This window comes from Castor canadensis, chromosome 3, assembly GCF_047511655.1.
Source record: "Castor canadensis chromosome 3, mCasCan1.hap1v2, whole genome shotgun sequence".
Lineage (NCBI taxonomy): Eukaryota > Metazoa > Chordata > Mammalia > Rodentia > Castoridae > Castor > Castor canadensis.
Genome location: NC_133388.1, coordinates 67,076,080 through 67,220,258, shown reverse-complemented (window position 1 = coordinate 67,220,258; position 144,179 = coordinate 67,076,080). Strand labels below are relative to the sequence as shown.

Genomic DNA, 144,179 nt, shown 5'->3' with positions numbered 1-144,179 from the left:
GTCAAAAGAAACTATAAATCTTGACTAAATATATGGGACAACAGTTTTCAGGCATTGAACATAGATAGCTTGGGACTGCATCATTAAGAAACCATATGATCACCACTGTTGGATGCCTTCTTGTTTGGAGGCATTTTCTAGACCACAACTGGGGGAGGTAAAGCCCAAACAAAGGTTATTGGTCTCACTAAGAGAGATGTAAGAGTTTGAAATTATAAAAACAGCTCGAAACTTTTTGATAAGATACTAGAAATGAGGGAGCTATGTGGAAATGAGGTACCATAGATTCACACAGGAGTCCTTGAGTGAGGGGCCTTGGCACATGTGTGGGGAGAGATACCTAACAAAAGGAAAGTAGCCTGACAGGTGGCTATTGTGGTGCTCAGATGTTCCACAACAGAGATGCAAAAAGCTCATGATGACAGAAGATGTTCAAAAACTAGTCCAGCCTCACTGTGTATTTCGGCCATTTAGTAAGGACCCCAGAAATGTCACATCTAAGAATTAAGAACCACTATGGAGTAAGAGATATGCCAGAGGACTAAGAAAAAAATGTACCAGACCTAACAAAAAATAAAAGCAAGTCTGGAAGAAACAAAAGAATTTGCCAGTAATTTAACTTGCTGACAGAACAAAATTGAACACCTTTAGAAGAAGACAACATAATGAAGATAAAATAATCATCAATAGTCCAACATAAAATAAAAGCAATTGCTACATTTGTAAAGCAGCAGATAAATGTGTATGAAAATCAAGAAAAATGCAGTAAATAGAAACAGAGCTGTAAGCATTCCAGAGGTTGAATCAGTAGACAAGAATTTTAAAGGAGCTATAAAAATATTCAAACACAAAAGGAAAAATGGGTATAAACGATAAACAGATGAGGAATGTTAGCAGAGAACTGGAAAACCCTAAGAAATTCAATTTCTACATATAATCATCTATCTCAAATAAGAATGTACAGCATTGGTTTAATAGAAGATTGGAGACTGTAAATAATAGGACAGTGAACTTACAGACAGATCAATAGAAATTATACAGTATGAAAAATATAGAGGAAAAAGACCTGTAAGAAAATGACAGTCTTAGGGATTTGTGGGAACAATAGTAAGCAATACAATAAATGTGTAACTGGAATTCCCAAAGGAAAAGAGAAAGCTAATGGAACAGAAAAGGAGATAACTATAAATCCCCAAATTTGGTGAAAATATTAACTTATAAATCCAAGAAACTTTGGAAATCAGATGTGGGATAAACATAAAGCTAAGCACATCCAGGAATATCAAAATTAAATTACGTCAAAATTGAATTGCTGATAACCAGATGAAGAGAAAATACGTAGAAAACAGACAAAGGAAAAAACACACATTATTTGCAAAGATAAAAATGATGATGGAGTTCTCATCAGAAAAATGCAGCCCAGAAGAAAATGGAGTGATATTGTGATATCTTTAAAGAGGTAAAATGAAGAAAAAGCAGTAACCAAAATTTTATACATGATCCTTCACAATGAAGATAAAATAAAGTAAAATATATGGTAACAAATGTATTTAGAACTGTGGTGCAAATGGAATTATCCCCCAGCAAAATTCTCACACATTACATGAAGCAGGACAATAGTTCTGGGAACACTGTAAGAAATTAAGAATGGATAACACATAGTGAAACGACCAAAGATCAATATAGTACAAAGAACTTGATGAAGGTTCTCATTCTAGACCTAACAAGCTGCCTCAAGATTGTCTTGTAGACACATTGGCAAATCAACCTAAATGACCTCAGTGAGGTGTCAGGCTCAAAGAGCTGCCATCAGGGCAGAACATTTTCATCACATGGTTCTTGGCCTATGCCCATTAAAAAAAAAATGGCTGCTGTAATCTTTTTCTACTTGTTTTGCTTTTGTGGTGCCGGGGATCAAACCCAGGGCTTCGTGCGTGCTACACAAGTGCTCTACCCCCAATTACATCTCCAGCCTCCCATTTCTTTCTTTTTTGGCAGTACTAGGGTTTAAACTCAGGGCCTCACACTTACTACACAGTCACTCTACCACGCGAGAAATGCCTCTAGCCTTCTTGATTTAATATTCAGGTAAGGTCTGGTTTTTTGTTTTTTTTTTTTTTTGTCTGCTATACAGACCACAATCCTCCTATTTAACATTTCTGCTGAGATGGGGTCTTGCTAACATTTTTCCTGGGCTGAATTTGAACTGCCATCTTTCCAATCTCCACCTCATGAGTAGCTAGAATTATAGGAGTGAACCAATGCGCTCAACCTCCAGTCCTTGGTATCTTGAGACAGGTTTGACTATGTAGCCTAGGCTGGCTTGAACTCCCAATCCTTCTGCCTCTACCTCCCAAGTGCTAGGATTTCAGGCATGTAGCAGTGTGCCAGTCTCCATGTTCTTAATTATTTTCCCTAGCTGTCCTTCTTTTTGATTCCTAAGAGTGAAAACAACTTAAAACTGAAAATTGCATGGGCTTCTTCTTTGGAGGTAACCACATAGATTAAACACTATTGTGAGAGGAGTTAATGGAATGGTCATCTTTTCCCTTTCATCAATATTTTTTCTAATGCCCTGAAATATATACATTAGTTACATAACAGTATTTATATTCTTTAGCTATTTTTAAGGTTATTCTGAAGTGCTGTGTTTGGTGACGTACTTCAAGCCCAGACAAAATCAAAAGTTGTGATACAGTTATTCAAGACTGGCCTTTTATTCACACTGCTTTATGTTTCCACTTGTGGCTTTTCTTTAATTTTTTGCAGGGGGTGGAGTAGAATAAGTCTATTAGTCAAACAAATAAGATGGCATCAGCCTTTGAGAGCAACACAATCTTCCTGTGCGTTGAGGGAAATCTGAAGCCTGTCAAGCCATGAAATGCTTGATAATTCATTCATTTTCTTTCCTGGTAGAATATGCAGACTGGGGTAACAAGTCCTCGCTTTGGAGAACCATGTCCTTCTGAAATCCAATGAATCTTTGAATGCTTTTGTCACCCAAGTCATAGAGCAAGCATTCTTCAGAATAGTACTCTTCCAGGGACTTTCCCACTGATAAAATGAAAGCTTTCATTTGTTGTAAGAGCAAATGAAGTTGAGAGATACATAACACTCTTCAAAAAGGATAAATTACACACATTTCCCAAGCCAAGGTGTTTGAGGGATTCAATTACTCTTTTGTTCGCAGAGCATGCACGTTACACGTGGCATAGACTCTGACCTTAAGGGTCTCACCTCCGTTGTAGGAGATACACTTGGACAGATACTTGTAAATCCAATGTGAAAAGACAACAATCAGTATAAATCCCCTGTGTACTGAAGAATTTAACCTGCCTAAAGAAACAGCTGGCTTTTGCTCTTGGCTTCTACATATAATCTCAAAACCCTAGGAATGTCAGGCCTTTGTAAGAGTATTTTTGTTTGCCTGCTGGTTTTGGGTAAACCAGACAAATAACAGTGTGATTAGAGATGAGGCTTGGGGCCACATAGTATCAGCTCTGTTTCCTGAGGAGCCCGACACAAATCAGATTTGTGGCAGTCTACTAAGCTTACATGATGGATCTGCAATAAGAACTCTGGACACCAAGACTCCAATGAGTTCCCTGGTTGGAAATATTCTGTGTGTATCATCAGACATCCATGTTGGGAAAGTAACTCCATGAAGATAGGACAAGTAAAAGCTCCAAAGTTAGTCTTTTCTTAGACTTAACCCTGGGCTTTTTTCCTTGGCTGCTTTTAATCTGTATCCTTTCCCTATAACAAACTACAATGGAAACTGTAACATCTTCCAGTAAGTTTTGCAAATACTTTAAGTGAATTAGCAAAACTGAGATGGTTCAGGGAACTCCCCAAACTTGTGATTGATTTCAGAGTGAAGATGGTCATGTGGACTGTGCTCCCTCTAACACTGTATCTCTACATCTTCAATGTCTTCGGAGTTCTTCATGTGGCTCAAACTTAATCCTGGCTTTCTCCTAGCTTTTTTCTTGAAAGTCCTCTTAAATGTTAGAAGTTTCTCTCCTACATTTCTTAGGCTTCAAGACCTTGAGGTCAGATCGGTGTTTCTCACTCTCCTCATTGTCTTTCTGGACCATTCTCCCAGCAGCTTCAAGAAAACCTTCAGAACTGGGCACAGTGTTATACATCTATAATCATAGCACTCAGGAGGCTGAGGCAAGAGAATTGAAAGTTCAAGGTCAGCCTGGGCTACATTTTGAGACTCTGTCTCAAAAATAATCATAAAAGAGAAAAAGAAAGAAAACTTTGTTTTATCTATTTTATAAAGTATTAAGCAAGCATTTTACCATTAATCTGTACTTTTAGTTCTAACCTTAAGTTTTGAACTTCATGCTACCACTTTCTACCATGCATCTTTCATTATTGTAAAAACCTGCCTCTCCAAGTTCCAAATCACCTTCCCCTTCATAGTTATTACCTGGCCTGATAATTATTTTATCTGCCTTGTGAATATGTGGCCTTAAAACAAAACAAAAACCTAGACCCCAATCTGCACCAGTCTAGACTCTTTTACCATCCAGAATCCCCTCATCTTGACCGATTTGCCATAAGCATAAAGCCTGTTTTCTGTAACATGATTTTTATTGTACCCTTTGAGTTTAGTTGTCTTTACAACACATCACAGTTTTGGTTTCATATAACCTTACATTCTTTTTGGCTCTTTCATTGTTTTATGGTACATATCAGGGGTCAAAGACCTCTCCTAAGAAAACTTTTACGATCTACTCATTTTTTATTGTATTTCAAATACAATATGTCTAGGCACTGGGCCTAGACATGTTGGGCAGTTTGGCTTGGGATTCAAAAATTCAAAGACATTACCCCGTCCTCCATAAAATCATAGTGTCCAACTCAGGGATTAGGCAGGAAGTTATACGGTCAGCCTTCCATATCTGTGCGTTTCACATTTTAGGATTGAAAATATTTGAAAAATGATTGAGTCTATACAGAACATGCACAGAAATTTTTCTTGTTATTATTTCCTGAAGAATACAGTATAAGAATCATTTACATGACATTTATATTGTAAGTAATGGAGAAATGATTAGAGACTTAAGGTATTTGGGAGGATGTGCAGAGGTCAAACACAAGTACTATGCCATTTTATATAGGAGACTTGAGCATCCTCGTCTCTGTTTGGGGATTCTGGAAACAATCAGCGCTAGATACCGAGGGGCAACGGTGTCCTGTGGTGTGATGTGAGGCATCCTAGACCACAGCTACAGAAACACAAAGAAGGGAGGAAGTATTGACTGATAGAGCCTTTTGGTGGTAGGACAGAAAATCTTAATGGACACACTGCAAGGAAAATAAGGAAGTTGTTAAGGGCGTTGTTGAAGAGAACACTTAGTCCCACCAATTGGAGTACAGCCATAGGAGACAAACCAGAAAGGAAGGGGGAAATGAAATGGAATCATATCAACCAAAGAAAATGGAGCATTAAACCTGAGAAGGAGACAAGATGGAGTACAAAATGGCAGCCAGATTCAAGTATGATAAATGCCACCATTCAGGAAGATGTGTTTGATTCTTAATAGCTCCAGATTGCAGAATTCAAAATTATCAAAAGTATCATATTTCCAATCAGCTGGAGAAACTTTTTCTCAATGAGTGTCCTAATTTATTGGCTGCTTCATGGAGGGAATGAGTCCTCAGTCACTGGAGAGGGTCGGGTGTGTAAGTACTTCATTCCAAGGGCATCAGCTAATCATTTGGTGGTTGGATGACATGGTTTTTAAATCCCCTTCTCTTCCTGAGGATCTATACTTTTATGCCTCTTCTAGTTCTCTGTCATCTGGCACAACACAGGAAATAAATGAGGGTGGGGAATATTGCTCTTCCAGAGGTGACATGCTTGGTTTGCATGACCTTTCTTGTTTGCCTTTCCTCTGTGGCATTTCTTCCCTAACCTACACAGAGCATGTGCAATCAGCAAATTTAAGATAAGATGCAGAGTTATTTTAGTACAGTGGGAGAAAATGTCAGCATAAGTAAGATAGAGTAGGTTGGTTTTAAGTTCATACCCAAACATTATTTAATTAGCATGGCAGGGATTTAAAGAATTAAACAGTTTCTTGCAGACTATCCCTTTTCACTTTCTTGTATACATTTGGTGCCTCTTCTATATTGTCAGTTCTGAGTTTTGACAAATGAATCCTCTCTCACTAGTCTAAAGAGAAAACAGAATTTTTTTAAAAAAAGTCTAAGCAGATATTTTAGCTACAATAGGAAATACAAGAAAGCTTAAAAAATCACCCTCTTCACCAAAGTGTAATATTTCCAGAATATTCTAACCTTGTTAGTTTCCTGTGACTAATGGAACTTCATGGGTATTTTTTTTAAGATGAAAGGAACAATCTTGAAAAAGTCATTTGCACACATAACTGTATATTGCATTTAATGGAACCTAGACAACTAAATTGAAATCTCTCATTTATAAGCTGTGAGATTTTGGGTCAGTTATTACAAAAATCTTTGTATGTCTCAATTTATTCACCTACTGGAAGGAGTAATAATGGTCCTTGCGTATGTTTTTGAGAATTAAATAAGATAATACATAAATTCTTAACACTGGTTCAAATATATAAAACTAATAAATATTAGCTTATGAAATACTCTTGCTAAGAAGGAAGAATATGTAGAAAGGGAAAGTCAACTATCAGGGAGGGAAAGGGGATGATTTGTGAAGGAATATCCCTAAGAAAGTTGAAGGTCAAGAAATCCAGAGCAAACAGTGGGGAGAATTCACTTTATAAAGTAATGTGGGGTTTTCCATCAAGATGAGAGGGAATATGCGAAGATGGGAAAGAGAGTTTGGATGTTACAAGTTTTTTTGGGGGGGGGTGGTAAAGGGAATCAAATGGTGGAGTTTCTGCTTCAGAGATGAATGCTATTTTTCCCCCTCAACTAAAATCAGAGGTTCAATCACAGTGAGTTAAAGAAAGGAAATGAAATAGAGTACTTGAAAAAAGTGACAGTGATTTAAAATAGCAATTGTAGGGAAAAGGCAAGAGAACTGTACAGGGACAGATCAAAGCCTTGTCAGGCAAGGTCATGGGCCCAATTTGAGATGAGAAACAATGATTTGTGCTGGTAACCACTTTATGCTCTTGTTGAATTTAATTTGTTTCTCTGTCTCTAAGCACTTTGGTTTACAGATGGAGGGAGTGGATGGCAAAATGGTCAATGGTTGGGATTTTCTGGGCAATTTAAGAAAATGGACAGGGAAGAAAAGAAGCAGAAGGCACTAGCCAGAAGGAATCTGAAGTATGTAGTCATCAAGGGAGTACTGCTTAGCATCTTTGAAGCCTGAAGAATGTGTGTTGGAGAAAAAGGAAATGAGTGATTTGGAAGAACTGATGCTTCTGTGTAAGGCTTGAATTTTCTAAAGTTAGCGAAAAATTCCTTCTGCCATTCCTGGTGTTCCCATCTCTCCAGGGTTATGTCAAGCTTCAACAGTACTTCTTACCCTGTGCCAAAGTCTCTGGAGATTGGTCATTTGTCCACATTGATTAGAAATTGAGCATCCATGTGTCAGCACTCATAGTCCACCATGCTGTTGGTTTCATACTCTATTTCAGGTACAGAACTTACAGGTAAGAGTGAGCAACTCTTGGTCTAAAACCAAGCCTTGCTGGCTGCTAACTTCAATATTCAGCCGTATTCTCAGTACTCTGATGGGAACAATGCACAGATGCCTTCTATTATTGGGGCTCTCTACCATTCTTCTTTGCCCCAACCTCTTCATGTCCCCAGGAATCAGTTTTAATTCCAGATTAACTACTTCTTTTCAAACCATGTTCTCTCTATGGGCTGAAGTCCTATAGAACAAATACCAGGAAGCCAGTTGTACACTTCCCAGAAGTAAGGAATCAATCTGTTGCATATGTGAGCTAGGGAAGAAAGGTGGTGGTAGTGGGGAAAATAAAGGAAGAAAATACTAGCTTTCATCCAAAAGAAATATTCTCACACAATATTTTGAAGGATATGTTTAATTTGTATGCAATTCTGCATAGGAACAAGGATATATATGTATGTGACTCAAGAGAATAAAAAGTTTGATTTATTGACAGAAAGGACTGAGTCATTGTATTAAAAAAAATCTGCTCTCAACATGATGAAAACGGGAAGTGACTCAGAGTCAGCACCAATGACCTTTTTATCCTAGTTCATAGTTAGAGGGGAAAAATCCATGAAACTGCAGGTGTTTTGCTGGATGTTAGGAAAACTTCTGAATGCTAATAGGAGAAATGCTATGACTTTGGAAAAGACATAGCATTTTGAATCCTATTATATGACCCTCTCTAGAGATTATCTTGTTTTAAAATTTTGCTGGAATATTGGTGGGTGGTATAGGTACGTATTGCTTGATACAAATAGGTAATTTGATAGATCACAGTAGTGTTAGTTATACAAAATTTCTACAATTTCACATCTTCTCAAATAAAGCAGGTTTTCACAAAATATCCCTTACATACAGTTTTTAATTTTTTTTTAATCACAGAGAATTTCAGTGGTAACTTAAGTTTTAAAGCTTCCCCAAAAAACCAAATCAAACTTTTATGCATCACTTAAAACCGGAAATCACTAATAGTGTACCTAGTGGCAACAACAAGAAATTATTCTTTCGTTTGGTTCTCCCCCTGGAGACACAAGGATTATCTCATACCCACCCAACTACCTCTCCTCCAACCCTCCCACCCCAACACACACAAAATCACCACATGCATTCTCTGAGAAGACTGAATAATATTTCATCTCAGTCCAGATTTTAATCTCACAGCTGGAATAGCTTGTGTAGATTTATGAAGATGTAAACCTTATCAATAAGGTTTAATTCAAAATTTAAGTTTTTCCAATTGTCAACTGAAAAACGGCTGTATAAAATCTAAAACTTTCTTGAAGTTCTCACAGTTAAAATCTCCACCTAGTGGACTGTAAGGGTATGTGTTTTCATAAATGAAATTTGATAGAATTTTCCAAGAAAATAAAAAAAATACTAAAATATTACTGGTATGAAAACCAGATTTGTTCATTTCTAAGTTCAGAGGGAAAGACATTGCAATTATTTAAAAGTTGTTCATTAATGAAATTCTAAGAGTAATGTAGGATAGCTTGAGTTTGTCTTATGTGCAAATGTGAATACTGAGTTTTACCATTTTTTCTCTTCTGCTACTCTCCTCTAGTGAGTTAAGGCATTTTAATGAGGTAAACATGCTAATTTTTCACTTAGTTGTTTAGCGAACAGAAGCATAATATCTCAATTAAGGAAGAATGTGTACCCCTCCAATGAGTCTGGCATCTATTTTATACCTGTTAATCAAATCAAGGAAAGTCAAGTGCAATGTCCCTACACCACTTGAAATGTACACATGTTTACTCTAGGGAAGGGGAATTTATTTTTTAATTGATTTTTGTTTCTGCAGCAATCCCTCTGCCTTTCCTGGGAATACATTTTGGCTGTGATTTTGTGAAGTCCAGACAAATCATTTCAAAGCAATTCTTATCTTTTGCCCTCTCTCTGCTGACCCACTATTTGAATATACATTTGCCTGAGGTGGGGTAAAAGGTAAGGCATGACAAGAATACAAAAATAAAGTAGAAAAGGTAATGCAGAAACACTCGTGTAAAGTGCAAAGCTGTCTACAGTGCTGATACATGTTTAGAAATGAGAAGTAATGGTCAATGGTTAATGGAAATTAATTTTCTTTGGCACAGATGTTCCAATGGCTCATCATTCTTATATTTCCTATAATATTTTCCTGTGGTTAATTTTTTTCCCAACTTTATTCTAAATTTCTAAGTAGGGGCTAACTCCTTACTTTTAAATGACTAGACAGCATAAGTAAAGGAAAAATGGAGGTAATTGTTGGATCTATTGAAGAATGCAAGAAACACAAAACTGACTTAAATTTACTACATATGTAATTCCTTGTCCTCAAACTCACCCTTTACATAAAAGAGTTTAGTGAAAAATAAGACCACAGCAGTGTGTCACGGTGGTTAAGAGTATAATCCCGGGGACAGATTGCTAGGGTCAAGTCCAAGCTCTGACTGCTTTAGTTCTGTGACCTGAACCATTATTTAACCTCTCTGTGCATGGTCTCTTCATCTACCAAATGGGGCAGTCCTTAGAAACTTCCACATCATGTAATGTGAAGGGTTAAAGATGTCAAAACCATAAGTGGTAAGTATTTAATGTATATAGCCATAGCTTTTGTTCATTTTCAGGTATTAATAGTCTCATTTTCAGATGTTTTAAAATAATCTTTCCTAAATTGAAACTTTAATTTCTCATTTAACTTAAAGTCCTCTGTCCATGAATAGTAAGGAGAAGGGAAGTGATTGGTTATTTGTTATTTCTTTAACTTTTCACTTCTTCCTCGACTCCTCCTCATTCCTTTATCTGCCTTTGGCTCCTGTGGGGGAGAGAGGAGAGCATTCAGATGGGAAAGTTCTCCCCTGAACCAAGTGGTTATCATCTTGCATTGCTGCCTTCAGTGTGAGTTGGTCAGCATCACTCCTGCCCCTCCCTGGAGATGCCCTCTCAGCTCCTTTTGTGCTACACAAACTTCCTGTCTAGGATATTATAGAGCTCCCCTGTTTGCCAGCTGTCCTTCCAGTTAGAGTGGGGGCCTCTGCCTCTGCTTCCCTTCAAGGGGATCAGTTTTCTCCACCTATAGAATTTTCTCTTCCCTCTATCAAGTGAGCTTCTTGCTCACTTTTACATTTTCTAAATAACGGTCAGCCATCAGTTTCTGTCTTCTCTAACCCTAGAGTACACTGCAACAGTCTGGAGGAGGCTTTATAGAAGACCTACACTCTGCTGACAGTGAAGTGCCCACTTCCATGTAGGAAAATGCACAGCAGTCTCATATTCTGTTAGGATACTCTCTTCCAGTCTTCCTTTCTTTTCTTATACCTGGGCTGGAGGTGGGTAGTGAGATAAGAGAGGTGGATTAGCACCTCCAAAATGTAGGTGCATTTTCTGGTTATAGTTGTGATCTTGAGCGCTTGGGGGCCTCACTGGAAACTGAGGCAAAAAGAAAACTTATACCAAATTCAGACTGTGCTTGTATAGCATTCACACATTCACACAATTGTGTTGTGCCCATGAGTGTGGTGGTTGCTCAAAATCTTTATGATGCCTGTGATTGGACTAACTAGTATAATTTTGATAAAAATGATTAACACTGTAGAATTATGTTAGCTGAAGGTATGACATGTACTAAACACCTTTGAATGGAACGTAGTTTACTATGCAGAATTATAGACTCAATTGTTCAGGCAGGAAGTAAATGAAAGGATAAGTAGCTACTTATAGTAACTACTTAGTAAATATTTCTTAGAATGAAGAATAGAATGCCAAATGTACTATATTAAGTTATTGAGCAAGAGGGGAAAATGGATTTCTTAAATTCTCTTGGCTAGCTCAATAATAATGTTACATTACAATCTATACTTTATATTTTATAATAGTTAAACACTTAATGTGGTGGTCACTTTATGCTAGAGAGTGCTATAAGCATTTTAAATATGTTTATTCTTTTTAACAACACTGAAAAGTAGATGCAAGAATATCTGCACTTTATAAACGAAGAAGCTGAGGCACAAAGAAGTCAAACACCTGAATAAAGTTAAATACATGCAAATATAAGATTTAAACCCAGAAGTTTGGTATCAGATCATAACACTATGCTTCCACAACCATCTTCTGGTGATTTATATTACTTAGCAATCCTAATGGGTGGCTCTGCCAACTCAGGCGTACCCAGTGAACCAGCTGGTTCTGGGGCAATGGGAGCTGCCTAGAAGATAATAGACTACTTCAGCCCTTATTTGAGTTTTTCTTCTACCTTCTGCTGGGTACATTTTGTTTGCTATTTAATTTTCATCATAATATGTTAATTTTTAGAATAAATTTATTAGTGTTTTTCTGACAGTAAAAATAATTAAGGAGGAAATAAATCAGCAAATGCCTCATTAGATAGAGCAGACACTTGTGGCCTGGAGTCTTTTCTTTTTAAAAATTTTTTCAAAAAGCTTTTATTAAAAGTTTGAAGGACAAAGAACATACTACAAAAGACATTAAGACTATTCACAATTAGTGAGCGGTAAAACAGTAAGAGAGAGTAATGGAAGGGGTTGAATGGACCAAAGTAAAGCACACCCAGAGTGGGCATACATTGAGACACCCCTTTGAACATCAACTTAAATATTAATAATGAAAACCAGGACTGTAAAATAAGTACAATGTGGTGGGGGGAGGTAGTAGTTGGAGGTGGTGGGGTGAAGGAAGGAGATTAAGGTGACAATATATGGTAGGTGAACTTCACATACTTACATGAAACAGAATAAAGAAATCTCTGGCAATTGCTTTAAGTGGGGTGGGGAGGAGGTTGAAGGGGAGAGACGATGGGGGTGAGGTAAATAATGTACAATATATGTCTAATTGGAATTGTGACTTTGAATGCCTCCCTGTATAATGAATATATCATAATAAAAATTTATCTAAAAATGAAAAAAAAAAGCTTTTATTGCCTTATTTAAAAAACAATACACAGTCATGTCTGAAAAAAAAATCTCTTCCAAAGGAAGAAGAAAATCATTCATAACCTAACCACTTGATAAACACTGTTATGAATTTAGTTACTGTCCTTTTGGGACTATACCCATGCACACTATATGCTCGTGTGGGGAGAGGGTGTGTATTTGTGTGTCAGTTCATATATAGGTAATATTTTATTTTTGCCAAGAGGAAGAGCAAAATTTTATTTTGGGATGAGACGCACCAAGAGGACAGACAGAAAATGATGCAGTACCTGGTGTGGCATCTTCTCTCCACTCTGGATTACGCATTGCTGTTTAAAGTTCTCCCAAAGGCCCAACTGTTTTGTTTGCTTTGCTTGTTTGCTTACCCTGCAAGTTATAAATCAAGTTTATAATCTGTTAAATAAAGTATATACTGTCATCCTATCTTCATTATGATCCAAGAGGACAAGGTCCAATTTAGACTCCTAGCACTCTTCTGGAGCTCTGCCCTGGAACCTGTCCCCATCAGCAGCCCAACCCATCTCAATTTCTACCCAGGCTCAATTCTTCATAGTGAACAACCTCATGTCTATCTGAGTGGATACTCCAGCACCCATGGTCAAACTCAAGCCTCCATCTGCCCCATCCTACCCTAAACAGTTACCTTTCAGCTTTCCCTTGGGCCTAGAGTTTTTGGTACCTGCCAAGTAGTCAGTTCACACTGGCCTTAAAGGGGGCTTGGATCTTCTGGACAAGGAATCCCAAGATCTGTAAGAATGGTAATCTAGAGAACAGTCCAGATTGGGGGGCGCTGCTGTTGGTCCTGGGAACTCCTTGCCTTATGAGGAAAAATGTTGTTGGGGCAGAGGGTAGATCACGGCCTTCATGCATCCTGTGTAAGGGGTGCTGATTAAAATGAATTGGTAATTATTTATATCTAGAAGAGTTCTCAAAAAAGGGGGAGGGCAGGTGGGGTACAGTGTTAGTGTGCCTGATACCTATAAATGCAGAGCCATGTTGGCTTTACATGTGTTATTGCTTCTGGCTGGAACAACCCTCATCAGATGTGTGAGGCCCACTCAAGCATTATCTTCTTTCTTTATCTTTTGGTCTAACCCCTGCCAAATACTCCCACCTCTTTAGTAATCCTTAATCTCTCATCCTTGCTTTTTTTTTAGACATATCACTAAATGTTTTCTTTCTGATCCCTGAATGTTATAGGAAATTAGTAAATCTTTGCCACTGTATCGCTAGTGCTTCAAATAGTGCCAATCATCTACTAGACATTCAATAAATATTTGTTAGGTTAATTAATAAATTATTAAGTTGTAATTACAAACTCATTATCATGTATAATGGAATTCGGATATTAATTTCTAGTTCCTTCTCACAAAGAAATAGTGGCAAAAATGTTGACATATATAATATAATTATGGAATTAGGTCTTTTCTCCTAGATTCTAAATTTTACTTCCATTAAAAAATACATAAATAAAAAATAAAATAGTATCATAAACAAGGGAATTGGCCTTATGCAAGGAAAAAACAGTAGTGACTTTCTAATCTAGGTCAGGTATCTCTACCTGGACTGTTCTGTCTTCTAACCAAGAAAGAACTTAGGCTCTCATATAAGCTGCTTCCAGGAAGACAAAGAATAGTATTATTCCATGCTGTGTAGAGAAAGCAGAGCAGAGACAGGACCTGGCACTGGTCTGCCTGAGGCAGATGCCATGGGGCCTGCTGGATAGGGGAGAGATCCAAGCCTTCCCCATCCAGGACCACCCCAGAGTTCTGAGTCCACCTCTGACAGCTTGCAGACACTACTCCATTCTTTCTACTTCTAGAAGGAAAATGAAGACAGAGATATTTTCAATGTAGAACCCCTACTGGCCACTTCCAATTTAATTGTGGAAAAGAGAAAAGATCAGTGACTTGTTTCATGCTATGTAAATAAAACAGTAATTTGGCTGATGGAGCTTGTGCTTCGATTCCTGCCTCAATATATTTCAAATAGGAACAAAGTGGCAGCACCATGATGGTGGGCTTAACATGCTTGCATAAGCTGTTATCTGCAAAACTGTCCTTCTTTCCTTCTTTCCTTCCTTCCTTCCTTCCTTCCTTCCTTCCTTCCTTCCTTCCTTCCTTCCTTCCTTCCTTCCTTCCTTCCTTCCTTCCTTCCTTTCTCCTTCCATACCCAGTCTGGCTGGGCTTTGTGCTCTTCTTAGCTGATGAAGCTGATTGACAGACATAGCCCACTTCAAAAGAACAGCCCTTTCTTAAGGACCGAGTGATTTCCTGTGACTGTTTAAATGTTCTACTCAAACCCAAAAACATCAACTGAGGTATCAAAAGAAAACAACAATATGGTTTTGTGACTTTGAAAGCAATTTTTGGTGATTTCTACTAAAAAAACCAATGCCAAAAAATAAAAGCAAAGATTTTGACAAAATTATTTAAAATTAATGCTATTTTCCTTAAAATCTCTAACTAACAGAAGCCTTATTACAGAAAAATGTACTGCTGTTAAAGACTGTCCAAAGTGATACAGATAACATGGAGTAACTTTTGTTTTGTTTTTATTTATCCACTAATAATAATATTTTCTGATATGTGCTGAATTCTTATTTTTAATTTATTAATAGAGAAAACTCGGGGAAATATGGAATGTTACACCATATTTGTCTTTTCTGAAAGTACAGAAAAAGACTCTTTCATGCTGTTTCACAGAAAAGGCAACAGGAAAATCCGTGAACCAGGGTGAGTTTGCTGAGACTGGTGATGAACTGAACCACAGGCTACCCTAGCTGCTGTGAAGTGATTGAGCATCCCTGGAAGATGAAGTCCAATTGCTCCTTAGGCCTACATCCATTCTGTACCCTAGCAACTTTCTTATTAGACTGCCATCATGTTAACTGCTTAGTGGCAGATTGTCTTTGAGTGACACATCCTTTGCTTTGGGCCATATTGCTCAGTGGTGCTTGCCCCTATACTCAGCTTGGTCCCATCTGCCCAGACAGGTATTTGTAAACATACCCCTGGTGATGCCTGTACAGAGTATGTTGATAGGAAGTGTCTCCTTTAGTCCCTGACTCTAGCCAGTCCTTTGTCACTGGCATGGGTTAGAGGGACTTATTTGGGGATCACCCTAGGTTCTAACTGGAAAAATCACGGTAGGAATGATTTTGACAGAAGCAGAGTTTGAGCTGCTGATAATTACTATTTCAGCAAACCAACTGAGAATCAGGACTGCAATTAAAAAGAAACAATCTTCATGTATAATGACTTTCACACTGCATGATACTATTAAGTAACCATCATTAGCTACTAAAGCATGTACTACCCATTTTCTAGAGCCCTTTCTCTGCCAAGAAATCGAAGACCAAGAACACCAATGAGTGAGTCATCAGCATAATAATTGTTGATATAGGACATGCAAATTGAAATTATTTAAAAGGATTTAAATATCTGAGGTTTATTATTGTTGATGATAGTACCCAGACATTAAAGCTCTTCTTGAAGGGAGCCACAGTTCATGTCTTTGCATTTACAATTTATAGACTAGAAGACAGTAAGATACTCTCCATGTGATGCCTTAAAAAATAAAGGCATCACATAAAGGAGACTTTGGGCAATTTCCTAGGTATTGTGCTGGATTCTGGGAACAGAAAGATAAATAAAATATAGCCCCTATTCTCAACAAGCTTTCAGATTTATAAGACAAATACACACGGAAAAAAAAATCACAGCACAGTGTGATGAATGTAATAATCCAAGTGTGCACCTGGTATAAGATAGCTTGCAGGAGAAAGTTACAGTGAAGGGAGGAAAATAGTTCTCCAAAGAACCTTCAACTTCCCAGATGAAGCTCTTTTATTCTTTCCTCCCTGGAAAACATCTTTTTTTTCTCTCCTATACAAAAATGTTCATGTCATGAATGCACAGGAAAAATGGTAACCAAGAAGGGAGAAATGGAGGGCAGGTAACTTGCATGGGGTGGGGGGTAGGGGGGCCGGGGCGGGGGGGAAGGTCCTCCTAAGTTTTTCAAGACTTTGAGTACATGAGCTAAAAAAATTAAAAGTTTTAACAAAATGATTGTTGCATCCTAACTTTTCACAGATTGAGGTCTTTCAGCATTATTGCAGCCACATGCTGATATCAATTTTCTTGTTTCTTTGAGAAATATTTATATTACATTGAGGTCTGAGGGAAAGACAGATTTCTAACTGGACTCCTGCTTTTAATATAACTTGAAAAACAGCTGTAATTCCAATCCACATATTGCTTAGCTCAGAAGTACCACATTTTGGGTTTGGTTTTGTTTGTTCAGAGGTTGGTTCAGATACAAGGATAAGAAATGCATGGCTGAAAAGACACTGTATGGATTATATTCACTTCAGTCACTCCTTTTTATTGAAGTAAAAGCCCATAAAATAAAATCCACAGTTTTAGTCATTTTAAGCTGTACAATCCAGTGGCTTTTAGTATATTCACAATGTTATACAATCATCATCACTGTCTCACTGCAAAAAGAAACCTCATGCTTATCAAGCAGTTCTTTCCCATTTCCCTCTTCCTCTGGCCACTGACAGCCATCACTCTGCTTTCTGCCTTTACATGTCTGCCTCTCCTGTACATGTCATATAAAGTGAATCAGGGAATATGTGACCTTTTGTGTCTAATTCTTTCACTTTGCATAGGATTTTCAAGGTTCATGTGTATTGTAGCATGTTTTCAGTGCTTCATTCTTTTTTAATGATGAATAATATTCCATTGTGTGGATGCAGCATATTTTGCTTATTGTTTATAATTTGGATATACCTTCACTGGTGACTATTTGGGTTGTTTCTACTTTTTGGGTATTAGAACACGCATGCATAAGTGTTTTGTTCCAATACTTGCTATCAGTTTTGAGGGACAAAGACAGAGGTAGAATTGCTGAGTCTTAGGGTAATTCTCTTTTCAATGTTATTTTTTACTTTTTGCAGTAGTGGTGGTATAAACTCAGAACCTATTCCTGTGCTTGCTAGGCAAGTGCTCTACCACTAAAACATTTATTGCTTTAGTTCACTTTTCAGGTAGGAGCTCATGCTTTTGCCCAGCACCAGCCTGGGGCCCTAGATCTTGTTACCTCTGCCTCCTGAGCAGATGGGATTATAGACATTGCTTACACCACCACACCCAGCTTGTTTTTGAGATGGGATCTTATTAACTTTTTAGCAGGGCTGGCCTCAAGCCACCATCTTCCCATGTCCTCCTCCCCTGTAGTTATTTTAAACTTTTTAAAGAATCACTGAAATTGCTGCATCACTGTTTTATTCCCACCAGCAAAATGTGCCAATTTGTCCACATCCTTGTCAACATTTATTTTCTTATAAAAATTATTATGAGTGGTATCTCATTGTCAATCTCTTCTTATGAATAAATGTGCCATCTTAAAATCTATTTCATAAGTGAAAAGCATGCTCATGCCATGTCTTCAGTTGTTTTCTTCTTCTTCTTCTTCTTTTTTTTTTTTTGTATGGGAAACCATGACTTTATTGAAGATTTTTTCTAGGATGAACTGCAAAGAGAACTTAATGAAATTCTAACAACAAAGCTGTCTTTTACCAACTCCCATCATCCACTTCCCCTGGAGCGACCATGATCAAAGTCAATGCCTATAAATGATGACTGTTGCAATGCCAGACCACAGAAATACAGCCAGGTGTCTTTAGTCAGTGATTGGCAGGGGCATCTAACCCATTACCAGGGTTGACTGGTAGCATGCTCTTTTTGGACAAAACCCACTACTTTATTTTTTAACCTGATGAACATTTTTTTCTCTCTGTATGTGCTGTATTTTTTTTTTAAGAAAAAGAGACATTTACTGAATACCAATTCCACATTCCACTTTAGATAAGGCAATTTGTGTAGCAAACACAATGAGTTAAATAGTTTCAGCATTCTGGAATTTCAAATTCCAGTCTTAAACACCTTTCTCATTAACAATTCTGTGTCCTTTGCCCACATGCCTTATTTTAATCTCTGATTGTTATCATCAACACACTACAAGTTATTCTTTCCTTTCCAGGAGCACTGAGTTTTGATAACTAAAGCACATATAGTATATGTAAATGATTACCCAGATAAAGCACCAAGACATTAGAAATTGTAGCTTTTTTTGTGTTTAATTTTAATAGGCTGAGCACTACACTGCAGCTGGTCAGTCTTCCTGGAACTTAGCATGTTTTAGACAAAGATTTACAGGGATCTTGATATGGCAAAGCAACATTTGTGAAAAAGAATCAGATCTTCCTTCAACTGGAAGGCCAAAGAGATACTAGGCTTACAGTGATGGAAAGTTTCAGGGGTCATTTGAAAATGATGGTAATTGAACTTCCATTCTTTCTTACATGAAAACTGCTCAGTTCCCAAAATTAACTTTGGGAACTTCAGGCATGCCTACATAGATGTGTGTCTTTAATGGTTTAGGCATTGTACTAGAGAGGGGTCATACCTGAAGGGTCTGGTATATCTTTAATATGTCACCGAAATTCCGAATGTCGTCCTAATGATCTTCGGGTTGGTGACAGGTCTGGTTATCTGTTCACGTGGATTTAGAGGAGCTGGCACGCTTGCCACCTGCCCAGGTCTTCACGTGCTCTCCACCTCTTTTCTCTGCAGCCAACTCTCCAGGGTTCAAAGTACAACACGGACGCAGGCGGAGCTGTTCTGAGCCGCTCAGCCTTATCTTTCTAGAGTGAACACCTAGATGGATTTCCAATACTGCGCCTGGCGCGTTCAGGAGGGAGCATCGGGCTCCTGCAGGGCTCCCAGCCGCGCGTCCCCATTTCTGCAGTCGATATTCCTCTGGGAGATGCCGGAGGTTCTGGGCACTACAAGCTTTATTAAGATATTTGCCGAGGTTCACTCAGTCCCCCGAACACTCCCGCCCGCGAAAGAGCTGCCAGCCGTGTTACTCAGAATCCCCTAACGCGCCCTTGGGTGTTTGGTGCTTACAGTGCTCATGGCTTAGGGTCAGTTTCCACGACTCCGAGTATTTGCGTTGGCAGTTGTGCTGGGGCTGGCTTCAAAGGGAGTTGGACCTCTGGAAGAACGTCAGCACGCCACCAGTCGGCACATGCAGTTTGCAAAGGCCATCTATGCAGCGATCTGAAGATACCGCCCTTTGGGAACGAGCCCCAACCACCACCACTACCCACTCCACCCCGGATTACCTGCCGCAGGTCTGACGGGCTGGGCAAACCCGGCGGGAGGTAGGAGGGTTAGGGTTCCCCGACAGCGCGACCGCGGAGGGGGACAGGAGCCCCTCCTGGAGCGGACAGCAACTAAAGGAAACTGGAAAGAACTCCAGACACCTGCATTTGGGGTTCTCTTCAGTCTCTGGTAGGAGTGGTGTTGGGGGTGGGACAGAATCTACACCCTTGACTGGTACCTACCCCCAAGAAAGGCAGAGAAACTCCCCAGGAATGGGTAAAGGTGCAGCGAGGGAAACCCGAAGCAGCCGCTCGAGTTGAGCCTACTCAACTGGGAAAGGGAAAAAAACTGGGGGAGCGGGACAAACCACCTATATGCCCTCCCTCTTTTTCTCTCCCCCACGCCTGCTCCCCCCTCCGTCTTTTTCGTAGCTGCTGACGCGATGGTGGTGCCTATTAATCATTCACCAGCCCAAACCAGCGCCAGTTAATGGCTGTGCGGCGCTGGGCTGTGCGGCGCTGGGCTCTACCCTCTTGGCCTGCCTTCGCCACTCACCGATGTGCCCAGGCGCCCCAGAGCGGCAAGAGGCAGCGCGTAAGCAACAGCCGGGCGATGCGCCCCACCGGCGCTGGTAGGAGCCGCTTTCTCCTTAGCTGCTGCGCTCTACCCCGAGGCGCCAGGAAGCGCTGAGCTGCAGGCGAGCGGCCGGGTGTCCAGGGAGGACGCAGGCGGCGGAGGCGCAAGGAGGGCGCCCCAGCGCCGACAGTCCCACTGGCTCCCCTCAGCTGGGATGTTCCCCAATGGCACCGCCTCCTCTCCTTCCTCTTCTCCTAGCCCAAGCCCGGGCAGCTGCGGTGAAGGCGGCTGCAGCAGGGGCGCTGGGGCCGGCGCTGCGGACGGCATGGAGGAGCCCGGACGAAACGCGTCCCAAAACGGGACCTTAAGCGAGGGGCAGGGGAGCGCCATCCTCATCTCTTTCATCTACTCCGTGGTGTGCCTGGTGGGACTATGTGGCAACTCCATGGTCATCTATGTGATCCTGCGCTACGCCAAGATGAAGACGGCCACCAACATCTACATCCTAAACCTGGCCATTGCTGATGAGCTGCTCATGCTCAGCGTGCCCTTCTTGGTCACCTCCACATTGTTGCGCCACTGGCCCTTCGGTGCGCTGCTCTGCCGCCTCGTGCTCAGCGTGGACGCTGTCAACATGTTCACCAGCATCTACTGTCTGACAGTGCTTAGTGTGGACCGCTATGTGGCTGTGGTGCACCCCATCAAGGCTGCTCGCTACCGTCGACCCACCGTGGCCAAGGTGGTGAACTTGGGCGTGTGGGTGCTATCGCTGCTTGTAATCCTGCCCATCGTGGTCTTTTCCCGCACTGCGGCCAACAGCGACGGCACGGTGGCCTGCAACATGCTCATGCCCGAGCCTGCCCAGCGCTGGTTGGTGGGCTTCGTGTTGTACACATTTCTCATGGGCTTCCTGCTGCCCGTCGGGGCCATCTGCCTGTGTTATGTGCTCATCATCGCCAAGATGCGCATGGTGGCTCTCAAGGCCGGCTGGCAGCAGCGCAAGCGCTCAGAGCGCAAGATTACTCTAATGGTGATGATGGTGGTGATGGTGTTTGTCATCTGCTGGATGCCTTTCTACGTGGTGCAGTTGGTCAACGTGTTCGCTGAGCAGGACGACGCCACCGTGAGCCAGTTGTCGGTCATCCTTGGCTATGCTAACAGCTGTGCCAACCCCATTCTCTACGGCTTCCTCTCGGACAACTTCAAACGCTCTTTCCAGCGCATCCTGTGCCTCAGCTGGATGGACAACGCCGCCGAGGAGCCGGTCGATTACTACGCCACGGCCCTCAAGAGCCGTGCCTACAGCGTGGAGGACTTTCAGCCCGAGAACCTGGAGTCGGGAGGAGTCTTTCGTAATGGCACTTGCACTTCCCGAATTACCACGCTTTGAACTGGGGCCCTGCAGGGAGAGGGAGAGTGAGGAGAAGGGAAGGCCGGGTACGAGTGGGTGTTATCCGGGGCACCCGGGTGCCCTGAGTGTGTTAGCGGTCTAGGATACCGCGCGCCTCGAGTGGATGGAACTGGGAAAGTGGTTGTGATCACGGTAGAATTGAGAGCTTTGCTTATAAACTGGGAAGGCTTTGGGCAATCTTCTCGGACTCCCGCTTTTCCTCCCCTTCCTACACTGCACTTGCTCCTCCAAACTCCTCAATTCCCCCACACCCTGTAATTTCAATCCTACTTTATAGTCCTGACTGTGCAGATGACGAACGAACCCTTTAACGTCTCCAACTCTGATCCTCACTCCTTCGAGCCCTTATTTTTGTTTAAGCTGAGCCACAGTCACCACCACAGGTTTCCCTCGGGTGAGATTCCAGCTAGCCTTCAGCCCTCCTGCCAAGACGCGGGTCAGCTGGCCAGCTCGGCTAGGTGCCCCTAACCCTGTCCTGAACTATCACTCTTCTTTTGCACAGCTTTACTTTAAGGGAAGTCGGACAAGAGAATGAACTAAGCTAATGGTCTTTTCTTCCACTCTCTGGAGAAGGTTCAACCTTCCTGGACCACACCACCCGCTCCCACTCCACTCAGAGCAAAGTCAGGTGCTTAGAACACACACACACACACACACACACACACACACACACACACACACACACACACAAGCCGAGAGCAAGGAGGAATTTAGAGTCCTGGGTTGGGGTGGGGGTGTCGTAGAAGTGCGCAGGGTTGCAATGACCCAGCGTGCTCCTGGGCAATGCGCTTCTGAGTTAGGCTGGGCAGAGTGGGCGCACTTTCCCAGGGGCATACTTTGCAAAGCACCGCTGTTGCTCTGCTTGGTTTTTTCCCTAGCCCAAGTTTCTGCAGGAGCCAATAGCAACTTACTGTTTTCTGCTCCAGTTTTTGTCAAATATCTGGCTCCCAGGGCGGAGAAACATAGAATGACAACTTTACAGCCTTGGCCAAAGCTGGTCTTGTCACCTCAGCCTGCAGGCTCCAGACTGTGAACTGCCTGGCTCGTGAAGGTTGCTGCCTTTCAAGCGGTGCCTAATAAATTATTTTCTTGTTTAACATATTTATTTATTTATGGTTTTGGGAAAACGTGTTTCTGCTTTTCTTCTCTACACTTGCTTAGCAGGGCTTTTCTTGGGTACCATGGGGTTAGAATGGAAAAGGAATGGAGGAAAGCTCCCTCCCCACTGCAAGGACCCTTCAAAACCTTGTCTTTCATGGGCCTTCTTAACCTTTCCTCTAGTCTTTCTACTTTTGCCTGTGTCCAGTGAAGTTTAGAGATTTTTCATACTTTTCTTATTGTAGTCTCTTGTCTTATAATAAATAAATGACAATGTAGGTTAACCTCTTCTTCAGGCAGAGTGAAAAGTCCTAAAATCCTGGCACCCCAGGAAACACACATAGGGGAAACATCGCACTCTATGTAATTCGGCTGTATACGTGTATATGCACATATTATATATATTTATATTTATTGATCTTGCGCCATTGTCACAAGTCCATGAAATAATTCCAAGTAAACCACAAACAGTGACAGAGGATCAAGTAGCAGTCAAACCTACTGCTAAGAAATATAATTCAAAAATTTTTCTTACTGCTGAGGATATACTTGTTTCTTCTGGGTCCCAGCACAGATAATTTTTGCATACAATCTAGTTAACAGAGTCACTTTTTTGAGGATGTTGGAAGTGAAATAATTTGTGTCTACATTTAACCTTACTAAGTACATTGGAAATCTGAGCAGGGCAAAGATCAAGTGAAACTATACTTCTTTGTATTTCCTGTATTGCTTTAGTATGCTGGTTTGTACACAGGAGGCACTAAATACATGCTGGTTGATTGGTCCATTGTTTAAGTAGCCCAGTGTGTTAGAGTGGCACTAAGATAATGAATATGGGATTCTCAGGTCCTTTCACTGAGGTGATACACAATGGTTGAATTCTCTACTGGAAAAGAAGTTTTGTGTATATTCATTTCAAGAACAATTGTGCTTTTCTAAAAGCAGTAGGCAGGAGTTGAAACTGTCTCTATGTTTTGTTTAACCTAATGAATAAATATACTTTGATCATAAATCAGAAAGTTGAGTTCTGTCCCTGAATAATAATCTATGATAACTCTTCTGTTAAATAGATTTTTAATGGTTAAGAACAGTGAAATTTACAAGTTGAATTCATCATTATTCTGTTTACAGGATGCAAACCTCTTAACATGTTACCACTATAATATTAACTAAATAAACAGATGTATTATGCTGTTTCTAGTTGTCTGACTTCCATTTGAATCTTATTTTTCAATGGATTATTGAACACACATACACTTAGATTTTAAGATTTCAGATTTGCTTTGGAAATTTTTACCAAGATTGCATTTGTGCTGTAAATTCTTTTAAGAAGAGAATCTTGTGTGTGTGTGTGTGTGTGTGTGTGTGTGTGTGTGAGAGAGAGAGAGAGAGAGAGAGAGAGAGAGAGAGAGATGACTAGGAAGGAATGTTGTCCCAGGTTGCACTCTTGTCACCAAACTAACCAGACAATCTCCATTTCTCACAGATTAAATTACTGCCTGTCCTCACTTATGACCTTAGACTTTGTTGTGAGAGCTAAGTAATTGCTGATTTACATCTTGAAGAAAGATAATGGGAGGGAAAGTATCTCTTAAAAGTGTTGTAGAAAGCAATGTGTAAAAGTAATAGAAAAATCAGGTTTCAACATCAGAGGGCATATTTTATGCTTTGTTCAATTATGGCTATTTGCATCCTGGAAGAATGTAAGAAGGCACGAGGGGAGTATTTTTTTTTAACAGACTTTATTTTTATAGCAGTTTTATGTTCACAGCAAAGTGAGTGAAAGAAGTGTTTTCCAAGCAAATGATAGTTGATATCAGGATATAGAGATTCCAGGACCAGAGCGGGGGAGGAGGGCTTGAAATGCCTGCATGTACCCTGTACTATACAGTTCTATACTTTAACTCCATATGACTAAAGATAGCTGGACTTTCTTATTTTTATTATTACAAAGATGGCAAGTGGAAAGCTAAACTTATAAGTTAGATGGGTATAGAAAATGCTTCTTGTGTGTGTCCTGGAACTCAAGTCCAGGGCTTTCAGCATGCTAACCATGCTCCATCACTGAGCTACATCTCCAGCCCCTTTATTTTGTTATTTTGGCTTTAATCTGAGCATTAGTCTAAGCCTTTTTTGCCCTCTGGCATCAGGTCTCCTGTCTACTTGGTTGCTTCCTGACTATAGTTGGATGAAATTCACAGCTGCCAGCCTGTAGCCTGATCTCCTAGCTTGGTGAGAGCTATGCCTGAGCTCCTGCAGTCTGCAGTGCCCCCAGAGTCTTCCATGGACCTCACCCAGCCCACCAGCCCTATGGTCTGCCTCTGCTGAGGAGTGACCTTGCACTACTACTGCAGACCCTCGGCCACCCTCTCAGTGACTGTTAGGATCTCCTCTATCTGATCATGTCTCTTCTTTTTCTGTGACTTTCTCAGGTGTTTTATATTCCTTTTTACCTTTGTCATCTTCACTTATTAAAACATTCCATGCTCCCCACATCACCTTCATGCTAGAAGGAATTAATAGAATTTAATCCTTCAGTCTTAGCCCTCAGTATGCTACAGCAGGAAGAAGTACTCTAGGAAAAGATACTTCTCTCCCTCAGAAGGAAAGAATGAAGTGAAACATGATTTATGGAGGAAGTTGCAATGTATCAGTTTGGTGTTTACGACCTGTTATCTCACTTACACACGACCTCTACATTCTCAGAGTCATTTTCCCAGAACATCTTCTCAGACAATACTCATAGAAAAGGATCATATTTAAAAATTTTGATGTCTCACCCATTTTAACTCTATTGCTCAAAATTTTGAATGTGTAGTTTTGGTTTGAGTAAAATTGCAAGAAGATCTACTGGAGAATAGTATGAAAATACATTAAAAATTATATTTCCAACCCATTTTAAACAAAGAATAGAGATACCATATAAAGCTTCCAAAAGACATAAACTTCTTTGGTAGCAGGCCATATTTTGAAAATCTGGGCTCAGTCCCTTTTTTATTCCAAGGTATTATTTCAGAAAGGACACATACTGCACTGAAATGACAAATAGATGCTCACAGCGCTCACTGTGACAGTGGGGAGAGCTCACAAAACACAGTAACAAAAAAAAAGGGAGTATAATGGGGGGTGAACTTGTTCAAAATACATTCAAGGTATCTATGGAAATATCACAATGACAATCCCTGGTAAATCAATAACAATAAGGGAAATTTAAACATGATATGAAAGCAAAAGGATTAGCGAAATTAAAGAGATTGTAAATTCCTGAGCAGCTCCTAGTACTATTGTATTGAATTTATTCATTTTTTAAAAATTGTGTAACTTTAAGGGATATGTCATAGTGCTTTATTAAATGATGTTTTGGTATACATCCCTGACACGCAGCATTGCAAAGTCCATGCTGCTGTCTTGTGGCACTGAGCATGTTGAGCTGATAATCCCCTCACATACTAAAATGGATATTTTGCTTCTCATCCAACAAATTTCAGTTTGGCTTTAAAATTAGACAAGTTCAACAGTACAACCTCATTTCCCTAGAGGAAGGCAGGTAAAGAGGTAACTTTGTGTGTGGTCAGTCATGATTTTGTTAACTATCTGGAGACAGGTAGCACAGAGAGAACACCTGTAAAAGACTGTGTTATAGATGATCAGACACAGCCTGGCTTCTATTTCAACTCTATAAAGAATAGGAAGGTGTTTCTGCAATGTTGACAAGGCCCAGGAGGCTGTGAACTGAAGCAATCAGTTCAAAGTAAAATAGCAAAATACCTGCTTGTCAAACTGTTGAGAATAGAGGAACATAAAGTAGATTTTGATTTTAAATAAAAGTACTCTAGTGAAACATTCACTTTGATAATAAACAGAATGATTGTCAAAACATATATTAAGCTCAGTCTTAACCAAAAGCTGGAAATATTACACTCATTTAAGATAGAAACTGCAAACATGCTACCAAAAATATGAGTGATAACAAACTTAAAGCTTTAAAAATAAATATCTCTTTGAACCAGATTTATCCAAGTCTTCAATCTGGAGTGGATAAGAAGCATAAAAAGATATGAGAAATGTAAAATGTTATCAGCTAGCATATTACCTCTTCAGAGAAGTTTCACTCCCATGCCCTTCTCAGTGCCTACCTGACTGGAACTACTGCAGGGAAAGACTGAAGTACTCCCAGCTTTAAGAACTTAAGAAAGACTTACTGTGTATTAGGTGCTACCTGAAGAATAGTTCTAACTTTTGCAAGAATAATATATATTTCAAAATTTCAAGAGATGACATAATAAAGAGGGGAGATAAGGAGATTAGGACAGAGAGAGAGAGAGAGAGAGAGAGAGAGAGAGAGAGATCCAAGCATGATAGGCAAGCATAATATTATACAATAGCACATGGGACTTATATAATTATTCAGGGAAAGGAGGTGTCCAAATATTGATGAAAAATAGCTCTCACCATGCTTCTTCTGTGTCTATAACCCTTGAACAATTCATTAATTTCTAACTAGTATTATCACTGGTATTGTGTATATTCAAAGTCAATAATGAAGTTAAACATTCTCCTTTGTGTGCAATGAACCACTGTGAATAGCAATTCAAGCAGAAGTATATATATCTTTTTTAAAAAAAAACTCTGAAATATTCTTGTATATAAACTCTGGTACCCAAAGTTAAAAATATATACTAGTGAATTAAAAAAATAATCTTCTTTGACAATTTTTGGTAAACTAGAACTTCAAGACTTGTCTTTATTCCCCTTTCCCTTTTAATGTTCCATTTCTATTTTTTCTTCTTCCAGCTCAGGACTTTGTTTTCTAACTTTTCCCACTCCTCCACTAAATCTCTTTTCAGAAAAGAATTTCCTTTGATTCATACTTTACATAACTGACAATCCTTTAAGTGTTATTCTCCCAGAAGCAAGACTTCCTTTTAAACAAAAAAAGTCTTTGAAATCATGTCCTCTAAGGAAACTATTTCTCAACAAGTGGTCCATAAGCTTCACATCAGAATCACCTGAGATTTTATAAAAATGCTCTATGATAAAGACTTTGATTGGTTAGGTCTGGGGTGAACTAGATGGTTGAAGTGTTAAGTGCATGGAGTTTGCCATCAGCTGACTTAGCTCTGCTTCATTTATGTGTAATATGGGGCAACTTAATCTTGATGCATATCATGCTCACCTATGAGGTAAGAATAATGACACCCTCTTCTATAAGGCCACTGTGATTAGACAAATCATGCCAACTGCAAAGTCAGTCAGAGCTGTTTTAGTTTCTATGAATGAAAACTCAGTCAGCTCATATAAGTGCAAAGTCTTGAGAAGATCTGGCTGCAGGTGATCCATAATTCACTAGAAACTTTTGTTCAGTCTTCATTTCATTTTTTTTGTCACTGATTTCTTCCAGGTTGGCTCCATTTTCAGACTGGGCATTCTTTTGTAATTACCGACTGCTGCTTAGCATCCATCTGGGTTCATATAGCACTGCCAAATGAGAATTGGGGGCCAAAGAAACTAACACAAATCATGTTGTTTTCTGGCTATACTGGTAGTAGTAAAGTCCTTTGTCTCTGACCCAGAAGTCTTGTGACTCCCACCATCTATAAAACAGCAACAGAATTACTTAGTAATTACTTTGTAAGCAGCATAAACCAAATTCTAGACTCTGACAGTATCTACCACTAAACCCATTAGGAAGAACTAGAGAATGTAGTTGGCTGGAGGAAACGATATAATCCACCCTTAGAGTTGGGAGTGTCAACTTCACCCAGAGTGGGAAGAGAGAAAGGTAGATCCCAAGAGGAAAAGTGAGACAGTTATGCAAAACAGGTAATGAATAATAAATTGTGTGGCAAAAATAAAACAAATAAGTACCATTCACAACTGTTATTTTATATATATATATATATTAGCAGGTAATATTATTATTAAGCATTATTGGTATTCTATAAGAGGAAGTAGAGAGTTGAGGTGATTCAGGTCTTAAAGTGCTTCTACTTAATCTAGACAGATAATTAAGTTAGATCACTTTAAATATAGAAAATTTTGCTTCATTTCTCTGCATGTAAGTTATCTGAAAACTAAACAAAATATATTTTAATTTATCTAATATATTTTTCAATCATAAAAATACTAGTGATATTTAATTGAAAAGTTCAAAATATAACAAATGTTAAAGGGATTTTGATCTAGAAACAAAGTCCATCTGACCTCAAGAAAATGTATCATTCTGTGGATAAAATTCTGTATCTTTTAAAATAGGATCATTAGACATCAATATACATTAGTAACAATCTAGTACATTCCCAGAAGATTAATTACATTATTTAAGTACATTTAAAAATAATGTGATAAGACATTTTAATGTGACACATAGCATAGTCTTAGGCATGTTGAAAATGGCATTGAGATTGAAGACACACATGAACAGAAACAAAGGCAGGCAAAGGCTGGGCTGGGTAAAAAGCAAACTTTACCGGCACTTATGGGGGAGTTTATTTTAAGAACAATTTTTACTAATAGAAATAAAGTAGTCCATTATGACATATCTAGGCACTAATGATTACTAAAATAATATCCAAATAAGGTTACATGTGTTTTATTATACCTTACATACCTATCTGGGTCACATATTTGGGGCCTGAAATACTGTCATGAAAATAATCCATTCCCATGAATTAGGTTGACAGTTTCAGTTCCCCTCAGACTTCATAGTAGTTACATAAAACTGTCAGTAACCAGGGCTTAAAATATAGCAACATGGCAGGCAGGGAAGGAAGAGAATTAACATTTGTTCAGTATGGACTTTGTAGTGACACATTTGGTAGGTGTTTTACAAGCTATTTCAATCTTCCCCAAGTTTCCAATGAACTCCAAATCTTTATTTCAAAAAAGGAAAGAGAGAGAACCTTATCTAACATGTTAAAGGTGTGGTACAGAATCTGGACTGGAAACCAGACCTATTTAACTCCAAAGACCAAGATCCTTTTATCTTATCAGTGAAAGTCCTTTTAAATGGCACTCAGATTACATTCCATAAAGTATATAAGCATGGGAAAAGTGTGACTATTCTTCCAAGATTTATAAGTCACAGTAAGCAAAACCAAAATAACCACCTACTCATGATCTGTACCTAAAGGAGAATAATTGGAAAATACTAAAGAAACTATAAAATTTCCCACAGAGACAACTAAGATTGCTTATGAGAGCACCAGTCTCACTTCTTAGTCAAATTTGCTGTTGTCTCAAGAACTGCATATGATACATACATACGAGGTGGCACCATAGTCTGTGGTAGGGGACACGGCATAGTGCCATGGTTAATGGGTGGGATCAGGAGCCAGAATGCATCGTGTAGAATCCTGGCACTGAAAATCACAAGCTGTCACTGTCGGCAGGTCATTTTTCCATTCATGCACCACACCCCTAATTGAAAAATGAAAGTTATAAGAATTTCTGTCCCATAATATTCACAAGGTAACATATAATTCATCTCAGCATTTTTACATATTCTAATAATCCTTTCAATTTCCATAAATATCGTAGAGAAAGCAATAGTTTAAGAGCGCTGAAACCCAGAGATGTGACTTCCTTTTGATGTAAGGTACAATAAACATGCCATAATCATTAGGAACTAAATAACTAACAAACATTAAAATAATTATCAGATGCTATCACTTGGGTGGCCTTTCAAAAGAACAAAACTCTGGAGTGTAAAAAACAGAAATTCTACATGCACAAAATTACTTCCATTGTATAAATTACTATAAAAAGATTTTAGGACAATCATAACAAGTGGGGATCCCCGCCCCTCTATTTAAACTACTAGCTTGTTTGGCTGTTAACAATAGTGCAGAGTAATTGAAAAGCATTAAACTAAATCTTTTTATCTGGCATTCTTCCCAATTAAGAGGTTATACCATTTATCAGGATGACAATTAAATAAAAACTGCTGAATTATTCAAGTGAATAGAGTCTGCAGAAGGAAAATGGGGAAATCAGAAAAATAGTCTCAGGTATTGAAAACTGATATTACAAACTGTAAAAAAATATACTTTCTTGTAAGTTCCTCTTGTAAATGATCTCATTGAATCCACAAGCAGGAGGAGAATGTAAAACAAAGAGGTAAATATGTAAACCACAATTTCAAACAGCTGTGGACACTTCAGAGCCAGGGTCTGCCAAGTGCTTCTCTTCAATGAGTACCGTCTCACCTGCAGCTGCATCTCTCATCTCACTTGCAAACTAAGGATGGATCCTTGAGAATAAAATCGATGACTGCATCGATTCCTCTGCAGGTTTTAATCCTTTCCCTATGATAGCATCTTCTCCAAATTGAGAATCTCTAAACTCATCACAACCAACATCCCGTGACATTCCATTTCGAAATGAAATAAAATGGACTTCACTCCAAATTGGACATACACTCCAAGTTTCCTTTCACTTATTTTTCTGACAAAAGCACAGGGGAGAGCAAGGACAAGGACATGGTAAGCCAAGTGATGGGTTTTTGCAAAGATGGGTGACCATAAAGAGGGTGAGGAGTCAACCCAGAATTGCTTGGGCAAGACTCAGTTCTTCATTTAAAGCACAGAAGCAGGAACCTGATTTGCAAGGTGATTTACAATTAGTGTACAAATTCCTGGAGGCTGTTGCCTCAGTGTCTAGTCAATCAGCTAACACAGCTGAAAGGCAATGGTACACAATAGTTAGGAGCAGAAACTGTAGCTCTCAGCCACTGGATAGTTGTGTGATCCTGGCTTCACATCTTCACCTCAACTGAGGTTTTCTTATCTGTCAAATAGGTGGAAATAATAGCACTTTGTAGGGCTGTTGTGCAGATTAAATAAATTAACAAATATAAAATAATGGAATAACATTTGGCATATGGTAGATGTACTAAGTACTCAGTGAAACATACTTACACTAAATTTATGGATTTACTAGGACAAGATAAAGCCTTGAAGTTGTTGGTATTAGGAACTCTTGAGTGTCTCAAGTGTTCTTCTGGAGTCTCCCTTCTGCCTTTAGCACCTCATACTCAAGTATCAAATTTTCTAAAGAACTAGCTATAAGTTATTAATGATTTACATTATTAATGTATTAATCCTCAGTGAATTGGTCCTGATGGTTTTTTTTTCTTTTTCCATATAGAGATTGAACCCAGGGACTCATGCATGCCAGATAATACCTCTACCACTTAAAACATGCTCCCAGTCCATGGATACACATCAAACATACCTGGAGAGTCTTTAAAAAAAACTTAGATTCCTAACATTCACTTAAAAAACTCTTGTGAGTGAGGTACACTCATCCATTTTTAAACAAATTTTCCATAGGATTCTGAACAGGCATTTCTACTCACTGATATTTGGGGAACCTCAACTATAGTTGATATAAAAGACTTCACAGAGTAAAGTCCTCCATTTTTTGTAAGTGGTTTTGGATGCTGTAGTTCATATAATGTTGGCAGAGGCATTTTTGGCAATAATGGACCTCCTTTGGCCCTTCAAATTACACTACACCATCATCACCCATAACTGTTCTTTAAGAAGGGAGTATTGTTCCCAGCCCCTTTTTTATGGTTTAATTTTCCAGGGTGATAGAAAGTATTCATTCTGAGATGCTTCCTCTGTAGTAGTCTTCCTGCAGACACTTCTCTTCAAGGAAGTCATTGGGTCTTGGTTCATGTTCCATTTGTTATTTAAAATTAAATAAAGAGCATAGAATTTGTTTATCTTTAACATCTTCCTCTGCACCCTTTTTCTAGTCATCTCCTGTGAGCATCATATGCAAATTTAAAGTGAAATTGCTTTGATATCTGTAAGTAATATGGGACTTTGCTTCTTAGATATCTTAATTCATAACTGTTATGAGGCCCGAGGAAGCTGTGCTTGTGACCACAGGGGTTATTAGTACAGTGGGGACAAGAACTACTCTTATCTCCATCATCCTTATTATGAACTCCTGGCTGTGCAGCTGCCATTAAAGCAGCTTCAAAGGAGTGGTTTATTAGCATTCAGATGAAAAAACATAGGGTCTCAGTGGATACTTAAGGCCATGATAAAAAGAATGAAATGGAGGACTAGTGACTTGGAAAAAAATCAAAGGAAAGACATGACTATAACAGGAGAGTGTAGGGCTTATATTTAATATATCAGGACAATATTTAGCTTGGGTATTAAAGCTTACCAGCTCAATAGCAAAGATTAGCTCAAATAAAGGGGGTGTTTCATTTGTCTCTGAATAAAGCTGAAAACTAAACATTTACAATAATGTGAAATACATGACATTTTTGCAAAAAAAAAAAAACCATGATCAAACATGCTAGAAAAGAAACCCAATGCTATGAGTCCAATGTCACTTTACACACTTATTTTTATTTACTTAGCAGTGAGGGGATCAAACCCAGGGTCTTGTGCTAGTGCATGCTGGACAAGCCCTCCACCACCGAGCATCATCTCCAGCCCACTTAATTTGTTTCTGGCAGTCTTTAGTGATACATAAAATATTTTTAGTACTGGGAACAATTTTTGTCTTTTCTCACAACATCACACCTCTTGATTGTCCTTTACAATCATCTTTTCTCACCATTTGAGGTTACTTCAAGTCAGAAACCGTGTATTTTAGTATTATACCCAGTAGGTTAAAAACTCAAATAATATCCATAAAATCAAGGATTAGCAATCATGACTTTATAAATATTTTGGTTCTTCATCTTTGTTTCAGTTGTGTCTCTCAGCAACACTTTATTTTACAAACCTCATAAATGTTACATAGCAAATTTTCAATTGTGGGATCTAAATATTCTTGCTTGAAAGGTTTATATTCATTTTATTTCATCAGTGGAGTAATATACTATTTGTGGATTAATATTAGACAAGTAATATTGGATGAGGAAACTTTTAACAACAGAACTTTTACGAGAAAAAAGCTCTTTAAAACCATTTTAAAACTGTACCTTGAGACTTGCCTTTTTAGGAATCCAGCAAGAATCATCATCTATATTGGCCAGAATATTTCAGTTTTTATTCTTAAGGGTTAAACATTATGGGTTTTATTTTTTGTTTGTTCTTTTTATTAATTCTGGGTTTGAACTCAGGGTTCTCACATGCTAGGCAGATATTTACCCCCTGAGCCACACCCCCAGCCCTTTTTTTGCTTTAGTTATTTTTCTGGGACCTAGGACCACCATCCTCCTACCTATGACTCCCATGTAGTTGAGATGACAGGTGTGTACCAACATCCCCATCTTATTTGTTGAGATAGGGTCTCACTGTATTGCCCAGGCTGGCCTCAAACTACAATCCTCCTAATCTCTGCCTCCCAAGTAGCTGGGATTGCAGACTTGAACCACAGAACTCTACATATGTGCTCTTGTTTATACTATAAATAAACAACCTCACAGTCAACAATTTTTGGAATGAAAATGAAAAGACACTGAGAAATATTAATTTATTTCATATTTAGAGAGGTGTTTGGCAAACTCTGATGCTGTTATATTTCTTAAGCAAATTCCTTACAGGATCTGATTTTTTTTAATAAGGGTACATGAGTCTTCAAGTTGTTAAAATTACTCTAAATTTTGTAAATTATATAGCTAATAATGGATGGGTTTTTCAGTTTGTCTAGTCTTTGAAAAAAATTAAATGAAAATCTACCTAATTTTTTTAGATTCCCATTTCCACAATTCATTTTTTCCCTCAAGATCCAAAGTTAAAGAAAAGGATTGATCAAAGTTTTAAATGAAATAAAGTATTATCATAACTTATGGAAAAATGTAGTAATTCTTTTTGTGGTAAGCAATGTCATAAAATAATCTAGAATTGCATTTAAATATCAATGTACTTAAATTTAAATCTTAATTTCAAATGTGAGGTAGAGGAAAGCATTCTGTGGCATGCTTGTCTACCATTTAATCAAAAGCCTCACTTCCCCTTTTAAATTAGCTATTATGACTTCCTTTGAAAGGATGTTTGCTCTTTTAAGGGTGGGTTTTGACCTATAAAGAATAAGTACAATAGTTCTAAGGTTAGTGTTTGAAATTAGATATTAAAATAAATGCAGTGGTTTTTAAAATTTTATTAAATTCTAGAAACTTTCTGAGTTAAAATGGGGGAGAAATTTTTATCCATATGACATCATGCATTTTGACAAACATGACAATACAATGACAATACAATGAAGATACAGTTGTTAGTGAACAAATATTGCTTGCCAATATGTGAATCAACATTAATTTTCTCATTCACACAAGCAATATTTTTAATTGCCTACAGCCTAGAAGAAGTCAAACAAGTTCCATATTTTCATGGAATTTATATTCTAGGGGGGTGAAGCAGATAATAAGCAAATAAATACAGACATTTTAAAAGCTATAATGAAGATAAGACAAGGTGATATGAAATACCATTTCTAGGAGATTAAGAATGAATTGTTAGAAAATGCCCTTCTGAGAGAGTGGGATTCAGGGTAAGACTTGAATGACATAGGAGATTACCCTGAGAATATGGAAGGAAAAGATATTCCCAGATGAGGACCCAGTATGAGCATGATGTATCCCAGGAAGAACTGGATATGAGCCAGGAAAAGAGGAAAGGCCACCGAGGAAGGAGGAAAATCAAGAAAGGAAAGTATTTCTATAAAGAGGCTTGATCAAGGATATCAAATGCCTATCAGAAGTCTGGTAAGGTAAGGACAACCAAGTGACCATTAAGTGAGACAGAATGCAGGTTATTTCTGACCTAATGCTGCAGTTTCAGAAGAGTAAACAAGTAAAGGCCAAATACAGTGATCTGAAGAGAGTAGAGTGAAGAAAAATTAAAGTACCAATGTAGTCAATGCTTTTGAAAAGTTTTTCCCCTAAAGAGAGTTGAGCAAAGTGGCAGGAGCTGGAGGAAGAAATCAAGGGAATATGTTAAGTTAATGGAAATAATTCAGTACAGAACGATAAACAGACAAGTAGACAGGGTATTCCAGAATGCGTGTCTGAAAGTTGGAGAGGCAGGCACTGAGGGGCTGGCTTTGGTAGAGCAAGGGTGTGTCTTTTCCTATGATGGAAGAGCAAGATTATGAGTGAGCACAAATTTACATCTTGGGATGGAGGTTAGCAGATTGAAGAAATGTGAGTTCTGGCATAGTCTCATTTTGGACAGTGGAAAATAGCTACATTTTAAAGTATAATAATAAAAATAACCAACAGTACTATATACTCAGTTAGGATTTATGGTCCTGAGTGTAACTTGGGATTAGTCAAGGAGTTCATGCTTTTTTCCAAAGCTTGTTTAGCTGCCCATACAGAAGATGAGAGTGGGATAAACAGAGTTTTTTTCAGGGAGATCTGAGGGGAATTAGAATGGAGAAAAAGAAGAGCAAGGGAATTAAAGTTCTTTTTTTGAAGTATCTAATTATAATGATGCAATATCCTTAAATAGGGGAAAAGAGAGGGATCATGAGTAATAAGCATAAAGGTGGATGATTTGGAGTTTTTGATGAGATTAAAGCACAGGTGATGTGGGACTGAGAGAGAAACACCGTCAGAGAGGTTGAAGAATCAGATGCAGAAAACTGGAGGACAGTGCAGTTATTAGTGAAAACAAAGCAAGGATATACCCATGAGAGTGGGTTGCTGTTTTGTTATTCAGGAACAAATACCAAAGATGAGGCTACTGAAAATAAAGGGGTCAAGAACGTGTGAGGCTAGGATGTTGGATGTGTTTTTCAGGAGTGTATTGAAGTCATCAATAAGAAAGGAAGATGTAGGAGTAGCAAAAATGACAAAGCTTTATATACTGAAATCTATTGATAGAAAGGAGAGACATAGAAGCTAGTGGATGCCATGTCCAGGAAAGGTAGTATAGCCTGATACAAACTTCACAGACACCTGAGCATTTCAAGGACGGCAGAGGTATACTATAGATGCACAATAAGAAATGACTCTAACTTTACTATCAACCCCCCAGAGTTATCTGCATTAGGGATCAAATTATTTCCTTATATATCCAAATAATAAATATTGTGTGCATACCCCAAAATCTATTCCAACAACTTTTAGAGCTAAAAAGGGATAGATAGTATTATTTCATTTGAGTTTTACCCTCTTGTCTAATTTTTATTCTATTACATATTTAGCCTCACTCACAGAGCTACTCTAGAGGACAATTAACTATTGTACATAAAGTATTGGAAATTATAATACATTCAACTACATTATTCATTTTAAGATTTGCTTTGCATTAAACAAACTCTGGTGTCTAACAGTATTGCATTGGGGGGATAGAGAATTGTGATATAATAACTAGAAAAGATAAGACTAGGAAGAAACTACAGTATATTCTCATAGGTAATAAAAATGCATACTTACACTTTTCTTTTCCCTCTCAAATTACAAACATAACAATTTAACACTAAAGAACTGATCTTCCCTTTGGCCGAGTGAAACCAGTAACGCAAAACAACCAGCCTATCTGGGGTACAATTTACAGGAATAATTCATAAGACACATTTATTTCAGCTCTTTGACAAATACGTTGGCTCTTTTGACACCCTAGGATAGATCCATTTCCATCTGTCTTTTCTAATAATGTATATCATAAGAAGAATAAGCAGAAAACATATTATACAACACAACTGTTTGTTTTTCCATTTCACATTCATGATTACTCCAGTCACAAATGACATATGATCCAAACCTGTAATATATGTCTGTAGCTGACAGAGGACATTTTTCATCTTGTGAGTCTGGTTAAAGCTTCAACAGTAGATGCTGTGAATTTCAGTGAAGGGAAACAAACTCCTAAACTCACTTCTCAGGTTCAGTACACCTCAGCGCATTTTATAGGAATGGAAAGTGAAGGGGCAGGTTTTCTTTCTATTTTCTAAAATTTCTCCAGACCACAAAAGTTGACTTTCTTTCATACTCTCTAAGTTTGGTTACATCATTTCTTTCAAGGAAAGAAAGATGTTCCTTTCCTTTAAATTAGAGCCTAATTTTGGAGCCTATCTTTTTTGTCCTTGGTCTGACCCTTTCCCCTTGCACACCTTTGATCCTGTTGGATCATGGCAGTATGAGGGCAATTCCTTTGCTCCAAATGCTTGTTCACATTTCTACACTGTTCCTGCTGCATGGAACACATTGTCTTCTTCAGCCACCCAGAGCCTCTTAACACTTCTTTCAAGACTGAGCTAAAGCATCACTCTGTTCTCTCCCAGATTCTGTCTCCTTTCTTTCTATATGCATTTGAACATATACCAGCAATGCTCATATACTGTAATGCCCAAGCCAGGACACTTAAGAGTAAGGAGGTGCAATATTAATAACGATGTGGGGCAATCAGGCATAACAGCGGCTATCCTGGCTAAGCAAGATGTGTGGCTGCCCTGGTTATAGCACTTACTGCCTTGCATTGCAGAGCCATCCTTCTGCAGCCGGGCTAGGAGAACAAGACTGAGTTTTGTCTTGTCATCTCATAAAATGGCCAGTGATACTTAGTGGACAGTGGCTGCTTTACTATACCTTTCTCCCAGTAGAGATTTCTTTAAGGACTCACTCTCCCCTACTCTGTATGCTTCTAATCCCTTCCCCTGTGGTCTGGATGGAGCTGAACCACCTTTCCCCCTGATCTGTTAGTCACATGACTCAGGTTCCACTGGTGAAAGTGTCAAAGTCACTGGTCAGCTCCTGGGAAAGCATTGCTTTAGAGCTTCACATTTTGTTCTAATTACAACCAATCTTGTGGATTTTGTTCCAACATTGGAGAAGCAGGAGCCCAGTTTTACTTTGGTGCTATACTGTGAACATGGAATTGCTGTGGACCCCATCATCTTCAAGGAAAGATACTCATAAAAATGAAGCCACCAAGACATGGAGTCATGAAAAAAACCTTGGATTTTTTTCCCTAGTCTTGGCAGAAGCTAGATATATTTTTTAATCTTCTTTTGAGTTACATGAACTCATAAATTTCACTTTTGTTAAAGTAAGTTTGAGTTGTGTCTCTGTGCTTTGCAAGAAAAAAAATCTTGACTGATGAGTCATGGGCCACAGGAAGTACTTAATAAACACTGGTAGCACAAGTTTCAGGAATGGAGGACTGTGAATGATGAAGGGAGCACTCCCATCTGCAGCTTTCACCTGTCAGTCAGGACTACTCTACCCAGCATTAGTGTGCTTCAGGGAGAGCTACTGGAACAGACACCACAGGCCCCAGTTTCTGTCTGATTCTTTGTTTTTCTAAGTTACGAGTACTTTTGTCATCAGTGATTTGTTAGTAATTTATGGACAGCTGGTGAGGTAAAAGGAGGTGTTTCTTCTGGCAAGTACTTTTGTCATCAGTGATTTGGTAGTAATTTATGGACAGCTGGTGAGGTAAAAGGAGGTGTTTCTTCTGGCTTATGCTTATAAAAGTAATTGGCGATATGAAATAAACCATCTGACAAAACCCATCTTCTCTCTAGCTATATCCCCTACCTTGTCTTACTAAGACAAAAGGATTTTTCTTTAACTACTTAAACTGTAGACTCAAACAATTCAGACTGCTAGGTGGTCATATTTGCACAATAGCTACAGCTCTTGTATTTCCTCTAACAGGTCTTACAGAAAGAAAAATGTATTTTAGGGTTCTCAGACACACAGCCCTATGAAGTACTTATGGTAGGAAAGGGTGGCTATTGTCATAGTCATTATGTTATCAGTCCCTGTCTGGGATGAAACCTAACCAAAGGAACCACAGTGAATACAAATCAGTTCACTTATTAGTCTGTCAGTCCGTTCTAGATTCTGGGGGAAAATAAGCAGGAATGAAACCACGTGGAAAACTTTGACTTATGAACCTTGATTTCTGATGTGTTCTTTTGAAGGATGGAAGGGGTGGAGCATAAAGAAAGCAATTTTGATGAAACAAGTTCAATCATCCATTTGGAATACAGTAATTTTACTTATTTTTGGATAAAAATTCACCTCCTCTAGTCCCCTGAACTAAGCATTAAATGGTCTTAGCATTAATGTATAAAACAGCAGGCTAAGTTTATCCAAACCAACTGTTAGTTATTTAACTTGGATCCCTAAGAATCAAGAGCTCTGGGGCCAAATCCTAAGGACAGAAAGACTTCTGCTACCCTTCCTCTCCCTACATGGTCTGCTTACCTCACAATACTGATCTCCCATACCCCAAACCCATTCTCCACATACCTGAGTAATTTTAGCACTATAAATTAGATCATGTAGTTCTCTAGCTTAAAACTCTTTACTGAAATTTCATTTACTTAGAATAAAATAGAAAATTTAAAATACAGCCATGCCCCAGTGCTCATGCCTATAACCATAGCTACTCTGGAGGCAGAACTCAAGATGGTAGAGGTTTGAAGCCAGCCTGGGCAAATAGTTCATAAGACCCTACCTCAAAAATACCCAATACAAAAAAGGGCTGGCAGAATGGCTCAAGTGGTAGAGCCTAGCAAGTATGATGCCCTGAGTTCAAACCCCAGTACTGCCAAAAAAATTAAATAAAGCTACAGTTCTAGATATTTATCCCAAAGACCTGATATTACTGTGTTGGAGAAATAGCACATCTATGTTCATTGTAGAGCTATTCATAACAGCCACATGTGGAAATGAGCTGAATATCCATTGATGAATAGGTTTTAAAATGTGGCATATACATATCATGGAATACTATTAAGCATAAAAAAAATCTGCAACAGGTGACGGCATAGTTGAATCTGGAGAACATTCTGCGAAGTGAAATAAGCCTGTCACAGAAGGACAAGTACTGCTTGGTACTACTTGTGTGAGATATCTACAATCACCAAATTCATAAAAATAAAGAGTGAAATATTTATTACTAGGGCTTAGAGGGAGTTACTAGTGAACAAACATTTCAGTTAACATTTTCAGTTAGGAGGAATGAGTAAGTTCTAGAGATCTACTGTACAACATTGTACTCACAATCAACAATAATACATTGTGCACTTTAAAATGTGTCAAGAGGGTAGATTTCATGTTTAGTGAGGGGATGAATTCAAGTATAATATATTTGATATATTCTAAGAACTTTTGTAAATGCCACAATATACCCCCACCCAGCACAACAATAAAAATAAATTTTAAAAAGGATACACCAATAAGGAAATGATAGAAAAATAAAATAAACAAAATTTAGAAAAAATTCTAAGACTTCTAACACATTCTGTAATGCCCTGTGTGGCCCCACTATATTCAACTTATTCTTTCTTCAATCACTACACTTAAGCTAGAGTCTTTTTTAATGTCTCAGATATTTCATGTTCACTATAATCTCAGAGTCTTTGGAACACTGTCCCCTCCTCCTCCATCTAATAACCCCCACACTCCTTTTCTTGCTTTTTAGCCTTTGGTAGCTGCAATTTGATATAGCAGTTCATTAACTGTTTATCTTCACTGGAGAGTAATCCCTAAGAAGAAAAGTGGGGACCTGAAATGTTTGCTTTGCCACTCTGTTCCTTGACACATAGAAGATACTCAATAAATATTTGTGGAAATAGGATAGAATGCGATCATGTGGACAGCACAGAGATTACAGCCCACTTGGCTGGGATCATAGATCCCCTTCCCACTGACTGTTGAGTGACCTCTGAGAGTGCCTTCATCTAGTCACCAGTCTCAGGCACTGACTATTCAAAATCCCCAAGGAGCTTTTTAAAAATCATAAATGTTAAAACTAAAATGTCCACTGAAGATAATAATGGGAAAACCTGAGGCTAATGAACCTGGAGCAACTTCCATTGGGAGGAATCACTTCCTCTACACTCCTCTAGAGGAGAGGGAATGGATGCTCTGGAACACTCAGGGCTCCTGCTCCACCCTCACTTGCCCAGCTCAGTTAGAACGTTAGATGATTAATAACCAGGGAGAGGCACTGGGCATGTGGGCTCTGCTCTCAGCCCCTCTTTCTCTTTGGAATCTGCCACAGGACACACATATTGGACATTGCTCCTCCTTGCACTAAATTTTTCAGGGTTAGGCTTTGTCTGAAGGGAAGACGTGAAGCTGTCTGGTGCTCCATGGGACTAGAGTAGTAAGGCAGGTTTCTAAATTGGATTCAGCATTTGCTGGGCCCTGATACTTGCATGCTTAGTTCTGCTTACAAGCCTGACTTTTGGTTGGTTTAAAAGGAAATACTTTTCTGTCTTTCATTTGATTTTTGATATTACTGGAGTTTGAACTCAGAATCTTAAACTTGCTAGACTGGTGTTCTACCACTTAAGCCATGCTCCCTGCCCTTTTTGCTTTACTTATTTTTGGGAAAAGGGTTCCAGTTTTTCCTGGGCAGGCCTAAACTATGATCCTGCTATTTATGCTTCTGACATAACTGTGGTGACAAGTGCATATGCCACCACACCCATGTTGTTTGTTGAAATGGGTTTTCAATAACTTTTTGCCCGGGCTGCCCTTGACCTGGGATCCTCCTACCTTTACCTCCTGAGTAGATAAGATTGCAGGTGTGATCAGAGTTAAGACTAGAATTCAAGTCTTCCCAAGTTCAGACTCTGATGTCTGATATGTGCAGCTTACAAGTCAGCCAGACCACAGCAATCATCCGTCTTAGCACACCTTGAATTGTCTCCATTGGCATCTGCACCCATGACCCAACCCTGAAAGGGCAAAACTGCCCTCTGAATCCATGATTTTTCAGGGCTGATTTTGGTTAAACACATATTTATAATTTCACCATGAACATGTCTTGAAGCTAATGAAATAAACATTTATAGAGCCAATTTTTTAGGGAACTTGGGTGGTGATCAGACTAGTGAGATAAATGTCAATTTCTCATCATGTTTGTCAGGGTATGAATGTAGAGCTCATCATCAACATGCTTATTTTTACTTTTCCCAAAATTATTTTGACAATTCTGCATTTTTTGTTTTATTTTACCATGCCTGATGTGTCCCCTAAAGCTATCATTTCATTTGACATTTATGTATATATGAGATCAGAGAATTAGCTCTCCTTGTTGATATATATTTCAGATAAGCATGAGCTAAGGAAAGAATTGTTTTCTGCTTGGTTATTGCTATAACAATGCCTGTAATACGGCATTTAGAATGGACTAACAGGTGGGCATCTTCTGTATTTAAGTAAAATACAAAATTATTGAGTGTGATTATGTCCTTCTTTATCAAAACCAATACCCTCTGTGGCTATCCTGGAAATAAGAGGAAGAGAAAAATCACTTAAAATAAAAAAACAAAATAAACACATTTCTTTATCCAGAACCTTACTCACTGTTGTTACAACTTAGGCAAAAAGCTACAGATAAGAGAACAACAATAAAAATGTAAATAAAATAGCCTTAAAGAAAAAACAAGAAACTGAGCTTGGTGGCATACATCCATAATGCCAACTATATAGGAGGCAATAGGTAGGAAGATTGTGGTCTGAGGCTGGTCCTGGATAAAATTTGAGACCCCATTTGAAAACTAACTAAAGCCAAAAAAAAAAAAAAAAAGATGGCAGAAAGGAGGCATGAGAGGACTGGGGGTGTGGCTCAAGTGATAGAGCATCTCTAGCAAGCACAAGGCCCTAAGTTCAAGCCCCAGTACAAACATAGTCATGTTTCTTTTATCTGTGGCGTCCAAAAGACTAATGCTATTTTATGTTATGTATTTGGAGAAGGAATGGGTCAATGAATCTTTTAAACTAAATATCATCTCCTTTTCCATTTGAGGACTGACCTTGTAAGTATTTTTCCTGTGTCAAGGTGGTACATGTCCTCAGGTTGGAGATTGTGTGCTATAGTTCAGGTAGCATCTTTGGTATAATTCTTGCATCTTTGGTATAATTAGATTCAGAGGTTTGATTTCTCATATTTTTGATTCTTATTATTACTATCAATAAGTCCATGAGCATATAAAGAACACATTTTGAGTTTGAGAATATGCTAGATTTCAAAGAGACTTGAAAAAATTCTCCTTTTTAATTCCAACAAGTTCAAAGCTTATCATTGGGTGGGAGACAATCGGGTATGTCTTGACATTGCTTTTGTCATATTATGCCACAATATTACTCCCTTAATCAACCCTAACTCCAGTAAAGACACTATCTCTCTTGATTCTTCCTCTGTTGGTATGGGTTATAGGATTAGACTAAGACACAGTGACTTGAAACTGGCAATATTTTATTTCTTTTACACATAATAATTCAGAGGTAGCAGGTCCAGACTGGTATACTGGCTTTGCTCCACAGAATCATTCAAGGACTCTGGTTCCTTGTATCTTGTGTTTCTACAGTCTCCTAGGGTGTTGTCCTTGTTTTTATAGTCAAAGCTACAGATAAGAGAACAACAATAAAAATGTAAATAAAATAGACTTAAAGAGAAAACAAGAAACTGGGCTTGGTGGCATACATCCATAATGCCAGCTATATGAGAGGTGATAAGTAGGAAGATTGTGGTCTGAGGCTGGTCCTGGATAAAATTTGAGACCCCATTTGAAAACTAACTGAAGCCAAAAAAAAGAGGGCAGAAGGAAGGCATGAGAGGACTGGGGGTGTGTATTTCAGCTTTTGGAAAATAGAGGTTAAGCCTATGATACTTAATTTCATTTCATGTAAGTATAATAGACACAACAATAGCTCCCAATGCCCAGATCTTTTTTATTTATGAGCATATAGAGGATTATATTTCTTTACTCCTTATTGTTAGGCATGGCTGTAAGACCAATTTTGAGCCAATGTGGTATGAGTCACTTCAGTGATGAAATTTTAAGTGCTGGTGCTTGACTCTCTAGCCCTTGTTTTCATTGCTATTATGACCACAAAACACACATTGATGTGGAGGTACTACAAGATAGAAACTTGCAATAATCTTGAGCCAACACAGAAGATAGCTATCCCAGACAGTCATCTGAGCTGGTAGCAGGTTTTTGTGAACAAAAAATATACTTTAACTATTTATTCCACAGGATAACCCATTCTATTCTATTACAACAGATGATATGAAAATCACACACATTATTTCTGCACACATTTTATCCTTAAGAATGGTCACATTATACCCGGTTCAAGGACTAGCTAGACTGTTTATTCTCCATTATATCAGAAACAGAGGAGGTCAGAAAGTGGGGAACTATTAGCAATTAGCCTCACTTCCTTGCTCAGTGTTTTATTGGCTTGGAATGCCTTTCCTCACTTCTCAGTCTGTGCACATCCCACTCATCCTCCAAAGCACAGCCTTCTGTAATGACCTTGTCTCTGATTTTTGTAAGTTCTGATTGTTCAATATTTATAACCTTTTATTATGTGATTCAATCAAAAGGGTTAAGGGTATAAGTGGTAACATAATATCCAACTTCCACAGCTCACAGATTCCATGTTGTGTCTAGCCCAATGCCCTATCTAAATTACATAACTAACTAGTAATCCTTGACTGAATCTATGGAGAAATCAGCAATCTATTGACAAATGTAAGTAGGGAGAAAATTTGAAGATAGATTGTGCATGCGTGAGTGCAGGGGTCCTGTCTGTCTCCTGCCCTGAATCCTTCAGTGCTCATCATTAGGACTGCTACAAAGTAGGCAGATAACACCTATTTGTTTTTTGACTGAGAGAAACTCAGATTACAGAGAGAAGTCCCCATGAAGGATCTGAATGGTCAGGAAGATACAGAAGGCTTCCAGGATAGAGAATTGTGAAGCAGGGGACTTGAGATGGGTAATAGCATGCATTGAGTAGTTTTGAAGTATAAGCTTCAATAAGTATATAGGGTAGGAACAGATTCTGATAAATCAGAGATAGATTTCAGGTTTCATGTGATAGAAAATAAGAAGTATAAGTTACTCTTTGAAAAATGAACTTTAGAGAGATTAAACTGGTTTCCCAAGCAGATTTGGATGTAAATATTGGAATAAGAAGATGACTAAGTGAACACTATTGTGACAAAAGCCTAGAAAGGATAGAGATTGTGGATGTGGTTAGAAAAAGGCAAGTATAAAGGATATTTCGGAGGAGCAATGGGAACTGGTGACACAAAAGCTAAGGGTTAAGGGAGAAAATGGGTTGGAAAAGAGCATTTGGGGAATCCAGCCTGAGTTCTGGAATAAGAATTCTATCACTAAAGAGATAAATGTACTTTACAAGAGGAAGTTGTGGTGAACTTAATTTGAGGCATGTTGTGTTTGTCATGGCAGAAGAAAGTCCATGTGGGGGTGTTGAGTAGTTACCTGAGGCCTAGAGCACAGGTGCTATTGGAAATGAGGATGCAGCCTTGGAAGACGTGTTCTGTGGACATGCAAGACCTAAACAGACCTCTGCTCAGCTTTCATGTCTTCCACCATGTGTGAAAGTAAACATGACAAGTCTACAATATAACTGTCAAGTGTCTTTTCATCTTATGGACTCTTACCTTGTTGGTGGAGCCCCTGACTCATATGCACATTCCAGTGAATAATAAGGCAGAGGTAGAGGTTACTTTTCCTCCAGATAACATGGTAGTGATGCTAGAGAGTATCAAGAGAAATGTATCCTAAAAAATGGCAGGTCTAGGAGACACAAAGCCCAAAAGCAGTCACATAGGTAACTTCTATAGAGTCAAAGAGATGAACAATGGATGTACATGCATGTATCTCTGTGTATGTACACATATATAAGCATAGTCAAATGCATATGGATTCAGAAAAAGAGCAGGAAATGTGTCTTCCCCACAAATACTGCCCCTTAGTTATGTTTCAAATCACTTGCCTATTCCTCCAGTCATTTAATAAGGGCTTACTGGGTATCAATTGTGTGCCCGACACTGGAAAAGACATAGCAGACCATGATCTCTGCTCTCACAGGATCCATTATATTAAAGAAGATATATAAGTTAATTAATTCACCAACATTATTGTAAGTATAGAGGAGAAAACTAAATGATATTTAGTTCTATCAATTTCTCTTCCTTAAAGTAAGAAAGTATAGTAAGAAAGCAAGAAATGCTTTGGATCAGCTGGTTCTTTGAAAACTGCTCATTTGGGAAGATTCTAGCTTGATGGACTGGAGAGAAGAGCTTGACCATGAAAGATGATTGTTTAGATCTAGTGTCATTTATAGTCCTGGCACTTTGTTCAAAAGGCAAACTCAATGAAAATAGATAGTTATCTTCAGATTTGGAGAACTGGAATTATTTTTCTCAGCACTTTCCTCATTCTGGTTTCTTCTTCAGTCTATAAGTCTGTCTTTGGGTTTTAGAAATAAAGGAAGTGAGAATCACAGAAAATGTTATAAGTAGAAGTCAGGAAGAAAATGGTACTAGTGTACATTTGGGGTGAGGGCAAAAGGATCATCATGTGTAAATTATTTTGATCCAATTTGCATTTTCTCCTTTTTTTCTATTCATGGAATCAAAGATTTGTAGGGTGGTTAGAGTTAGGGTTGGTGTTGCAGAACATTAGTTCTTCAGATTCCTGGAAAAAGAACAGGATATGATATGAAAGAGGTATAAACAAACCTCAAAGAGACTTGTAGGGACTGGAGCCAGGTTCAAGAGCCTGGATTTCATGTCCTGGGGTGCTCTGGAACCTTTAGAACAGTTGAATGTTACAGTGGTAAATCTGATACCAAGCTGGGAAAGACAGGTGAAGAGTAAATAGAAGGAGCAAGGCAGTAAGATTTCTCTTTGTAATAATGGTTGAGAGTAGGACAGATTTTATGGATATATAACCGAAAGGAAACCAGAGGAAAATTGGAAGTAAAAGTAAGACAATGTCTCAAATGATGGAGGGGACTGGCAAACCCAAAAATAAAAGTGTTAGCCAACCTACCTATGCCTACTCAGAGAACTAAAATAGGGGAAAAGAAGAAATTGTTAAAGGAGTAGATTTTAAATATTCTTACCAAGAAAAGATAAGTAGATGAGATAGAGCTTGCTATGCATATTGATGAAGAGAGTAGAGGTAAAGAAGTTATTTACAGTTAGCAGTGCAAGCCTATAATCCCACCATTGAGGAAGCGGGTTGAGGCAGAGGATGGAGAGTTCAAAGCCAGCCTGGACTACATAGTGTGACTCTGTCTCAAAACAAACAAAAAAAAAAAAAAGAAAAAAAAAGCAGATACTTTAAGCCAAGTAGGGTACACTGGTAACATTGGTGTCCACCTAACACTGGTGATATACCTACAGTTACAGTTTTGGAGCTTGTCCAGGGAATAAAATACAATTACTGCCACCTGAAGCAGAGTGATTCCAGAATTTTCCATCCAGGTGTATCATTCAGAGGACATATTACTATCTCAGGCATTGAAAAAGAGGCTTTCTGGACAAATTTAAAAATTCATCCACCCTGTACCCTTTGAGACAATACTATCTGCACCTTGTTCTGTCATTTGAAAGAGAGAGAAATACAGGAACTGGGAAGGGAACTCTTCTTCATATAATAAATGTCACTACCAGATCCCATCACATCACATATCACAGGAATGGTTAGTACACTTGGGGAAAGTGTGTTCAGTTAAGAAATATTATTTGAAATCCTGGGATGCATTTAAATACTTATTTTTTTCAGAGTTGTAGAGTAGCAGATTTATTTCCTTGTTCTCAGGATTCTTAAATTATGTTCATTAATTTGTAATGACATTAATAAGACTTCATACAACTCAGAATGAGTGTGTTCTGAGTGGTGCTAGGATAGGGGCATTCCACAGCTTCTTTCCTCTATCTGCCATTGAGGCACTTGATGCGTGCTCACTCAATTCCAGGATACTGTAATATTATTATGTGGCAGTTAGCATTATCTCTATTTTATAGATATAGCTAAAAATCATGTACAATACTTCCTAGGTGAACCATTAATAAAACCCAAGTATGTGCAAATAGAAATTTCTGTATTTTTTCAACCACAGAATTCAGTTCTTGTGTCCCATTTTGTCTGATGACAGAAAGCAATCTTGCCACATCAAGGTGAACTCATTTCCTTCTGATTGTTCTTAGTGCTGCCTAGTTGATTGGACTCTGTAGGATTCTCTTCCTGTCAGCTCTTAACTTATTCATGGTTGCGATCTAAGTTCTAGGAAGTTTACTTAGGGAACAGATGCCAAGTCCCATGGTTTATGGTCACAAGCTCACCCCACTTGGCTCACAATTGACATAAATTTCCAGTGATTTTTGGTTGTCTGTATCAGTGGATGGAATAAATAAGTTCCCCTTTGATTTATGTATGTGTACAGATCAGGTAGATCTGTACCATGATAATTTCCAGATCCACAAGCAGATTCTCAGTCAAAAGAAATTTTAGCTCAGTAACACTTCTTTGAGTTTCATATACTCTGAGATGCCACCACTACCCTACAATATCAGTGCCCATTGTTTCTCTAAGAGAATTTTCTCTCTCTGTGGGCTGTGTCTGGAGAAGTAGAATACCAATTCCCTTGATTGTCAACATCCCCTAATCTGACAACAGTGTCTTTCACCAACTGCATCTTGCCAAGGGATCATGCCCAGTGAGAAGGTGAGCAAGTCTAAATGTCCACTCAGGAACTCTCACTTAGGTTTACCTCTATTGAACTTCTATACATTTTCTTTTACACTGGTAGAATTTTATTTTATTTTGGGAATTATACTTTTTAGAGATTTTCTGTGAAAAGGACTAGAAACAATGCCTGCTCTTTTAGAAGCAGAACTCTTTGAGCCAAGATTGCAACTTTAAAATATCATCTATTAAAAGAACCAAAGCTTCTTGGAGAAATGCAAAATCTAGATCTGGGGCAATAAAAGTGCATAATAAGCCAAAAACAGCTTCTAATACCAGGTGCAAGGAAATTATCAAAGAACACTGGAGTCATGGCACAAGTACTCTGGGTCCAACTTAGAAGGAACCTGCTGACCAAAGATGGAATAATGTGAGCATCAATATTGTTTAAAATGACAATAAATTGAAACCTATAAAACCCATTTAACTTCATGAATTCATATTGATACTGTACAAACATAATTGGTCACATTTGAAGATGATGGGGAATAAATTCATTGTCTTGAAAATGAGAGAAAAATAAAGAAATAATAATTATATAAAATGTACAATTTGATCATAAAGTAATAGATGATATGGAATGTTTTTTATAAAAGCTTCCAGTTAACAAAAACAAAATAAAATTAGAAAACTACCAGTTTGTGACCCCAATGAATTAATGTATTTAAGCTTTGCCCATTGACTACTGGAAACAGATATAAAGAAGTAAGGAAGGAAAAAGGAAGGAAGGGAGGAAGAGAATGAGGGAGAGAGGGAAGAAGGAAGAAAAATGACTTTGCCTACTGATGAAAAATTCAACACCACCTGTAGTATTGCTAAAGGATGCTAAGTGACTCTATTCAAGCCATTCGCTGTAATTGCCAATTTTTAGGATATATACAAAACAGAGGAATGTTCTAAACTGCACTGTGAATATGAAATTGACAAAATTCAGACTATGGGAATCTCTACATGCCCATTCTATTATCTACTTATAAACCTTTGACTGTTTTAGATGCTTCATATTAGCGCAAACATGCAGTATTTATCTTCTTGTTACTAATTTATTTCACTTCATTTGTCTTCTAAGTTGATGCATGTTGTGTCAAATGGCAGAATTTCTTTCTTTTTTTTATTTCCTTTATTCATATGTGCATACAATGTTTGGGTCATTAGAATTTCTTTCTTTATAAGGCAAAATATTCTTTTAAAGAATACATTCCTTTAAAGTATAACATATCAAGTCTATGTGTATGTGTATATATACACACACACTTGGTATATTATATTTTATGTATTTATATATACATGTACTTCATATGTTTCATAGATATAATATATAACATACTTTATATCCATATATAAAGTATGTTACATATTACATATATGTATATATATATAATGCTGAAATGAATATAAGAATTTAGCTAACTGGAGATCCTGATTTCAATTCTTTTCCTACTTATCCATAAGTGAGATTGTTGGATGACATAGTTTTCTACTTGTATCTTTTTGAGGAACCCCCATACTCTTTCCCATGCTGGTTGTACCATTTTATATTCTTACCAATAGTATACAGTGTTCCAATTTCTCTTCAGTTTCATCAACATTTATCTTTTTTGTTTATTTATTTTGTTTTTAATAATCATAACAGATGTGGATGATATTTCATCATAGTTTTGATTTGCATTGCTATGATGATTAAAGATGTTGAATATCTTTTCCATATCTCTATTATATTAGACAGCTTTTCTATTACTGTGATAAAATACCTGAGAAAATTGACTTAAATGAGGAAGGGTTCATTTTGGCTCACAGTTTCAGTCCATGGTCTACTGGTTCCTTTGCTTTTGGGCTTAAGGTGAGGCAGAACTTCATGGCAGGGGTATATGGTAGAGCAAATCTGCTCACTGCATGGTGGATAGGAAGCAGAGGGGGACAGAGACAAGCTATACACTTTAATGAGACACCCTAGCAACCGTCTTCCTCCAGCAAGGCCTCACCTCCCATTTATATCCCATATAGTCCATTTATGTATGAATCAGTCAATAGATTAATCCATTCATGTTGTGAGAGCCCTCACAACCCAATCACTTCCTGAAAGCCCATCAACTGGAAATGAAACCTTTAAACACATGTGCCTTCAGGGGACATTTCAGGTTAGTACTTGAACATTTTTTGACCATTTATTTGTAGTCATTGGAGAAATGTCTATTTGCATCTTTCATTAGTTTTTAAATTATATTATTATTATATGTTGTTAAGTTTTAGGAATTCCTTACATATTTTGGAAATTATTCTTTTATCAGCTAGATGTTTCACAAATACTTTAACATATTCTTTAGATTGCCTTTTCACTCTGTTGATTGCTTCCTTTGCTCTGCAGAAGCTTTCCACTTACCTATTTTTGAGTTTGTTGCCTGTGTTTTGGGAGTCATAACCATGAATATGACCAATAATCTTTTCCCTCATGCTTTTCCCTGTTTTACAACTTCCAATTTTTTTATTGTTTATTCCTTTATTTATATGTGTATGCATTGTTTGGGCCATTTCTCACCCCTGCCCACAGCCCCCCTTCCCCGCTTCCCTACCTCCCACTTCCAGGCAGAACCTATTCTGCACTCTTCTTCTCCAATTTTGAAGAAGAGAAAACTTAAGAGATAATAAGAAAGACATAGCATTTTTGCTAGCTTGAGATAAAGATAGCTACACAGAGAGATTCCTAGCACTGCCTCCATGCACATGTGTATCACAACCTGAATTGGTTCATCTCTACCCGATCTCTTCACTACTTCCCAGTCACCTTCCCACATTGGTTCATCTCTACCCGATCTCTTCACTACTTCCCAGTTACCTTCCCACAGTGGCTCTGTCAGGTTAAGATTACTTTATTAGCTCCTCTTCAGTAGGCACATTAAACACTTTCAAATTTTAGGATTCCTTCCCTTTCCTTATTCCTCCTGTACATGTTCTCCCCTTAGCATGTGACCCATGTCCAATAATAATACTGCAATTATTTTAGGTCTATAATCCACACAATTTTTGGCCTTCTGAACCTGCCTAACTTCACTTAAGATGATGTTCTTCAGTTCCATCCACTTACCTGCAAATGATAAAATTTCATTCTTCTCTGTGGCTGAGTAAAATTCCATTGTGTATAAATACCACATTTTCTTAATCCATTCATCAGTAGTGGGGCATCTCGGCTGTTTCCATATCTTGGCTATTGTGAATAGTGCTGCAATAAACATGGGTGTGCAGGTGTCTTTGGAATAACCTGGGTTGCTTCTTTTGAGTATACCCCTAGGAATGGTATTTCTGGATCATATGACAGATCAATGTTTAGTTTTTAAAGACACCTCCATATTGTTTTCCAAAGTGGTTGTACTAGCTTACATTCACACCAGCCATGTATGAGGGTTCCTTTTTTCCCACATCCTCACCAACATTTGTTGTTGGTGGTATTTTTGATGATGGCTATTCTAACAGGGGTGAGGTTGAAATCTTAGTGTGGTTTTGATTTGCATTTCCTTTATGACCAGTGATGGTGAGCATTTTTCCATGTGTTTTTTGGCCATTTGAATTTCTTCTTTTGAAAAAGTTCTGTTTAGTTCAGTTGCTCATTTCTTAATTGGTTCATTGATTTTAGTAGAGTTTAGTTTCTTAAGTTCCCTGTATATTCTGGTTATCAGTCCTTTGTCTGATGTATAGCTAGCAAATATTTTTTCCCACTCTGTGGGTAATCTCTTTAGTTTAGAGACCATTTCTTTTGTTGTGCAGAAGCTTTTTAATTTCATATAGTCCCATTTGTCCATCCATTCTTTCTCTTAGTTGCTGGGCTGCTGAAGTTCTTCTGAGGAAGTCCTTGCCCCATAGGTTCTAGTAGGTCATGTTTTCATTTTCATTAACTTCCAGGAAACTTTTAATTTCCTCTTTTATTTCATCAATGACCTACTGATCATTGAGCAATGTGCTGTTCAGCTTCCAATTGTTTGCATGTTTGCTGTTGTTTTTGTTGTTGAGTTCTAGTTTTAATGCATTGTGATCAGATAGAATGCAGGGGATTATTTCTATTTTCTTATACTTGCAGAGGATTGCTTTGTGCCCTAAGATATCAGTTTTGGAGAAAGTTCCATGATACAACTTTCAATTTTAATTTCAAATTTTTAAACCATTTTTGAGTTTTTTTGTATGTTTGGTGAAAATCAAGTGTTCATTTTATTATTTGGAATATGAATATGGACATCCAATTATCCTCACACCATTAATTGAGGAAAACACCCTTTCACACATTATATTCTTGCCATCCTTGTGGAACTGCCATTAGTGGAAAATTGAAGAAATTTGCACATGACATATAAATTAACCACAGTATTCTATAAATATTAATTTCCTGATTATGATAATAGTACTGTGGTTTTATAGGATGTTAACATTTGTGTAACTTGGTAAAGACATTCAGGAATCTTTTAAAATATTTTAGGTGTTTGAGAAGATTTTAAAATGAAAATTAAAAAATTTAATTTTCTATGCTAATACTATGCTAATACTACCTCAGTATCAAGGGATATATACTGTTGAGTTAACTAGAAACAACACAAGAAACTGATTTTTTCCAAACACTGAGTTATAGACTATTTGGAAAGCTTCCAAAAAAGTAGGATAGAAATTCTTGGAATTAGGATAGGATGCAGGAAAAGATCCTGGGTGCTTGGTAAAGTTCTATTTCTTGATTCAGGTGATGGTTACAAGGTTCTTCCCAGTATAATAATTCACTAAGCTATGTGTTTGTCTATGTTAATTTCTTCATCTTTGTTTTATTTTATGAGGAAAATGGAGTCAGAAAAATAAGCTGCGGTTTTCAAGATTTTGTCTCTTCTACAAATATCAGTGGAATTTTACTCAGCCATGAAGAATGAAATCTTATCATTTGGAGGTAAATGGATGGAACTGGAGAACATCATTCTGAGTGAAGTTAGCCAGGCTCAGAAGACCAAAAATCATATGTTCTCCCTCCTATGCAGACTTTAGATCTAGGGCAAATGCAGCAATGTGGTTGGACTTGGATCACATGACAAGGGGAAAGCACATACGGGAGATATAGGAATAGGTAGAAAACCCAAACAAGAAAGTGTTTGATGTTCCCCACTCCAGAGGAACTAATACAGAAACCTTAAAGTGACAGAAGTTAACATGAGAAGGGATCAGAAACCAATGTAAAGATCAGTAAGAGATGAATCAACATGGGTTGTAACACATTTGTACATGAAAGCAATGCTAGGAATCTTTCTGTATAGCTATCTTTAACTCAGCTAGCAAAAACATTTTGTCTTCCTTATTATGCTTATGTCTTTTCTTCAACAAAATTAGAGATAAGGGTAGAACAAGGAAGGGTAGAATAAAGAAGTGAAGGGGGGAGGGGGGAGAGGGTGTGGGAGGGGGGCAGGGGGGAGAAATGACCCATGCAATGTATGCACATGTGAATAAATGAATAATAATTTTTTTAAAGCATATTTTGGAATTCAAGGCCAACAATGTGACTCTTCAGTCTTAAACTAAATACCCACTTTTGGGGATACAAATATCATTGACTCAGTGGAGAGGGAGAAGCCTCTAGAGAAATAGACAGTAAAAGGAAAATTCTTGTTAATTTCTCAGAATTTCTCCGACCACAGAGAGTTCAAGCCTTGCAATAGGCTTTTCAATGAGGCACATGTCTTTATCGCCCTTCTGACCACCACTTTGCACAGTTTTATAGAATCGATAATCATTAAAAACTGAAATAATTATTCTTTGTCATCTTATTCTTGGCTACATTAAGCAAAGATGTTAAAGAAGTGAAGAATAAAAGAAAGTCACCTTGTTAAAAGGACATGGATACTGCAAGGTCAGACTTGAAGTTTCATAAGACTTTAAACTTGTGAAACTGCACCTCCACACATTGAATAGGCAATTGCAATACTCCAGACAATGCCAGACATGAGAAACAGAGAAGAGAATATTAAACTTGACTTTGAGGTACATTCAATTGTATAAAATGGTTGGTAAACTGTTCATAATCAGAATCACCTGAAGAAGTTTAAAACTTATCTATAGAGAGATTCCAAAGTACAACTCAAAGATTAATTTAGTAGGTCTAGAGTTAGGTTTATTAATTCCCCCTTATCCTCACACACACACTGGAAAATCCCTTCCAGGCCTTTACCAGTGCCTAAATGTCATAGTCCTGCAAGAGTAAAATCTTGGAAATAAGAGGTCTAAAATACGACTTTATCAAATTGTAGAAGGAAAAAGAAATTTAGCAAAATCACTAGTTTAATGACAAATATAGTCAAGGATCTCAAAAGGTACCAAGCTTTTTTAGCATATCCACAAGTCTCAATGTATCATTCTAATCAATTACTTGCTAATGCAAAATAAAACTATTCCTTCATAATGAAATAACAAGTCAATCACATGCTCAAACTTAACATCACCAAATGTAGAATGACATGACATAAGGAATTCTCAGTATGATACAGTAAAAAACATATCCAGTATGTGAATTACTCTTATCCCAAATATAGAATCTGGATCTAAACATAAATAATAATCAGACATATCCAGAATAGGATGTTATAATTCCTGGACTCTTAAAAGAAGTCAATTCCCTGTAAAGCAAACAAACAAACAAACAAAAACTAGGGGTATTCTGAATTAAAAGATCTTAAAAGTATTGATAACCACAAAAGAATGCTTGAAACTTGGTTGCCTGTTGGATGGGGAGAAAGAGCTGTAAAATACTTGGGGAAATTTATTGTGAGAAATATATTGAATTATGTTTTAGAGGTTTTATCATATTTTTTAGTTTTGATAATAGTATTGAGCTTATTTAGAATAATGACATTATTATCAAGAAATGCATTCTGAAAAATTTAGGGATAAAATGTCATCGTGTCTGTAGCATTTGGTAAAGGTAGGTGGTCACGCTTCCAAATTTATCATAGCTTTTAAAATTTTCACAAAATGTTGGAGAGCAATCTGTCAATATGAAGAATAGAAACAAATAGGGTAGTAGAGAAGGTGGGATTAGGTTATCATCCTAGTAACAGATGGTCTGCAGTGTAGGTGTTGGCATATAAAACATGAATTTCTTTTATTATAGCCCTAATGTAATTTAAAGATGTTTATTTCTCTAATAAATGAAAAAAGACTAATAGATAACAAAGCTTCCTAAAAGAGACTTTAATAATCCATATAAGGAAACCTAAAGTACACTTATAATTCTCAATATATTTAATCTTTAAATTGTTGTTTTTAGAGTTAGTTCATATATCTATTTATGAAAATGCAATCAGCAAATAATGGGCAGTTATTGTCACCAAGGGCACAGTTCTAGATATCGGGAATAGAGAAACAAACAATGAGAAATGTTCTCTATTTTTAGGGATTGAGAACAGTCCCTTTAGGGATGAAACCTTGCTAATACCTCTGGTAGCATAGAAAATCTTTCTTCAGAAACCTTCAGAATGGTAAGAAAAGACTAGAAGTTTTCAAGTACATATAGTTGGTGGTATGTGGTTTTTAAATTTTTTTTAGATTAATGGGGTGTTTCTTAAGGATTTGGTTATTTGAGACACAAGCATAAGCTTGACATATCCTTAGCATTTATTATATGGTAGGCTATAAACATGAGAACTAATAACATTGTCTTCTATTGCTGGCTCTCATCCATTCAGTCTTGCTTACTTCCAGTTGGTACCCATGTTGCTAACACATAGCTACAAACGAGCTTTCCTAATGAAAATCGGTTAATTACTCCCCTATTACAAATTCTTGGGAGGTTCTCTGTAGTCCATAAGAAGCAGGTCAAGCATCAAAACTATTTCCAGACCCACCTGGGCCCCCACCCTAGCTGACCTCACCAGCCACCTCATGGTTTTTGCTAGTGATTAAATCCCTCTGGGACTATATCATATTGCCATGCTTTTGCTATCCATCTCTACTTTCTGGAACCCCATCTTGTTAGAAACTCTGTCCTGAACCTTAGTGGGGCTAAGCACCCTCACTCTAGGCTCTCATTGGACTCTGAGCATACTTAGGATTATCATGACAATAGCATGGATGATAATCCTGGCCTCAGACTGGGCTTGATCTTACTCCACCTTTAACTATTTAATGTTAACTTCCTCGAAACTTCATTTCTCCTAGTAAAAACAAGTATTTATAAAGTACTTATCTCATAGAGTTGTCAGTAATAGTGCTTGTGAATAACTTTAACACAGTACATTAAACATTGTAAATATCTGATTGATCATGTTTTGCTATCATGTGTTTTAATACTGCCCACCATCTAGCAAAAACAAGATAAAAAAGTTGACAGAGTTCTAAAAAATTGTCTTTAGGGACCACTGGTGATGATTTCGGTCTTTATTATTTTATTTCATTTTTACTATGAAAAAAATTGACTCTTTAAGTTGGAAAAGTGGTTAAGGCAATCTAAATTATTACACAGAAAAGGAATTATTTTATAATTATTAATGACAAAAACTTAAACAAAGAGAGAATTTTAATTTTTCTGAGGAAACTTCTCAGTATATTTTAAGTAATTAAAAAGTTGTTGGCCAATACTGTGTACAGAATAATTCCTTTTTTTTACAAGAAATGCTTAAGTAGGATTTCAATATCAAAATTCTTATTTCTATTAATAGACTGTGCATTTTAAAATTTGGTGATCATTTTCATCTGCTTTGGATTTCATCAAAAATAAGTGCCTTAGTTTTTATATGTGTATAATATCTGTCAAATATTATGAATGTCTCTGTCAATAACATAGAGGTCATTACGGCACTTACTTCGTAGAGTTTTGGGAAGGATAAAATCATTATAGCATGTAAAGACTCAAGCACAGTGACTTTCAAGGACAAGTGTTCCCTATTATTAGCAAGTTTTCTTATTATTGCATGTTGTTATTTAAAATGTAATGGAACAAACTCCCACCAGTTTGCCAGGATGAAGTAGTGGACTTGATGTACATTCCACTGTAAATAAATAAAAACTTGGATGAAATATATGAGTCAATGGCTTAGAAGTCATTCTTGGATAAGAAACGGGACACAAATAAGGTGAATCCTACTATAGTCAGCTGTTCACTGAATAGTGCATATATTTATAGAAACTATATGTGCCTGGGGAAAGATCTCAGATCATAAATAGTACCAAGAATAGTGCCTACTCCTCAATTAAATATTAGAGATAGCAAGACTGGATAAAAGAAAGTAAAATTCATGCTGCCTTCAATAAATCCTCTATAAATAAAAAGAAACACATAGGTTAAAAGAAAAAGACATACCATACTATCACTTACAAAAATAAAGACAAGGTATATTTTACAGCAAAGAATATTACCAAGAATAAAAGGATTATTTCAAAAGGACAAAAGGGTCTTATCTTAAGGGAGCATAATTAACATAAGACCTGAAACCTTGAACCTACTATAGGAAAAAGCAGGGAATACACTGGAAGCAAAAGGCATAGGCAAAGACTTCAGTAGTACTCAGTGGCTCAACAACTAAGAAAAAGGATCAACAAATGGGACTACATGAAATTAAAAAGCTTCTGAACAGCAAAAGAAATGGTCTCTAAATTGAAGAGATTCCCAAAGAATGGGAGAAAATCTTTGCTAGCTATACGTCAGACAAGGGACTGATAACCAGAATATACAAGGAGCTCAAAAAACAAAACTCCAAAGAAATCAATGACCCAATGAAGAAATGGGCAAACGATGTGAACAGAACCTTTTCAAAGGAAGAACCCCACATGGCTAAATAATAATAAAAAAAAAACACATGAAATAATGCTCACCGTCCCTGGCCATAAAGAAAATGCAAACCAAAACCACACCAAGATTCCACCTCACTCCTGTTAGAACAACAAACAACAAATGTTGGCAAGGATGCAGGGAAAAAGGAGCCCTCATACACTGCTGGTGGGAATGTAAGCTAGTACAACCAGTTTGGAACACAGTATGGAGGCTCCCTAAAAAACTGAAAGTAGATCTGCCATATGATCCAGCAATACCACTCATAGGGATATACCCAAAGGACTGTGAGTCAACTTACAGCAAAGGCACCTGTACACCATGTTTATTGCAACAGTATTCATAATAGCTGAGCTATGGAAACAGCCAAGATGCCCCACTACTGACAAATGGATTAAGAAAATGTGGTATTTATACAAAATGGAATTTTACTCAGTCACAAAAAAGAATGAAATTTTGTCATTCTCTGGTAAATGGATGGAACAGGAGAACATCATCTTAAGTGAAGTTAGCCAGGCTCAGAAGGCCAAAAGCTGCATGTTCTCCTTTATATGTGGAATCTAAAACAAATGCAGCAATATTATGGGACATGTGTCACACACATGGGTGACCTCAGGGGAGGTTATGCATGGGAGAAATAGAGCAAGAGAAGGGAACTAAAAACTTGAACGTGGTTGATGTGCTCTCTGTACAAGAATGAATATAGAAATCTTTAACTGACTCGGGCCACCATGGGAAGGGAACTAGATAGGAGAGAAGAGGACTAGAGGAGTTGAACCAGTTTGGGGCTGTAATACATATATGCATGGAAATGTCACAAGGAAACTCCCTGTGTATCTATCTTTATCTCAAACTAGCAAAAACATCATTTTTTTTTATCTTTTATGTTTCTTCTACAAAATCGGAGAACAGGAAGGCAGAACAGGTCCTGCCTGGGGGGAAGGGGTGGCACCAGTAGGAGGGGAAGGGAGGGGAAGGGGATAGGAGGATGAATACCATGCAAAAAATGTGTACATGTGTATGTAAATACAAAAATGATACCTGTTGAAACTATTCCAGGAATTGGGAGAAGGGAAATAAAGCAGAACTGTGGAGGAGGTGAATTCAAGTATGGCATACTTGATATGTTGTATGAACTTTCGAAATGCTACAATGTACCCCCACCCAGCACAACAATAAGGGAAAAAAAAAACATTGAAACAGAAAATTATAGCTGTTCAGAATGAAAATTTAAAAAGAGAGAGAGCATAGTATTTTAATTGAAACAATAAAAGTTTTAATTAAGTGGAAAAACACTGGTAGAACTACAAGGAGAAATAGATGAGTCCACACTTATGGTCAACACCCCTTTCTCAATAATTACTAAAGCAAACAAATCTCAGAATATACAAATGGAATATACAAATCTCCAACAACACTTTCAACCAATCTGACCTACTTTATAAACATTCTACCCAGCCATATTAGGCAAAACCTTTTCAGGTTCACACAGAAAACATATTAGTTCTTATTCTGTGCCATAAAACAAGTCTCAATAAATGTATAAGAATTCAAGTCATATAGTATATGTTCTCTGATCAAAATGTAATTAAACTAGATAGCCTAAATAATTGAGGATGGTTTGATATTTTTAAAAGTTTGAAAATCAACCATTTTTAAATAAACCATGAATCAGAGATAAATGAAAAAGTATCCCGAGCTGAATAAAAGTTTTAAAATGTACAAAATATATGTAGATGCAATTAAAGTAATAGCATAAAAATGTTTACATTACAAAAGCTCTCAAATCAATGACCTCAGCTTCTATGACCATAAACTAGAAAAAGAACAGCAAATAAAGTAAGTAGCAAAAGAAAAGGTCAGACAGAAACCAATGAAATAAAATACTGAAAAATAATAAAGAAAACAAATGGAACTCAAAGTTGCTTCTTGCAGATCAATAAACTTCATAAACACCTAACGGTACTGATCAGAAAGAAAAGCAAACACAAATTACCAATACAAAGAATCAGAAAAGTGATTTCATTACAGTTCTATGAATACTAAAACAGCAATAAAGGAATGCTGCAGATTGGGGGTGTGGCACAAGTGGTAGTGCAAGAGGCCCGGAGTTCAATCCACTGTACTCAACAAAAAAACAAAACAGGAATATTGTAAAAGTGTGTGTCTGCAATTTGGTTGAAATGAACAAATTCTTGAACAATACTCACTATCGAAACTCTTGTCAAGGCTGGGCGCAATAGCTCAAGGCTGTAATCCCAGTTATTCAAGAGGGAGTGATTCGGAGTATCACAGTTTAGGTGAGGCCAGCCCTGGAAACATGTTTGTGAGATCCTTTTTTAACCAATGTTTGGACATGGTGGTGTCTGTCTGTCATTCCCAGCTACTGTGGGGAAGCACAAATAGGAAGATATACTCCAGACCAGCTGGACATAAAGCAAGACCCTATCTAAAAATAACTAATGGAAAAGAGGCTGGAGCTGTGGCTTGAATGGTAGTGAACCTGCATAGCAAACACCAAAGCCCTGAATTCAACCCTGAGTACTGCACATGAGGAAGGGGGAATGTAAAAAAGCAAACAAAAAATTCTATAAAGATATCACAGATAACTTACCTAACCCTATACTTTTTTTTAAAGAAATTGGATATGTAAACTTTACCATAAAGAATACTTTAAGCACTGATGGTTTCACTAGTAAATTCTAACAAACATGTAAAGATAAAATAATAACAATTCTATGTACACTCTTCCAGAAATTGAAAAGAAAGGAATACTTATTTTTTATTGCATAAGGCCAGTACTGCTTTTACTCCAAAATCAGACAAAGCTTTGGGGGGCTGGTACAAATCGGAGGGAGAGGAGGAGGGGAAAAGCTGTGAATGGCGAATATGGTGCAAATGCTGTGCACACATGTATGTAAAATGGAAAAATGACACCTGTTGAAATTATTCTAGGAATGGGGGAAGAGGGATAAAGGAGAATGATGGAGGGGGTGAATTCAATGAGGATATATTTGATATATTCAAGAACTCTTGTAAATGCCATAATGTACCCCACATAGGGTAATAACTTTTTGTAAGTTAAAAAAAAGAATTTTAAGAAAAGAAACTATAAGGGCTGGGGACATGGTTCAAGTGAGGCCCTAGTACCATCCTTCACCAAAAAAGAAAAGGAAAACTATAGACTAACATCCCTCATGAATATACACACAAACATTCTTTTTTTAAGGGTTGGGGTGGTACTGGGAGTTGGGCTCAGGGCTTCACACTTGCCAGGCAGGTGCTCCACCACTTGAACCACACCCCCCAGTCATTTTGCTTTTAGTTATTTTTTCTAATAGGATCCTCTGTTTATTCCTAGACTGGTCCAGACCATGATCTTCCTATTTATGCCTCTCACCTAGCTGAGATAACAGAACACACCACCATGTCCAGCTTTTATTGGTTAAGATGGGGTCTCTTGAACTTTATGTGAAAGCTGTTCTCAAATTATGATCCTCCAATCTCTGCCTTACAAATATGCAATATTACAGGTGTGAGCCTCTGTGCCCTGCTCTGCCAATATTCTTAATAGTTAAGTGAATCAAATCTGCAATATATAAAAATAATATACATCATGAGCAACCAGGAATGCAAGGTTAGCTTAACAATGGAAAATTAAGTCAATGGAATTCATTCTGTAAATAGACTAAAAAAGAAAAGCCATAAGATTATCTTAGATGCATGAAATTATTTTTATAAATCCCATAAAGAAACTCTCAACAAACTCTTAATAGGGATTTTCTCCAACCTGATAAAGGGTATCCACACACAAAAAAAAACTTTGTTAACATCATAATGAGACATCAGTGTGAAAAATGTATCTGTCCCCATGAAGATCGGCAACAGGGCACAGACAACCACTCCTTCCGTTCTTTCTCAACATCATAGTAGAAGGCTTAACCAGTGAAAATGGACAAGAAAAAGAAACAAAAAATTAAAACTATCTTATTCAAAGCCAACCTGATCTATGTACAAATCCAAAAAATTTACTAAAAATTCTTAGAACTAAATGAAGACTTCAGTATATAAAGTCAATACACAAAACAAATCATATTTGTATATATTAGTGTTTATAATGGAAAGTTAACATGTTAAACCATATGTACTATATACTTAAAATAGTTTTAAGAACAAAATATGAATAAATTTGAAGAAAAAGTTATGGAAGACATACAACCTAAAAACTAGGTTAGGCATAGATTTCTTAGAAACAATACCAAAAATATGATACATAAAAGAAAAAATTGAAATTTAGACTGCAACAAAGTTAAGAATTTATGCTTTTAAAAACATGAAGAAAATAAAAAGACTGGGGAAATATTGTTAGGTCAATATCTCTTAAAGACCTGTATCTAAAAATATATGAGGAATTTACGCTCAATAAGAAAATCAACAACCCAGTAAAAAATCAGCAAGATATTTGAGTAGGCAATTCACCAACAAAGACCTAAGGGTGGCAAATTACCACAAGAAAATATGCTCAATATCATTAGTCATCAGGTAAATGCAAATTAAAGTGACAATGGAATGCCACCTCACATGTATTAGAGTATCTAAATAAAAACATTAACCATATCGATTGTTGGCAAGGATATAGAGCAACTGCAAGGATTTAGAACATTGCAAACAATTCTGGTAGGAACGTAACATGGTTCATACATTTTGGAAAACAGTTTGATAGTGTCTTAAAAGTTATAGGATTCCATCATTCCATTTATAGATATCTGCCTAAAGGAAATCACAGAATATGTCCACACAAAGACTTGTATGCAAATATTCACATTAGTTTTATTGGGAACACCTACCTCTAGGCTGAACAAATCCAAATACCCATGGATGTGTAAATAAACAAATTATTTATGTCCAATGATAGCAATAAAAAGAAATGCTGATAGGGCACAAATAAATCTCAAAATAATTGTGCTGAATAAAAGAAGTCAGATAGGAAATGAATACATGCTGTATTTACAGACAATTCCATAAAATGCATACTGACAGTGCCACAATGGTTTATTCGGGCTGTGGGAGCATTAAAGCACGGGAAGAAAGGTTCCAGAGTGGCATGAGGAAACTTCTAGGCAAGATGCATGTGTTCATTATCTTCATTGTGTTGGTGTTTATACAGGTTTATAAATATGTTGAATTTTTCAAATATTCACTTTTTAATGTACAGTTCATTTATCTTAATTTTGCCTCAGTAGAGCTGTCAAAAATTATAGTGAAAGATTTTTACTAACATTGGATAAAACAATATTATAATGAGACTGAAAGGTTATTTAGCTGAATGAAACACATATTTTAATAAAATTGTTTTATCTTTACTCTGTGAATTTTCTAATGTCCACAAAAATCAATACATTGCACACAAAAATTTAATATGAGTATATATGCTATGTATGGTGGCATATTCCACAATATTTTATTTAAAAATGTGTTCTACAAAACTTCTACGATTACAGCAGTCTCTTCTCCTGTCCTGACAATTATCTAGTTATGAATTAAGCATTCAGTTTGGCTAAGGAGAAACACCAATAATGATTTTCTGTGAAATATTTAACACTGAGGAGCATGGCTTCACAATGTGCTCTGTAATATGAATTAATTGCTAAATATACCTCTAAGTAACTAAAAGAAATTCACTCAAAGGTGGAAATATTTCATCTGATCAGTTACATTTTGAAAAGTATTGACCAAGAATGTGATTTTATTTCTAACTTAATATTGATGAGATATTTTTCCCTTTTGGTAGTAGACACTAGAACCAATTCATTTTTAGAAAACTTTCCAGTCATTATGACAAAACCCAAATAGCCAACCGATGGTAAGATGTATTTTCCTTTACACTTAAGATGGCATGATAACATGCATTCAATCTTTCTAAACAACAATTAGAAATTTGAGATATAAGTTATCACATATAAGCTGGGTGGTATAAAAATGTGATTAAAACAGATATTAAATGACAGCAATAACAAAACTCTCATGTTCCAAACATCAAGGTGACCTAATGCAGATGAGAGACCATTAGATCCTATCCTGGAGTTGAGCTCCTTTCAGGTAAAATGATGTTCTATCTTTGCCTGAAGGATGAAGAGAAGGAAGAAGGTTATTCTAGATAAGTCTAAAGAAAAGATTATTTAATTACATGGATATGTGCTGATGGAGCAAAGTTAAGTTGTGATAAGTATTCAGTTTCTCTTCATCTTCTCTTTCTTTGCCTTTCTAAACCATTCAGACAACAACAAAAAGCTGTAAGTGAGGTTAAGCAAGGTCAGTGCCCATGCCAGTAGAAGGAGGAACCATGGTGGCCAAGAGCGGAATGTTGGAATCTGAGTATGGTGTGGAGAGTGGTCCAGTTCAATATCTGAACCCTAACAGAATGAGGAGGACTTTTATGTAGACAGTGCTAGCGACCACAGACTGCTGCGCAGAAGAGCTCAAGTGCTCTGAAGAGGACATCCATAAGAGAGGGCATCCAAACACAGGGAAATAGAGACCAAGTGGGTTGAGAAGCCTGAACCCTGTGGTGTTGGATTAGAATTAGATATATTAATGTGACTCATGGTTTTCAATGTAAATGGATTTATAGGTAGAAAAGTATATAAAGAAATACAGATAAAAAGGAATGTGTACATATGTAGGTTTACATATATGTGTATTTACATATACATACACCATATATGCACTCCTTAACTAGGAACAATGACTTAAAGCCATGACTGGTCCTTGTACACAAATCCTGTTTTCTGATTACTGTTTTCCTCTAATATTAAGCACAGCTTCTTGTACTTGAGCAGGAAGAGTACAAAATGAGTCTAGACTATCTTCTTGTGCTAAGAAGCAAGAAAGCTCTCTAAGAATGATGGGGAATGTCAGAAGGGCACAGGAGAAAACCTGAAAGGAATCATACTGCCCAAATATAAGACAATTTGCATATTGAAATAAATAATTATAGTAGCTTGTTGAATAAATTGAAATACATGAATCCATACTGATATAAATAAGTACTGATATAACAGGATATTTGCATACTCTCAAATTTCTTCCCTACAAAATACTTACTAATTAGAAAGGAAGAATTTACAGTGGAAAAGTCTGTCAGATACCACTTCAATTGCATGTTCAAAATTAACATCACAATTATGTGAAAATTTGAAATCATATGTCGGCTTCTAGGAATCTAGGAAAACAAGGCACCATCACTTCTATAATAAATAACCAGAATTAGGAAACAAACCTTAATTTAAGAACATTCTACAAAATAACTACATATAATCTTTAAAATTATTGATGTCATAGAAGTCAAGGAAAGACTGGATAACTCTTCCAGACTGAGGAAATTAAGGAGATGTGATACCTAAAAGTAACAAGAATGTAACTTTCAAATGGTTGAAAGTTTTTCTGAAAATTGCTCCTCTTTAAAGACAATGAGGAATCTGATGGGGGTAAATGACAAAATCATATTTTTCAGAACTCTGGATATTAATCAAAGGCTTGGAATACTGTAAGAAGTGTTTATTCAAGAAAAATGGCTAACTCTTGGTAAGAAGAGTGAGCTTTGCCACTTTTTAATTTGCCCTATTTCTATCCTCCACTCTGCAGAAATCTAAAAAACAGCAGTATTGCAAACAAAGTATCTATGACAATTCACCACCCTATCAAGCCACTGCAAGGGTCAGAACAGATTTGTAGCTTTCAAAGAGCCCCATTCACAGAGAACTATTACTGGTTGAACTACTCTTAGCTCTGTGGAAAAGCCCCACTCAGAGATTACTATTTGACTCAGAGTTCATTCAGTGGGAAAAAGTCCTGTTCCTAGGGTGCTTTTGCTCGATATCTTAAGTGGCAGCTGTTCAACATAGTAACTGTCCAAAGCAAGGAGAAACATAAGACAATAGATTGACATATGGGATATGATTTGCAAAAGCACAATATAAGGAGAAAAATATAATAGAATACTTGTCATGACTTGAATTGTGTTCACCCAAAACATAAGCTTACATCCAGTACCTGTAATTGTGGTCTTATTTGGAAATAGGCTCTTTGTACATGTAAATAAGTTTAAATGGGGCAATACTAGATTAGCATGGTGTGTTTATGAGAAGAGGATATTTGTGCAGAGAGCCACTGAAGAGACACAGAAGGTGGCTGCGTGACAACAGATGCAAGCTGAGTAACACCAATGATTGTCATTCATCATCAGCTATGAGGAAGAAGCAACGATTATTTCCTAGAGACGTCAGAGAGAAACATGGACCTCCTGACACCTTGATTTATGACTTCTCCCGCTGGAGCTGTGACAGAATACATTTCTATTGTCTTAAGCAGAATTAAGATGACAACCTGTGGCAATTTGTTACAGCTAACATTGGAAGCTAATGTGGGTGACGCTGGCAGTACGATGGCAGTTGTAGCAAACAAGAAGCTGGATAAAAACTGCAGAGGAAGCTCTAGCTAAAGAAATGTCTATATAGAGCTTTAAGAAGCTTTAACATATTTCCATGAACCTACCAAGGCACATTCATATGAAAGCTTGTGAAGTACCCAGTAAAAGTCTGAAAAGGCCCTAATTTATCAGTCCTGGGTGATACTGAAGTCCAGCAAAAGCATACAGTAAAGTCTAGGAAAAAAAACCCTAAATTTTCTGAACACTGAAGGCCCACTCCGATAGGCACATAGATTTCTTCCCCAAAAGATGGGGGAATTATTGGTTTAATCATTTAAAGAAATTCCTATTTAATCCTGAACTAGACACTAAGATAACTGAGCACGATTAGGAGGTAGGACAGGGACCACAACATGACAGGAAGTACAAATGTTTTAGAATTAGTCAAGGAAAATAACTAACAAATGGCAGCAACAGTAGCAGACAGTGGTATGACTGTCAGGAGACATGTTTACAGAGCTGACACATTATTTTAAGAACCCAGCTTTCAACAAAAATATATGAACTATACAAAGAAGCAAGAAAGCAATCATAGGAAAGAAGTTTAAAACAGCAAGAGAAAAAGAACTCAACATTTCAAAGTTATCCTCCATAAAATGAACAGCAGACTTTTATCAGAAACTATCGTGGTCATAAGGCAGTAGGATAACACATGAAAAGATTATCAACCAGAAGTTCTATATCTAGCAAAAGTGTACTTCTAAGATGAAGAAGAAATTAATACATTCTCAAAAAAGAAACTGAATTTTGTCACTAGTAGATATGCCGTACAAAAAATATTGAAGCGATTCCTTCTGGGACACTAACCATCAAAAAGTAAAGAATATTGGTGAAAAGTAAAGGCAAATATAAAAGATGTTATAAATTTGCATTTTCCTTACAATACTTTTTTCTCCTACTTGATTTGAAAGATAACTGCATAAAGAAATAATCATAAAATTATGATGATACTTTATAAATATATAATTTGATTGACTATAAGAGCATGAAGGAAAAAGGTATGATACTTGAGCAAATTTTTGTATAGCATTGAAATTAAGTTGTACTAATCCTTATTATATAGTTTTTACACCAAGGTGTTAATTTTTTTTCCTAGGGAAATCAACTGAAATATTTTACAAAAAGAAGAAATAAGAGAACTAAAATGGTACTCTATAAAATTTATTTAATACAAAAGAAGACAGTAATATAGGACATGTAGAAAGAAAACAGAAAACAGTGGCTATAAATACTGTCCTACTGGTAATTACATTAGCACAAATGTATAAAACATTCAAATCAGAAGACAGAGATTATAAGATGGTTTGTAAAATGGTCCAAATGTATACTTTCTACAAAGAGACAAACTTTAGATTCAAAGGCACAAATGGTTAAAAGAAAAAAGGTGTAAAAAGACATACCAAGCCAAAAAAAAAAGAACCATGTCATCTAGAGTTGCAATATTAATATTAAACAAAATAAAATTGCCAACAATAATAAAAACTGTTAATAAAAATAGAGACATTGGTAAAACGGCTCATCTGTTTTATCAAGAAATATAATGAGTAAAATGTGCATGCACCTAACAGAATTCCAAAATATATGGCTTAAAACCTGGGAGAATTGATGGGAGCAATAGACAACTCAACAATAATAGAGACTTCAGTTGCCCAAGTAAATAATGGATAGAACAACTAAGACAAGGATCAAATTTAAAACACTATGAATAAACCAGGCCAAAGAGACTTCTGTAGAACACTCTATAAAGCAATGAATACAATCTTCACAAACAGCTGCGGAATACTTTCAGAGAGCATATGCTAGAATCCAGGATAGACCATAAAACAAAACTCAATAAATTTAAAAGAATTAAAATTGTACAAAGCATTTTAAAATGATAATGAATAATATTAAAATAAAACACATAAGGAATTTTGGGACGTTTATAAATATGTGAAAGTTAATCAATGTATCACAAGAAACACTCACAAGAGCAATTCAAAAATATTTTGAGATCAAGAAAATAGCACAATATGGCCTATCTTCTAAAGAAGTGCTCGGAGGGAAATTTATACTGTAAATTCAGGTATTAGAAAAGGAAGATCTCAAATCAATAACCTAGTTTCTACACTAGGAAAAAGAAGTGAAAATAAACTCAAAGCAAGGATAAGGAAGGAAAAAATAAAGATTAGATGGGAAATAAATGAAATTGAGAATAGAAATATGTTAGGGAAAAACCAACGAAATAAAAATTTGGTTCTTCAAAAAGATCAAGAAAAATAGAAAGGTAATAGGCAAATACTTAGCAATATGCCTGGATGGAGACGCTTAGCATTACATGCTCCTCTACAAAGAACCAAAGCTGAATATTGACATGAGTGATCAAGGGAGAACACTGGAATTCAACAGTAGAAAAATGAAAACTTTGCCAGATATGGTGGCTTATGGCTATAATCCTAGCTACTCCAGAGGCAGACATCAGAAAGATAGTAGTTTGAAGCCAGTCTGGGCAAAAAGTTAACAGGACCCCCATCTCAACAAACAAGCTCAGTGCGGTACTTATTTCTGTAATCTCAGCTAAGTGAGAGACTGAGGTGAGAGGATGGCAGTCTGAGGCTAGCCTCAAGCAAAAACACAAGACCCTATCTGAAAAATAAACTAAAGTAAATAGGGCAAGGGCATGGCTCAAGTAGTAGCAAGTGCAAGGCCCTGAGTTCAAACTCCAGTACCATCAAAAAGAAAAGAAAAAAATTGAAACCATAAAATGCAAGAATCTGGGATAGTAGCATCACAAGAGAAATGCAACACCTGTCATGCAGCTTTATAGCCAGGGATATGACAGTCTCCCCTCTGCATGGGTAAAGGTGAAAGAAAAAGTCCCAGCAAATCTATCACAGATACTGGCAATCCTAGCTATTAGGAAGTGTTGCAGCTCTTTCAGACTTACAGCCTAAATAAATAAAAGGCCTGAAATCTGTACAGTAGTCTGGCTTTGGGAAAAAAAACAATTTTATCTCCCAGGGAACTCCAGGTGCTACAGCCAGGAGCCATCCCAAGAAGGGACTTCAGTACTGAATTTGGACTGCTCTAAGGGGTCAGAAACCTTGCACATTCCCATCTCTAGGACCCCATAGATCCCCACAGATGGCAACTGCATCACAGTCAGACTTGGCCCAGTGGAGTAACAGGCATAAACCCACCAACAGTGCGACACTGTGAAGAATGGTGCTTGCCACTCTTGAAAGGGAGCGGAAGGTGCCACACTCAAGAACCAGGGGATCGGGGAGTCTTCTCTCTGAGACCTGGGATGTGGTCACTCACATGCGGTTACTGAGGGTACCAGACTGAGGTCAGTTGCCTGCATTGTTCTTAGCACTCCTCTCAGCACCAGAAGTGAGCACCTGCCACTGACAAAGCAGAGAAAGAGCTCTCAATTTCCACCACACCCCATCACCACCACAGAGGCATGGTGGGGTCATCTTCAGCAATCATGAGTCCAAAACTGTTGTCCACCCTCTTCTCAGGCACATGGCCCAATAAGGACCAGGAAGAAACTTTGCCAGATGCTGCTCATGTTCTACTTTCACCTACCTTTGTCAGTACCTCACCCGAAAAGAACTTGTCTGACTACAGTCACAACCTATTCCTGCATAATACCTGGCAGGTACTAAGACTGGAGGAATTAGTGGGTGAGAAGCCCCCAGACATTTCCTTGTCCTACAGTTAGCACAGCTGGGGGGGTCCTGCTATTGAGAGGGCACACCTAAATAGGTCCACTGTATTAGTCATCCTTACATCTTGTCTGATCATAAACAGTTGACAGGACTAGGTGTAAATGCCACAGACAGACTGCTGTGAATCTTTCCATGCCTCTTCCCATAAGGCATATGGACCCATGCCAGTGTGTCATAAGAGGGCAAGTGCTTCAGGTCCCTTACTTATCCAAGTAACAGAACCATTACCCACAGTGCCTAAGGAAACCTCTATCATCAGAGAAGATCCACCTCTCCCATTATAGGAATTACCATACAGGATCACTCACACACTTTTTTGTCTATACAACATCTACCTGAACTGTGACTGTCCCTATTCTTACAAGACCCACAGAGACAGTGGGTCTCCCCAACTACAGCACAGTATACACTATGCTCAAGCACACTAACTACAGCCAAAAAAACCTACAGGTTCCCAGCTAGAAATAAACACAACATTGAGTAACAAACTGACACCCTAAGAGATATCTTCAGCAGAAAACTGTTTACTGAGAAGGATATCACATAAACATGGTAGAGACATCCATTCTACCAGTTGTGCCAATCTCAATATAGGAATGCTAGAAATTTGAAAAAGGTCACATGATCTCTACTAACAGATTCAAAATATAGCAAAGTGGATTAAATGCCTGATAAAGATGTCAAAAGAATGGTTTTCTAAAAGCTCAATGAGATCCAAAAGGATATGGATAAGCAGTGAAGTGAAATTAGGAGGACAGGATATGAATAAGAAATTCACCAGAGTTAGAAATTTTGAAAAGCAACCAAACAGAAATTTTGGAAATGAAGCACTCAGTATGTCAGATAAAAATTCAATTGAAAGCCTCAAAACAGACTAAATCAAATGAAAGGAAGAATATTGGAACTTGCAGACAGGTTTTCCAAAATACCACATTAAGACAGAAATAAAAAAGAAATAAGAAAGAATGAAGAGAACACACAAAGCCAGTAGGTCCATATTATAAGACCAAATGTCTACATCATCCGCATAATTGAACAGAAAAAAGCAAAGATTGTGGACGTAGAAAATCTATTTGATGAAATAGTAGTGGAAAACTTTCCAAATCTGGGGAAGGACAGATACAGGGGGGGCTTATAAAAGATCAGAAAAGATCCTCACCATGACATGTTATAGTCACGCTGTCAAAATTATAAGACAAAGAATTTAAAAGCTGCAGGAGAATAGAGCCAAGTAACATTCTAGGGCAACTCCTAAGACTAACAGATTTCTCAGCAGAAGACTCACAGGATAGCAGGGTATGGAACAATGCATTTCAAGTTGTTTTTATAAAAGAAAACAGCTTGTATGTGAGATTACTATACCCAGCAAGGCTATACTTCAAAATTGAGGAAGAAATAAAGACCTTTGAAGATAAATGCCTAAGGGAACTCATGACTACCAGAACAGCCTTACAAAAGATGCTTATGAGATTTACACCCAGAAGAAAAAGAAAGATAGTTACCATCATGATAGCATGTGAAATTACAAACCTCATTGGAGGAGTAGATACACAAATGAGAAATAGGAAAGAATCAAACATTACCAGCAAAATAAAGTATGAAACCACAGAGATGAGTAAGAAAAGAAGAAATGAACAAAGGATGTTCAAAATAACTAAAATAAAGCCAACAAAATGTCAGATACTAGTCTATGCCTTCCATTAATAATTCTGAATATAAATGTTCTTAATTATTCAATTAAAAGATACAGACTGGAAGAGTAGATCAAAAATAATACCCCACAACAGGTTGAGCTCAAGAAATTCCTCTCACTGGTATATGGTTGATGGACTTCATACACTCACATGAAATAGAGCAAAGAAACCTCTTGCAGTTGTTTTAAGTGGTGTGGGGAGGGGGTTGACAGGCAGACAGGATCAATGTACAGCATAAGCCTAATTAGAATTGTCACTATGAATCCCCTCCTGTAAAATGAATATATTCTAATTAAAAATTTTTTATAAAAAATTGCCAGACCCCAGTGGCTCACACCTGTAAATCCTAGCTACTCAGGTGACAGAGATCAGGAGGATTGTAGATCGAAGCCAGCCCAGGAAAATAGTTGTGGGACCCTATCTTTTTTTTTTTTTCATTTTTCTTTTATTATTCATATGTGCATACAAGGCTTGGTTCATTTCTCCCCCCTGCCCCCACCCCCTCCCTTACCACCCACTCCGCCCCCTCCCTCTCCCCCCACTCAATACCCAGCAGAAACTATTTTGCCCTTATTTCTAATTTTGTTGTAGAGAGAGTATAAGCCATAATAGGAAGGAACAAGGGTTTTTGCTGGTTGAGATAAGGATAGCTGTACAGGGCATTGACTCACATTGATTTCCTGTGCGTGGGTGTTACCTTCTAGGTTAATTCTTTTTGATCTAACCTTTTCTCTAGTACCTGTTCCCCGTTTCCTATTGGCCTCAGTTGCTTTAAGGTATCTGCTTTAGTTTCTCTGCGTTAAAAGAGCTGGTAGAGTGGCTCAAGGTGTAGGCCCTGAGCTCAAGCCCTAGTACTACAAAAATTATAAAAAATAGAAAGAACAATATAATTATTGTCACCATAAAATAAACTTCTAAAAAGACAAAAAAAAAAAAAAAAGAAACTCCCCTCACCAGTAAGGACATATAGACTGAAATCTGAAGGATGGAAGATGGTATTGCCAGCAAATGGAATCCAAAAATAAGTAGGAGTTGTTCTACTTATGTCTGAAACACAGACAAAACAGTACAAAGAGACAAATAAAATTACTGTATAATGATTGAGGCATTGGTTCACCAAGAAGTCAGAACATTTATGAGTCTATATGTACCTAATATAGAAGCATCTAATTTTTTTAAATAAACATTATCATACCTAAAGGGAGAGATAGGATCCAATGCAAAAATACTGGGAGATTTAAACACCCCACTCTCACTAATAGATAGATCATTCAGAGAAAAATCTCACAAAAAACCATCACAAATTATAGTATGAATTAAATGGTATGAATAGACATTCACAGAACATTACATACAACTATTGAATATACAGTCTTTTCATTAGAACATAGAACTCTTTCCAGAATAGACCATATATTAGGCCATGAAACAAATCTTTAACAGATTTTTAAAAATTGAAATTATATCCTGTGGGTTTTTTTTCTGATCACAATGAAATGAAACTAGAAAATCTAGAATTTATATAAACACATGGACACTGAATACTTTTAAACAAACAGTGGGTCATTGAGAAAGCCAGAAGGGAAATTTTTTAAATTTCTTGAAACTAAACAATATACCAAAACTTTAAGAAGGACGTTAATAGCAACTGTGGGCCTATATATAAAAAAAAACACATCTCAAATAATTAAACTAATGATGTACCTTAAAGTTTTAGAAAAGCAAGTACAAACTTATACCCCAAGTTAATAGAATGAAATAATAAAGATCAGAGCAAAAACAAATGAAATAGAGTCTAAAACAGCAATTCAAAGGATCAACGAATATAGATTTGGTTCTTGGAGTGGGATGTAGCCCCGTCATAAAGCATTTCCCTACCATGTACAAGGCCCTGCATTTGATCCACAGCAACACAAAAAAGAGTTGGTTCTTTGAAAACATAAACAAAAATTGACAACTATTAGCTAGATTTAAAGGAGTGAGAGAGTGAGATAAGGAGAACCCAACATAAACAAAATTAGAGCTGAAAAGGATATATTGCAACTGATAGCATAGAAACTCAAAGGATCATTAGGGATTATTTTGAAAAACAATATGTCAATAAATTTGAAAATCTAGGTGATATAGATAAACTTCTGGGTACACATAACCCAACAATTTAAACCAAGAGTACATTTTAAAAACCTGAATAGAACAAAATCAAGTAACGAGATTGAATCAGTAATAAAAGTCTCTCAAATATGATGTTGGCTATAAGTTTGTCATGTGGCTTTTTCTGCATCTTTTGAGATGATCAAGTGGTTTTTGTCTTTGATTCTATTAATGTGCTGTATTACATTTATTGATTTGCATGTGTTGAACCATCCCTGCATCCCTGGGGTGAAGCCAACTTGGTTGTAGTGAATGATCTTTCTGATATGTTGTTGGATTCAGTTTGCCATTATTTTATTGAGAATTTTTGCATTGATGTTCATTAAGGAGATTGGCCTGTAGTTCTCCTTTTGGGATGTGTCCTTGTCTGGTTTGGGGATGAGTGTAATACTGGCTTCATAGAATGAGTTGGGCAGTGTTCCTTCCCTTTCTATTTCATGGAATAGTTTAAGGAGTGTTGGTATAAGTTCTTCTTTGAGGTCTGGTAGAACTCAGCTGAGAATCTGTCAGGTCCTGGACTTTTCTTTTTTGGGAGGCCCTGTTGCTTCAGTTTCATTACATGTTATAGATCTGTTTAGGTGGTTAATATCTTCTTGGTTCAGTTTTGGATGTTCATAAGTACCTACAAATTTGCCCATTTCTTCAAGATTTTCCAATTTATTGGAATATAGTTTCTCAAAGTAGTCTGTGATGATTCTTTGGGTTTCTGTGGTGTTTGTTGTTATCTCCCCTTTTTACTGAAACCATTCTCCCCAAACTCAGGAACGAGACAAGGGTGCCCACTTTCCCCACTCCTATTCAACATAGTCCTGGAATCCCTAGCCAGAGCAATAAGGCAAGAAGAAGAAACAAATGGAATACAAATAAGTAAAGAAACAGTCAAAATATCCCTATTTGCAGATGACATGATCCTTTGCAGATGACAAACACCCAAAAAACTCAACCCAAAAATTTCTAGATACCATAAACAGCTTCAGTAATGTACAGGGTACAAAATCACCTTACAAAAATCAGTAGCCTTTTTATATACCAACAATGAACAAACTGAGAAAGAATACAGGAAAACAATTCCATTTACAATAGCTTCAAAAAATTAAATACCTAGGAGTAAGCTTAATGAAGGACATAAATGACCTCTTCAAGGAGAACTGCAAACCACTGAAGAAAGAGATTGAGGAAGACTACAGAAGATGGAAAGATCTCCCATGCTCATGGATTAGTAGAATCAACATAGTAAAAATGACTATACTACTAAAAGCAATCTACATGTTCAACCCAATACCCATCAATGGGTATTGCAATGACATTCATTACAGAGATTGAAAAAATCTACCCTAAAGTTCATTTGGAAACACAAAAGACTGCAAATACCCAAGGCAATACTGAGCAAAAAGAGCAATGCTGGAGGTATCACAATACCCAACTTCAAACTATCCTACAGAGCCATAGCAATAAAAACAGCATGGTATTGGCACAAAAAGAGATATGAAGACCAGGGGAACAGAATAGAGGACCCAGATATGAATCTCCACAGCTATGCCCAGCTTATTTTTGAAAAGGCACCAAAAATATACGATGGAGGAAAGACAGCCTCTTCAACAAATGGTGCTGGGAAAAGTGGCTATATGCCTGCAGAAAACTGAAACTACATCCATGCCTGTCACCCTGTACTAGTATCAACTCAAAGTGGATTAAGGACCTTAATATCCAACCTGAAACTCTGAGGTTAGTACACAAAAGATCAGGGAATATCCTGGAAACAATATGAATAAGCAAGGACTTCCTCAGTAGAACTCCATCAGCCCAGCTACTAAGAGAAAGGATGAATAAATAGGACTACATGAAATTAAAAAGCTTCTGCACAGCAAAATAAATGGTCTCTAAATTGAAGAGACCACCCACAGATTGGGAGAAAAATCTTTGCTAGGTATACATCAAACAAAGGACTCATAACCAGAATATACAGAGAGCTCAAAAATAAACTCTCCAAAAATTAGTGAACCAATAAAGAAGTGGACAACTGAACTAAACAGAACTTTTTCTAAGGAAGAAATCCAAATGGCCAAAAAGCACATGAAAAAAAAAATGCTCACCATCCCTGACCATAAAGGAAATGCAAATCAATGCAAATCATTTTAGAATGGCTATCATCAAGAACACCACCAACAACAAATGCAGGTGAGGATACAGAAAAAGGAACCCTCATACACTGCTGGTGTGAATGTAAGCTAGTACAATCACTATGGAAAATATTATGGAGGCTCCTTAAAAAACTAAACATAGGTCTGCCATATGATCCAGCAATACCACTCCTAGGGATATACCGAAGGAATGAGTCAACTTACAACAAAGGCACCTGCACACCCATGTTTATTGCACCAGTATTCATAATAGCTAAGCTATGGAAACAGCCAAGATGCCCCACTACTGATGAATGGATCAAGAAAATGTGGTATTTATACATAATGGAATTTTATTCAGCAACAAAGAAGAATGAAATTTTGTCATTCACAAGTAAATGGATGGAACTAGAAAACATCATCTTAAATGAAGTTAGTTAGTCTCAGGCAGTCAAAAATTGCATGTTCTCCCTCATATGCAGATTATAGACCCAAAACAAATGCAACAATATTACTGGACATGGGTCACACACTAAGGGGAGAGCACACATGAGAGAAATAGGGAAAGAAAAGGAAACCTAACACTTGTATGTGGTTGATATACTCACTGTAGAGGAAAAAATAAAGTAATCTTAAAGTGGCAGAGGCCACTATGGGAAGGAGACCAGGAAGTAGTGAAGAGGTCTGGTAGAGATGAACTAATTTGGGTTGTAACACACATGTACATGGGAGCAATGCTAGGAATCTCTTTGAATAGCTATCCTTATCTCAAACTAGCAAAAATGCTATGTATTCCTTATTATCTGTTGTTTTTTCAACAAAATTGGAGAAGAGGGCAGAACCTGGAAGCAGGGGAGGGTGTTGCGGGTTTTGGAGGATGTGAGGGGGAGGTGGCACAATGTACACACATGTAAGTAATGTAAAAACAATAAAATGAAAGGAGAAAAGAAAAAAAAATCTCCCAAAACAGAAAAGTCCAGACTAGATGGCTTCACTACTGAAATTTACCAACCTTTTAAAGGAGAATTAATGTAATCTACATGTTTAATGCAATTCCCATCAAAATTCCAATGACATTCATCAAAGAGATTGAAAAATCTACTGTTAAATTTATATGGAAACACAAGAGGCCACGAATAGCCAAGGCAATACTCAGTCAAAAGAACAATGCAGGAGGTATCACAATACCTGACTTCAAACTATATTACAAAGCAATAATAATAAAAACAGCATGGTACTGGCACAAAAACAGACATGAAGACCAGTGGAACAGAATAGAGGATCCAGATATGAAGCCACACAACTATAAGCAACTTATCTTTGACAAAGGAGCTAAAAATATACGATGGAGAAATAGCAGCCTCTTCAACAAAAACTGCTGGGAAAACTGGTTAGCAGTCTGCAAAAAACTGAAACTAGATCCATGTATATCACCCTATACCAAGATTAACTCAAAATGGATCAAGGATCTTAATATCAGACCCCAAACTCTTAAGTTGATACAAGAAAGAGTAGGAAATACTCTGGAGTTAGTAGGTATAGGTAAGAACTTTCTCAATGAAACCCCAGCAGCACAGCAACTAAGAGATAGCATAGATAAATGGGACCTCATAAAACTAAAAAGCTTCTGTTCATCAAAAGAAATGGTCTCTAAACTGAAGAGAACACCCACAGAGTGGGAGAAAATATTTGCCAACTATACATCAGACAAAGGACTGATAACCAGAATATACAGGGAACTTAAAAAACTAAATTCTCCCAAAACTAATGAACCAATAAAGAAATGGGCATGTGAACTAAACAGAACTTTCTCAAAAGAAGAAATTCAAATGGCCAGAAAACACATGAAAAAATGCTCACCATCTCTAGCAATAAAGGAAATGCAAATTAAAACCACACTAAGATTCCACCTCACCCCTGTTAGAATAGCCATCATCAGCAACACCACCAACAACAGGTGTTGGCGAGGATGCGGGGAAAAAGGAACCCTCTTACACTGTTGGTGGGAATGTAGACTAGTACAACCACTCTGGAAAAAAATTTGGAGGCTACTTAAAAAGCTGGACATCGATCTACCATTTGATCCAGCAATACCACTCTTGGGGATATACCCAAAAGACTGTTACTCCAGAGGCACCTGCACATCCATGTTTATTGCGGCACTATTCACAATAGCCAAGTTATGGAAACAGCCAAGATGCCCCAGCACTGACGAATGGATTAAGAAAATGTGGTATCTATACACAATGGAATTTTATGCAGCCATGAAGAAGAACGAAATGTTATCATTCGCTGGTAAATGGATGGAATTGGAGAACATCATTCTGAGTGAGGTTAGCCTGGCCCAAAAGACCAAAAATCATATGTTCTCCCTCATATGTGGACATTAGATCAAGGGCAAACACAACAAGGGGATTGGACTATGAGCACATGATAAAAGCGAGAGCACACAAGGGAGGGGTGAGGATAGGTAAGACACCTAAAAAACTAGCTAGCATTTGTTGCCCTTAATGCAGAGAAACTAAAGCAGATACCTTAAAGCAACTGAGGCCAATAGGAAAAGGAGACCAGGAACTAGAGAAAAGGTTAGATTAAAAAGAATTAACCTAGAAGGTAACACCCAGCACAGGAAATCAATGTGAGTCAATGCCCTGTATAGCTATCCTTATCTCAACCAGCAAAACCCCTTGTTCCTTCCTATTATTGCTTATACTCTCTCTACAACAAAATTAGAGATAAGGGCAAAATAGTTTCTGCTGGGTATTGAGGGGGGAGCGGGAAGGGGTGGAGTGGGTGGTAAGGGAGGGGGTGGGGGCAGGGGGGAGAAATAAACCAAGCCTTGTATGCACATATGAATAATAAAAGAAAAATGAAAAAAATAAATAAATAAATAAATAAATAAATTTGCATCTGCTCAGTGACAGAACTGAAAGGCATTTTTCCACCCTCACATATGAATCTCATTGTGGAGCTCCTAACTGTCTTTGACCATGTAGCATCTAAAAAAAGGCAAGATGTGGACAGGTAAACAAACATTGGTTCAGGCTGCTGCCTGCCATTAAAAGATGAATATTAAATAAGATCCCTGATACTCCTTTATTATTTCACTTTCTTCTCTTCACCTACTTGTTTAACCAGATTTATAACTGATTTTAAATATAAGAACTGTAGCTTAGAGGTGATTTTTTTTATTTCAATCTTTTTAAAGGAAAACAAACATTGCCAAACAATCTGGATTGTTTTAACACCCTTTGGATTGTACATTTCTCACGAATGCTAATGAATAATTCAGCAAAGCCAAACAAAAAAAAAAAGGAGAATTAATATAAATGTTTCTCAAACTATTTCATAGAAGTGAAAAGATGGTGACCTTTGAAAACTCATTCTGTGAGGCCAGGATTCCATGGTTTCATCTCAGGAATGCAACAATGGTTCAATGGATGTAATTGAATACACAACATAAATAGAATGAAGATTATAAAAAATCGCATGATCATTTCAATAGATGCTAAAAAGAATCTCATAAAATTCAATGCTGTTTCATGATAAAGGCACTGAATAAGTTAGTTATAGAAGATAATACCTCAAAACATAGTAAAGGCTACATATGACTCACCTATAGTCCACATCACAGTAAATGGGGAAAAATTGAAATAATATCCTTAAATATAATGGTAAAAACAAGGGTGTCCACTATCACTGCTCTTATTCAATCAACTTTACTATCAGCTTTAGCCAGAACAACTAGGTAAGAGAAATAAATGGAATAGAAATAAGAAAAGAGAAGTTCAAATTATCACTGTTAGAAGATGATATAGTTCTATACACAGTAAAGCCTAAAGACTCCACTGAAAGACTATTAGAACTGACAAATGAATTCAGCATACAAATATTAGTAGTTTTACTGTATAGCAATAATAAATTTTCTGAAGAATAAATTTAAGTAAGGAGGTGAAAGGCCTTTACAATGAAAATTATAAAACAAGAAAGAAATTTAGGAAGACTAGTGTCTCCCCTTTTAGTAAAGGTGAGAAAACTTCCTATGTTCATGGATTGGAAGGATTAATATTGTTAAAATGTTCACAGTACCCAAAACAATCTACAGATTCAATTTGATCTATCAAAATGTTAATGGCATTCTTCACAGAACTAGAAAAAAACAGTAAAATTAATAGGGAATCAAGAAAGACCCAGAATAGCCAAAAGCAATATTGAGCAAAAAGAGTAAAGCTGAATGCATTCACAATACCTGACTTCAAGACATTCTACAGAACCATAGTAACAAAAACATTATGGTTTTGACATGAAAACAGACACATAGACTAATGAAACCAAATAGAGGGTCCAGAAATAAACCTATCCATTTGCAACCAACTGATTCTCGGCAAAGAGGCTAGAAACAGACATTGTAGAAAGGACAGTCTCTTTAACAAATGATGCTGGAAAAATTGGATATCCATAAGCTGTTTGAAGTTTGAGGCTTGACTTCTATCTCTCACCTTGTACAAAAGTCCACTCAAAAATCAAAGACCATAAACTCTGAAGCTACTACAGAAAAGCATGAGTGAAACACTTCAAGGTATGGGCAACCATTTTCTGGGTTGGTCTGCAAAAGCACAGGAAACAAAAGCAAAAATTGACAAATGGGATTATATCAAACTAAAAAGTTCTTCAAAATAAGGGACATGATCAATGGAGTGAAGAGACAGCCTACAGAACGGAAGGAAACATTTTATAGCTATTCATCTAATAGAAAGTTAATATCCAGAATATATAAAGAATTCTAAAAAACTTGATAACAACAGCAAATAATCCAATTAAAAAATGAGCAAATGATCCAAATAGACACTTCTCAAAAGAAGAAATACAAGTGGTTAATAAATATATGAAAAATATTCAATATCATTAGCTATCAGGGAAATACAAATCAAACTACAGTGAGATACCATCTCACTCCAACTAGAATGGCTATGATTAAAAAAAATAATAACAAATGTTGGCAAGGACATGGAGAAAAAGGAACTTTTATACACATTTGGTGAAATGTGAACTAGTAAGCCACTATGAAAAATAATATGTAGGTTCCTTAAAAAAGAAACACTGTGGTCCAGCTCTACTACTACTCGGTACATATCCAAAGGGAATGAAATCAGCACTCAAAAGAGATGGCTTATGCCCATGTTTCTTGCAGCACTATTCACAATAGACAAAGCATGGAACCAGCTTAGATGCCCATTAATAAATGAATAGACAAAGAAATTGTGGCAGATATACAAAGTGGAGTAATATTCAGCCATAAAGAAGAATAAAATCCTGTCATTTGTGGGAAAATGGAGGGAACTGGAGCACATAATGTTAATCCAAATAAGCCAGACACAGAAACATAAGTACTAATATCATGTGTTCACTCTCACATGTGCAAACTGAAAAAGAAAAAAAATGACCTGAAAGTAAAAGAGGGATCATGAAGGAATAGGAAGCGGGTGGGTTAAGTGGACAGGGGAGGCAAGGATGAAAGACCGGGGAAGAATGGACATGAGCAGTGTACATATATGCATGCATGGAAATATCGCAGTGAACCTCACCTTGTGCAATTAATAATTTAACAGTTAACAATCAACTAATTAATAATCAATTAACACAAAATATATTCGTACAAAAATTCTGCATGAAAGATCTTATTTAGGTGATGAAACTATTCTAAAACTGATTTTTGATGAGGTTGTACAACTTGGTAAAATTGCTAAAATATTTCAAAAGTATACTCGAAATTTTAGAATTATATATGTTTAATATGCTCTATTAAAATTGTTTAAAAATGTGCCTGTCCAATAAATACTGTAAAATTAACAAAATTAACAAACTATTAGTTAGACATACTAACTGATACTCCCTCAATCAAAAAAAAAAGGAAAGGACATACTCAAATTACCAAAATCCAAAATGGAAGAGAAAGCATCACCAATACTATACATAATTCTATACCAACAAATTAGACATCTTAGAAGTAATCACTAAAATATTCAGGGAACTAGAACATGGGTTCACAAACTCAAATGATTCAGAATAAAGCTGTTTTTACTGTACTTGCAATTTCAGTAAGTACAACACTATTTCAAGAAGAAAGACAAGAAAAAGAATGACACCATGTCAGGCTACTATTCACTGAGAGGCTTATTATTGTTAACCAAAAAAAAGAATATTAAAATTCAAACAACAATGGTTTGCCTCTAATCAGAGACAAAATTCATTAAAGTGCAAATCTTTTAACATGCACACAAACACACATGAAAGTCTGGATTTGTGATTTCAGATATGTAGTAATAGCTTCAGAGCCATTTAAATTTGTGTGGCTGTGTAGTAAATGGCTGAAACGAATTGGAGGTCACAGGAAATAAGATGTCAAAGAACATTTCTAAGCACAGGCATTAGAGGACTCATGAAGGAGGATTTTATGGTATAAGATGATGGTAGAATGTAGGATAGAAAGTTTGTAAAGTAGATACCAAGTTCATTGATGAAAACTGGTAAACAGGAAGCTATAAGGTGAATGCAGCAGCAGAAGTTTTTAAATAAGAAAAGAATAAACCTCAAAGAAGTTGAAGAAGTAATAAGAAATAGTGGAAAAGTAATACAGAGGAAGAACATTGACCCTAACTTCTAACAGACTCTTAAGAGACCCTGCTTGACAGAACTGATTCTGCCCTGAAGCCAACATTTTAGGGAAAACTTCATAGCCAGAAACCAAAGGAAATTCTGTGATGCTTGGTGTGCAATTATTATCTGCTAAGAAATCAAAGATACAAACAAAACTTTTTCTGTAATTCTTTCCTGATCTACTTATGAGGGGAAATAATAAAGGATAATAGCCAAGTAATTGGGTTGATAGCTATTTATTCTTCACAAAGGGCATTTAGAGCCAGAGATCCATAATGACCTATGTTGCATAATAAGTTAATTACACATGCTATATTTTATTGAAACAATAATACAAGGACACCATACTTTAAGAAAAAATGGATGACATATTTATATGTACACTTGTGTGTATACATACACATATTTAGTTCAGTCATAGATGAGGCTATTTTCAAGCTAAAAAGAAAGCACCATATGATCTACTTAAATAGTAACCTTCTCTGCTGAGAGTTCATATAGTGAAAGGAAAACTACAACACTTCAGACTGAAGTGACTGAGATATAGCTCTGATGAGTTAGGGGATATTTACTTACCTAAAACTTAGTTTCAATGGTAGAATTATGAAATTTAATTTTCTTCAAAGTTTGCTAATTCTGATCATGTGTAACTTTATTTAAATGTAAGTATTTAGAAACATTTTTAATATGTGAAGCTATGCTGCAATACCAAATACATACATTTATATAGATTTAAATAAGATGGATTTATGGATTTAGCACTTTTAATTTTTTAGTAGATTATTTTATTGTTGGTCATCTACTAATTTTAAGTCTACCCTCCATTGTATGCATAGTACACTCAAGAACATCAAAGTGATTCTAAGAAAATGTAGGACAAAGCTTTTTTTGTTTTCATTCCCCATTAGTAAATTTGTTTCTCTCTCTCCACACACAAACCTTTGCAATCCTTTCAAACTCTTAACATACTAATAACAGTGGAATGTTTTCTAGGGCTCTTGATTCCACTAGATAGTGATTTTTATTATGTCTTATTTTTCACCAGAATGCTTCATTTTTATTACTTTCTAACACTTCAAGTCATAACAAGATGATAGACTTTTTATTTATCATTTCTATCTTAGATTATTAATTCTATGGAAAGCTGTTTATCACACCATTGCCCATGTAAACTAGCATTAAATTGTAATCATTCCAAGATGAACGTGTATTGTCACTGCACACATTCCTATTGAGAAGAAAATGAAATGGTTTGGCATTTGTTTTTTCTTGGATTAATAAATGCACAAGAATCTTGCAACTTGGGAGAAAGCCCAGATTACTTTTGCATTAATGCACTCAAAAGATTTCAAATCAATACTTAGCATTAAGGTTTTAATTGAGAATTAACATCAGCATAATTGGAAATGAGGATCAGCATCCTGATGTTTAAGGGAAAGCTATTTGGTTGGGAAGGTCATTACACTGTAGAGCATGAACACTGGAAAAGGAAAAACACAAATCATTTGTTTCCTTGGGCAAGGACACACAGGACACACTTGAATTGGTGGTCAACTGTAATTTGCTTCTAGAGTCAGAAACTACACATTGGATTTATAGCCAAACACACATGTAGCAGTGACTTTGAAAGCAAAGGATAAAAGAATAAAGGGAAAAGTTACCAGTTTTGAAAGACCTGTTCCTCATCACAAGGGCTTAAGGACTTTCCCTTCAATCTAAAAAGAATACATACCCTTGTGGCTATTCTTAGCATGCTTTCTTCCAAAATAATTATTCCTTGCGGAAGCCAAGCATAGTTGAGTCTAACCTGTTAACAATTTGTTATTTATTTATTTATTTATTTTGCGAATTTCAAACAAATATAGTCCCAGCCTGAACAAAACAGATTTCCTTCCCATTTTGGTAAAAATAAACTTTCCCAAACTTATAGTTTTCCATTTGCTTCCAATGTCTTGAAATGTTCAATCACTTCTGCCAATTTCCCAGAACATAAGAAAATACCAACTCCCAAAATGACCTTGCCCTCCAGAAGCATCCTAAGGCACTCACACCTCTTCTACCTTCAGGGAATGGTTGTACTGGTCAGATTTATCCCCTTGGTGAAGTAGAAGAAGCTTACAGAAAGGAAAATTCTGTAGGAATTGTCATTTTGCAAAAAAAAAGTTCTTTTCCCTTTTCATTGAAATTAAAGAGAGTCTGTACATGTCTTCTGTTTCCTATGTGTCCCCACTGCCAAGAGAGGACCTCGTCAGAGAGGAACCCTCTGCTTTGCCCCTCAGGCTACAGTCCCCAGCCTTCACCCCATTGTCTGTGCAATGTGCAGATCTGGAGGGCAAAGCAGTGGCCTCCGCATCACTTTCCATGCCCCCTGAGGCCAAAGGCCCTTTCCCTGGCTCTGAGGAAGGGCTGTTGTGGAAGCAGAGTTTGAAAAGGCCCAGCACAGTCATTGTCAAGATAACCAACACTACTACCGCTATGCCTACAAGTATGAAGACCACAGTTGAGGAGTAGTCAAAACCCTGAAGAGTGGGAAAAGATGTGGAATTCAACTTGGGGATCACACTTTCTGGTGGGGTGATGGTGACTTTTGACTCGGTTTGAAGGGACATTTGATAGGTAGATAGCGTGCTCTCTGTTCCCCACTGAAGAATGTCTGGAATAGGTGCTGCAGAACTGCCTTGTCCAGTTACACCAGGTGTCTCTCCTGGCTTCTGGTGGACTCGGGATGACCATGTCCTTTTTGAAACAGGACTGGTCGCGGTGGCAGGCAGGCTCCTCGTGGGCACCTTGGTCCCCCCAGAGGTCGGCTGTCCTCCCCCTTTTGTCACACAAGAGCGTCCATCCTTGCCCAGCTGGAAGCCTGCAGCACACTCGCAGGCAAAAGCTCCTAAGTCGTCTAGGCAGTCAAGGAGCTCCGCGCATTTGCCAGCACGGAGGTACCTCCCGGGGCAGGGACAGAGCACTGCTGCAGAGGAGAGCCCATCCCAGCGCGCGCCGGTCTCTTCCACGACGCAGGTGACGGAGATGGAGCGCTTCCCGGGGCAGGTCGCACTCACCTCGGTGCCGGGAGGACTGAAGTCCAGCGCCGAGCTGAACAGTTGGAAGGGAGCGCGGTAGCTCAAGTTAGAGGCGGCCCCGGGGCGCGGCGCGGGGCACAAGTCCTCATACTGGTATTTGCACAGGTAGCCGTTGGCGCGCAGATGGCACCGCATCTCCTTCCAGCCTGCGGGCTCGATCCCCTGGGTGGCCAGGAGTCCCGCGCACCTCCGCGAAGTACAGGAGAGCAGTGGCTCCTCCACCCACTGTAGCGTGTCTCTTTCGGACTCACTGGCGTCGGGGGACAGCCAGGAGAAACCCCGCAATGGCTCGTTCTCCAGGGTGCAGTGAGATCGCCCGCGCTCCAGAGCTACCCAAAACAGAAGGTCTTTGGAGCCTCCTCCAGGCCCGGGACCCGCCCGAAGGAGCGAAAGCACTGCACGCAGCTCGGTGCCCCCGTGCACGGTGCTGAGAGACCCGCCGCGCAGGTTGCAGGCCTCCTGCGCTGCCAGCCGCTTGATGGTAGCGTGGTGTAGGCTGTAGCAAGCCCCCGACGCCGAGCAGCCTGCGCGATCGGAGGTGGGGTGCTCGCCACCGCCAGGCCTGGGCCAGAACGCCTGACAGAGGAGGCACAGAGCAAGCGCCGGCCTCATCTTCGAGGCCCTGTGCACACAGCTGCTCCCAACTTAAGTCTTGTCTGGCCCCAGGGCGCCCAGCGGTCTCTGGAGCGCGGTCACCGCCCTCTGCAGTCGACTCCCCCCACCTTGTCTCTTCTCCCCTCCTCTGTTCTCCACCCCAGTTCCCCAACTGCCAAAAGTCCCCACCACAGTCTCCCTGGGCGTCCAACAGCTTCCCCTAGGCCGCGACAGGAAATGTGTCCAGAGCTCTGCCAGGCCCCGTGCAGCCCTGATTCATTCAGGGGTCAGGAACGCAGCTGGCGCCAGAGCACTGGGAACACAGGCGACCAGGAGGTCAAAGACTCTGCTTAGAGTAGAAAGAAAAGAAAGTTACTACTCGGATGAAGTGTATGCTTTCCCTGCTCAGGGCATTTCAGGTCTTGGATCCCAGAATACACTGTGAACACTGGCAGGAAGGACTGGAGAAAGGAACTTCCCTATCCTAAGTCCACACCCGCCCATTGTGTTTCTGTTGGGGACAGTGTAACTGGCGTCAGAATAATTTGTAGACGGTTCCATTCTCCCGGAGGTTTCCTGCGCCTGTGTGTGGTGGGGGGGTGGGAGGGAGGGGAGGCGGGGAGCGGCGAATCCTGTGAGAAATCCTTGCGTCTCCCTTCTACACCAGAGGCAGCACTGTTTAACCACCCATCTTTTCCTGGTACTCTGCTACCCTATTCTTTCCAAGGAAATCCTGGAATCCTAATTGCTAGTCAAAGAATTTAGTATCCTTTTGAGAATTTTGAATGGAAAACCCTGCATTTTCGGTCAGCACTTGCCTTAAAAGTTTATTTTTCACTTCCATTTCTCTTTGAAATGGCCCATATTGATTCATTCATGAAAGAAAGTGTATTTCTACATTTAAATGGAAAAATAATGGCCATAGATCTTAACCGTTCAGTTGTTAGGTTTCTTTACCACTATATTGGTTCATATCTACTTTAAGCTTATAGGTTATATATGAGTTCATGGCCTCAGTAATGTCCTACTTGTGATTTTTATCATTGAACTTTTTAAATATCATTCTCTCCTATGAATAAGTGCCACTATCTATAACAATGTTATAGTCTCCTTTCAAGAACATTAGAAGTCAACATCCTTAAGAAATTTAAATGTTTATTGCATTATAATGGATATTGTGTGCTCTGAAACCACACTCCCTGTTGTTTGATAGATCATCCAGTCAACTTCTTCAGAGTCCATTGAGTGCTTGTTTTATAAACACCAGCTCAGTTGAAAGTGCGAGGGGGAGTTAAAGATGGTAAAGGAAAGTTTAAAATTAGCACTGTCTATGAAAGGACTTTTTTTTTAGCAACTTAGACAATTATATATATATATATAATTTACCTATTGTGGCTCTCAATTATCAATATGTTGTAATTAGAAATACATAGTTTCAACTAAGCTCTCTTAAAGATATCATATCTATAATCAGAATGAAAGTTGCCATTCATGAGTGATGCATGCATGTTGTATTGGATTGGCTGGCTCAGGTTCATGAGAGGAGAGAAGGAAGGTAGCAGGATAATATTTGTATGCTGTCTCTAATTTTTACCATTATTCTAACTTTTCTTTTTCCCCTCGAAATCGCATGTATCTTAAGCCAGAGTAAACATCATGAATCATCATCAGTACCTTATTCTTGCTTACTGTGGAGTTTTGAAACAGATTTTCTCTCCTCCCCTTTCTGTTTTCCAATTTAAAAGACATTCATTAGTCCTTCATTTCATATTTCTGAGACATTTAAACATGGCTTTGCATTCAAATTAAGCAACTTAGTGTCTTATAAGAAAAAAAACATGAAAATCCAGAAATCTAATTGAATGAATTTTGAAAATACATAATTGCTTAAGTCAGCTTTGCAATCTGGGAGTTGGTGACTGTGTTCATGTAGCATGCTATATTCCAATAAAACCTTTTTCAAACTTGAGTAGCCAATGGAAATTCTTACATATTTTGAAAGTCACTTGGGATAAGATGAGATTTCTAGAGTAATAACGAAGCTAATAGTATATACATGATTTCACTCTCTGGCATTCTGTCTAGGGAGGTGGGACATTACAAAAGAGGAACAAGTATGATATATTTGATGCATTTTAAGAACTTTCATAAATGCCACAAGGTATCCCCACCCAGCATAACAATGTTAAAAACAGGAACGTGTTAACCACAATGATTACATATCATAGTCCTGGTTGTGCCTGGAATGATGTGAAAGAAGAGTTAATAAAAAAAATTAGCTTGAAAGAAGACATATGTCATTTTTAGTTAATTATCTTGTATTGATCTACATAGTATTAACATATTTTGAAATATGTAGTGCACTAAAAAAACAGAACTAGAGAAAGATTTTATTTTTTAAATAATAAGTTTATTAAGATCATACTAGGATACCATTTTACCATCACTGGAGTCCAAATACTTAAAACTCTGAAATGACAAGTGTGAATCTATAAGCTTTTTGATATGTTGAAAATGAGAACAATGTTGTAAAAATCTTTCCATTTTTTTCTATAATTGAATATTTTCATACCCTGTGTCTTCCCATATCCATGCCCAAGTGTATGTGTGTGTATATGTTGTATGTGTGTGCTTAATTAAGAGAAACTCTTGCACATCTGTAGCAGAAGCTCAGATGTGGAGCACTGCTCCACTAGTCTATATTTTCTGTAAGCAATAGATGTGTTCTTTGGCATTTATTCCAGGTCCCTACTAATGTAACTGGGACATAGTTATCACTCAAGAAACGACAGTTTATTGAACGAGCACAGGGCTGATGTGTGCAGGCACACACACACACAGCACACACAATGTGATAAAGTGTCAATGATTTAGTAACATGCTGTATGTCAGTAACTGAGCACATAGAATGTTCTAGCTTTTTACATTTACAATGTAAGTGGTGTTCTAGGTTCATTAGCTACTATGTCTCCAAATAAATTGATCTGAAGGACTGCTCTAGACCCTACTGTTAAGAAACTAATTATTATAACAAAGTGGGCAGCGTTTTGTTTAGGATCTTGAACAGTTCATCATGTCTCATCCCGCTGTAGCTGTAGTTTCATATTACAGTCTTTCTTAGAGGATTTATATGATAAGTGTGCTTGATAATCAAGGCATCCCTTAAGTCCAAAGTATGCTTTTTCTATTGAACCTGTAGAATTCCCACTTCACAGAGCTGGAAAAGGAAGGCAAAAAAAAAAAGCAATCATAGTTACTTAATTCAAATCCTGTTAGTCTTATCTGGTATCACTTTGTAAGTACTAGGGATAATCAGCAGTTACCTTAGCATTTACCTTGTAGCAGCAGTGGAACCTGGCAATTATTATTACATAGACTTAATCGCTTGCTCATTTTAAGGCCTATGTGTCTGACAAATTCACACACCCAGCACAATACTTTCTATATTGACTCGCCTATTCCAGATGTGTGATTTATTCTTACTATTATAAGGCAATTAAAATCCGGTACAGTCAGAGAATTTTTGTTCAAACTTCAGCCTTAACATTGAGAATATTTGTTTTCAAACAGCAGTGATTTGGGCAAATGTGCTTAATAAAATTGGATATTGTATATCTTTGTTGATATACCACTTCCGTTTTTTGTATGGAAGTCACATAATATGATTTATTGCAGTGAGGAGAAAGGGAAAAAACTGCTTTCTAAATACACTAGTCATAGTACTATCTTTTCATAGATAGTACATGTGTATGAAAAACCAAAGACTCTTATTATTACAGTTTTGCTATGATTTTACTATGAGTTTGACTTCAGAGCTTATTGGCAGATTCAAATACTTTGAACCAATTTTCTTTCAATGCCTCATATTTGTGTAGGAATTAACATTTTTTAATGCATTTGTGAATTTGCCCTGGTTTAATAGTAGCCCTTCCTTGAATTCTGTCTACATGATTGAACAGGTATTCGTGGAAATTTGGAGAATCCCCTTGAGCATTTTTCCTTTTCTTATTCTTCTATTTGACAGGCTCACCCTGAGTCACAGAAGATGAAGGTACAGAAGGAGGGAGTTTTGAAAAACATTGTTTTTCATAACCTAATGCCTTGAGTGACTGCAGCCTTCTTGGATTGTATCTAAATGTGCATTCAGGATGAGGAGGAAGAATTCTGGGGCAGGGTGTAGTGGTCTCTTATGTGTATTGGGTGTTTTCCCATAAACACTCTCAGCCTGGGAAAGGGCAGCATAAATCCTGGCACATTCCTTCCCAGAGCATCTTTGAGAACTAGAAGGATGGTGGAGATAGCAGAACTTAGCACAGAGAAGCCTCACCAGTTGAGCAAAAAACATTATTTCTCTCTCTGCAATTGAGAGAATTCAGGAAGGACTTTACTGGATCCTCTTCCCTAAGGGACAGACACAATGTGACTTTGCTACACCTCAACAAAAGCATAGGAATCTCAACTCAGTAGTGAGAGAGAAATTCCCTTTGTTCTTCTCTTACTCTCCTTTCATGTTGCAGATAAACTCTGCCTTTTGAGATTATGAAGATGAAGGGTAAGAACTCAATTTGCTGGCCTTCTAGAATAAGTAACCTCTAACTATGCTTTTTTTTTTCAGCCTCAAAAGCACTCTCCTTCAGTCTTCCCTCTCCAAATCTTCTTCACCCAAGAACAATAGGAATATGTTAGTCTATCTGAATAAAACCTCAAGATAGTAATATCATTGGAATGAATTTATTATCCAACCCCCATCTTTTCCTCTCCAGCTCCTTACTGAAACACTTGGCATTAGAGAGGCCAATTTCATCCAAAGACTCTGTCGGCGGGGATGCTTCTAGTATGCCAAAGTGACCCAATGATCAGTTTAGAATTTTTAAATTCTGGTTAAAAAAAACCCATATAACATAACATTCACTATCTCAACCATTTCAAGTGTACAGCTGAGTAGTGTTAAATATATCCATGTGCTGTATATTATTGGTTGTGAAGTTGCTATGGTAAATAAACAGTATGTTGATTCCTAAAAATGGAATTATATATGATTGAGCACTTTCCAATTTGGATCTGAGTGCAACTGTGAATTAACTACAAGATAGAGCATAAAACTGTGGCACATAGTGTAGCAGTCTTCAGGGTCACAGTGTGGGGACAGAAAAACAGTTACGCAAGGTTGAGTCTGCTGTCTCCCTCTTCTATCCCCAATATCTACTTAGACATGAAATACTGCTAGTTTTTCTCACCATTTTTTTCTTCTATGCTTCACTTCCTCTCCAATCACTTAGAATTGCCTGTCAAGTTCCTGCTTGTGGAAACTGCATGTCTACCAAATGCAGAGCGTCCAAGGCAATGGAACTGAGATGGAAAATTCATCTCTTCAAAAGACTTAATGTGTAGTGTTAGGCTCCTACCATGTCCTTGGCACTGAGCCACATTCACAGAATACGGTGATGAAATAGAAACATCTTGCCTTAAGGGCAAGATGAACCACTGGTTCTATTGAAAGACAAGTAAATTAATAGATGAATAACTGCAAAGAGTGACAGGCTATGAAGGAAAGCAAAAAGGAACCATTAAAGAGTATTACAGAGAAATACCATTTAAATTAATTAGTCCTGGAAAGTGAGTATATCACTCACTTTAGGTCCCAGGGTGAGCAATTGTCCTACATTAGAAGCAGGGTCAATGTGACTGAAGGGGTGGATGAGAACTGTAGCTCAACATTGTCTAGGATACCCCAAGTCAATGTTACAGCTCCATTTTCAGTGGGGCAACTGGTACAAACACTGTAGGTAACAATACCTTTCACTTTGACACTTGTGTCACTGTAGTCAGTTGAGCTCTAAGCTTTATCAGAAATCTGATCTATAGCCACAGTATTTATTACATGGGTTTTCTAACACCAAGAGCATTCTGTTTTCAGACTAAAGTATTTCATGCTGAAATTATATGGACTGGCTATTTCAGGTTAAGACCCCAATTCAAGGGAGAAACCACATATATCCTCAAATCTTTCTTTCCCTCTCTTCCATGAACACTCAGCCATTCTTTCTTATGGTTCCAAACTTAGACATGTTTCAAGTCTCTCCATTGTGCTCTTTTTATTCTCACCACCTCAGCTTCAAGTCACCTAGAGACTCTCGTAGTAGTTTCCAAACCAGGCTCCTTGTGTCCACTCTTGCAACACTCCACTGTTCTCACCCCAGCACCCTCCACCCTCCTCACGACACATGGCTCTTGGGCTGTTATAACACACACATCCATGTAGGTTATCCTCTTCCCCATACCCTATTAAAACTTCTACATGGCTTGTTTTCTCTGTCACAACAAGAAACCTCTCTTTATGAACATACTATCTTTATTATTTGCACATATATGCAAATAGTAAATATATATACATATTTTTTCCTGGCTTCCCAACTACATTTCTTGAAGTCATTAATACATAGTAATGAGACTGTATCTATACCATCTAGGGCAAATAGAATAGCAATGAGAACACTGATTACTATCATCTTCTATTAAATTAAGCTTATGGGAGCCCTGCTTCATTGCTAGACATTGCTAAGATCCTTGGTTTGCCTTTTCATAATTAAAATAATTGAACACCTGCTCTACTTGACCAATTTGTGGCCTGTGGTAGATAGCTTCCCTTGTTTTGAGAAAGGGCTCAAGTACCCATTGAAGGTCATTTTTGTGGGGGTGAGCATTAACCCTATAATGAACCATTCACTAGGTTATAATAGATACTGTTCACAGAAGTCAGAACACCAAGTGTGTTCTTTCAAAGCTGTTAGATAAAAAAGTTGTTGTAAGGTATAAGCTGTTTAGCTCTTTAGGTATAAAGCAAACAATTTAAACATGATATTGTATGTAAACTGTATACGCAAATGGAGATACTGCTCATTAGTGCATGACACAGATGAGCCTGGAAAACATGCCTCCTTTGACATGGGAAGAGAAAGAATTGCTTTCTTCTTTCTATTAATATTCACTGAGGATTTAATGTCTATAAAGATCTTGGTGAATTGTCATGCTGTGTCTTGAATGTTATAGGGGGTTTATTGCACTAATATCTTTTATAATTGCAAGTATCTTTAGTCTTAAACAAAAAGAAATAAATACTAGAAACAACTGCATTTGGCAATGACCAGCTCCACTTGAGGCACACAAGGATGACAACTGAGAGGCTCCTTAGCAAAGATTTGGATTGCTTTGGACTTCACCACCAGGAAAATTGTCTTTGATTTGTAGATATTTGGCCCCCATCTTAAGAAATTGCTTCAGTTTTTTTTTTTTTTCCAATCTGGAATACGAGGAAGTAATTTTTTCCCTTGCATTGTGTTTAAATCTTGCCTCTCTTAACTGATTCTTATCTTGCTTAAAACTGAAATGGGGGTGGGGGTAAAATGCCTTGGGTAATAAGAAACAGTTATTAGAAGTTAAGAATTATATTCACCTGGTATTTTAAAAATCTATGTGGAACAACTTTTAACAAGTTGTAGAGTTTTTTTATGTATAGTGAAACCACCACTCACTAATCCCCATTACTGGAAAACTAGACTTAACTAGAGAATTGTCTCTCCCATGCAGCTGTTCTACCTGGGGCCCCTTGCTCCCTACTGATGTCAGTTTCCTTGATATATACCTTTCACCTGGCTACCACCTACCACATTACTTCTCCAAAAGGAATTACTTCATTGATTTTTGGCTGTAATATTTGCTCACTTTTAATAGAAAATGTCAGGATGGCAGGAAGGATTTGTTTGATATTTAGAATTTTTGTAAGAATCCCTAAGTCATTTTCTCCGAATTTAAGAAAAAATGCCTGTTCCTTTGAAATTTCAGAGTACATCTGTTACTCAACACAGAGCAAGGCTAAATCAGTACATTTATTCTTGAATACTATATTTATAATCTCATACGCCAGATTTTTAAATGCCTCTTAGTTTCTGTGCTACTGCAAATTGTACTTGTCTCCTTTGCTCATACATAAATGAGTCTTTATTGTTTTAAATAAATCAGCTGAGATTCCCTAATAGAGTTAAAGCACAAAAGGAGGCTTATTGGTCTGGAGAATGAAAACCACCTCTTCTACCTTCATAGACTGATTTTTTAAAGACATTTGATCAAAATATCTGAGTTTCATTGTGAAAAGTTCTTAGAAGAGCACTGTCTGAATCTTTCTTAGCTATACTCTTTTATTAAACTCAGAGTGCTATCTTATTAAATGTTGTTTTGATTGTGATTAACAGCCACCAGCCACCTGACCATTCACCTGAAAAATATCGTGGAAATGTGTGCCATTGGTGATGGTCAGTGTGCATAGGTTATTTATTTGGGGCAAGGGAGGGAGGAAGGAAATGATAAGTTCGTGGGAAGGCTACAGAAAAGAAGTAAACTCTCTTTTCTTGTTTCAGAAATAGTTGATTACGTCATTTTGCCTGGAGTAGAAAAATAAAAGGGGAAAGATTCTTTTTAGCAAATAATAAGTTATAATTTCATATTCCTATTACAAAACAAGAGGCAGTTTGACTAAACAAAATCTGGGACCGAAGTACCTTTTGACTGTGCTTTTTTCCCCTCCTGATGTTGACAGAAAGCTATTTTGGAAACATTGAGGATCTGAAGAGTGCTTTTGTCAGAATTAACAAGTTGTTGTTCAAATGTTTAAAATGGTATTGTTATTACATTTATAGATGCCTCAAACAGGTAGGAGATTTTGCAAATGAACAGGGAAACAACCACAAAGAATGTTACATGGACCATTTATTTTCTAATAGTTGTATCTGAGAAATGAAATCTGACTGTTGACTGTGGGTGGTGAATGTTGCCATAGCAACCTATTCCTTAGGCAAAACTGGAGGATGATCATGGTGAGGAGGGTGAAAGTCAGAAAACAGACTTGTCAAGATATATTTGGGGGCAATATGAGATCATGGATATTTTCATTTAAGTTACATAAGGAAGAGCTACTCTGGGAGAGTCAAAGGTGAGAAGTGCAACGTGGTGCTTTGATTTAAGCATTTGATCATTACAGAGTCTGGTGATTTTGGTTCACACAGTAATAGATCTTGCATGAGCCAGCAGTGGCAACACCAGCCAAAGTAAAGAATTAAGACCAGTTTCTCATAATATGATTACAGAAGCTCACAGATGTATCACCAGGTGATCTTTTCAGTATTTTGCATATCATATATTCTTTCTTGCAATCTTCACAAGAACTCCAAGAGGTCAGTAATATTGTTATCTCCATTTTACAGTTGGAGAAACTGAGGCACAGAGAAGTTTATTATCTTAAGGTCATGCAACTGGTAAGTGACCAATAGGAATTAAACCCATGATGGTCTCTGAGTCTCTACCCTAACACTTAGCTATGTTGTCACTCTGTGTGACAAAAACAGTGTTATGTGAATGAGGGAAACAACTGTTTATATAAAGTGAGGAGGTTCTAGTTTTATTTCCTCAGTACTTAAATATTATCTGAAATGGAGGGAGGATTCTAGCAGCAAAACTCTTGGGCTGAATACACAATAGATTATTTCTTCCTCCTGAGAATTTTTAAAAGCAAGAGAGTATGGGGTGGGCTAGTCAGGGACTGCTGGCTTGAGACCTGCCAGAAGAACTGGCTCTACCAGTATTGGGTAGAAGGTCTATGGAAAGGAGTTACAATGCTTTGAGTTCAAGGTCATCTTCTAGGTGACTAAGGGAAGCCATTTTAACCCCTTTGTGCTTTGGTTTCTCTATCTTTCAAAAATGAAAATAGCTGGCTGCTTTTGTTGCAGAGGTATATGAAAATCAAATGATGCAAGGAATGTGAAAATGGTCCATAAACTCAACAAGACAAAACAAACATAAAGGGAGTATTATTAGAGTTAATGAGCGACAACATTATTTTCAGCTTTTCCAGGCCTCGATAATGAGTGTGTATTTTCTTATCTAGGGAGGATGTGAGACTGGAGTCTGGTTTTAAAAGGCAAGCAGCTCTGGCTGGAAGGTTATTCCAACAGTATACAGAAGGAAATCTGCTTAAAATGGATTTGTAGGACTATAATAAGAGCTAACATGTATTGACAGCTCACTACCTGCCAAGCTCTGTCATAAACACTTTTGTCTGCTTTAACTCATTTATTCTATACAAGAACTCTATCTGCTAGGGACCATTTCTATTTTATTTTCCCAACATTTATAGAGGAGGACCTGGAAAAGGTAGATATAAAATAAACTTACCCAAGGTTATGGAGCTAGAAAATTACAAATCCAGGTCTGAAACCAGAAACTGGAGTCCAGAGTCAATGCTTTCAACTGCCATACTGTACTGCCTCCATTTTATACATTATTAGTATTACTACTTAAAAATATAGATGCAATGTATCATTATAAGTGTGTGAATTGTTTTTATTCATTTTTTGTTGTTTTTCTTTAAAAGGTGAAGAAATTCTTTCAAACTGAGTGATATACATGTTTAAGCACCGAGAGATCTGGAGACCATTAACTCTTGATAAAACCTAAAATTTTTAATATCAGTAATTTCACAGATGAATAATTTTATGAAAGTGATAGTAAAAGAGAAGCAATAGACTTCTAGTCAAGATGCCCAGGTTATGCCATCATCCACTCAAAATGTGTAGACAGCAGCTCTAGATGCCAAAATCTCCTGGGAATAAAGGATCCATATGTCAATATGCCTATTTTCTGGGAACTTTCAGTCTTGATGAGGGGATAGGATCTGTACTTGGTAGAAAAGGTAGCAAATAAGAAGTTCATATAAAATGCTGAAGGGCTGGAAAGGAATGTAAGTATTTCTCGTGGCAGTGAGGGTGGGCCATAACCATACTTGGTTTCCTATCTCTTTTTATCTATAAGTAGCATTGTTATTTGTTCTGTTATATATTGCAATAACTCTTCCTATTGTTAATATGTATTAGAGATCACCATCTTATTACTTTATGCATTCTGCCTGCGTCTCACTAATTACTTCTTTAGTCATTATCCACACTTAGCATATGGGTGAGTTTTGACTATATGTCTGATATGTCTCAATGTTTATGTCCCTCTAAAATTCACTTATTGAAGCCCAATCATTAGTGTAATGGTATGAGAAGGTGGAACCTTTGGGGGGGGGGATTAGATCATGAGAGCTCTGCCTTTATTAAAAGAGGTCCAAACAAGTTGCTTTGGCACTTCCACTGTGTGTAGACACAGGAAGAAGGCACTGTATTTAAACCAGGAAATGGGCCCCCAAAGGACACCAAATATGCCATCCCACTTGTCTTGGGCTTCTCATACTCCCCAGACCATGAGAAACAAATGTCTGTTACTTATGAGCCATCTGGCCTATGGTATTCGTTATATTAATCTAAATATATGATGACAATGTCATTAACAACTTATTTGGTATCTGTACTTAACATTTTTATGCATTTCCTCCACATTGTTTTAGTTCTGCATAACAAAATTGAATGTTCACAAATAATATATAAAATTCATGCTAGAAGATAGTAATGTAACATGATCTGTCTTTGGTGCTTATGTAAAGTTCATCTGGAAATAGCAGAATGTAAAGACTGAAAAGAAGAGAGCTAAAGATAAAACTTATGGGAATGTCCACATATAACTAAAGAAAGAAAGTGATCAAGCAATAAAAACTCAGAGAGGCAGTAAAACCAAGGTCTGTGAAATCATAAAAGAAGTAGGAAACAGCCAGAATGAGACCACCCTAACATCCAGGCTGCCAACCCTTTGTCTACATCATTTCATATACTCAGATTAGATCTTCCCTTCTGCACTCGCATTTTGCACTTGGTGAACATCTTTTTAGTGTATATGTCCTATGGAGGAGCCCTCCTTTTGTGTTGGTGAGTTCTCCCATATTCTTAACATTTTCACTAATATCCATCAAAAATGATAATTAAAAATAATAGCTATAATTTATTACATCCTTACTTACATACATTTTATTATAACCTTGCATATGTTAGCATTATAGTACTTTACAGTTGAGGAGTTGAGTCTTTTTTTTATAGGTTAAGTTGTCCAAAGTTGAACTCAGTGCCTGATCCAATGGATATCAGCACCCATCACACACTTAACCTCCAAAGTCCATTTGCCTCACATATTCTGCTCTTTTTTGTTGCCATTGTTCTCTGAGAACCAGGCTATTGTCAGAGCTTATGCTGAGATTTTATCCTCTGGGGGAGAATTTCTCCCCTTCTGGCATCTTCAGGGAGTCTTTTGGTTTGTTTCCCTGATCTCACATTTTTCTTCATTTCCTTAATTTGAAACTCTTTCCTTGATTTCCATTATACTAAAAAGAAAAAAAAATCTTAGCTTTACCGCCTCTGAGTTTTTATTGCCTGGATCACTTTTCTTCTTTTGCTATATGTGGGCATTCCCATAGGTTTTATTTTTATCTCTCTTCTCTTCAGTCTTTACATTCTGTTGCTTTACATAAGCAGGAGAACAGATCATGTCACATTATATTCTAACTTGAGCTTGATATATTATTTGTGACTATTCAATTTTACTATTTAGGACTATAAAGCAAAATACATGAGTGAAATGCATAAGAAGTGTTAAGTATAGATAGTGAATAAAGATGACTAAATGAAATATCTTTTATTCCACTAACCAATAGCTATACTTTTGGGACAGTTTTAAGGGTTGCTTTTTATGGATCTAGACTCATGACTGTGTGATTTGAGTATGAAATGTCCCCCACAAGCTCATGTGTTGAACACTTAGTCCCCAGCTGGTGGCACTATTTTGAGAGGTTTTGGGAACTTTAGGAGGTGGAGCCTAGCTGGAGGAGTAGATTACTAGGAGTGGGTTCTTGAAGGTATCATGTACCTAGCCCCTTTCTTGTCTCCCTCTCTCTGCTTCCTGCTTACCATGGTGTAAGCTGTTCCTTCCATGATGGACTGATAACTCTGAAACCATGAGCAAAACAATTCTTTCCTTCTTTAAGCTATTTATGTCAGGTATTTGGTCACAGTAACACAAAAGTAAGTGACACAATGACAAATTTCTCCTTGGACAATAAAGGGACCAGTGAGGAGAAGCCAATCTTGTGGACATTATTTTATTACTGGTACTCTCCCGTACCCCTTCTCTTCTACCCTCCCATTATTTGCCAGCTTTCAATACATATCATTATATCTTCTAATTGCACAGATGTAATGCATTTTGATATTGTTGATTATCATTCTCTTTTCCTTTCCCTCCTCCCCTGAGTGCCATGAAGTAGTTATACTATAACAAACATGTTCTACATATAAATGTGTATATGAGCTTGTTTGTTTTTGTGTATACATTTATTTTTTGGATCTATCTACCACATATGAAAGAGAAAGCATATGGATTTGTCTTTCTGAACCTGGCTTATTTCACTTAACATGATGTCTTCCAATTCTATCCATCCATTTACCTCCAAACTACATAGTTTTATTCTTCTTTATGGAGATATATACATATATATATATATATACGTATATATATGTATACAATGGAATATAATACAATATATATCATGTATGTATATATATATATGTATATATATATATATACAATGGACCATAATACAATATTATATTCATACAATATAATTGATGAATGGATTTTGCAGCAGTAAACATCAGTGTGCAAGTGTCTCTATTGTGTCCTGACTTACATTCCTTCAGATATATGTCCAGGAGTGGTGTTGCTGGATCATATGGAAGTTCTATTTTTAGTCTTTTAAGGAATCTCCATATTGCTTTCCAGCAAGGAATCTAGATGCATTCCTTTTTGGATATTGTAAAATTTCTTATTAATGAAAAAGAATGAAAAGTGTAGACTAATCCACAAAATCCTCTTATTAATTATGGCTCAAATAAAAATTTATTTTTAAAAATTAAATGGTGCTAAGTTACAGTTAGATGAGAACAAGAAGTTCTGGTGTGCTACCACACAGTAAGGTGACTAGAGATAACAATAATATGCTGTATATTTCCAAAGTCAGAAGAAAGGATTTTGAATATTTTCACCACAAAGAAATGATTAATGTTTGAGGAATATATATGTTTAACCAGATTTAAACATTACATAATGCATACCTGTATCAAAACATCCCATTAATATGTAAAATAAATCATAAGTCATTCATTTATGGATACTTTAAAAATCTTAAAGTCATAGATTCATGCATTCCATTGGAAGCTCAGAATGAAATTTAGCTTTAATGTGAAATTGATTTCTATTATCTCCCACCAGACTTCTGTGCAACCATCACAATTCAGTCTTTTTGGCTTAATCGTGTGAAGAGGTTGGATAGCAACAGGATATGAAGACAAATATATGAAGTGTGGTTGAACTGAAGGAGGACAGCCATGTGTGAGATAATGCAAAAAAAAAAAAAAAAGAACCTTGGGTATGGTTACTAAAACACAACTGAATCTTCATAAGAACTTAGCAAATTGTACCAGAACTGTGGTATAGGCCAGAGAACCTATAGAGGAATGCCATTTCAACAAGGTCATCTTGTTTTCTGGGAAAAAAGTAGCAAGACACAACAAGATATGCCAACCAAGAACAAGCCCTAAGTGCAATTCATAAAGATGAGAATTTTATTTTTTTCTAAAAGAATCTTAAGTAGGATAATTTAAAGATGAATAATTTAACTATATTCCCTACTATTTACAAGGAATGGATGACAGAATTAGACTCCCACTTTCACTTAAATGTAAACAATTTAATATAGTCAAAGGATGAATAAAGAGTCACATAATGAAAACTCTTACAAATAAGTGCTTCCTTTATCCATTTTCAAGAAGTTTCAGAATATTTATAGTTGAAAGGATATTTATATTTATATCTTGGGAAAGTATAAACAAAGTCATGTTGCAAGTTATGTATGGAAAATCTGGTGAACAAAGACTATACGCCAAAATTACTTTATTTTGCACTTCACCTTACTTCTTTCAAAATGGGAGGTAGTATAAAGTGCACTTGTGAAAAAGGAATTAAATAAACTGTATAAACAATATATATTTCTTTAACCTAAGAATGAAAATAATGTTTTTGGATATAAGATTAGTACTGTCATTCATATCAAAATCATAAATATGCAAGTCACATGGGCCTGTTACTGATTGTTTGCTCTTTCTAGAGTTCCTGAATTTGCCAAAATATATTATTTCTTAAAACATTATAAATATGTCTAAGCAAGGTAATGTGGGAAGTGCATTTAATTTTTAATTTCCCTGAACAAAATTCTGGATGAAATGTGGGAATTACATAGGGCAGACTCTAAAACAGAACCTCCAGTGTCAGTCAGTATTTACTGGTCTTTCCTCTTGACTAGTTAGACTACTTAGAGTTCTCAGTAAAGGTGCTTCTAATATCCTACCTGAAGGGCAAAAGCCTGTGTGCTAACCCTCTATTTTATTGTATGGTCCTTCAGTCTAGTGACAGTGTATTTTATATTCTGCAGAAGTTAAAACTCCTGGCATCATGAAGGAACTGTTGTCTAGCTGCACAGAAAGGTAGAGAGAATCTGAGGATCTAATTCCTTTTAAAAAAAAGACTTCCAGCTATAAATAATTTTCAGTCCCAACACCCTCCACCCCATCTGCAGAGGTTAGTGGTATCATTAATTTGGATTCTTTGAGAGTTCTCATTGCCAATTTAGGATTTAGCTTTCTAGTCCATCTGTTTCCTAGTTTCCAAAAATTTATTATGATTGTATTCTCTCTGATTTTCATTGTCCTTGTTTTGTTATCTATTGCTGTGTTATTGGGGTTTGGGCAAGAAATGTAAGCAAATGCAAGTGTTTAATCCCTCATTTTAACAAAATCCTGTTGTCACCCCTGATTAGAGAAAAATGCATTAAAAAGAAGAAATATTTCCTCTCATTTGATGGGACATTCGAGTAGAAATACAGAGAATAAGTGTGCAATGTTTAATTATCTTAAATTTGGATTAGACCTTTAAGTAGACAATGCTAAATCCATAAACCTTTCCCAACGGTTTAAATTTCAGCTTATTTTGATGTTATGAGTCATTAAAGCAAAGAGAGGAAAGCAGCTGCATCATGCTCCAAAACAGTTCTGAGTGCATGCTGGAAACATTTTTTCCTAAGGAGAAAAGGTTAAAGATTCAGGAAACTTATCTTGATATTCTCGGATAAAGCTACTCATACAATGACTGAAAAAACATATTGGTTAATAATGAGGACAGAGATTCCAATGTGGTGTTCAGGAATATACAAATACTGGGACAAGGTAAGTTTGCAAAGAAGTGAGGACTTCTTGAGAAACTGAACCTTTTCACTGCATGGATATGACTGTGCTCACTTGTTGGTCTAAGTGCATGCTGGTGTGAATTGCAAAACTGCAGCTCCTTTTTTTGTTGTTTATTCATTGATTCATATGTGTATACATTGTTTGGGCCATCTCTCCCCCCTGCCCCCCAAGTCCCCCCACCCCTCATTTCCAACCCCCCCTTGCTTCCAGGCAGAACCTGTTCTGTCCTCTTCTCCAATTTTATTGAAGAGAAAACATAAGAGATAATAAGGAAGATATAGCATTTTTGCTAGCTTGAGATAAAGATAGCTATACTGAGAGATTCCTAGCATTGCTTCCATGCACTTGTGTATTACAACCCAAATTAGTTCATCTCTACCAGACCTCTTCACTACTTCCTGGTCAACCTTCCCATAGTGACCTCTGTTAATTTAAGATTACTTTATTAGCTCCTCTACAGTGAGCACATCAAATACTTTCAAGTTTTAGGTTTCCTTCCCTTTCCCTATTCTTCCTGCATGCATTCTCCCCTTATTGTGTAATTCAGGTCCAATAATATTACTGCATTTGTTTTAGGTCTATAATCCACATACGAGGGAGAACATAAGATTTTTGGCCCTCTGAGTCTGCTAACTCAGCTAAAGATGATGTTCTCCAGTTCCATCCATTTACTTGTGAATGACAAAATTTTATTCTACTTTGTAGCTCAGTAAAATTCCATTGTGTATAAATACATTTTCTTAATCCATTCATTGGTAGTGAGGCATCTTGGCTATTTCCATAACTTGGCTATTGTAAATAAGTGCTGCAATAAACATGGGTGTGCAGGTGCCTTTGTAATAACCTGAGTCATATTCCTTTGGGTATATCCCTAGGAGTGGAATTGCTGGATCATATGGCAGATCTACGTCTAGTTTTTTAAGAATCCTCCATATTGTTTTCCAAAGTGGTTGTACTAGCTTACATTCCCACCAGCAGTGTATGAGGGTTCCTTTTTCCTCTCATCCTTGCCAACATTTGGTGGTGGTGGTGTTTTTGATGATAGCTATCCTACTAGGAGTGAGGTGGAATCTTAATGTGGTTTTGATTTGCATTTCCTTTATGTCCAGGGATGGTGGGCATTTTTTCATGTGTTTTTTGGCCATTTGGATTTCTTCCTTTGAAAGAAATTGCTAGACAATTGTTTCTTGAATCATCATTCTAGGACATTGTCTTGAACTGTCATATAGCTTTTAGAGTAAATTATATTCAGCTTCATTAGAGTACATGCTTATTTTTGACACAAACTCCAAATTGACACCAGTATCAAGGTAGGCAGTATTTGGATTGTTCCTTTTGAATCTTTTTATCAAAAGAGTATGTAACAATGGAATGAAAGAGAGTAGCTTTCAGTTTCAGAATTGGAGGGCTTTTTTTTTTTTTTGCAGTATTTAAAAATTATTCTCCTTGAAAAAACAGAACCATGTCCCATTTTAAAATAATTATGCTGTGCTCTAAACACCTGTCCCTGGGGAAATTAGACTTATAGGTAAGGATTAAAATAGAGGCAGTGTTTTTGAAGGGCAATTTTATATGAGTACCCAAAGTGTTCATATCCTCCAATTTTTTTCTTTCAAGAAAATTTTCCTTACCTCATGTGAGAACCAGTCTAAATATATTCTACAAAAGATATTACACTCTTTGTTATAGGAATGTGAGATCAGAAAACTCCAAAATGAGTCTATGCTTTCCTTCATAATTTCTGAAGTATATACCTGCCCTTTGACATTCTTCTACAGATGAGAAACTACAGGGAACAGAAAATAATTTTTATGATAACCTTTAGGTTAAAGGCTCTTTCTTGCAAATCAAAAGACAGAGAACTGACTTGGGGGAAAATCAGGACCCACAATGACCTGGCAGATGGCATTGATACTATAAGCTGTGACCCCATTGTCTTGAGTTCTACTTTGTGACTTCTACTGCAAATGGCCGCTGAAGATAAATCCAGTATTTATTGTCTATTTTTTTCAGTAGTAGTGAAATCATAAATTGGCACACAGATTGGTTTTGGGGATGGGGGTTGCCAAACTTGAGAGTGTCTTCTATTAAAGGAAGAAACATTGCATTTTCCCATCAGAGGTCTCCGACATTGTAGAAAAGAAAGCAGCACTCTGTGAACATGATAAGATCATTGTTTAAGACACCAAGTTTGGAGCAATTCGTTGCACAGCAACAGCAACTGGAGCAACTCCCTTGTTATTTTTCCCTCTCACAGCTCATCACTGTGTTCCAAAAAACAAGGCTGAAGCTATATTGCTTGTGTTTATCTAGCTGAAAAAGTTGCAAAACATCATTTCTGCTGCATTCTGTTGGATGCTTGCAAGTCAAAACTCTGTCCACTTTCCAAAGGAGAAAATACAGACCTCATTTCTTAAAGAACATGTAAGATGGGAGATGTATTTTGGCTATCTTTGGACAATAAAATCTACCACCTGATTTGTCATTTAGATCGCAATATATCTAACTGTCTAATATGAGAAACTGAAAAGCCTGCTTGAAAAGGTCTTAAATACAAGAGTTATTCATTTTGTAACTGCAAGTGAGGTAGCCTGGGATGTAAATATAACAGAATTTTTAAAATTTAGTTAAATAGAAAAAGAGAAGAATGTGATACAGTGCTACATGTTAGTAAATATGAAAAATGAAGTGAACAAATTTCTTAGTAGATAAAATGTCAAACTAAATGAGAATAGACTATAAAAATTGAGTATCTTTACTCAGTAAAGGTATTGAAATAATATTCAGTGACTCTGCCAACATTAAAACAATTCAAGGGAAGAAAAGTGTGTACCAAACCAAGAAACCAGGCGATTTCTGTCAAACACTTAAGGACTAGATAATGCCCCTGTTTCACAAGTTATTCCAAGTAATTTTTTTAAAAAGGAAAGCTATTCAAGCATATGACTTACAAATTAGACAAGATCAGTACAAAAAAGAAGAAAAACTATGAATTTATTTTACTTATTAACATATGTGGAGAATTTTAAATAAATTATTAACGAAATTTTCTAGGACATTAAAAATAACAGTATGCTTATTAAGGTTTAAGTCTGGAATGCAAGAATAATTCAAGATCAGGGAAATCTATCAGTGTCATAGCATATCTTAATCAAAGCAGAGAAGATATTTTATAAAGTTTAATATGTGATTGAGACTAAAAGAAAAATCTTTCAAAAAACAAGAAGTTTTTTGTTTTTCCTTAACAAAACCAGCAAACCAGTACAGCAATTTTTACAACTAGCAACAAAAAAGTAGATCCATTTCTTTTATGTTTGGGAACATGACAAAGGTACCAACTGTCTCTACAAAGGCTCAACACAGCACAGGCTAGACTCTATTCTGGGTCATAAAACACACAAATTACAAAGAATACCATAATAGAATATAAACCAGAAAGGTAGCTGGAAATATCCTAAAATCACTGGAGAGTAAATAAAACACTTTTAACATACGAGCTAAAGAAGAAATTTCAAGAAATTAAGAAAACACTTTAAGCTAAATGAAAATACAATTTATCCAAATTTGTGGAATGCAGTGAAAGCAGCCTACAGAAGGAAATTTATAGCACTGAATGTGTACAAAGATCTGAAGTCAATATTCTAACCCTCCACTTTAGAAAACTAGAAAATGGAGAACAAATTAAATAAGGCACTAGAAAAGAAATAATAAAAAAATAGACCAGAAATCAATAAAATTGAAAAAAAACAAGAAATACAAAAAATAAACCCAAAAGCTGGTTTTAAAAGTAAAATCACCCAAATTGATAAAGCCCTAGCCAAACTAAGAAAAAAGAGAGACTACCTTTCACATCTAAGTATAGGCTATTATTTTTGAGATGGTGTCTCACTATGCATCCCAGGTAGCCTCAATTTGCAGTCCTTCTGCTTCCTCAGGGATTGCAGGCATGTATCATCCAGCTTTATGTGATACATTTCAGAATGAAGTTGGACATATTTTGACATAGGACACAAGACTAATTTTTTTCATTCAGACTTTCCAATTTATATGGCATATTTACTGAAAAGTCTGCCATTTTCCCATTGTATTTCATTGGTTTCTTTGTCACAAATCAAGGTGTTATAAATATTTCTGTATTTGTTTCTAAACTTTCTATTCTGCTTCATTGACAGTTTTGTCTTTTCCTGCACCTACATCCTGTCCTGATTACTGTAGCTGTATGATATCTTAATATCTGGAACTATAAGTATCCAACTTAGTTTTTCTTCTTCAAGATTATTACAGCTACTCTAGTTCATTTGTACACTACTACAAATTTTAGAGCCAGATAGCCAATCTCTACAAGACTCACTTATTGCAAATTTATTAAGAATATGATTTTCTATGAGAAAGGCAGCAGAATTTTTCTTGTGTTAAAATAACTTGTATCATTCATTCAACAAGCTTTACTGGTCAGCAATAATTTGAGGCAAGTTTTGTGTAATAAATTAAAAACTAAATGAATGAAAACTGAATTTTCCCATGCCCTGGGGAAAGAGAAAAATAAAACACAGTTCCTGCTTTCCAGGATCTGATAAAGTAATTTGACTTATGCCTTCTCAGGTAAGTAAACAAAGCACATTCCAATCTTTTCCCTATTATGCAACAATTCTGCACTTGCAAGATAAAACAACCCTGAGCTTTTACTTTGTCTAATAGAAGTTCAATCTCTAGATAATATGAGCAGCACCAGTTTTAAGATATCTAAGATACACTGAGATATAAACTCATATTTGACTAATGCTCAGACATTCCTAAATGTTTTTTAAAAGAAAACAAAAGCAGACTATATGCATAAGTTTTTCAATTTTAGTACTTTGATTCTGATATGTTGGCAATAAGCTAGGAAAGGAAGTTTTGTTTAAACAAATTATCTTTATTGATTTATAACTCTTCCTGGTCAGGAAGTATACATTTGGGGAAAGGATTGGAAACAGAGTATACTTCTAAACCACTTTGATTGATTAACTAAACAACATTTATTCCTCTTTGCATTCTGCAGTTCTCCTCCATGTTTTTTTTAAAAACTTATTTTAATGGATATATAGAAACATAAAAATTGTATATAACTATAGGTTACCACATGATGTTTCAATTCATGTATAAATTGTGCAGTGTTTAAATCAGGTTAAACATACCTGTCTCCTCAAACGTGTGTCATTTCTTCATGGTAAACACTTTTGAAATCCTTTCCTCTAACATTGTGAAATGTACATCTTCCATCTTTTTAGGGCTCTAACTTTGTGATTTATTTGTTGCCTAACAGCCTCACTACCACTTTTTCTTACTAAAATACTTTCTGCTCATTTGGAGAAGTATTTTTCCTTAAGATCTGCCCCATTTTATGGACTGGTTTTGAGGAAGAGTGTTTGATATTCCTTTTCTCTGTCTCTTTCTCCTATTTTTATGGACCCTACAGGATATTAAGAAGCAGGTGTCTCTGTGTGAGCAACTAAACACCATAGTAGTCAGCAGCAAGAAGTTATGGTCTCTAACCACTGTCAAAGAACTATTTATCTGATCATTGCTTCTTTAGTATGTGGAAAGGGTTGCTGAAGAGCTAAGAGAGAGAATGAGTGATGAAGAGCTGTTGAAGATGGGGAGGAAGGTAAGAAATTGAGCAGTGGCCTGCCACTCCAACTTAACTACATGGCCGTTTAGAAGAGTGTCTAGTCTGATTATAAGACAAGGAAGGAGCCAAGCAAGGAGGTACACAGCTGTAATTCCAGTACTTGGGAGGTTGAGGCAGGAGAATTATAAATTCAAGGCCAGCCTAGGCTACATAGTAAGACCCTGACCTGAAAAAAAAATGCAAGAAAGGAAAGATTTGAAACTCAATAGATAAGTAAATAGTGTTGTTCCCATATTCTGAAATGTTAGTGTTGTAGAAAATTTAGAATTCTCAAAGCTTTCAAATCGCAAAATGTAGAAGTCACTTAGAGATGAGGAGGGCACAGAGCATTTGAGAGTAGCCAGATACCAAAATGTGAAGACTAATCAATCAGTCATTGTAAAATGGCCTAAGAAAAACAAGTCTCAAATTACTCTGTTGTTCAAAATCCTTAATTGTGTATTGAAATTCAGTTTTACTTTCCTTGGATATAAAGCTGGATTTTACCTTCAGGAAATAACCTGAAAGACCATTTTTCTTCATCTCCTGCTTTGAGTGTATCAAGTTTCAATCTGGAAAATGAAGAGAGGTAAAGAATGAAGTTTGGAGTTGACTGAAAGACTGAATTGAAAATGGCCTTAAAAGGAAAACGAAATATGCTAAAAATCAGAACCTGCTCAAAAATTAGGGAGAGAGGAAGACCAAAACAAGAGTTTCATCACTATGTTCCTAAGTGTGCAGTGTTCTCAGGGTGTGGGCACTGAAATGGGCAGAAGTTAGTGCTCTCTAGTTAAAACTAGGAACAATGTCTTGGCATAATATTGCTACACTATGCTGTGTTTTTCCTTTTACCATTTGACATTAAAGATGAAGCTTAGTTTTGTATATAATAGGGAATGCTATTGAGAAAAGAATATTACAAGCAAATTTTGAGCATTTGAACCTAGAAATTGCCTATTGCATGTCAAACATTGACTTGGGTTACCTCCTTTATCAACAAAGCTGTTTTATTGACACTGAATAAGACAGCAAAGCAAATAAGATACGGAGAGGAAATGAGTATTTCTTGCACACAACAAAAGGGCACACTGCTGAATAAATTAAATGGAATGAAGAAAAGATGAAGATACCAGCTCTTTAAATGCATAAAGCTAAAAGCTTTAAGCAAACAGAACCAAACACAGCAATACCTCTGGATGGCAATTTACATGCCCTACACTAACTGGTCATTTACATTAAATTTCAAGATGGGTCACAGTGTCAGAGGCCTGCCTGCAAATTGTGCCATTAAAGGTATTTGCTGATGAGAAAATTCTCCTTTTCTCAGAGAACTGGGGTCATCACATTTCAAAAAGAGTCCATAATAATGTTTTTTTCTTTTATAACCTATTGCATCTGATTTGCTTTTCCAAATAAAAATCAAGGGGATGGGATTATTACCAAGGTCATTCCAACAACTAGTACTTTATGACTGCCTGACTAATGGAAAAGAAAAACAAAAACAGTACCATTACTGGCCCAGAAGGAAGTATGGACTCTTTCATTTTTTTAACTTAAATTGGCTGCTTCCAAAAGTCTTACTGCTTCAATGCAAGGGCACCTTTGTTTTTGTCTCAGTTGCTGTCTGATAATCTCTCAGTGTTTTTTGAATGTCTTCTTTCAGTAAAGCTCCCCATCCAGGCCCTCCCCAACACACCACACATGTGAGAGTCAATTGTTATCCTCAGTTAGTTGGTTCTTCTAACAGTTCTGGACTCCATGAAACAAATCTCTAAAGCTTGCTAGACCCCCCCCCCCAAGCACTCTGTAACCCACTGAAAAACCTTACTTAATGGAGCAACCAGCTTCATTTGGCCAGTGATTTTACTGTGACAGTACCCAAATCCTTTTCTCTGCCAAAATAAATAACCCTCACACAATCATAAATGCTGAAAATTTCATGAACACATTAAAAGTATCTCATGTATTATAAATGTTTTCTTTCTACATTCAACTGAACTTCTCTGGAGCTAATTATTCTCAAAATATTTCTGAATTTGTTTTTTAATTCACTATTCAGAGCAATGGACTATAACTGCTCTCTAATTGCTTAGAATATTCTGCTTCTATTTCTTTGATTGTATATATCAATTCTTTCATCATTTGTGATTGCAGGTTTTTTAATAATTAGTTTAGTAAAAAGGAGAGACTCAGAACAATATAGATTATGTATCTATGTATATATAGAACTTGGAGTACAATTTGTTTTTTATAAAGAAGCTTGATTTTTGGGGGAGGGATTCTAATGTCACTTACTCACATTGAGAAAATTGAGTTCAGGGAAATTTGTATTATTTTTCACATGCTTTTAGCAATTTCTGAATAAATGATGCTCAGTATCACAAACATCTCCAAGAAAAAAGAATTTCACTTTCATCCACTGTCTGGTATTTTACTTCCCTTGGGTTTCATTCATTTAGCCAATTGTCAAAAGTCACCACTTTTCAGGTGTTATTTCCATTTGTGAGTCTACAACCAAATCAAACAACATCCCAGTCCTCATGGGGCTTACGTTCAGGAAGGAGAGAAAGACAATAAACCCATAATCAGTATGCCACACAGTATCAGTATTGATGAATACTCTGAAAAAAATATGGTAAAAACCTAGAGAGTGAGTATAAAAGCTAATTTAGATGGTTGGTCAGGAAGGGTTTTCTGAAAAAGGTGGCATTACAGCAGACCCAGTTCATACTTTGGTTGACCTGTGACTCCTTCTGGAATGACTCACTTTGTCCCATAGCTCTCACATAGCTTAGCTGACATTCTTGAGCTCTGCTAATGGCTCCTGTGCTATGCAGTTTCATCACAGAAGTGAATGTGAGTCCTATATCTTTATAGCAGACTATTAGATTACTTCATCAAAGGCTTTGTATTCCTGAGACCCTATCAGTAATATCACCTGTATTACTTACAGGTGAATTGACAGGGTAACAGTAGTCCCATGATAATAATAATAGTCTATGATGATAATAAGTAATAATAAAAGTCACCCTTAAGATTAACTTTGAAAACCTATAAGTACACAACTTGCTCATTTTAGTCATTTTCCTAGGTTCTAGACTTGACATATTTTCTGAATGCTGTCGTATCTACAAAAGCAAATATTGATGGTTTCTTCAGAGTTTATAACAAGTTGATTATGACAGACCATGGAAAACCATTGCAGAGTGACAGCTTGTGATATGGTGGACAATTTTAAGGTTGAGTCATTTTAGTACAACTTTAATAGCTTTTTTTCCTTTGAAAGCACCATATAGATTGCAAATATTCCTGGATAAGGCAATCATACTTTCAGTTGCAATGAAAACACTCCCAGGTATAATCTAAAGTTCAACTGTACTCATTTTTACAGGTTTCCCCTCAAAATTTCTGGGAAGTAATAGAGCAAATCAAGTTTACAAGGTGTAATTATAAATGCCATGAGAATGTTTTTATCTTTTACACCTTATCCTTCTGTTTTTATTAACAGTACTGGGGTTTAAACTCAGGGCCTCATGCTCATTAGGTAGGCACCCCACCACTTGAACAATACTCCAGTCCCTTTTTGCTTTAGTCATTTTTTGGGTAGGGCCTTGGGTTTTTGCCTGGGGCCAGCTTGAGGCCACAGTCTTCCTACCTATGCCTCCTGCATAGCTGGTATTACAGGCGTACATCACCAAGCATGAATTCATTCTTCTTTCTAATGGTTATATTCAAGTTGATTTATCTAGTTAATTATTTTCTGAACACAATTATTGATTACCCATCTTGACATTTTGCTTTACTCTTTCTCATGACTGTTCATAATATTTAAACAACTTCATCTAATTGATAGATGGTTTTACCTTTTAATTATCATCATTATATTGAAGAATTGAGTAGTCCCTTATCAAATTTGTTTGTCTATCTTTTGTTATTTCATAAAAGAATATTGGGATAATATCAAATTCTTATTACAGTTAATTTTAACACCTCTTTTGCTAATCAGTGTCCTTTTTATTTATTGATCTTTAAGACAATTAACCGGGTGCTACCAGTCAAGTTACATAAATCCCCAATTTCTTTTTCTGTGAAAATTTGGCTTACATATTAAATGGAGAAATAACCCTGAAAAGAATGTGTTCTAACATAACTATTTGGGCAAAGGTAGCTGATCTTATAATTTATTAATATTAATTTAATATTTATTTGTCTCACAGGGAGCCGGTGGCTCACATTTGTAATCCTAGCTACTCAGGAGGCAGAGATCAGGATTGCAGTTCCAAGCCAGCCCAGGCAAATAGTTTGCATGATCTTATCTAGAAAAAAACCATCACAAAAAGGGCTGAGTCTCCATCAAATGAGACTCTGAAAACACAGGAAGGAACACAGTATGGATAACTGCCAATTCAAATGGGAGTTAAAAGAACAACTCAGGAGTTGGACCAACAACATGGAACTGAAATAGAAATTATCAAGGAGTTATAGAGTAAAAGAAACTTGAAAATTATGAGTTTAGAAAGGTACCTTAAAGCCCTCAACATAAGCAACTACTAATGCTTTAGTTTCTCCTACATAACTCAGCTGAATGACCTGCCTCTAGCCTATGACCGAACTCATAAAACAAGCAACTCATTGCCATGCTTCCATCTGTTATATTTCTATTAAAATTCTTACAATGAAATCGCACCTGCTAATATTCACCCTTTTTTATTCTTGAGGGGGTTAAGTCACAGCATTCTTATCAAATAGAAAATATTAATAGTCCACTATTTGAAGACAGAAATGAGGACTGTAGAGCCAACTGAGGCTATCGTTCCCCTTTATTCTAGAGCCTAGAAACCATTTCTACCAATGTGACTTAGGATGACATTAGGTATGGATGAACTTCACAAAAGTAACACAAAATGAACTCAGGGGCAAATGGAATCTCAAAGTTAAGTTTTAACCATGTTGCTGTCAAGTCACATGTCCCAATTAAAATAATTTAGAATCTATTTTAGCTTCTTTTCAGTTTTTCCTCTAGCTGTCTCAAAATTGTATCACATATGTAAATGTGTCAAGTACATCTTATCATTTGGTCCAAATCATTAACAAACATACTGAAAAGTAGAGGTATAAAAATCCAAGAATTTGACATACCCATCGGGCCTTTTAGATTTATATTAACCCTTTAAATTTGTGCCATTGGCACAGTCTTTAAGCAGTCTATAACCTATCTAATTTTCTAATTTAGCAATATCTCCACTTGGCAAGAAATGTGTCATGAGATGCAATTCATAGTATCTTGATATCAAGATTATAGTATCTGTAACACTTGATTTATCTTTGAACTCAATAATGCCATGAAAGAAGGAAATAGGATTTTCAATTTTTCTTTCCTTCCCCTCCTTTCTTCCACAATCTAGTCAATCACCAAGTACAGTTGATTTTCTTCTAAACACATTTGTTGAACCTTTTCCCTCTTCAATATCCCTCCAGCAATTTTGTTATTTCACATCTATTCATTGTCTCTTAACCTGAGGTGGACCCATATTTGGTAAGAACTAAAGCTTATACTACTTCAGGGTATTAAGGTATAGTTAAGGTATTAAGGGTATATTTAAGAAAAACAACACAAAATTACAAAAAAATATGAATACGAAAGTGGTCCATACAAGGGAGGAGTTTGAGGCTTAGTATCACATTTAAGCTGCTGCTGTGCCTCACTGACTGATCGGGTGTTTGAAGTAGAGTGGTAACAAGACTGATGAGGTTCTTGTTCCCCTGGTACTTATATTCTAACCGCAAGAAAGAATTGCACTGCATTAAGACCAGCAGCAGGTCACGGTCTTCAGGTGCTGGTTTAACACAAGCATAACACTGGTACCAAACTTGGAAAAGTTAGCTGTTAAAGCAGACTGTGATTGACAACTTACCTCCCTCCCTCTCTCCCTCTTTCCCTCTCTCTCTCCCTCCTTCCCTTCCTTCCTTCCTCTATTCCTTCCTTCCTTCCTCCATTCCTTCCTTCCTTCCTTCCCTCTCTTCCTCTTGTTCCTCCTCCTCCTCCTCTTTTTGGACTCGGATTCAAATCCCTCTTCATCCTGATCCACAGGCTATTCAGAACTGTCCTTCCCAACTTGATCTTCATTTCTGTTTTAATGCTTTAATTTGAGAAGTTTGCCTTTGGAAATCTACCTCAAACTTCTGGCTTCTAGGCATGTCCTCCCAGTTCTGGACTCAAAATCATAGATGAGCAGGCAGGTAAACTGTGAAGTTGTGAAAAACAGGAACTGGAGCTTTGTGCTTTGTGTTTTTTGTTTGTTTGTTTATTTGTTTGTTTACAATGGCCTTGCTTCTAGTTGTGGTTGTCAGGAGATACTATGGGACAATATTTGTGGTTTTGTTGTTTTATAAAAGCCAATATTCATTGTGATAACAAGCATTCATTATCTTAAATTATGTGACAGGATATCCTTGACATTGCTATATATCAAGCTCTTTCAGAATGCCACTTATTGTATTATCTCCGAAAATGTGAACCAGTGAACTATCTGTATTAGGATTAATGAAGAAGTTTTTTTAATACAAGTTTCTAGAGCCTGTGTGTCTATTTGGTATAGAGAGTAGCAAACACCCTCATGGATCAAGTAGTTCTCAAATTTTAGCAACCACCAAAATCACTGGCAGGGTTTGTTAAAACACAGACTATAGGGTCCCAAACCCAAGAGTTTCTGATCTAGTCAGTTTGGGATGAAGTCAGGGAAGCTGCATTTCTAACAAGGTCCCTGGACTACCCTTTGAGAAACATTGGGCAAGGTTTCCCAAAGCTCAATGACATGCACAGTGACAGGCTTTTGCCACATGGTCATTGAAAACACCATTCAGACAGATGCTTCAGCAAAATTACAAATCACCACTTGTCACAGATTCAATAATAGCTTGTAAGTGGTCAATTTTAAATCCAGAAATGCTAAGAGTCTTACTGAACTTCATCTTTCTCTTTATAGTTGAGTGTTAAACAGAAGTATAACCTTTATCTTTCTTATAAAGGACACACATATCTGTTATTCAAATACTTGGACTTGTAATTTGAAGGATGAAAATCCAATGACAATGAATTAAATGCAAGCATCAAGTTTTCATTTAAATTTCTAGCAGAATACTTGCTCTTATGCACTAGAATTAAAACAGTCATTTATTTTAGTTCTATCACACTGTGGCATGTACTGTGTACTAGTAACTTTTGCATCATGACTAGTAACTATTTGCATTAAGAAACAACTCCAAAATCTGAGTGGCTTACAACAATAATGATGTATTATGTCATCTAGGACATATGTCCTTCATACTACAGAACATCTGTGGGTCGCTGCAGCCCTACTCTACCTATCTCTAATTCTGGGAGCAATTCATCTCTGAATGTGCTGCTGTGGTCACAGACGGAGATAGAAATGGCTATCAATCCTTTGGTTCTTAAAGTTTCTTCTTGAGCACAGTGTATATTCCTTCCGTTTACATTCCATTGGGCAAAATAGTCTCACGGCTCAGCCAGATGTCAGTATGTCACATGATCACATATGGGGGATGTACAAACCTATTTGTTAGGCACCAAATTGGACAAAGAAGTAAGATATTATATACTAGAAATGAAAACTTTTATTTAGCTCCAAATAATCCACAGAATATGTCCAGAAATTTTGGAGATTGATATATGATTCCAAAGTATTGAACAAGTTATATATGATTTGCCCACTCTGTTAGAAAGGAAAGACAAGACAACAGAAGACAAGCTGAAAAAAGAATATCACTAAGGTTCTAGTCAGTCTGTCCCTGAAAACAGGAACTACTGGCCAGGTTCTTCGGTTTTCCATCTGTGATGCATATTTAGAAAACATCTCAGAACACTCTTCAGGATACTATAAGGACCCATTAATTTCCACAGAGGTTAAATCATTTCTCCCAAGGTACTTTCAAGGTTCTATGTTCCCTCAAGGGAAAAAATTGCTCAAAAGTCTAAACTTATTTTTAGTTATTAATGTCACGACATTGTACTTGCTCTGGAAAGGATACTTGAAAACTTAATTTTTGACTTTGTTAAAATGATGTTAAATTGCTTTAAACTTTTTTTACTTCAATATATTGTGCATCCTCTACTATTAAATGGATAGAGCCAAGGGTACTTGGTAATAAAATTAACTTCATCTTCTTTCTAAGCTCAATAGAATTACCTTACATATCAGTTAATATATGTAATTGATGCTCAGAATAACACATTTTAATTCTGTAGCATAGTTTTCTACTAGCCTATTTTCTACACATGCTTCAAAAAAATTTACTTATTGAAATTGTTTTCCTCTAAGGAGGAAATTCTTTCCACATTATTGAGATGTAATTGACAAATAGCAACGTTTTTGTCTCTAAGTTGTACAATTGGATGTTTTGATATATACATTCGCTGTGAAATGATTACTCAAATCAAGGTAATTAACATATCCAACACCTCACAGGTTGCCATTTTCTTTCGTGTGTGTGTGTGTGTGTGTGTGTGTGTGTGTGTGTGTGTAGGTGATGTGTGTGGTCTACTGTCTCAGCAAATTTTAAGTAAACAATACATTGTGGTTAACCACAGTCACTAGACTATAAATAGACTCCCAGAAATAATGCAGCATGCATGACTGAAGCTTTGGACACTTTGACCAACAGTTCTCCATTCCTTACTCCCCAACCCACCCCTTAACAATCACCACTTTACTCTTTGCTTCTTTGTTTTTGACTATCTTGCAGGGGAAGAAATTCTAATGTTCTTTTATAGCAGCTGAGCTACCCAGGATATAACTATTCTTTTGGAGGGCATTACTAGGTTTAAGAAAGAACCATGACAACAATTGTTGACGTAAAAAGGGACAGCCAGAAATGCATCATTTGTTTGAGGGTTGCAATTCCTCTTGATAAGTAGCTGAAAAATGTCATATAATGTAGCTGTGGTTTATGGGATCCATGTGTAGATTTTTCTTCTTCCTTAAATTATATTTAGCCAATTTATTATATAAACATACCATACACAGATCTTCCCTTGAACTATTTTACTCTCTCCTCACAGCCTCTTTGATACCCACTTTTGGTACCACTTACCTTTCAGAGAATTTAAGCAACTTTTCCAAAGTCACATCAACATCTAGTTGATTGAAGAAGTAAAACTGGAACTCTGGTCCTGCATTTCATATTCCAGTGCCTTTACTCTTAAGATGGTTGCCAACTGCTGATTTTTTAAAAATGTAATCAAACTGGTAGCATGTCAGTCCAGTTCCCTCATCAAAACTTCTGAAAGCATTGGATTGTTTATTCAGAATCTCATGTTCTATATTACATAAAAATTATCTCTATGTCTATTGCATAACTATATGTTAGAAGTGTTTAAAAAGAGTCAAATATTCCTCCTAGACATAAAACCTACTTACCAGTGCAGGCTTGGTCATTTTCAGAGGTATAGAAGGTACCTTTAGGTTTGAGGGTGCTAAAAGGTTCTCTAGGATTTCTGAACTACATTACCTAAAACCAAGAAACTAAATCTGAGCACAGTTGATGTGTTTATCGACACTTCCTCCCTCAAAGTTAACTGAATCAGTGAGAAGTCAATTAGAAAGGCAAAGAGATGCATTTAGAAAAGACAGGGCTGCTAACTTTTTTTTTATTATAACTTTCTCTAGGCCACCTTGCTAGATATTATAAACAGTATCAACAAGGATTTTGTCCTTGTTGTAGAAGGTGTAAAATCTAGATAAGAAGAGTCACATATATACATCAAAGAAGATAAATGAGAATGCATTTTTGTAGTGTGAGAATCAATTCCAGGGTTTCACCTGTGCTGGGTGAATGCTCTGTCACTGAGCTATATCCCAGCCCCAAGATATATGTGAATTAATCCTTTTACCATGCATTCAACAAATATTTATTGAGGACCAAATTTGTACAAGATACTATGCTAGAAGTGACAGATACACAAAGAAATAAATAGAAAGTGAAGTATAGATGTTAAAACAACATGAATGCCACACATTCATTACAAAGAACAAAGTATGAAACTTCAGCATTGTGTTAGTCTAAACAGACTACTGCTATTTAAAAATGCAATAGACTGATTACATAAAACAACAGCAATTTGTTTCTCATAGTTATGGAGGCTGGAAGTCCAAGATCAAACACCAGCAAATTCAGGGTCTGAGGACCCATCTTCTTACATGGCAGAAGCAATATAAATGCCAATATCAAATATAAAATACAAGATTGGAGTATAGTCTTTAAACCAAATAGAAGTCATGTACTTTTGACAAAGGGAAGATAATTCAGGGTTTTCATGGAAAGTCAATTGCAGCCCTATAGAATGGGTAGAAAGACAATTAAGAAAGCATTTTACATGATGTATATATATATATATATATATATATATGTATATATAATTATATATATATATATATATAATTACAGAACATGGAGATGAGCAAGACATCTGGGTGAGTAAAGTATTCTATTTATGACAAGAGAAGTAGAAGAAAATGATTGAGATGAATCAGTAGGAGGGTTTGAATTACAAGTTAGAAAATGTAGGTAACTGTTGCAATGGGGCTGGATTAGAGTTAGTAAACAGAAGAACAGAATGAACAAAGTTGTAATCTGAGAAGAAAACTCTGGCTACAGTATGCAAAATGAATTGTACTAAAGAAGTAGGGAAAAATATCAAGAATGAGTAAAAGTTGAGAGTGCTGACTGGGAAAGGGCTCTAAGAAGGCTTCTTGGATGTAGAAAATTATGTATGTCTTCATCTGGTGACTGGTTACACAGCAGCATATATTTTTACAAAATGTCAACAAACAGCATTTAATATTTACATACATTACTGAATGGAAATTTTATTTCACCAAAGGAAAAAACTAGTAGAAAACCAAAATAAAACAAAACCAAAGAATGCTTTGGAAGGTAGAAAGAAATGGAGATTGAGTCTCTTTTCCTTGTTTCTCATATTGCAATCAGTAACTCTAAGTGATATTACTTCCAAAACATATCCTTAACCCAACCACTTCTTTCTATCATCACTACTTCATTCCTCATGCAGCTCAATGATATCACTCAACTATTATTATATTACAGTGCCTTCTTAATTGCCTTTTTTCTTTCTACTCCCAGTTTTTTTTTTTTCTTGTTACATCAGCCAAAGTCAAATTCATTACAACAGATTATGTCACTCTAGCTGAAAACCCTCAGGACTTCCATCTTACTCATGCTGCAGCCTCCTAATTCTGATTTGCCAAGCTCCACGTGACCTGGTCTTTGTCTCTGCAAAATCATTCTACACTATTCTACCCCACTATGTTCCAGACACCCTGTCTTTCATTGTCCTCAAACATACCAAACTCATTCTCAATCTACAGTGTTTGAATTAGCTATTCTTATTATAGCTGGAATATTTTCCCCTGGTATTTCCTGAACGCTTTCTTAACTCTATTTAATGTCAACTTCTCAGAAAGTAGCCATTTTTTATATTCTAATAAGAGGAGAAAGAAAAATAAATTGATTATGTAAGAAAAACATCAAGAGTAACAAGTGCTAGTCAGAGATTTGAAGTAGCATGATGTAGGGGTGTGACTAGGGAGATCTTTTCAAAGACCTGCTAAATTATCCCTCCATCCCTCAGAGTTATCCTATCATCCATCGGGAACCACTATGGAATCATAAAGAAAGTATGGCTTCAAAGTAAATGGCACTGGACATAAATGCAAGTTGGTTTTTTTTTTAACCACTTCCTTGCTATGTAGCCATGTACGTATCACCAAGCTTCTAAGAATGTCAGTGTTGGCATCTTGAAAGTAGAAGCAATGATAGTTCCTTCTTTATAGTTTCTTTTTTGTAGTTCTTTTCTGTGTGTGACGTTTACATGAGATTCTCATGAAAAGTACTTCACACAGTGACTGGTGCTTATTAGCAATTGTCTGTAACCCAAGTGAAATAAAGTTTAATAGATTTTAGCTATTGTGAGTTTGCTAAAAGCACTAATGAGTAAAATGTGAGGTAGTAACATTTTTTAGGACACCGACGATGTATGTAACAGCTGAGTACTTTCTCTGTGTCAAAGGCACCATGTATCCAAAGATATGTGGTATCACATGACCAACCTTACTGTTAGATCTCAAAAATATTAAATATAGCATCTCAGAGTCTCAGATGTAGCACTATCTCTTTCCAAAATGACACTATTTTAACCTTCCCTGATGAAGTCATCTAGGTCATCCAAATTACCTTAAGGGGAGTTTCATTAAATAAGGTTATATTTGTTCACAGGAGTCTGAGAGATTACACTCCATTCTAAATTGCTAAAGTGATTCTCTTAGACAAATCACAAGCCATTATGTCAACAGAATAGGCAAACAGACAGCTCCTTCCTCTTTTTCTCCATTTGTGAAATGAGGAAAACGAGACATTCCAACTTACCACAAAACAGGTTTTTGTCAAGTGGATTTGGATATAAATAGAAATACGCAACTCTTTTGTTTTAAATACATGTCACTTTTGTGCATTTTGAATCCTTATAAGGCTTAAGGGTTACCTGAGAAAGTTCAAGTTCTACATGTTTGCAATGATTTGAAAAAAAGCACCTACCCTTGGCTAGGTCTAGAAATCTGGACACCGAAATTCAAGACACTGCCTTTAACCTGAGTCTGAGAGGCATCTTGGGGTTGTCTGCAATACTTTGAAACAGAACTAAACTCATGTACAGAAAGAGGAAAATGTCTTTGAAAACAACATTATTTGAAAGTCAAGCAGAGTACCTCATAGGAATAGAAATTTTTTATGATCACTTTCTATATTACGTTGTTTCCTACCTTCCTATTCATGAAAAAAAATACACTTTAAGGAAATCCTACCAATGTTCCTTTTTCATAGGTGTCTAAATACCTGATTAAGAAACTCTTTCCTGGATGCTTAGGATTATAGTGGATTACTTTTTCTCATTTAATTAAATGCCATGTGTGAATTGCATGGCCTTGGACTACACTGTACTTGGAATGCAATCATTATTGTCTTCCAAGAATCCAAGGAAAAAAAGCCACCTAGTTTCTATTGGGTCTTTTTCCTGTTTTAATTTGGTATTGTAACTGATTTCATGACTTTTCCAACTTCATGACTCTACTAATTTCATGACTCCTCCATCTATGATTCTTTTCCTGTTCATTATACAGACCTAGTCACATAATAAAGAATAACTTTATTGCACTATTAAGGACTTTAGTATAGGTAACTTGATTATTATTTAAAATGTCAAATTGTTTTAAAAAGAGAACTCTACAATCCTGCAAGTTATCAGACATCCTCAATTTCTAACAATCAAAAAGGAGTTTAATAATGACTTTCGGCTGAGTCTCGTTTACAGTAAAAAAAAAAAAATGAAAGCACTACTTAAAAGACAAATGCAATTTTTTTCAAGCATCTTAAAATATTTCACAGACTCCTTTAAAGCAAATAAATATGTATCTTTTTCCATGAAAGAGAATATACCCCTGGGATGAGATCTCAGCATTATTTAAAAATAGAAAAAGCTTCTGTAGCAAAACTAATATTTAAATTTTAGAAATTATGGTAGGATTAACTTAATACTCAGACCAGAATATTGCTGTGAAAATAAGAATATCAACAGTTAGATTAATGTCATTTTACAACTGACTCTGAGGATACATTTGGCATGTTTTGACTTAGGAAGTATCAATCCAAATCCTTAATTTTTATAATATTCATCACAACAATTACAAATGGTGATTAAACACTGTCTGGAATCCTGCCATTTACCCTATTTTCTATTAAAGATGTCTTTTTTATGTGCCCAATGTGTTACATTTCTCAATGACTTCAACAACCCAATGTGAGGGTGAGTAGTTTGTTTTGTTCACTGAGCACAGCCAGTACTTACTACTGTGTGTGCCACATAGTAGGGGCTGGATAAGAATATGTTGAATTTTATGAACTTTACCAGTAAGGGAAGTGAAAGTGCTATGTACATAAATGAAAAGTCACATTCTTATTTGGCTAGATTCTTACCTTCCACCCTTGTGGTACCATATCCAGGAAAAACTCTCCACTTCTTATAGAAAAAACAATCAATAATTCTCCATAATTTTTGAGCTTTTGTCTGTAAATTGACAGCAGCCAGGACTCTAAGCCGCAGACCAGACAATAGAACTGATTAGTAGAGGATGAATGGTGCTGTTGGGTGGGGTCTGCAGTAATTTTAAGAGGATAAATTTAGAAGACTGTGGGTTTAGGATACTGATGTCCTGAGGAGTGACAGGTGCTGCCTCTAGGTGGCAGTGCTAATATTACAGACAGATTATTGCAGTCCACAGGAGCTTCTGTTTCTCATTGAATTAAGGTTAGCCCCAAATGATCAGAAAAGATGACTGAGAGGTATTCTTGAGTAGACTCTAGTCAGCCATGATCACTCACATATTACTAAGCCACCTTTATACTTTTCACTAAAATCAAGATATTGATCTATCCACAGTCTAGGACAGAAAAGAGACAGAAATTCTGAAGAACAGATGTGGTCAGGAGGTCAAGGCAAGCCAATTTGGGATTTGGATGTCTTTGGACAAGCATTTTTGAAAGACCTCTTTCAAAGTGCAAGTGGATACTGGATTATGCAGAACAAAAGGAGGCAACACTGATGAATCCTCAAAGTGGGACCCCATCTCTCATTTCAGCCCATTCTCCATGCCCCACAAAAGTATCCATTACCCTTTCATTTGTACAGGTGCCACATGTTTCAGAATCATACTCCTAAGCTAGACAGCTGATTTCTGACAGAATGACTATTAGCAAACTTAGGGAGGACAACTGAGTTACTGAAATGCCTTTATATCAAAAGTCACTTTCCTAAAAGTGCAATTCCTCACACTGGTGGTAGTTTGGGGTAAAAGTTTCTGTTGATAATTCCTAGCTCAAAACAGGTGCCTTACTTTGTTTCAAAAATTACTTCATTTTAACTTATTTTATTTTAGTAAGAACACTTAACATGAAATCTACTATCTTAACCGAAATTTAAGTTTTAAGTACAGTATTGCTAACCAAATGTACAATATTGTACTGCCAATGTGGAACTTGAATTCTTTGTGGGTTTTTTGGTGGCACTGGCATTTGAACTCAGGGCCTTATGTTTGCTAAGCAGGTGTTCTTACTGCTTGAGACACTCTACCAGTCCAACTAATGTAGATCTTAAGCATTTTACTTAATGGAAATTTAAGTTTATCAATTAGTAAATTGCCATTTCTTCTTTTCCCCAGTCCCTGGTAGCCATCATTCTATTTTTATTTTATGAAGTTGACTATTTCAGATCATTTGTTTAAGTGAAATTGCATAGTATTTCTGTAACTGGTTTATTTCTCTTAGCACAATGTCCTGCAGGTTCACCTATGTTGTTGCATATTTCAGGATTTCCTTCTTTTAAAATTTTGAATAGTATTCCATTGTATGTATATTCCACATTTTCTTGTTTATCTGCTGATGGGTATGTAAGTTGTTTTCACATTTTAGCTAACATGATTGCTGCTTCAATGAACACTGGAATGCTATCTCCTTAAGGTCCTAATTTCAAATCTTTTATTAGTAAATTCCCCAAAGTGGGATTGTTGCTTCATTTTGTAGCTCTATTTTTAATTTTTTGATGAACTTCCATGCTGTTTTCCATAGCAGATGCAACATTTTGTATTCCTACCATGAGTGTGCAAGGGGTCAAAATTCTGCACAGCCTTTCCATCATTTGTTGTCTTTAAAAAATAACAGTCATTCTAACAGATGTGAGGGAATGTCTTATTGTGGCTTTGATTTGCATATTCCTCATTATCAGTGACATTGAGCATTTTTCATATACCCAAAGGCTATTCTTCATAGATTTCAAGAAAAGAATTTAAACACACTGAAAAAAATGTAAGAAGATTCCCAGAGAGTATAGATGCAAAGGCTACCAGTTGAAAAGTTGTCCCGGAAAGTAGTTATTTCTATTAATATTAAGCATCTATGTTATTTTACATTGGGTAAATGAAAGAGAAAGGCAGAAAGCCTCAAGTGTTGGTAACAACTTAAAACAATTCACAAAGGGCTAAATTAAAAAATCAAGTGGTTATCAGTTTATTCTTGCAGCTTTAAATATGGCTTACTTTAAGTTTAATATGATAGATTAATTAATACACACACTATTATCTATCATTAGCACTTTTGCAGGTCATTCTAAACATCTGCATGCTGCCTCCCTAACCTTGTCTTCCCAAGACTGATGACAAAGAGCAATTGCAGTTGACACAAAGCTAAAGAGAAATTGTAAAAATTATGACATGACCTTGGGATCAATCAATGATCTGAAAAACATGCTGGAAAAGAAATCATTACCTTTTTAGAGCTTCAACAATAGCCTCTGACTCAGTCCTTTGTCCTGACCTTCCTATTTAAAACTGAATCTAAGATAAAAAACCATTGCTTCCTTATTTGTGAAATGGGCTTCTGTTTTCTATTTAAAAGTCCTTTTAAAAGAGAAGCTCACAGCAAAATTGAGAGGAAGGCATATAGCATCCCCTGAATATACACATTTTCAACATCCCTCACCAATGGGATTCATCTGAGGAACTGACATTGACACGTCACTATCACCCAAAGTCTATCATTTACATTTGGGTTCACTCTTGGTGTTGTAGTATTCTAAAAGTTTGAACAAATAAATTATGACATGTATTTACCATTATAGAGTACAAAACTAATCATTCTCTTATGTGAGTCTGAAATTTTGTTCCAAAAATACTCATTCAGAGTATTTTCACAGCCATAAAAAAAAATCCTCTGTACTCCATTGTTCCTGGTCCCCACAACCCCTGACAACTATTTTTTATCCCCATAATTTTACCTTTTCAAGCAAGTCACATAGTTGGAATCACACAGTGTGATGGGCTTTTTCACTTATTAATATGTATCTAAGATTCCCCCTGTCTTTTCATAACTAGATAGCTTATTTTCTGTTAAGGTTAAATAACACTCCATTGCTTGAATATATCCCAATGTATTTATTCATTTATCTGCTGAAGAACCTCTTGGCTGCTTCCAAGTTTTTGCAATTGTTAACAGAGATGCTATAAACACCTGTGTCCAGGTTTTTTGTGTACATCAGTTTTCAATTCCTTGGGTGAATACCAAGGACCACAACTGGTGAATCACATGATAAGAGTATGTTTAGTTTTGTAATAAACTGCTAAATTATCATCCAATGTGACTTTGTCATTTTGCATTCCCTCTAGCAATGAATGAGAGTGTCTGTCACTCTCTGTTCCTTCCAGTGTTTTGTGTTGTCAGGGCTTTGGATTTTGGACATTCTAATAGGTGTGTAGTGGTATCTTGTTGTTTTAATTCGCATTTCCTAATGGAATATGATATGGAGCACCTTTTCATATCCTTATTTGTCATCTGTATATTTTCTTTGCTGACACATCTGTTAAGGTTTTGCCCATAAAATAAATTTACTTATGGACATTTCCTCAGGAGTCCCTAGATTGCTATTGAAACAAAACTAAAGTTGGAGAAGTACCAGAGAAGTTTCATGTGGTTTTTTACATTCTGAATCATATCATGCTTGTTACATGAAAAATGAGAAACAAAACAGGCTCTAAAATAGTTCTTTCTGACTTTTTGAAAGTAGGAAACCATTTCTGTGTATAATAGATCATGTAACATTTTATAAATAGTGAACTACAGGTGATTTAAAAAACACTTTTGAGACTAATAGCTGAAGAAAGAGTTACTACTAAATAGGGCTTTCTAGTGAATACAGGTCTTTATAACTAAAATACTAAAAATGTAAAATAATTTTAGAACATAGAACTGATTCTGTAACATTGTGAGGGATCAAACAAATAGAAACAATTGAATGAATTTTACAGAGGGAGAAAGTGCTAGGTATAGTAAGTGTCAGATTCTTGCCAGATTAAATGCTTATCTTTTACCCCTACCACACTGAACAGTGGGCTCTTCCAGAAAAAGTCTTTACCTATTGAAATACTGCAATTATTTACTTACTGCTAAATAAATAACATAGTTGCAATAATATAACTACATACATAACTAAGGAAGTTTCGGGGATGGCACAATATTCTTTCAAACTAAGAGGATTATTTGAAAAATTTTAAAGTAAAAGTGAAGAAAAAGTCAAAATACAAATAACACTGAAATATGAGTTTTAAAATCCAAGGTGCCTGCTTAGGAATTCTTTTTTATAAAAAAAGTCTGATGTTGAATAAGGCATCTCTATTTTTATTGCTTTTATGTAGTAAGATGAAACCTTGAGGCAAGTATTGGATCTAAAATCATGTTGACTCAAAAGCCAAGGTAACCTTTGAGCTAAAATTCTCTAAGACATCCTAGCACTTAATTTATTGCAATGGATTATTCAGGTAACTAATATGTAAGAATGGGATTTAAGCGCATTCAATACTTTTCTGTCTTATCAACATTCTTTAGAATTGGGTGGCTGATGGCTCAAAAAACCAAAAATCGTATGTTCTCCCTCATATGTGGACATTAGATCAAGGGCAAACACAACAAGGGGATTGGACTATGAGCACATGATAAAAGCGAGAGCACACAAGGGAGGGGTGAGGATAGGTAAGACACCTAAAAAACTAGCTAGCATTTGTTGCCCTTAACGCAGAGAAACTAAAGCAGATACCTTAAAGCAACTGAGGCCAATAGGAAAAGGGGAACAGGTACTAGAGAAAAGGTTAGATCAAAAAGAATTAACCTAGAAGGTAACACCCACGCACAGGAAATCAAAGTGAGTCAATGCCCTGTATAGCTATCCTTATCTCAACCACAAAAACCCTTGTCCCTTCCTGTTATTGCTTATACTCTCTCTACAACAAAATTAGAAATAAGGGCAAAATAGTTTCTGCTGGGTATTGGGGGGGGAGCGGGAGGGGGCGGAGCGGGTGGTAAGGGAGGGGGTGGGGGCAGGGGGGAGAAATGAACCAAGCCTTGTATGCACATATGAATAATAAAAGAAAAATGAAAAAAAAAAAATAAAAAAATAAAAAAAGAATTGGGTGGCTGATTTCTTTTTGCCATAAAGACCAGTGAGATTCTAGTGTAACAAGAGTAATTCAGATATCATTAGCTATTTTCAAATTAGGAAAGCATTTTTCCCTCTCACTATTATCTCACTACTTTAGTACTTATTTGTACCCTATATTAAAATAAAACAGGTGATGGAAATAAATTAAGAGATCTAATTATGACTAATTGCTCAAAAGTAATGAAAGATTAAAAGGGAAGATTGAAGCCAGTTCTGAAGCAAGAACTCTTGTTGGAATCTGAATTTTAACCAAAGTTGATAGATTATATGAATGTTCTGGTATATTATCCCCTTCATAACATTGCTTTCGGTACTGGGATTTTCTCTGCAGTTATCTTAAGAGATAATTTGGTCCAGACTTGGAGGTGGTAAGAAAGGGCTGCTCTTGGAGATTCTAACAGTGTCAATTTATATTTAAGAATAAATTGTGCAGGTACAATTTCCAAATATTCAGATTTTCTCATTCCTTTTCAGTTTTAGAATACTTGTCTTAAACAAGAAACAATATACTTATTTGTACTTGAAGCATGTGTATATGTCGAACTTAACGTGATGCCCAGAGAATTGTTGCCATTTGGCTTCCATCCCTGCTTGCACATAAACGTCTTGCTGTCTTGCTTTGTATTATTCCCTGGTAGCAATCAAGAAGCAATTGCTCTGTGATTCAATTTTTTGGTTACAGTGTGGAATATGTGAAATTTACTAAAATACCATTATCTCAAAAGATGATTGCAAGTACTGAACCTAGACTTCTCGGGCAAATAAGCCCACAAAATTTAATAAAGTACTGGTGTGCAAGACAAGTGAAGTAGAAAATTCTCAGAATTGTACCAACTTAAGTAGATGTCTGATTTGGGTATGAAGTTGATTACTTGCCCTTGATTTTTTCAAATCAGTAGTTATATAGATATGTGGGCATAAATAATAGATATGTCTTGGTTTGTTTCAGATATTAAAGCCATACCTCAAAAGTTTCTCTTGGAAAATATACTTAGATACTAAGACCTTAGTACAAATTTATATTTCCTGATGTGCATGTCAATCTTCATATTTAAGTCTGAATATGTGAATGAATCTTGGACCACTTAGTGCCATTGAGTAAATTCAATGATAATCTAATAAACCTGATGTTATTGGTATGAATCTTACAATGTGGAATTCCCATGGAGTTTTGTGTATTTTTTTCCATAACTAACAACTGCTTTCTTTAGCTTGGCTATTTCCAAAATGACTTGCTGATCAGAGAGGATGACATAAGAAAGTTGTAGTAATACTTAGACATGTAAGTACAAGTACTCGGCATGATATCTAGCACATAGTAGGTGCTGTGTAAATACCGACACTTATTACTCTCACTACTATACAATAATTCTACTTTAAGGAAAACCAGATTGGGTCTTGCTAATAAGAAGGAAGTAACTTCATAAGGTTTATAATAAAGGGCTATAATTATAATAAAGGGCTAAAATTATACATGTATGATAAATGTTTGCAGATAAGTTCTTTATTTCCCTTAAAATTGACCTCTTTTGACATCTATACGCAATAATTTAATTGGATAATGCTACTTTTAGATGATTTATTCCATGGATAATTTTCTTAAAGAAGCACTTTGAACAAAAGAGGGAAAAGAATAAACTGCTATTTTCATCTTTCTTAAATGCACCCAATATCTGCCATGAGATCAGGGTCCTCTTAATATAAAGTGCACAATTTTCATCATGCATTTGTTCTAGCAAAGTTTTATCTATAATTTTTAATGTTAAAATCTTACAAATGAATGAAAGTCCAATTAATTCACATTCTAGTAGAGAATTAATCAAAGTGTGTGTCTATTCAGAAAAAGAAGTAAAGACAAAATAACAGTTCATGAAGATTGTCTGGCAGGGAAGACAACATAACTTACACCAACCATCAACCAGAATGAGGGTAGATCAGTGAGAGCTTTCAGGTTGATAGATTTGTAAAATCAAAAGTTGAAAAGACCTTTTGACTAAGCACTGTGAAATATTAGCTTGTATTACTCACCCCAAAAGAGATACTATGCACATTTAAATGTGGTAATAAGCAATTTGGCTTCCATAGCTGACCTCAAGTAACATCAAATTTTATTGCAATTCCTTGTAAACTTGCATGAAATGTGCTTGCTTCAATGATCTCTTTGACATAATTCTCAGTTTGTTTATTCAGTGGTACTAACTTTGAAAGAACTGCTTTTCTAATTTTTCAAAAATTAAGAAATATTAAGCAATTTATACATACATATATATTTAAATTTATCTTGATTTAATTTTTTATGATAGTGGGGTTTGAACTCAGGACTTTAGGCTTGCTAGGAAGGCTCTCTACCACTTGAGCCACACTTCCAGCTCAGTTTTTATATTTCTCATACAAATCCATATTTCTTGTTTCTTTAGGACAATTTTCTTAGATGAACTTCAGAGTTATAAATATTCCATTAAAATATATAAGCTGGAAGAAATGTCAGGTGCTTTCAAAAGAGGTGAAATTTCTAGAATTTCCATATTAAAAAAGGTAAAAATCTTCCTTCATGCTAAGATGAAAGAAGATCCCTAATGAGAAGGAAATTATTTTTCAGAAGCAGTCTCCTTAAGTAGTAGTAAAGATATATGATCTAACTGGATGCCAGTGGCTCACACTTGTAATCCTGACTACTAAGGAGGAAGAGATCACGAGGATTATGGTTCAAAGCCAGTCCAGGCAAATAATAAGACCCTATTTAAAAAAAAAAATCAGCACAAAATAGGGATGGTGGAGTGGCTCAAATATAGAGCGTCCACCTAGCAAGTGTGAAGCCATGAGTTCAAATGCCAGTACCACCAATATATCATATATCATATATATATATATATATATATATATTTCTCATCTAAAACTGGTAGCTAACATATATAAATAACAATGGTGTGGAGAATAATGTAAACAAAAGTTTATTTTATAGGATATTCTATATGTTTGTCATTTTAGTATGTGACGCTTATCTACATCATCATTAAACACCTCCCTGTCAGTTGATGAAATCCATTAAAGACTAATAAATCTAAGAAGGAAATGTTATGAAAAATTGGTGCTATTTATATGACTATGTGTCTCCAAGCAAAGTTACTAAGAAAATGGAATGGCCAATTAACACTGATGGAAGTGACAGCAAAGTGTCCTTGGAATAGTGAAATTAATTGATTAGTATGAAACTTTAAATGTAATTACTTAAAACATTGTTGAATGATATGGTACTAATTTAAGTTACATGTCAGGCATTTTGCTAATCAGAATACCGCCTTCTACTTTTGTAAGTCTGAGAAATGAAATCTATCCTAAATAATGCCTGATGTAGTATGCTATATATTTTATTGATTATGGGGACAGTGGTGAAAGCAGTCTGTCAGTATACAGTCCTATGCAGTGCTACTTAATTGGACCCTAAATAAGCTAACTCAACTGTACCCTATAACATGAGCATCAAATCCAAATCCTGAGATAAACTTTCCTCTACTAAGGATGATGTTTGAATAGGATCGTTGATCAAAGTTTTGAACAATGATTCTATTTCTGATCCTTAGTTTCTTCTTTTGAACATAAGGTCTTTGAATACACATGCCCAGATATATGGATGAATAACTTAGTTCCACTGGAAATCAATGAGATGAATCCAACTGATGATAAGTTGAATGGAAAGATTTTGTCTCACACTGGACAAATTATTTTATTATGGATATTCACTACCTTAGTATAAGTGAAATACAAGTCTTACACATACAAATGAGTTGTAAGTATAGATAAAAGCTGGAGTAATATTACAAAATAAAGGCCAGGTCCATCCTCAAAATCCTTCATTTCTGAATGAAGACAGTATCCTAGATTAGGTTATATCTAGGGAAAAAATAAAGAATATTAGTAGAAGCACTGAAAAAGATAAATTATTCTAGCTAGTAGTATTGTATCAGAGTCTATTTCTTAGTTTTGAAAAATTCGTTATGGTTATATAAGATTTTAACATTAAAGGAAGCTGGGTAAAGGGTATATAGTATCTGAGGAACTTTTTTACACACTTAAAATTACCTCGAAATAAAAACGTCTATTTCCATTTGCTTCTCACATCACACCCAGTAAAAGTCAAAGGCCTTTCAATGGCCTCTGAAGCTCTACATGTTCTGTGATCTCAACTCCTATTACTACCATCTACCATTCTTACCCCTTTCCAGCCTTACTGGTCTCTTTTCATTTCTCCAGCACACCAGGTGTGATCCTGTACTGGGGCCTTTCATGGTGTTTCTTGGCTCCTTGAAACATTCTTATCCTAAATATCCACAAGGATCTCATCCTCTCAACTCCTTCCACTCTTAAAAATGTTGTTGAAGACATTCCTGTCCTTGCCTGTTTTCCCTGATAGTAAACTCTTTTATGTATGTTTTTTGTTTATTGTTTATTCCCTGTGTCCATAACAGTTCTTGAAATATTTTGGGCGCCTGACAAATACTTTTTAAATAAATTACTGCATAAATTAAAGAAGAAAAAAGAGACCATGGAAGATAGATAGATCTAATAAAGTTTGGGTGGCATTAGATCCTTAAAATTTATAATCTCTTAATATCATAAAATCATATATGTTTTTTATAATAAGTCATCCCTACATTCTTCCACCACTCAAAATTTTATTTCTTCAATGATTTATATTTGTTGTTATTGATAAAAATGGATGTAGAAGTTACAGTTTGGTTTCTAGATCTTGGACAGTTTTCTGTGACAGTAATTTTCTTCTTCATACTAATTAATTGATATGACAATCCTTGCCAGGATACTAGAGAAATTCATTCTTGACTTTTATTTCTAAACTTTCACTTTTTTATGGTACTTGTAAATGGTCTTTTTTAAATCTCCTTTTAGTTGTATCACCCTTACTGATTGCTTCTGTCTGTAGTTATGTGACATGACAGAGGTTTACTTGAATTTCCACTTCAGACAAATATTTCAGAAAGCTGAAAGAGTATTAGGTACATTTAACTTACACCTCACCCAGGTCCTACAGTTATTATATAGATCTTACATGATGCTATCCCTAATTTCTGTATTGCCAAGACTATTATTTTTAACACAAAATTTTAGTTTTAATACATTTGCACATTAGAAGAGCATTTATTATTTAAACAAAGATTCATACTTGTGATAAAATCACACATTCTATCAGATTCTATGAGCAAACATTGCGGGTATGTCCTAAGGGTAATGGTGAGTACACTTTATCAAACCAGAGGAGTGGGTATTGTCAATATCCAGTCTTTCTACCTCCCCCTGAAAAAAATCAACAAGTAAATGTTCAAATTCAAATGTTCCAGTATTTTGTAAATTAAAAATATCTATTTTCCTTCTTTATCTATTCCCTGGGCAGTGTCCCTTATCATATTATCTATTTATCTGTGAAAGGTCACAAGCTGTGAGGAGTGCACTCTAATATTCTCTGTCTCTACAAAAATATGTTTTGGAAGTCATGTTCACAAGACAGACAACCTCTAATTTTTCTCTCTTTGACTTTATCTCATGTTTTTTATATTTCCTCAGCAATCTCTCATGAAGGTGCCATTTATATGTGTTCTCCACTCTCTAGGATATGACTCATCCTGACCAGGAAATATGGAACACATTTAGAACTGCCAGGTGTTTTCATAGATTGTTCTACCCAATCTTGGACTTCCTTTCCTTCTTAACAATATTTTTTACACTTTTTAGTGCCAATATTATTCATAATATGAAAGAAAAATCAGGCTGCTAACTAAAAAGACATTTCAGAAGTAAAAAAGCAACATGTTTTAGAGACAAATTATGTTCAAATGTCCAAGGAAACATGGAGCTGGAAACAGTTTCCAGGATTTTAGGTTGAGGAGTATATTAGAGTTCTCCAGAGCAAAAGAACCATTAGGATAGAGAGAGAGAGAAAGAGAGAATTAAAAGAAATTGGTTCACACCAATTTTGGAAGCTGGGAAGTCCCAAAATCTGCAAGATAGAAATCTGGAAAAGTTGATGGCATAATTCCATACCAAGGTTGAAACCTGAAAACCAGGAGAAAAAATCATGTAAGTTTCAGTCCAAAAAGAGTACAAAGGCTGGAGAAGACTGATGTCTCAGCTCAAAGACAGACAGAGAATGAAAATTCTCCCTTGTTCAGCCTTGTTCTCTCAGGCCATCAACAGATTGGATGAGGCTTATCCACACTGGAGGGCAATCTACTTTACTCGTCTACTGATTAAAGTGATAATATCACCACAAACACACCCAGAACAATATTTTGCCAAATATCTTGCCACCCCATAGCACAGTCAAGTTGGCACCTAAAATTAATTATCACAGGCAGTAAGGTAAATCATGGTAGAAGAATTTGGCTACTAGAAATACACAGTGTAAAGTAGACATGGAATATCCAATTGGAAATATTGTTAAGAGCCCAGGAAAGTTTTTGAGATACTAGATTTAGTTTCAGTGAGAGTTGATGTCAGAAATATATGAAATTTTCCATTAAGTGGACATAGTTTCCTTAACTGCATTATTTCTTGGACATCTATTATATTAATAGTAGGTAGGCACGGGGAATATAAAAGTTAACAAAATAAAGAAATAAGGGAACTCAAATTCTAAGGGGGGAAATACTAAGTAAATAAATGGAAAAACAAACATACAAATTATTCCATCAAAAGCATGGTAAGTACACTGAAGAAAAATGGTAGCAATTTTGTAAGATGATATAGTCAGAGAATTTGACTTAATCTGGAGTGAAAGAGATAGAGAAGACCTCTCTGAGAGAGTGATGCAGAGACCTGAAGTTTGTGTAAGCTGAGCAAAAATAACATGGCATTATAGAAACTGAAATGCATCATTGTGTCTGCAACTTTGGATGGAAAAGGAAAGTGTCAAGAAACAAGACGTAAAGGTGATTACATAAGACCTTCTATGTAACAAGAAGATTTAGTAGATCAAATTATTGGTCACAACTCCGCACTCACTCACGGTTGTGTTATCTATCCATCCCTTGCCATGGCTTGATGATAAGCATAACATACTAGCTCATCCCTTGATTTTCAAGAATGTTTGTTTTGAAACAGGGTCTCACTATAGAGCCCAAGCTGACCTTCAAACTTCGCCCCTCCTGCCTCAGCCTTATTAATGCTGGGATTACAGGCACTTACCACCACACCTGGCTCTGATTTTGGAGATAGATCATGTGATTTGCTTTGGGAAGTCGAGGTACACACAGAATGGAATGACTGTGTCTCAACCAGGTCAAAGGAGCAGGAGAGACTGATGGAGCAGTTCTAGAACCAACTGTCATTTGGAACTAGACCCAGTTATACTCTGTCTAGATAACAGAACCATCAGCCAACTTGCAGACATACCAGTAGAATAAACCATTGTTTTTCTACACTACTAGTTTTGGGATGGTTTGTTACTTAGCCAAAAAATGAATATAGAGGTTTTAAGGTAAAGGTGAGTTAAGCAAAAGAAACCACAGGTAGAAAAAAAGACTAAGAAGAAGAAATCAGAGAGCAGAAGGAAAACAATGAGGGAACCATTGCAGAATTTATGGAAAATTTCAAGGCAGAAATACAACATAAAAATAAATAATTGACTGTAAACTAGACATCCATTTCTGTTAACCTTTGCCAAAGCAGCTTCATATCATTTGGTAGAAACAGAAATTTATAATCCAGTGAGTTGAAGAGTGCCCCAGGGAGAAAATAGAGACAGGACATATAGACCATGCTTGAATGCAATATTGAAATTGAGGGAGACAGGTGTCAAACTGTAACACAAAGACCACTACAGCAAAGCCAGAGTTGAATATATTTCCCTGCTGGGCAGAGAAGAATCAAGTCACTCAAGAAAAATTCAGTGAATTTCTAAAGCTAAAAGAGGAAAAATTACATATGCAGCCCCAAAGGGACTATATTACATATGAGAAAGGATTCTATGTATTAAATTCTAATTTATTAAAGAAAGGATTATAGCTCATCTGTTGGAATTGATCATTGCTCTGCTTTAAGTCACAAAAAAATGATAGCATATTTAAGAGTCCCAGACTTGCTCTGTTAGGCTTAAAATTATGTTTTGGGCAATTTTATATGCACTTTCATATGCTTGAGACTTGGCACGTTTTTCTTATACCCTAGGTAAAAATTAAAGAGAGAACACCTGAAGATATTTTGAACACGTTTTTATGTTTAAGAATACATTTGATAGTGAGAAATCAATAAAATAGAGTGACACCAAGGGCTTAAAGAAGTAGAGATACCTCACCCTTTGCCTCCATATTAACGCTGAATGGAAATGAGGTTGAACTGTGGAACTGAAGACTGAAAGAAGTCACTCCTTTGGATTTCTCCTTTCTCTGAGAAGTTGAAGGTGGATCATCTGCAAAAACTGTAGGGACAATGAATGTATTTCTTCTGTGATCACCTTCTTGTTCTAAATACAATGTCATAAAGAGCAAAATTTTTGCCATAGCAACTTGTACATGCCTCACTTTGCTTTGCATTTTAATTTACTGACAGTCCTTCCAACTTAAAGTTCATTAATATAAATGAGAGCGTAGACTGATAAAAATTTAGAAATAAATATGGCAATTGGAATCAAAACTGTTATATGTGCATGCATTTTGATTCATCAATCCAACTTCTAGGAATTTGTGGCACTTAGAAGATAAATGGTAATTGAAGAATTATTTATATTAGTGAAAGATGTATAAAGCCTAAATATATATCACTAAGAATTTTTAAAGTACATAACATATAAATACACACAATAAAATTCAATGAAAAAATAAAAATTATAATACTTATAGCTACAACAATGTGTTTTATTTATTGTATGTGTGAGTGTGTGTATACATTATGTATGCACAAATGACTACAACCAAAATGTTGATTGTACTTTTCTATGGGTTGAAGGATTTAGAGTTGTTTTTACATTCTTCTTTTTATTTTTTGTATTATTTGAAATTTTTATAATAGGCACATATTGTAGGTGTTATATAAATGAGACAAAGATGATCTCTCCATACAGGCCATGTAGTTCATTATCTTCACTCCTTACTAAGACTCATTAGTTCAAAAGCCCAGCCAGCACCAAACTCAAATGTTGACACTTTTATTGTTTTAAAAATAGCCCAAGCAAGCAGATTTATAGCTGTTTAGAGCATGCCTGCTTTGCATAACCTGACAGCTGTTATCCAGTGATAAGATAAAGCCTTGTGGTTATGAGACCCCCAAGCTGCAGCAGCAGTCAGTCCTGTGGATCGCTCCCTTCTGTGCTGCTGAGTGACATCACCTAGATAAGTGAACCCCCTTTCTCATCCTGCTCTCACCCAAGAGTTTACTTTCCCTTCTCTCCTTCTGAATGAGGCTCCTCCTCTGAGACATGGGAGGTGTGGTTCTATGAGGTGAGGGACTTCCTCTCTTACATGACCCTGTCTAGGTGCTGCCCAATAAAGCTGGCAGTGTGTTATTCTTCCTTTGGTCGTATCTTTCACCTTGATCAGCCCCAACTCCTTTGAACACCCTGTAATAGGCATTTCGAATTGCATGTAAAAATAATGAACCAGTTTTTTCTTTTTCTTTTTCTTTTTTTTAAAAAAGGAATTAAAATAAGCCCAACCTGCACCAAGGGGAGACTGGGAAGGATTAAATTTTCAAGAAAGGCACCTTGCAAAGCCTGAGCCCAAGGAGATTTAAGTCTGCAGTTAAAGAATCTTGTTTCAGATTTTTTTTTATCTGAAATATTCTTTGTTTTAAATATTATCCCAGTATGTAGGCAGCGGATATTTTAGGTGTTATTTTAGGACAGTTTTCCAGTTCTTTACCCACATGAGTCACCAGGTACCTCCCACAACATCCTTCTAACTTTCCTGTCACGCTTACTCCTCCTATAGAGTTGGTTTCATGTATTCATCTGTGAGTTGATTGCTGGCCAGCAAGCCTCCATGCTTCTCTACCCATGGAATGCGTCTCTCCCTTTGAAAAGAGTCCTCATCACAGTGTCTTCAACTGTGTTTCAGAACCCAGAAAAAGTTAATGGATACTATCTATGTATTTCAGGTCTTTCCTCATTTGTCGGGTAAACAGCTTCTATATGACGATGTTCCACCCCCCGCCCCCCCACCAAAGGAGCTTCACTCTACTGGTTAGTTAAAAGCTTGGTTAGTAACTAGGAAGTGATCACCAGGTAATACCAAACTTTAAGCTTACAGTGTTTATATGTTTATATCTATATTTTGTATCTTTCCAACTCTCATGCGAATTAGCAAATTCAGCAGATGTGCTTATTTGGCATACTTAGGAAATGTATAGCTACTATATATTGAACCTTTACTTGATTTGCATAGATGAGATAGAAGAATGATTCTCACTTTCTGTTTGAGAACCTGAATCATATTTGAGAAAGCAGGAGAAAGGTCTTCCTCAGTAATCTTTGCCCTGTTTCTCCTCAACTAAAAGGTACTTAGCATTTTTTCATCTGAGACACTTTGTGATTTAACCAGCAATGGTGAATGGAAGTAATACTCAAAGGTCTAGTTTTGTACACGTCCAAGCAATCTACAGGTAAAGAAGGTTCAAAAAGTACCTTAGGTGAATTTCAGTCCATGTGAGCTTAGCAATTTCTCTCTCCTAGACTTGTTGTAAAAGTGATTTCCAGGTGAATATGCCTTTGTAGCATGTCAGTATAAACCATTTTGATAGAATTATATGCTTCTTTTTCACCTAGGATCCTCTGTTCCTTTAATCCATTTGTTCCTGTCCTTGTCTCTTATTCTCACTGTTCATTGGAAGTGATTTACTCAGGATACAGAAAGTCACTCTGCTTCTTTCCAAATGTCAATTCTCAAAACTTCCTCACACACAACCATTTCAGGAGTAAAAAGTCTCCCAAATTAGGCTTTAATTACAATCACTTTCAGGGGCACATCAGCCTCTCAGTAACCACTACTTTGTAAGTGTTCAAAGTATGGTTCTGATTCCACAGTGCCCCAGATTTTTCAGGCACTAAAGTGATTTCATCATTTCCTTAGTTTTATTTTTTTTATATGGTGGGAATATGCTTCAAAGAATAAATTTAAAGACTTTGGTTATAACACTTGTTCATTCCTGCATGTAATTACCTCATTCTTGTTCTCTTCTCCACTTAATTTAGAACAACATTAAATTTCCACGCAACTCACGAAAGTATGTGTGGATTATTGAAAGGTGGTTAAGAGATACATTCAGTTGGGATGGGTCTATGTGCACTTGTGAAAAAGACTGTTTAGTATGTCTCCCTCCTGGTTAGATGCATTGGTTTCCCTTTAAGCACTCTCTTAGCCACCTCATCACTATCTTTGGCTCAGGTCTCCAGAGTAGAAAACTTCCCTTTCAGGGAGCATGTCTTCAAACACTAACACTGTAAGGGACCACTTTACCCATCATAAGGGACTTGATAAACTATGTACCCTACTAGCTGCTTGAGCAGTAACTTCCTGAACCTTATGCCTATCCCTTGCTATCCAGACTCATTTAGTAATTGTCTTAAGAGGAATTTCAATTCTGGAGACAAGTATATATTATTCCAAGCTGCCGATTAATTATTCTTCAGTGTAAAAAGAGTCATGTGGTGGGAATAATAATGGTAACAGTAATAATAATGAACAGCAGTAATAAACTCTTATATATGGTACACTTATTTTGTTCTGAAGCAGTGCCTAAAATGCATTGCATATATTTTAACACATTTGGCCATCATAAAACTCTAGAAGTTGATACTACTGTTATTGTCATTTTTGGACAATCTTTTGATGAGGTGTAGAGACTGCCTTACCAATGATTTAGGAGTCTCTTTCTCTTAGTTAAGATCCTTTAATGATATGCAAAATCTTTTTCATATGATCTAGAACATACCATGCATTTTAGTATGGCTGGTGACAATATGTGCTACAACAAAATCTTTGGCAGGAGAGGACAAAAGGGGTCAACTTTTTGTGAGAGGAAACCAGAACTAGGCAGAGATTCAGATACACATTGTATCTAACAGGAAAAAGGAGATGACTCAGGAAGGATTTCTTTGGCCCTAAGGTTTGGCATGCTATCTAGTGATGGGAATATTCTAAGATACTCACTAAAGATACCCTTTGAGGAAGAACTGGTGAGAAAAATTCTAGTACATGGCATAAACTTCCTGTTGCCATCCCAATATCCATGTATCCTTTATTAGCAAGTAACCTCCAGTGTTATCCAGAGTGACACTGTATTTCCCTGATTCCCTTGGTATTGAAGTGAGCTATGATCAGTGAGATGTAAACAAAAGTAATTAAGTGGAGAAGACAAATACTAAGGGAGAGTCATTACACCCCTTCACTCTTCTCACACCCTACTTCCTGGAATACAGATTTGATGGATGGAGCATCAAACACCACATTAGACTGTTGTGCTGAACTTGCAGATGGAAGCCAGATTCTAAGAATGGGAGAGCTGAAGCAGAGGTGGAAGATGGGTTCCTGACAACCATGGAGCCAGAACATCTGCCCTGCGCTACTCACCTCCAAAATTTTGCATGGGATAAAATACATCTTCATAAGTTTAAGCCATTGCTATCTCTAGTTTTTTGTTATGTTCGGCTAAACAAGATTCTAACTGAATACATAAAGTTAGCTGGAGGTTTTATAACCTTTCAATCTTTTATCAGGCAGAAAATTCAAAAACTCTTCTATCAATAGATTTGTCCTGTGGAGAGAGGCTAAGTGAAGATATCTAAGCCAGAAATTTCCCAAGCCCTTGGACTCTCTGCTTCTTCAATTGCTCTGTTACAAAACAAGAAGACTTGATTATTCAGGCTCCCTTCCAAATAGAAAATTTGGCAATTTTATAGTCATAAGAGAATAAGACACACACCAGTCTTGCTTAAGCTTTGCTGAAAGATTATCAGGAAAGAATGTGTGATTTTCTCCTGGAGGGAAGAGATACCTATAGATTCTTCTGAAAGCCAGTCAGGCTGCATGGTCATTAAGAGATTTTCCTTGGCACAGAGTTGCTACTACTTTTGGATAAGGTCATGATTACCATTATCAGAGACCAATTGATTGCACAAATACAGGCTCATCTAAGCAGGCTTAAGCAGACTTATCCAAGTATCCCAGTGATATCCTACTGAATGACAGAGGACTGCCATGGTAGAATGTCCAAGCAGGAAAACTGGGAACTGAAAAGTGGAGAACACTGTTTCTTGAAGTCTCTGGTCAAAGTGGTTATGTAATCCTGGCTTTCTTCTTGGGCTTCTCACTGCTGGCCTGCTCTTCAACTTCAGTGTTGTGTGGTAAAAGGAGAAAATAGCTTTCCAAGCTCTGCATAACCTCCCTTGCAAGCTAGCACATGACACAGATTGAGACTTCATGTTGTTCTAACTTTAATTGAGTCTGATTGGCTCAGATTTAATTAGCAATGGCCCTTTGTTGGCAGAAGATCACAGGGTACAGACAAGGCAGGCAGAACTTAAAGGCTGGCTTTCTAGGAAGGAGTGTGAGACTGGGAAAGGACAAATTGTATTTTCAGAGCAATAGCAAGGGTCTTGCAGTACTCCTGTTTAGGACAGTATATATTTACTTATAGTATTTATTTACAAAGTCTTCCATCCATGAGACTCAACTGAAGTGACATACGATGAGTACCCATGGATTGTATCAAGACAGCAAGTTGTACCTCGTATCCTAGCTGGGTTAGTAAAATACCACTGTTTTGAGTTTGTAACACTCACACAGGCATGTTATATGATACATGAGCATGTGTGCACTTCAAGTTACTACAGAAAGTTGAAATAAAATTTGATGTGAAATTTTGGTTGAGAATCTAACAGCATCCCTTCAGATAAATTAAAGTGTCAGAAACAGGACTGAAAACTGCTAACTTCTTTTTTGCGTTTCTCAAGCTCCTGTTACAAGCCTCTCCACATCACAAAGACCTTGTTTACACTATTTGAAATGTTGTGGATCATCCTGGTAATTAACTAAATGTTTTTGTATTTTAGTTGGATAGAATTCCATAATTTTATTACATATTTACAATTGTTTTAGTGTAAAAAAAGCATTGCAGTAATAAATGTTCTTGCTTTCTTTATTATAATAATATCTGAAAATGTTTAGTATTCTTATTTATTTTAAGATATAGATCAAAATAATAGATTCTGTGACATCTTTTATATCCCACAGTAGTAACTATTTTAACCTTGAGACTATAAAAGATTTGGTCTTTTAATAAAATTTTCAGTTTTCTCAAAATTTGTTTTCTTAGTCTTTAGACTCTCAAGTATAAAATGATGAAATATAATACAGAAAGAACATCCTAACCTAGGAACAATAAGGTTCAGATTTAAATTTATTACCTATGGCAGCTTAGACAAGTCACTTAATCCTTTGAACTTCAATTTTCATTATACAAATAGGCTAAAACGGTACCTTAACCTCTTACTCTATGTAATTTTGAGCCTTATCAAATGATATAATTGTTATAAAAATAACTTGTAAAATGCAAAGATGTGCAGTATCAATAGATACTATCAATGGAAAGCTTTTCCACACTCCTACTCCTACAATGAATTGCCATTGTCAGAGTAAAAGTAGATGAAGCCTAGATAAACCAGCTCGCCAAGGCTCACACTGTGAATAGCACAAAAGTAAACAGAACTTTCTATGTTAAATATGAGTGAAAAATCATGATTAGGGTTAAATTGATGTATTATTTCATAAAGGCAGCAAGCATGTCCATACAACATAGCAGAAGGACTTTTGGGGGAAACCCTCTACATTTAAATTTGATGCATGCTAATAAATCATCATTTTTCTGATCTGGTACACTGTCAGACCACTGAGTAGATGAGAATCTTATGCATTAGTTTAAATATATTCCTGATGTGTAATCAATATCTCCACCAGGCTTTAACAATGCCACTTCAGTGTGCTACATCCTTCTTAGACATATCAAAATGAGCCTTATCTAAAGCTAACATAATCAAATCACCTAAGAGCTCAATTCAGGCACAGAAATTGACTTCTAAAAATTGATACTAGAGAGGCTGTAGAGACAGCCTAGAAGAGTACAGAATGTGAGGCTTGCTTTCCTCATCCTTTCTCAGAATATATTAGAATGCATCTTTTATACAGACAAAATATACCACGAGTATTACATACCTTCTCTAAATGAATTTCATATTCTGAGGTGAGATGTGTTCAGAGATGCTTAGCTCAGGAACTACATAGTATCTGACTTACTATTCTTGAAGTTACTCTGTTGGTAGTTTGTTGGCATTTGGCCCTGGATGGCTAGCATGGACACGGATGATTTGACATAGCTATCTGTTTGTAATCCCATTTCTAGCTGTTCAGATGACAAAATCTGGGTCTCTATACCTATCACAATGAGGAAGTGAATACAAAACAAATACAAATCAAAGAAACAAACTGACTGTAGCGCACTAGCTCTAAGTAAAAAATGTATACCATTTCCTTCCTAAACACAACATTGACTTTTTTCAGA

At 36.6% G+C, this 144,179-nt stretch overlaps 2 protein-coding genes and 1 long non-coding RNA gene across 4 annotated transcripts; 2 read left to right on the top strand and 1 right to left on the bottom strand.

Annotated features, from left to right (window-relative positions):
* Nucleotides 1-19,152: 19,152 nt before the first annotated feature.
* On the top strand, nt 19,153-24,021 carry Sstr1 (somatostatin receptor 1). 2 transcript variants are annotated; one of them, XM_074068117.1, is made up of 2 exons: nt 19,153-19,777; nt 20,180-24,021. In XM_074068117.1, exon 2 carries the CDS (start codon nt 20,539-20,541, stop codon nt 21,712-21,714), a length of 1,176 nt encoding a protein of 391 aa, XP_073924218.1. In that variant the 5' UTR covers nt 19,153-19,777; nt 20,180-20,538; the 3' UTR covers nt 21,715-24,021. The 2 variants fall into 2 exon arrangements, with proteins under 2 accessions (XP_073924218.1, XP_073924219.1); XM_074068118.1 differs by having other exon boundaries at nt 19,153-19,937.
* A 60,096-nt stretch (nt 24,022-84,117) lies between these two features.
* Clec14a (C-type lectin domain containing 14A) lies at nt 84,118-87,998 on the bottom strand. Its single transcript, XM_020179882.2, has one exon. The coding sequence runs from the start codon at nt 87,584-87,586 to the stop codon at nt 86,114-86,116; it is 1,473 nt and encodes a 490-aa protein (XP_020035471.2). The 5' UTR covers nt 87,587-87,998; the 3' UTR covers nt 84,118-86,113.
* A 15,621-nt stretch (nt 87,999-103,619) lies between these two features.
* Nucleotides 103,620-137,420, top strand: LOC141421293 (uncharacterized). The gene is made up of 3 exons (XR_012445901.1): nt 103,620-103,821; nt 109,301-109,489; nt 136,800-137,420. It is a non-coding gene; the product is annotated as an uncharacterized lncRNA (long non-coding RNA).
* The last annotated feature ends 6,759 nt before the right edge of the window (nt 137,421-144,179 follow it).

What these genes read in the sequence shown, in the direction of transcription:
- Sstr1 (XM_074068117.1), top strand. Translation starts at nt 20,539, where the DNA reads ATGTTCCCCAATGGCACCGCCTCCTCTCCTTCCTCTTCTCCTAGCCCA.
- Clec14a (XM_020179882.2), bottom strand. Translation starts at nt 87,586, where the DNA reads ATGAGGCCGGCGCTTGCTCTGTGCCTCCTCTGTCAGGCGTTCTGGCCC.